Source organism: Dermacentor silvarum, chromosome 6 (assembly GCF_013339745.2).
Source record: "Dermacentor silvarum isolate Dsil-2018 chromosome 6, BIME_Dsil_1.4, whole genome shotgun sequence".
NCBI lineage: Eukaryota > Metazoa > Arthropoda > Arachnida > Ixodida > Ixodidae > Dermacentor > Dermacentor silvarum.
The window spans coordinates 71,443,917-71,588,095 of record NC_051159.1 but is presented as its reverse complement, the minus strand read 5'-3'; the positions used below and the strand labels follow the sequence as shown (position 1 = coordinate 71,588,095).

The 144,179-nt window shown below is 47.8% G+C and overlaps 1 pseudogene; it reads right to left on the bottom strand.

Moving 5' to 3' along the window:
- Window positions 1–62,809: 62,809 nt before the first annotated feature.
- Window positions 62,810–143,968, bottom strand: LOC119456712 (roundabout homolog 2-like; annotated as a pseudogene).
- Window positions 143,969–144,179: the final 211 nt, after the last annotated feature.

Genomic DNA, 144,179 nt, shown 5'->3' with positions numbered 1-144,179 from the left:
CGTGCGTGAACACTGACTGAAAGTAGACATTGAAAGCATTGGCTATTTTAATGGGGTCTGAAACAGCCGTGCCATCTAATATAAAGGAAACTGTATCGGTTTTATTTGGGGTAATAGAAGCCCAGAATTTGCGCGGGTTAGACTGCAATAATCCTGGAAGCTCAACTTGAAAATAAAAGTTCTTAGCACTTTGCATTTTGTTACGTAGGTCAATCACGGCACTATAAACCGAACGATAACATCTGGATTACATGTCTTTTTCAAAAGGCGCAGACGACGAACGCGACGCGAAGCTTGCAGTAAGCTGCGATTCATCCATGGAATCTGAGAATTTCTCTTTTTGGTTTTGAGAAGAACAAAATTATCAATGCACAACTTCACGATATGCTCAAATGTACTGATCAATGTGTCAACGTCACCATGAAGACTAAGTGCTTGAAAGGAATCAAAGTTAGAAGCTAGCATAGCTGTTATAGATGCGTCGTCAGCATGAAGTAAGTCGTGAAACTGCATAATACTAGGCTGCTGTTTAATCGATGAAGATGGAAGGGAAACGTGCATAGCTTTGTGGACAGAAATGCCATCAATTACGTCACATTGGAACGCAGTTGTAATTAACTGAGAACTGAGAAAAACAAGGTCTAGAACAGCGTTATGGCGGGTTGGCGTTTTTACAATTTGAGTAAGGCCCAGGGTTAGTGAAATGGATAACAGTTCCCTACAAATAGAAATGTCCTGACCAGTGCAACTTTCTGTTTGCCAGTCAATACGCGGTGCATTAAAGTCCCCCGTGAGCACAAATTCTGAGGCACCGAAGTCGTGTTCGTGCAAGAATATGCTAAGCCTTTGAAGATCTTCGAAAGAGCAACCTGGTGCGCGATAGTATACACCAACAATGGTCGACAGTTTATTTAAACAGAGCTTACACCAAGCAAATTCAACGTCATGTGTGTCAGATAGCACAGAAAATTTAATGTCTGAACGAATAAGTAGCGCAACACCACCACCTTTGCCAATTGATCGGTCATTGCGTACTGCTACATAGCCGGGCGGGGTAAATTCACAATCAAACAAACCATGTCAGGTCTCCGTTATGGCCACCACATGGGGAGAGTACGGCGTAACAAGATCAAGTAAAGGCACGAACTTTTTAACAATACTTCTCGCATTTAGATGCAAAATACTTAGATTATGAGAAGTTTCTGGCAGCCAATGAGAAGTTGCTCCAGTTTTAGAAGCAAAAGATGATTTAGGAACGCCAGCTGAATCGCACTTTAGAGAATCTGTGCTATTGTCCCACATGTAGCGCACGTCATCAATATAGGCATGATCATAGCGTAGAGAGAGAGAGAGAGGGAGAGAGGAACGTGGTGGGAAAGGCCGGGAGGTTAACCGGAAAAGATTCTGGTTTGCTACCCTGCACTGGGGGAAGGGGAAGGGGAAATGAAAGGTGGAAAGAATAGGGAAGAGAAAAAGCAGTCACGAAAAAAAAATCAAGGAATTAAAAAAAAGAAAAAAAAAGAAAAGGAGGAGGTTGGAAACGTCTGTGAGAACTATAGTCTGTCAGATAGTCCACTCGATCGCAAAAACTTCAAGAGTGCCTTGACTGACTTATTGTGTGACGACTGTATAGGCCGGCGTTCCAGGACTGTCTGCTCCGAAAGCGGCCGGTCGTCAAGACGTGCCAGCGCGGTCGCGAATGACTGCCTATGTGCGCTGTATTGGGGACAGTGACAAAGTACGTGCTCGATTGTTTCCTCGTCGCCGCAGTGGTCACACGCAGCACTATCCTCCAATCCAATGCGGAAAGCAAACGACTTTGTAAATGCGACACCAAGCCACAATCGGCAAAGTACTGTTGTTTCGGGTCGGGATAGTCCAGGTGGAGGTCGAAGTCGAAGACATGGGTCCAGTCGATGCAGACGTGTGTGTTGCAAACTAGGTGTGTTCCACAACGATTGTGTGGCATCGTTTGCAAGCACTCGAAGTTTCGCTGCTGCATCTGTTCGTGACAGCGGGATTGGTTCCTGTGCGCCGTCTTCATGAGCAGATCGAGCAGCTTCATCAGCATATTCGTTGCCCATTACGCCACAGTGGCTAGGGAGTCACTGAAAGGTGACGTTGTGTCCTTGCTCGACGAGGCAATGAAGGAGCTCTCGGATTTCGAGGACTAGTTGTTCGTAGGGTCCACGGTGTAAGGCGGAAAGCAAGCAATGTAGCGCTGCCTTGGAGTCACTGAAAACACTCCATTTGTTAGGTGGTTCCTCAGGAATTATGCGAAGTGCGCTACGAAGAGCAGTAAGCTCCGCGGCTGTCGATGTCGTCTGGTGTGATGTCTTGAATTTCATGGTGGAGACTTTCGCAGGAAAAAACACTGATCCTGCAGAACCGTCCATGGTGGTTGAACCATCAGTGTATAGATGGGTATGATCACTGTATTTTTCGTAGAGCATGATCAGCGAAAGTTGCTTGAGAGCTGGTGATGAGAGTTCGGCTTTCGTTCGAATTCCAGGCACTGTCAGTCGAACTTGTGGCTGAGCCAAGCACCAAGGAGGAAACAAAACTCTCGTTGCAGCTGTGTAACCTGATGGAAGGTATATACGATAAGGCAGTATTGTCTGACAAAAAGAGGCACGTGGTCGGTCTTCTGGCAGTGAGGCTAGATAGTGGGAAGGGGCGCGAGCAAGGTGCCTGACGTGTGCTCTGAGCGCTTCCATAATAATGTGAATCTTGGCTGGGTAGTCATGTGCAATTGCAATGGTTTCTGATGTTGATGTACATCGTGGCAACCCTAGACAGAACCTAAGTGCCTGTGCCTGAGCACTTTCGATTGTACGAATGTTAGTTTTACAGGTATTGGTCAGCACTGCCAAGCTGTACCTCAGATACCCGAGAAACAGCATCCTGTAGAGTTGCATCATCGCGTGTACTGAAGTACCCCAGGATTTTCCTCCAAGAAACTTGAAGAGATGAGAGATGGCTGTCAGGCGCTTCTTTAGGTTGGTGACATGGGGACTCCAACAAAGGTCACGATCGATGATTACCCCTAAGAACCTGTGCGTTCTGACGTAAGGGATATTTTGTCCATCGATGGTTATGGTGTATGGTGTCATTCGTTTCCGGCTAAATGCGATCAATGCGCATTTTTCCGGGGAAATCTTGAGGCCTTGTTCATTAAGGTACGTCGCTATCAACGCCGCAGATTTTTGGAGCCTAGCACGTACTTGAGGACGCGTCACGCCAGATGCCCAGACGCATATGTCATCCGCATATATTGACAACTTCACCGTATTTGGTAGGCATTCTACGAGGGCAATGAGCACAAGATTGAAGAGTGTTGGGCTCAACACACCACCCTGTGGTACTCCACGGTGTGTATAGTGTTTAGAAGTTGGGCCGTCTTCAGTATTCACAAATAGAGACCGCATATGTAAATAACTGCGTGTCCAACGATAAAGCTACCGCCGAGGCCAACCATTTCCAGAGCCTCTAATATAGCCTCATGAAGAACATTGTCATATGCTCCTTTGATGTCGAGGAACAGGGCGACAGATATCGCTTACACGCCTTTTGATGTTGAACGTAAGTGACCAAATCGATGACGTTGTCAATGGAACATCGGTGACGTCGAAAGCCAGCCATTGCGTCTGGATAAACTTCATAGCGTTCCATGTACCATTCAAGTCTGGCGAGGATCATTCGTTCCATCACCTTCCCAATGCAACTGGCCAGCGCGATTGGGCGGTAGGAAGTAATCGCTAGAGGAGACTTGCCAGGTTTGAGGAGTGGTACCAGGCGGCTGGTCTTCCATTCTTGAGGAACGTTTCCATTCTCCCAGGACTCATTGAAGATGTTCAGCAAGGCACTTCGTGCTAGTTCGCCGAGGTGGCACAAGGTACGGTAAGAAATACCATCTGGTCCAGGTGACGACGACCGATTGCATAGGGCAAGTGCCGCGTCGAGCTCTTGAATGGTGAACGGCAGATCCATGCGTGAGTCCCGTGTGTCCGGAACGTAGTCAAAGGTAAGGGAACTTGATCCCGCTGACTGGCCTGTAATCATGGCACAGAAATCTTCCGCCACGTCGAGGTCTTGTCGGCGTTGGAAAAGTGCTAGTGCCTTGAATGGAAAGCGTTGTTCCGGAACGGAACGTAGGCCTCTCACAGTTCTCCATATTTGAGACAGAGGCTTGCGGGGGTCAAGGGACTCGCAATACTTTGTCCATCGCTCCGATTCCAGTTTATCTATGCGGCGTTGTATCTTCTTTTGAGTGCGCCGGGCTGTCCTTAGATCGTGAATGGACTTCGTGCGTCGGTATCTTCGTTCGGCGCGACGACGAATAGCACGAAGTCGCTCCAACTCCAGGTCGAATTGCGAGTACTTCGATGAGCACATGAGCGTGCACATAGCGGTCTGCGCCGCTTCTTTAATAGCTTCCTGCAGTTCAGATAAAAGACCTTTCTGACAAGCGTCCTCCAGGTGGTTTTTAAACACAGTCATAGCGTAGTTTTACTCTGGATCCATTATCATGAAAACTAGCAGTTGCGTCCCACAGTTTCTTTTGTAAGGTGCGCAAGTTCGGGGATAAATCTTCCGTTATGAACAAACCAGACCCTTTCAGTTTTGTAACACTTCTCAAGACCCGCATTTTTTCCCTCTAATCAAAATGCTTCATTATGACTGGTCGCGATATTCTTCCCGTTGTCTGCCTATACGATGACAGCGCTCAATGCTGGACATTTTATCTGCGGATGCTCAGATAGCACACGCGTTACAGCATTCAGCAACGAGTCAGTATTTTCGTCACGTGTTTCCGATAAACCGTGCAAAAGAATATTGTTCCGGCGTGAACGGTTTTCTAAACCATCGGATTTTAAACTGAGTTTAGTGACCAATTCCCGAAGTGAGGCAATTTCGGAGTTCAGCTTGTCATATAGCGCACCACGATCAGCTACAGCTGTAGAAGATTCGAGCACAGATACACGCGTCTCAAGAGTTTAAAATGTGATTCTTTGATATCGGCAATATCGCTTGCAATTTGTTTCTGACCAGCCAGTAATTGCGTGAGATGATTAGCCATCTTAGATGGGGGTCTAGTTGAGCTACAAGAGCTATTTGAAACAGGTGTTAACTTTGGTTGTCTCTGCTGCACTTGCTGAAGGCACACCTCTAGGTCCAGGGTTAAGTTCAACGTCCCCACTCAAGAGAAGGCTATCGAAACAGTGCAAAATACGAGAGCAACAAGAAACAAGACTGTTCGGGCAGAACAGAAGCAACAAGAAGCGGTCGTCAGAACGATAGCTATAGGCATCAGAAATATACCTGTGTAAAGAACAGGCAGCGATTTAGCAACATTTCGGCGTTGCCGCTGTTCTGCCCAATGAACAGGGGTATGTGCCATTGCGCTTGGACCCTTTCTGCACGACCGCCAGGATTGGCCCACATTTTAGGATTCAGCAGACACATTACGCCCGGCATAAACAGCTCCGCTGTTAATATATTCTAGCAGCTTGCTTCAAGCTTCAGTGTTCTAGCTTCCACTGCTGTCATGAGCGTTGTGTGCACACACATTAGCGTCCCTGCTGAGCAGCTGCGCTTAGCGCACAGCGGTGCATACAATGGTCTGAGCGGAAAGTACAGTCAACGTCAAGCTAAATATAGTTTGCCAAAACCTTCCCAGTTTTACTAGTTTTCCGTCGGTCCAATCTCGCCCACCAACTAGGTACAACGCCAGTAGTTCCATTGCCGGCATTCCACATCGCGCGAGTTTTGTGACACGCTTCCCGGTCTCGCGTGCAGCGTTGTGCCATGACACCTCCGCGTGTTGTTAGAACACCGTACGCGGATCGATAGAGTGAAATGCTCCACTATCGGGCTAACCTATCACTATTTGTTACAAAAGTGTGTAATCATTGGGGGTTTGCCACAAAGCATGAACTTGGCAAAGTTATCACTTCTGATGGAGCCGAAGGGTCGCTGCAGCTGCAAGCATACTCGTTAATAAAAAGCAGCCGTGCTTGCTCTAGCTAGTCTGCCGTTTTCGTCGCCATATCTAATAAGCATTGCTGGTGACCACAACATTAAACTGTAGTCACACAGTTTCTTGCCGTTTCTTCGTATCCTTTAAGCTAACATCTCAATTAGCGGTGAGAAGTTGGAGTGGTGCCCTCTACAAGTGACGTCACGGCCAGGACGGCGCTCGCTCGGCTGCTGCGCGCGCTCGTTCCCTTCGTGCATGCTTGGAGTATTGGTGCGCGGCCGCTGATTGGTGGCTCGAGTCGTACTTATTGAAGGATATGTCGGCTTCTTTTTACTGTCATGCCTGAACGGCAGTTTCTTCTTCAAAACCGCAAGTCATGAAAATGTGCGGCGTGGATTTCCCAATCTATGTAGCATTGAAGGGGTCTACTGGTTCTGCAATGCGTATATGGGCAGTGTCTGTCCATAAACTTTGCGTAAAAAGAATGTCTGCAATTTCAACACGCGAAGTTGTGTATGATGCTCCGCAAAACACTTAACATTCCCTTAGTGCTTAGTTATGAGCGACATTGCATTTTACAAGCAAGAAAAATCTTGGTATTGGTATTTGATGTCAATATTATAAATGCGTGTTAGAAGGAAACTGCACAGCGAATCTTTTAGCATGATTCTTATTACTATGGTGGGTTGTTCTAGTCAAATATGGCTACTTTATTAATGCGTAAAAGGAAGAGTTAAGCGCGCATTTTGCATGAAAATATTTGCTAATACATTCACCGTTCTTGAAATAGGCACCCAGACAACGCATTGCTCAAGACATTTACCACGGCGGCGCGTCACGTATAGTATGTATATACTTCACGAATAACCTGAAAGAACCGTTTCGTGGTTAAGATCGAGAGCCCATCAATTGCAAGCGTGAAAATGTTTCATAGTGACCCTCAATTGCCTTTATCGACATCATGGCAGAGCACTTACGCAAATAAATTGAGTGACTGTCGTTATGGCGAGGCACGCATTATTCGCGGAACCCATCAGTGCACTACAACTTCGAATTGAAACCATGACGCAGTTCTTTAAGCGCCAATTACAATGCCTAAGGTATACTCGAGGCAATACAGCGCAGCTTAAGCTGCGCTGAAGAGGAAAATTCAAACGCCTTCGGCCTCACCATGTCTCGATCCTGCGTTGTTTAACTACACAAACTGAGAACTATTCGCTTCGTGAGTACATAAAAGAGAACCTCACATACCCGCCCCATAGAGAAAACACCACAAGCCTCGAATGAATTCACTTGATTTTTGACCTCCACAGGGGAATAATGATATCTTCAATAAGCCCCATACTACTAATGAATGAGGCTTCGGCTTCTTTCTAGCTGCAGCCAAACGATCCAAAAGACATATTTAAAAAAAAATTTGACCGAGCAGCCTGTGTCAGTTCGTCAAACAGATTCGTGATCTCTAATCCTCAAGAAACAAGCTGCAGTAAATTGCACAAGTGAGTTGAACGTGAAGGATGGAACCGTGAATAAATATTGGTACATTCCTTTGCGTATTCTGCAAATAGCTGTAAGCCTCAATTAGCTTTACTTCAAGTTATCCCACTTAAAATTAACCGGTTAAGAACGGCCTAATTTTGAGAAGCAGTTAAAGAAACAAGTGGTGCTGGTTGAATCTAAACTGCAGTGTCAGGTCCTAGTGTTACTGCCGAGCGTTCCTGTGGAGAAATGAAAAAATTGGATATTATACCATGAGCTACTCGTCATAACCAAACAAGTTTCAACGGGTTAAAATGAAGGTAAGTGTAGCAGTCATATGTAGCAGACAGTGACATGCTCGTTGCACCACTGCAGGTATGGTATCCTAACTGGATTCTTATGTGCTACGTTTATGCGTTTACGCTTTTATTAGTCACGTGCTATTTATGCTTTTTTATTAGTCACTCAATCTGCAAAGTCTAGATCCGCACATGAAAAACACGAAATATGCTGGTCTGATCTCCTTCAGCTGGCACTGCAGCGTTGCCCTTGAGAAATGAATTGTCTAGAAAATAAGCTCTTTGAATAAGTTTTTTATCAATAGTTTTTAATCAATATAGTTCATTCAAATCGGTCGATGGGTTGTTTAATAAAAGCGTTTCTGCGTTTCACATGTATTTGAATAGATGACATTGAAGTTGGCCCCGAGCTAAAGCTTCCTCTTAAAAAATCACCGCTCGATCTCTCCGTACAGATGGTTAACCAGCGAAACTGAAACGTGCGGCCTCGGTGTTTATTACTGGGTTAATCCCGACGTTTCATTAAAGTATTTCTCAATTATTCGTTACATCTTTGTGTTTCTTAATGTGATTACACACATGTTCGGCTGCGATGGAGAGACCGACGTCACTAACGGTATGCCCGCAGTCCGCCTTTGTCAATTGCGTTCGAGGTCTCGAGTTTGCTCAGAGGCATGGTTTGCAGCATTCGACCGCCATTGCCACTTGCGATTCTTCTAAATGAAATTGCTTAAATTAAATGTGTCCGTTAGCTAAGACAATGGATGGCTCATACCCCTTTAAGAAATGGCTCATACGCCCCGTAAACGCGGCCTCCTGATTACGACGACGGAACAGAAGTGAAGTTCTACGCGCGAATGATGAGCGGCAACGCAGCCAGCTGCGGAAGAAGACGACGATGATGAACGCGGGAGCAGTGGCACGAAAGCAACCTGAGGGGTGCCAACGAGCTAGCTGCGGAAGAGGACGACGACGCTCGAGCCAATGCTGATGATGATAGTTTTCTGTGGACAGGCGACGAACAGGCGCTTTTTCATTTCGCCTAGCTATATAAAGCTTTGCTTTAAACATATTGCCTCCCCTTCCCCTCCGTGAAGGTGGTCGAACAGTGAAGCGGTGTAGTTACAACGAGTGCTAATTACGAGTTTTACATGTGCATGTGTTGCACGTAATGCAATTCGGTAAACACAAGTAAACACAGATCTACAGCAGGATGTTATATTGAAAGGTTGCGAGGCGAGAAGACGCAGCGACTTCCGACGCTATTCGACCAGAGTCCACTTCTCTGGTCGAAGCCTGCCGAGCCGCCGCCAGAGGCATCGGCTGCAGTCACGGACACCACGCACGTTCGGCGTGAACACAGAGAAGCGAGGACGGCGTCGGCAGCAGCTCTACGCGTTTTATCTGAAAGGGCGCGGCGCGCAGAAACACCTCTTATCGCCACTCCTCCTCGCGCCCAGCGCGGCCTCTCATTGGTCGCCTCCTCCCCCATGGCGCGCCCTCTCATTGGTCGCCTCCTCCCTCAGCAAGCCTCTCCTCCTCTGCTGACCACGTGACCTGCCCTCCCCCGGCGCGGCTCTCATTCTCTCCTGGTCACGTGACCTGCCTGACGCCAGACAGACGACGAAGGGTCGACTATAAACAGCTTCGCTGTTAAACGTCCCTGAAACGGTTTGGACAAATTTTGTAGGTGTATAGGGTACAGCTACAGTAAAGCATTCGCCCCACAATTTAAGTGAAGCGTCCTATATTACGAGTTGCGGGCAATTACAAGTTACCCCCCTCCCTAGCCATGCTTCTTCGCCTGAACTAGTTCGCCAAGCGACAGGGGCTGAGTTCCGCTTCACTGGCTCTGCGTCATGATGTGACGTCGTGTCGTCTACTTCTGGTGCCGTGGCACCAGCGCTGTGAAAGACGCATCAAGATCGAAGTCACTAGATCGAAACGGGCCAAATGCAAGAGGTCAGCGTCATGTGAGTGAGTGAAAGAACTTCATTGGAGGTCTGTAGGAAGCGCAAGAAAAAGAAGAAATTAATTCTTGGGTTTTATGTGCCAAAACTATGATTTGATTATAGTCACGCCGTGGTAGAGGACTCCGGGTTAATTTTGACCATCTTCGTATTTTCTTACGTGCCCATAATGCACAGGACACAGGCCTTCTTACATTTCGTCCTCATCGAAATGCGGCTGCCGCGGCCGGTATTTGATCTCGCGACCTCGTGCTTAGCAGCGCAATAGCATAACCGCTGAATCACCACGGGAGGTACGAATAAGAAGGGTCGAGGTCACTGCAAAGGCGTTAACTTAACAAATTTATCACAATGACTTAACGGAGGGGAACGCGCTCGACGGCTCGTTTCTATCATGAAAGGGGAATATGGTTGTTTCCTCCTCCTCCTTGTTTGAATGGGCGTATACTGCTTTATAAGTGAAACAAGGCGAAGGATTCAAATGAAGTTGAGAAGTCAGAAAGGATCAACAATGCGTGTAGAAGCGAGGCCTTAATCTTGAGCCATCTTGTGAACAGGAAGCCAGCAAAAATTGGAGGACGCCTAAGCTTCGCCTTTAAAAGTGGAACGCGATAGCGTTATTGGGCCCCGTTCGCATCGCATTTTTCTTTATAAGTAGGCTTCCCTGCAACACACAACGGTTTAAGACAAAGCTTACACCGATCCCCTTAAAGTCGGCTTCACTTTTCAGCGCAAGTACATTGCTAGAAATACACTTTTTCAGGGGCAATATAAGCCGTCTTATATTAAAATGTGAAGGCCCTAAGACCTTTTTTTATCACTTTTAATTTTGTTTGCTGTTGCTCCGAGGCGCGCGCATGTCCAAAACGCGTTAGACAGGCTAAGAGGAGGAGGAGAGAAAGAGAGAAGGCAGAGATGTTAACCAGAAATGCATCTGCTTGGGTACCCTACTCTGGGGGACGGGAAAGAAGGAATAGAAAGACGAGATAGAGAGAGGAGGGGGGATGGAGGACACAGTAAGCTCGCGCACGCACGGGGAGGGCTTGAGCATTTCAAAGGCGATCACATAGGCCAGTCGCCTTTAAGAAAGACAACAGTGCCTGCAGAGCTTGGTGACCCGACGAGCGATGAGGACGGTCTTCAAGGAGCTCCTGCACGGACAACGGGCGATCGTCCAGTCATCGCAATGCGTTAGATAATGTTTGTCTTTGCGACTGAAATCGATCGCAGTGACACAATAAATGTTCGGTGTTCTCTTCGCTGCCGCAGACGTCGCAAGTAGCACTTTCGGTGATTGCAATCAAAGCGCAGTATGCGTTCGTGAAAGCCACTCCCAACCACAGCCGGTATAGAAGGGATGCATTAGGCAGGCTAAGTTCCAGTTTTACCTGCCGAGGAGGCGAGCGTCACCTGCATGGTGTTTTTGCAAGTAACCTACCCGGGCGCTCTGTTGTTGTATAGTAGAAATTCTGGAAAAGGGGTTTGTCTTTGAGTTACCTAGTAACAGAAAATTATGTTTTCTCGTACATTTCTCGTACATTTCTCAACTTTTGCGCTTAGACACTGACAATGAGAGGAGGCGGCAGAAAGCTATCCACTTTAAAGAACAAGTCCCAGCCTCGACAACACACCAGCTTCATTCTGGATGCATTAGCAGAAAACACTACAACAGCACAGTTTTAGGCGCACATTTACGTTGCATTAAAAAGTTGGCCTAAAAGATATGAAGGAAGGTTAAGGAATTTCACAGATCAATTTTCATGTTGAACATGGCCGCCACGTTATTTTGATACACTTGAATTTTTTTTAAATTTAACCAGAACAAGCATGGGGGCTTTTAAAGTAAGCGTATGTTAGCAGCGGCAGCAAGCCTTTGGCTCCATAGACAGTGGAGCAGTGTGGCAGCATTTGTGAAGCTGGTATGCGTGACGAAGTGATGAATACGATGGTGGCGGTTACGTGAAACGCGCAGACATCCGAAGGAACTGGGCGGCAGTGAAGGTACGCGCTGGCCAATGCATTGCTCCGTCAACAAGCAATGACACATGCACCTAATGAGGTATACATGTCAGCCACGGAGCAGAACAAACGTTGGGCGTAAAACGGGTGCCGTGGATGAATAGGCGGAGGCACTGGTACTGTGATTAACGCGGCTGCCGCATGCTCTTTACAAACAAAACGTTTATGTTCACGTACGTGTAGAGTCGCCCGGAGCTCCCACCATGGGAACTGTTTGAACGATAATGCGAGCATGCGGGCGAAGTGGTTCGCTTTGCTCTTAATGCGTAAGCATTCTTTGGCGAGTACCCCAGGAAAATCCGTTTGTTACGCAAAAAATGTAATGCCTTGTATCTGCACTAAAATGCGTAATTTTGCGAAGTTAAGACAATATATTTTTATAATCGTGTAAATATAGATGGTTGGTAGCTTTATAAGCGATAACAGGTAACTGAAACAAAAAGGAAAAATTGATCAGAGAGAATACTTATAAGGATGCATAGGGCACCGCAGGAAATCCATGGACAAGCTTACAGTACAGGTGCACTACCAACTGAAATTTTGGGGTGGCACAACTGGAAATTTGGAGGTGGGTCATCTCGAAATTTGGGGTTGGGTCAAGTTTAAATGTGGGGGTGGGTCAACTTGAAATGTAGGGGCGGGCAAACTTACATTTGCGGGTGTGCAAACGAAAATTTGGGGGTGTGCCAATGGAAATTTGGGGGTGCGACAACTTGAAATTTGGGGTTATGCTTACGCGTGCTTATTTAACTCCACTGGAGTTTCTGCATAGCTTTTTAACCAGCGGAGCTGTTTAAGCTCTTCGCTGCGCCGCGTAGCATAGACCAAAAACTGCGCCTGGCGATGACGTTACCGCGCGTTGCCTAGCAACCACTTGGCACAGCTGCGCCTCGCTTCGCCTAGCTTCGGCAACGCTCCTCCACCGCCGCGCCAGCTGCAACGACCGCGCACCTGCTGCGTTTAGCCGTGACGTCACTTCGCGCCGCTTAGCAACCACCTAGCATAGCAGCTTCCCCGCTTCGCCTGGCATGCCATCGCTTCGCCAAGCTCTTCACGCCGCCCTTCCCAGCTACCGCGCACATGCTTCGCCTAACCACACTGATACCTCGCGCCCGCCGAGGGATCACGTGACCTCACCAGAACTCCGGCTTCCGCCAAAACCTCCTCGCTCCGACGGGTAGGCAGAGCCAAAAACCATGACGTCCCTGCGTGCCAACACGGTTCGCGGGCTGTGTGGACTTTGTCTAGCTGTGCCCGGCAAGTGTGGAGGCGGAGCTTAGTCGTGACGTCACCGGGAGATAAAAGCTCAGAGGCGCCGCGAAAGCGGCATAACTCTAGTTGACTCTGTGGCTTGTATACATGTAGCCTTGACATGGGACGACCAAAGATCCGGACACCCGAACAAGCCGCTCAGCTTGAAGAGCGTTGCGCGGCCAAGCGAGAATCTGCGTGTCGGCGGCGAGCCGATTCGGAATACTGTGCCTAGCAGCACTTGGCATTTCCTAGCAAAACTTTTCCAAGCCTAGTAAAACCTGGAAGAAGCTAAGTCGATCACCTGCTCCGCTGTTTACTCCAGCCATGCACCCCTAGTGCAAGCTACCCCCTCTTTTTTTGTAAGCAGCTGCCATGGCGCCTGGTAAGCTCAAGCTATAGTCGGTGACAACGTAAGAATTGCAAGCGAGCTCCACCCACAAAAATGTAGCGCAACTTCTCTTCACTTCGGAAAGAGAGCTGAACCAGCTGGAGTCCGCTAACAGCTTCATGAAATTTGTCGGCTAATGTAAATGCTAGGCTAATTAGAAAATGAAAGCCAGTTGTTTCATGCTAAAATATTACCTTTGGCTGAGCCCTTAAATTATGCCTTGACGTTCAGCTTCCATCCTGAAACCAGTGGCACAACGTCCAATCTGTACAGAGAAAAAAAAAGTTGTTTCAAGCAGGCGAAACTATTTGACGTTAGGTAAATAAGCGAATCTACTTGGTTGGCCAACCTATTTTGTATTACCGGTAGTTTAAAACATGGTAATTCTTAGGTTCTCCCCATATAAAGATATCGTTGCTGGCTCGTTTTGGTGGATAATTGTGTCTAAGTTTGGATGCGCTGAAGCATTCATTAATGGCTTGAAGGGAAGAAGGCCTTGGGCGATGTTGTTTAGTCGAACAGTGGTGGGTGTGTAAAGTTATGACTTAATGTGGAAGCCTCCCAACAGCACTTCCCTCTTCTTTGCTTAGACCTGCGCTGTTCCGTACCCAGAGGTATGACGGCCGACAACCGTAGTTCTCATAATTGTATCTTGCACCGCAATTTTGAAATCTGGTTTTGTGTTTAAACGCTTGCGCTAACGTTAGCTGCGACATATGGTATATAATCACTCATTAAAAAATTGCCGCGTATCTGCGTGCTTCGCTGCAAATGTCGTCGAAAGACGATAGTCTTCTGCCGGCCGTACTACATGAGTGCTGGTCTGATCCGCGGCCACCCGTGATGCTGTTCTCGTACCATTTCCGTCCTGGCATGAAGGTTTGTTTGAACAGATTTCATTTTACCGCATTATTTCATCAAGCGGCCATTTATGTTTTGCCCTGCCTCAGACAGCGCTTCCTTTATGTTGAATCGGCCGCATCTGGCTAGCATTGATAAAATTGAGGAGGCGCTGCGTGAGACATGGACGCCATCTGGCAATACATCGGGAAACATGAGCTTGTGCAGAGGGTTTCCTTCCTCCATGGCAGAGGGCGCTCGTTGGCGCGCAGTCGGGGAACGTCGTTCGTCGGCGCGCATAGCATGGCATTTTCAGCGCAGCTTAAGAAACTAGGGTCTTTAGAGTTACGTATCTATGTATTTTCTATTAAAGGAACACACCTCCTAATACTTACCTACTGATGTTGCGCCTCAGATATGCGTAATATTTACTTTGTGATCGATAACGTTACAAGTATGAACAGCCGTACCAGTTTAAGTAGTGTAGGGCGGTAAGCAAGTGGTCCAACTTTGGCTGGGTGGCTGAATCGGGTGACAGACAGACAGACAAACAGACAGACAGACCAAATTTTCAGCGTTTAAGCTATCGTCTTTAGAATGTTCAAGCCTTATGACATGCATCCACGCGTAGGTCAGCTTGTTCAAACACGCACGCACGCACGCACGCACGCACGCGCGCGCACGCACGCACACACGCACGCACACACACACACACACACACACACACACACACACACACACACACACACACACACACACACACACACACACACACACACACACACACACACACACACACACACACACACACACACACACACACACACACACACACACACACACACACACACACACACACACACACACACAACACACACACACACACACACACACACACACACACACACACACACACACACACACACACACACACACACACACACACACACACACACACACACACACACACACACACACACACACACACACACACACACACACACACACACACACACACACACACACACACACACACACACACACACACACCACACACACACGCACACACACACACACACACACACACACACACACACACACACCATGCTGATCAGAATTCTCCATGACAAAAACCCTGACTTGCAGATTCAGACTTGTTTTGTGTGTCGCGCACTAGCTGACGACACTTAAAAAAAACAGGCGTCAAGCATTGTAGTTATATCTTCTCGGTTAGGCATTTGTCAAAATGCGCATGAGAAATGTGAAAGTACAATGCTTCCTCTGGAAGAGATGCTACGAGACAGATTCTATGTGGCAACCAGGATTCTCATCATCAACACGGGCCATAAGCAGAAAATATTCTGACGTGTAAGAAAGCTTACGAGCATACGTTGACTGCTTGATCAGCCAGAGACCAAGAGGAATAAAGTTAAGGTAGTCCGCAAGAGCCGTAAAAGTTTTAGGTGCACCGTCAGAATTTTTGCGAGTGCTGAACAAGCAACACAACTAGGTGAAACAACTTAGACAACTGCCTTTCACACGTCTGTGGCTTGACAATGCCCCGGTGCTGTGATAACAGAATCTGGAGCTACGGACATAGTCGGGAGTTTTACTTGTTCTAGGCTCCGTACTCTTCAATTTTTCTCTGATCAACAATACAGCAAGATTACCATTGCTCGTGTTTTGCGGAGTTAAATCCAGTTTGTTAAGGAAACAATTTGGAGGACGCTTAAGCTTCTAGTTTAGGAGTGGAAGGCGATAGCATTCAAACATCCCTGACAGCTTCTCACGCTACCCGGCAACCGCTGCTTGTGTAACCGTAATTTTTACCAGGAAATTCTGGCGGCGAACGCAATGCACGAGGGCGAGCTTTCTGGAAGAAACGCAACGTCTTGCATGGGCCAATAATTCCAGAGGCTGTGCACAGCCGCGCAAAAAAACAAAAAAAAAATAAAACATAATTTCGAGGTTTCTGTTACTGTATCGCACTTTTAATATTTCCGTCTCAACAGATTTAACTTAAAAGGCATGCGCTGTCGGTGTTTTGTCTCATGACAATTGTTTTTGTGGGATGTTATTCTAAAAATTCCGAGGGATAAATCTGTCAAGAATGTAAGACAAGGTATAAGCCACTTTAGTGCTAGTATAGGGTGGCATTTACATATACTTAAATATATGAAGAAATTTTCGCTAATGGAAACTCCGCCGGCGCCGGCACCGACACCGGATTTTTCGCTACCCGGGGCCCTTAACGCTATCGCGTTAAAATTGGTTCAAAATATTAGCCATTAAGTTGCATAGGCCGAACAAACTGACTGAAGCAACAATCAACGCCGGACTATATGAGCTCCCGGCTGTTCATTATTTGACAACTCGAGGAGCTGGGACACTTATTGCGGCAAATAAGTTCTGTGAAAGCCCACAAGGTGGAGGAAAGTACATGAAAAGCAAGAAAATATTATCCACCCGCATTGTAGCACAAAGCTACGATTGAAGCCCATGCGGGTTTCCATGCTGGACGACTTTTTAAACTGTGAAGCTTTCTGTGAAACCCGCGTAGGCTTCCTTGGTAGCTACGTACTACAGTTAGGATGGATGACAATTTATCCGATTCATGTGTTTGATGAATCTCTCACTGGTCATTCGAGACCACCTGTACACATTCTAATCACGGAAGACGGGATGCTAAAGATATTGAAGTGCCGTCAAGTGGCATTTGCATTACGCGATGCTGTATGCCATGACCCCTCGGCATACTCCATGCTCAAGGTATTATCGAGCTAATCTCAGCCTCTGATTGCGCGATGCCTGTGGTGACTGCTAGGAAGAAGAATGGTTCACTAGAATTATGCGGCGACCAGAGGAGCACGGTTAACGCATGCATTAAGCCAACGCCATATCCTTGCTAACTGCAGTTGAGCTGAGTTCAAAATTACGCGGAGTACAGATCTTTTCGCATATTGACCTAACACAAGCTTAAACACAGTTGCACGTCAACAAAGCCACTTCGGAGGTTCTGGTCGTCAATACTTTATTAAAGGCTGGTATTTAGTCGAACGTCCAACATTCGGGGGGTGTTTCAGCCTTACCATCTATAATTCAGCGCTTCATGGATTCATTGCCCACAGGACGGACTCGGGTTCGCACTTATCTTGACGACATTCTCATCATGGGAGCTTCAAAAAAGGAACGTTTGGATTGACTGAAAGATGTTTTGAAATATTGCAGCAAGCAGACCTTCAAGCCAACACGTAGAAATTTTGGTTTGAAGTTCAGGAATGGCATTTCCTAGCCTACATAGCGAACTATAATGGTTTTGAGTTGGCGTCTGGAATGATGGGGGCTGTAATGAAGGCTCCAGACCGAACAAACAAGTCGGGGCTACAATCATTTTTGAGAATAATAAGCTATTACAGCTGGTTCCTCCACGATAAAGTGTCCATCGACAAACCTCTTCATCGTCGGTTAGATATAAAAGCCAAGAGGCGATGGGTCGCCCCGCCCAAAGCTGCTTTCAAGAAACTAAACGACACGGTGCACGCATGATGATCATTGTGCATTACAATGACTCTCGTCCACTTATGCTGGGCTGCAATGCTTCTCCTTGAGGGTTAGGAGCAGTCCTTGCACAGCTGGATGGAAATGAACACGAAGTACCTGTCGCGTTTGCGTCAAGAACGTAGGGCAAATGCGACAGCAACTACTCCCAACTAGACAGAGAAGGGCTTGCAATGGCGTTCGCCGTCGCGCACTTTCATCAGAACATTACCGGTGGGAATGTGCTCATAGTGACCGGCCACAAACTATTCCTCGGAATAATGTCACCACGGATGCTTCGTTGGTGCGTGATTTTGAGAGCCTGCGATTACGATCTATTGAAGCGGGAATGAAGAAAACATCAAAATGCGGACGCGCACAGTCGACTCCCACTTGTTTCAGTGATGATGGTGATAACAATTTATTGGCATCTCCTTTGAAACGGGGTGGTAAAAAATAGTCACCTAGCCTGCTTGAAGTAGTCAGGTATGCTATACCTCGAATTCCGATGAGCCAGCGTAGCCAGGTGGAGTTTATTTATTTATTTATTTATTTATTTATTTATTTATTTATTTATTTATTTATTTATTTATTTATTTATTTATTTATTTATTTATTTATTTCAATACTTTCAATACGACGTCGGGCGTTAAAGAGAGGAGTGGGTCTCAATAAGTGGAAATCGCGGTTTTGAAGGATGATGGAACGGGGTGGGTGACAATGGAGGCGGGGAGGCGGTTCCAGCTGGTCGATGCCCTTGGAATGAAGGAATAAGCGTGTTGGTTTGTACGTTAACTTGGGACGTGGACCTTGAAGTTGTGATCGGTGCGTGCTGAAATATAATGAGGAGCAGCGAGTAGTGCATTCTTGTGGTGATGATTGGTATAGTATATTTTGTGGAATAGCGCAAACCGCGCCATTTTTCTTCGTGTCGTAAGGTCAGGGAGGTCCAGGAAAATTTTAATTGCAGTAACACTTGCGGTGCGAGAGTAATAAGAAAGGATGAAACAGGCTCCTTGGTTTTGAATAGATTCGAGAGAAGAGGTAAGCAAAGCAGAGTGAGGATCCCAGATACATGCGGCATATTCGAGTTTCGACGTTACAAGTGTTTTATACAATAACAGTTTTAAAGAGCTAGGAGCCAATGAAAATTTTCGGCGAAGGAAATGTACCATGCGATTAGCATTGTTGACCTCAAAATCTATGTGAGTTTGCCATGTCAAGGTATTAGATATATGAACGCCGAGGTATTTATATAAGCTAACAGCTTCTAAGATAGCATTATTGAGATAGTAAGGATAAAGGGGAGGAGCATTACTGTTACGGTATACTATCATTATTTTGCATTATTTACGTTCAGTTTCATTAGCCATTGAGTACACCATGCTTGAACGTAGTTCAGATCAGCTTGAAGCAGCAGTGCGTCGCCTGGTTTAGTTATCTCCCGGTAAATTACACAATTGCCAGCAAAAAGCCTAATTTGTGAGGAAACATGGTTAGGAAGATCGTTAATATAAATTAAGAAGAGTAACGGTCCGAGAACCGTTCCTTGCGGTACATCGGAGGTTACAGTATAATTAGGAGAGTCATAGCTGTTTGCCATGACGTAGTGCTTTCTATTTGATAAAAAGCACTCAATCCAGTGGATCACGTTGGGGTCAATGTTAAGGGTTTTCAATTTTAGAAGAAGAAGTCGGTGATGATTGAAGGTCTGCGCAAACCTTCATTAGGTGTATTTAAGAGAGCAGAGCAAACAGTGGAAGATTTCTCACTCCCCGAAGTTTACAACTGTCTGCGAAAAGGATATACTGCCTCAGGGCAAGGTACAGGCTTTCAACCCTGCAGACGTTGTGTGCAAGAATTTCCGTACGCACCGATGTTGCGTACTTTGCAGAACACGGGTAGGGATTACCAAAAGGCTATAATATCGTTATGGGTGTCCTTCACGCTAACCAGCCAGGAATGACTTCGATGGAACGATGCACTCATAGTTACTTGTGGTGGCCTAGATTGGACGCTGACATGGAGACCATGGTACAGTCGTGTGAAGCAAGCGAAAGACAAAACTTTCATGACAATTTAAAGTTATCATGTGCTTTGTCTCAAACGAGTGAATGGGTTCAAAGCAGGATTGGAGCTACATTAAGGGCTAGATTCAAATTACGCGCTTGTGTAGTTCAAATCCAGCGCTAATGTAGCTCCACTAACGTGGAACCTGGGAAGTGAGAAGCAGTGTTGCGCCGGTGTTTCCCTTATGTTATTCTTGTGTTATTCTTGCACAAGTGAGGAGGAATCGAGCGCTTGTGGGGTGGTGGCGCCCTCTCTTGCATTACGCTGGCACCAGACTGGCGTTTCGGAAGCGATTTTCACGAGTTTCTGCTAATTCCCCCCTATCCCGGGCTGGACTGGACTGGACTGGAAAAAAAACTTTATTTAGGTCCTGCAGGACGTGCTTAAGGCGTAGTGGGCGTCTCCCATGTAGGGACCGACAGGGAATACCTGGCGGCCGCTTCGTGGGCCTGCCGGAGGCCCATTGCTGGTCGGCGAGAAGCGAGCTTCTGAGGGGCTTGTCCCACTTGTCCGAGGTAGAGTCGGGATGAGCGTTTCTACACTCCCAGAGTATGTGTGCGAGTGTCGCGGTGTATCCGCACGAGCTCATACCCGCATTTCCGATGCGGGTATGCGCCACACGTGATTTTATTATCGTTAATCGTGACATAATTGACGAGCATGTGATGTTAATAATGTGATGACCTATCAGTCATGTTAGTCATGCATTCGTACCCTTCCAGGCCAATTTTCGCATATACCAAGTGAGCGAGACGCGACTATTCGGCAAATCTTGTTTTTGTGCGTGACCACGACGACATGGCATCACATTAGACGCCGACTGCCCGGGCCCCTAAGGTGCTTCGTACTTAAAAAGTAAAGTAAAATTAACATGCTGCGTTATATAACAATATACGTTGCGAAAGTAGAAGTGAAGTGAGACTCTTTACAATATGTCATCAATAAAGCGCGATGCTCTTTATCTGTTCCATGTGATTTAAGGAGAAAGGCAGATAGCAACAATATGTCTTTTCTTTTCATTCACCTATAGTTCAGTGCCAGAACCGCAGCGTTCTCGTCTGCGCAAAAACAAGAAATAAATGAGCCTCCCGTATCCTTCCGCTTCGGAAACTTGCTTCTTTGATTTAGCTCCCAACGTGATGCTCTTCTACGCATTCGCTCATCTAAATAAGTCCACGGCATTACTTTCATTTGCTCAATGGGAGGTGGGCCGGGTGCTGCTAGTGGGCGTCTGTGTGATATTGCAGCGCGAGAGTACTTCGCACGCACCGTACCGTAGCTCGGTATGAACTGCGGTCGTTTATGCGAACGCACTTATGCCAGACGCCCGCCGATGCCCGAAGCCATGCCCCTATGCAAAACAGGGGCAGCGATGACTGACTGCCTTGCGTCCCCCTACTGGAACTGCTCAGTGCACGCCTGTACCTGAAGGGGGTGTGGCTCTGCGGGGAACCACAAAGAGCGCGCCTCTGTTTTTAATTTCCGGTTTGTCCCGTTTTCGGGAGCTTTAAATGCGTACGAACGCCTCGACTGGTTCACATTCCCCTCCTTTCGTTCAGCTCACAGAGCTAGCACCTTTAGCAACTAAAACACTTTCTCTTCTCGGCTTTCTCACTATCCATTTATTGCAAACAATATTCCCTCCCGCGCTATGCGATTCCCGTCACTACGCTTTCTTGGTTCCGGTTCCGGTATTACGTCTTTATACGCATATATGTTTTTTTTTTTCAAACATTTCCTTTGTTTCTTGTTCAGCATTCGCCGCTTTTCTCATAAACCTTATGCGGGTCGGAAAGGAAGTGAACTGTGCGAAATGAAAAGCTTTATGCCGGAAGACCGCCGAATGGCTGGCTCCATGCTGAGTTATATGACTCGAAGGCACTGAGCAGATTTCACACGTCTCGCTTCGGGACTTTGTGCATGTCAGCATATATTTGAATATGCTTGGCGATAAGTACAGTTGAACTGGCTGCTGCGGTCACTCCAATGTCACAGAATGCGAAACGAAACTTGTCGAAAAATACGAAACTTTTCAAAATTTTCGTTTGTCGCTGACTCGCAGGTGCCGTGACAGAGCATCGTCAGTGGTGAGCGCAATCGTGCTGATGAATACAAGCTGAATTAGAGAATTGCGCTGAGCTTGCGAGGGCGAAATAACACATCCCATCAACTTTTCGCTATGCGATTACACCACATAGATGTCTCGGGTCCTCTGTAACGTACTGCTAAGGTTGAGCTGCTTGGTTGAGGTTGAGTGGCGGTCACTGGCATGACTTCGTGAGCCTACATTCAGTTATCATATAGACCGGCTTGCTGGAGCCTGGCTTGCGTCTCTGTCGGCTGAGAAACCGGCGATCCATGCCAAGCGCAGGAGAAAGGCAAAGAAAGCTTCGCTTTAATTACTTCAGCTTCCGTGCGTAACCTTCACCAACCGAAAAACAAAATCATCTCGCTCTTCCGCAGCTCGACCTCTCAATTGTCGCTCAGCCAACCTCCACCTTTGAAGCGTGATGGGTAATTTGATGCCCGAAGGGGCTCACAAATCTTCAATTAAAATGTGAGCGCGGGGAAAAGCGGCAGCATATGCAGAAAAATGACGTCATCTAAGCCGCTTTAAGCTCTAACGTTATACACTAGAGAACAGACGCTTTTATTTTCCGCTGGACTGCGAGGCAAAATGGCTTCGAATGACATGCAAGTATGTTGGCGCGCAAGTGTGGAAATACTTTCTTCTCAATATTTATTATTCCCCGCTCTAAAATCACCGGCTTGCAAAATGGCTGCCAGCGTGAGGTGGCTCATTACTGAATATTTAACGCTTTCGTTCCTGCAATAAAGATATTCAACTAAGTCCGACCTAATGCGCGCCTAATTATTTCTTCCCTTAACTGACCAAACGTTTTGAAATAATGTTACAACACATACGCGGACTACCGATAGCAGCTGCATCGACAAAGCCTGGCACTCTACTACGTATTCATGCAATCTTTCCCGTTTTCCGTTTAACTTTTAAGATTACTTAAAGATTCTTAGTCTCTGGCTTGCCAAGGCAGCAAGATGTCGAATATACTGCTGAAGATGCATTGTGTTATGGCTGATACTTCCCATATATAACGGCCAGTGTATATTGCCAAGGTCGACTAAGTGAAGAGCAAATACAGTGAGGGCTGTTTCAGTTATTGCACATGAATTCTGTTAAACGTTACTTACGCAACCATTGGCATGTATGAGAAAATAGGTTCCTACGTGTAATTTGGCCGGAAGGCGTACCTGAAAATAAGCTGTAGTATAATTTAGTTAGCAAACGTCAATTCAATACCTTATGGTGTTCAAATCATACTCGACTGAACGCATTAAGTATGAAGGGATATGCTTGAATTGTATAATGCTTTCTTGATTCGATATTTTTCTCTCTTACTGTTTTATAGCTCCCTTCTTTACACTTCGTAGTTCCTGGGTTTTATTTTTGATGTTCAAAAGATAGTCGGCCGTGCAGTAACCTATTTTACAAAGTTGACATAATTCAATAGAGTACAACAACGCAACTTTTTCTTACTTAGTATTTACCTGCATTGAGCATTAACCTGTGATAAATAATATTTTAGGCACTACGTTTACAGAAACCTGCTTGTGGAAAAGCATGCGCGTTGGATGTATGTATGCTCGGGACCACGCAGTGCAAGTTACTCTACCGTACCGCCAAGCCGTAGGCTTCTGCTTATAAAACCTATAGGAAGAAAACTGACCGCAGTCCACTCAATCGGGTGCTTTCGTAAATCGCTGCGCACAAGTTGTGAATAAATACTCATGGAGTGCGTATTGACAAACACTCCCATGAGTGTTTATCCTTAATCCTTAATCATCCAAACAATGGGGCACACTCTTAATCGAACGAAGGAAATCTGCCGCCCATGTATGCCAAATGCCTTGGTCATGTCTTCAGCCGGACATAAAAAAGGCGCAAGCTCTGCCGCATGTTTCATTGGGAACAATGCTCCCGTGGGGGAGCCAAAACGTTAATGTATTTTTAAATACATTTAAACCTTTTTTGGTCGGTATGTTGATCTCTTCTGTTTAAGTATCGACTCTAGACTCAATGAGACGCTCTAGCTTGTTGAGCGCTGTGGTTGCTTTTGGGCACGTTCTGTATCTTTGACGTGCACTGTGTTTACCATCTCATTTTTCATCGTTCCAAATTGGAGCAGGATGTTAGGGATGTTGTCAGGAAAACTTCCCCAGAATTCATTGAAAAGCTCTCTCTCCCTCTCTGCACGTTCTCGCCTGGGACACCACTACAATATTTACCCTTCAAAAGAATATGTTCGCGGGCTAGTTAGCACATCGTTTTTGAATAGGGAGTTTGTGTAGCACAAAAAAAAAACGCATAAAGGAACACAAACGATGCAAACAGGTGCTGTCTATGTTATTTGTGTTCCTATTCACACTGCAAAAACTCAGCTCGCCCTCTGCATTCGCGAGGCCTCTCGACGCGTACTGCCAATTCTCCTCCGAGTGCCGAGAATAATAAATGCGCGCACATGTGTACGTCTCATATAAAGCAACAGACGCAATCTCTTTTTGTATCGCTCTCCACTCAGCTTGTAAACCGGAGCGGACAATTTTATACGTAGCTGCTCGAAAGTTTCTTTGTCGCCCTTTTAATGCCCCGTTTATCTCTTCCTCCGGAAATAACAGCCATCAAAAGCGTAAAGCTTGGAGCATCAACGTCGTTTAGCTTGCGAAAGTGGACTACTAGAGAATGAAGGGCAATCGAAATAAAAATGCAGAAATGGGGATTCGTAAGAGTGCCTGTTCTTTCATTAGAGAAAGAGACAACGTCGGCGGCGGACAATGTTCGTGTAGTGCGGGTCGTTCCCAAGCTGCTCCCCCGAGCTCCGGTTTCTCCTGACTGTACGGCTGCCGCAAGACGACCATCTCACGAACGAGGACGTTCGCATTCAGCCAGTATAAACGGCTGGGACTTTCCTCTTCTCGGTAGAACAGCGAAGGGGATCTTTCCAGGACCGTGCTCACTTTACGACGGTTACAATCAACCCTCTCCACCTCCTCTCTCCCTTGTTCGTTCTAAATAACTCAAGCAGAAGATTCTTTTCACTCTAGTATTTGTTATGTGACCTCATTCGAGAGATCGGCCTTTAAGTTCAGTCATTACCATCTTCATGTAGACAGTATAATCGTTTCTTCGTCTAGACGACAAGCACATTGTGTGCATATTTGAATGTTGGAATGTTACGTGAAATGTTTTTGAGAAAGAGAAAGAGAAAGAGAAATGTTTTGAGAAATATGAGAAAGTTATGCCGGTATCGGCCTTTTTCTTCCCAGTTTGCTTTACTCAAAAATAAAATCAAACTATTGATGCACAACTAAACGACCACCTTGGCCAATAGCCTTACAAAATATTGCGGGGAACTGTGAAGGGGCTGATTATGTTGTGCTCGATGGTTGCGGGACTGTGTTGTTATTTTCGGCAATAGATTTTCATAGTTCTTTCTTTCAATGAAGTTAAGCGTTGCTTACGAACACATTTATCGCAGTGAATCTCATGTACATGCACATACGCTTCGCATGCTACTATGCACTGGAATTAGGAAGCAACGCAAGAAGAAAAGCGCAATCAACGTTCTCTCCGGAAAGCACTCGTGTCGGGGCACTCCGGATACCAGCTAATCCAGCCAGTGTAGCTTTGAATAGTATTTATGACACTGTATGAGTTTGTCTCATGGTGTTATTCTGAAATGTGGTTTACTTTCCTTTCTCGAGTCACTCCAGCAATATAAACAAGCAACTTTACTAAGACATTCATTTGACTTTTTCTTGAATATGCTTTAATAAAGAAACACAGCATTCTCTACCATACACTGCACTAAGTATCCAGGAATACATCAAAAACGGTGGTTGCTATTCAAGCAAATCAACAAACGCTCTCAAGATTCTGTAAGTTGTCGCGTCTTAATAGTGGACTTCCTGGAGGTTATAATGTAGTTTAATTACGAAAAATGTCCTACCTGCGTAGGCGGGACGTTCGTTATCAGAAAACTTGGGTATAAAAAAGAAAATGAATACATTTTGAGATCGAGCAAGAGCTGCAAATGACCCCACGGCTACGAATGACCCAGAGCTTTTATTTTTATACGTTACGCAACAATGCCAGGCATTTCGGGCATTGAGTATCAAAACACACGATTTGTACAAATTCAGCTTGCCGCTTAGGCTGACATAGACGCCATCAAAATAAGGCTCGACATGCGGCTTACACCGCGTACTACTATATGTAACATTTAATATGCGCGTATTCTATAAAAAAGTGGATTGTTACGGTTTGTTGTCTTTGTGCTCTGGTTTCTTTATTTATTAATTTTTTTGCAGTACCTGCTTTAGATACTGACATATAAAATTTGGCAGATATTAGTCTCATCAGCTGTTTTTCTCGTCACGTGCATCTCATGAACACCGTAGATAACGGTGTGAAATTGTGGCGCAAATATAAGGAAAAGTACAGCCCATAAAACGACACAGGTAAATATAGTAGGGGCTAGCACTATTTCTATATGTGTCTTCTTGTGTGGGGTGCGTTTCTATGCATTACCGCTGTAATTACTTACCGCAATCATGAATCAAATATCGATTTAAATTTTGTCGTTTTTTCATAAGTTACTGGTGCAAGGGGCAGCTAATAATTTCAGCGGTCAAAAAGAATGCCTGAAATTACAAAATCCACATAGGGTGTTTGTCCAAGAAAGAAAGAGAACTTGAATTGAATTGAATCGAAATTAAAATTGGCTTTTACGGGCCAAAACCACGATGTGATTAATTTGGACCACCAGGGGATCCTTAAAAAGCCCCCAATGTACGGGACACAGGCGTTTTTGCAAGAAATAGAAGGTAACTTTAATACGGCATAACGCAAGCTCTGCATTCGATCCTGTGGGTATTTGTGTAACATTTGTCTTATTTCACCCGATATGCATACACATATGGGCGGACACAGCGCTCCGGCGTAATTAAAGCAGGCTGCTTAAAAAATTGAGGCGCAAAAGAAATGACGGGACGCTGAATGCATTCCTCTCGTCGTCTCTATTAGGCCTGGTTTTAATTACTTGACTATAAACAGACCAACTCCACAACAAGTTGTGGGGTTAGTCTGCCACAACAAGTGCTCCTTCTTAATGCTGCTGCTTCCGAAGTGAGCCTGTCTGTTAAAGGGATGGTACCATCAACACCATGCCTGTTTTAGTACGTAGAAATTCCAATTCAGCACCTGGTCATAACGATAGTGACAAATCTTCAGATAACATGCCGTGTGCGTCGTACAATGCTTTGGCGATGTGGTAGCAAAGGAGAAGACAGATGAGGCCAGCCTCCCTTATGTCGCCTTAGCGGTGGGGATTCCCGTGATCCCTAGGGATGGCAAGAAACCAAAGACTGGGGCTCACAGTTCCCTCCTAACTCGTCTAACGTAAATCGATATTTCGCGGTGAAGAGAGCACAAGCTTCCCACTCCAACCACAGAGGTGCTTCGTGAGAGGCGGAGAAGCTTACCCTCTCAAGCATTTGCTGACCCCGCAATCTACTCTCGATTTCTCTCCTTAGCTTTCCTCCTCGGCCGCAGTAATGACATTAACACTGCGGGCAATGACCCTTGCTTGGCTCAAGTAGGGGAGCCGGCCAGAGCAGGCTTGGGCGCATCTACGAGCACCGAGACCGAGAAGATAGAAGAACAATGTGTACGGGATCCAAATGGGGATAAGTGGGGGCCGTACTTTTAAGGTTCCTTCCTCGCTGCTTCATGGAAACTTTGCGCACTGTCGGCTCGAATACGAGCGATACGTTAAGAAAGGCGGGGATAGATCCATCACTTTTCGTTGGAACCATACGCTATTGCCGTTTACCGATTAATAACGATAACGTAGCAGCCTTACTGGGTACGTGGTATTCAGGAAAGAAAGAATGTACACATCTTATTCTTTAAGTGGAACTTAAAAAAGGTAGATTAGGTTGTTTTCCGTGGATTTACTCTGGGAATCACTGCATATTCGGCTTTAAGTATATCGCCGCGGCTAGCAGATTGTTTTGGTTTAAGGCTTAATTGCAGAAAGCACTTTAAAACGTTTTGCGAGAACTATTACAATGGCGTCAAGGTGACCGTGCGTGAATACCGAACGGAAGTGTCAACATAGATCAGACGGGAAGTGTCCCGGTTGATCTGTGTGTGGTGCGTGCAGGCTAGGCTTGCCTATATATATATATATATATATATATATATATATATATATATATATATATATATATTGTGCGTGTGTGTGTCTTCGGAGCACGTGGGAGCGCACCTGTGCGCACCATTAACACGCAACTTCGAGAAACCATGGCTAGAAAGTGTAGTAATACAAAGAGCTATTATCTCACACAAGAAGCCCGTCCTTTCCACGTGAGTGGGTCCGGAGACTGATTAACTTGCCGATTATATAATGCACCAGTACTGATTACCACGGCTGAATCAATCGAAGAGATTACCAGACATGCGTAAGAACCGCAAAGCTGTCCAAACGAGAGAACGATGTACGTTCGAGCGTTCTACCTTTCGCTTCTCAAGAAACCCGAGTTCCCAAGCTGCACAAAAGCGATAATATTACAGAAGAGTGAGATGGGGTAAAGTAACGCGGAAACTATCAGCGAGGGCAAAAAAGGCGACATTCACCCCGTCGCATGACCGAATGAGGCGACATAGGTGTACACAGTATATCGGTAGGGCTCCCTAGAGAGGAATCACCGAACGACATTTATTGATCCGTATAATACACATTCGCGTCATCTTGCCTAATGCTGTGTGTGCGATGCGTGTGATGAGCACCGCTAGTCCCCGATCCCGTATTGACACAACATTTCTCGCGTGTGTAGAGACAGCAGCACCGAGCCAACACCAGTGAGGGCGGCAAGTGCTGACGGATAAAGCATATACGTAGTACTACAGCAACCTCCCCCTCCACCCTTATGACGACTGGGAATACCTCTCGGGAGACGAGAGAGCGTTGCATCCAGTGTCGTGAAGAGCGCGCTTTGAGAGAGGCTTTGGACGTGAAGCATTGACTCTCCAGAACCGCGGACTACGCTGCGGCTTGCGCTAGAGAGATCGTGTCCAAACCAATGACCACATGGTGGAGCATACAGAAGAGCTCGCCTGCAATGCACGGTTGGCAAGCAACGCGAGAAATCGAAACTTAGCCTCTTCTTGTAGGGCCTTGTGTGTGTGATGGTGTGCGTATAGAAAGAAGTGTTGTCTGCCTGCACCACACTTCGTGCGAAGGGAAGTCATTGTCCCCGCTGAGTTTGTGAGCCATTCGTAGTGCATAGTAGACAATGAGAGATGTGTCAGGAAAGCGAGAAGAAAGGAAGAATTATTTAGATGTGTTTTCGTTCAATTTTTTCTAGCCTACCGAAGACGAGGAGAAAAATGAATCGGAGGAAACGATAAAAGGCACAGTCTGAGTAGAAGGCTGGCATCTGAGTGTACCGTGAACGAACATGCTTGGACATGCTCTCTTTTGTTCAAATTTGAGTTAAATTTGTGGGTAAAATTTGTTTCTGCTGTGGTTCGACGCGCTGAAAATTACACCAAACCTCATAGCAGATTTCAAACTTTACAAAAAATAACAAAGACGGAAGAAAAAAAAGAAAAAAAAAACGAACTTAGAGGTCCACAACACTTTTAACTCATACCTACAATTTCATGAAACGTTGTTGTTACCAATTCGAGCGCCGCTAAGATAAATGGGACACATAAAACGACGCAGAGTCCGCAGGCACCCGAAGAAAAGGACAAAAATAATTTCGAGGGACACGAGTTTTTGTTAGCGACAACCATATGACAAACCGTACAACATCGTGAAGGTATTGCTATTGACATATATGTTTCAAAACTTGATATCATACGGGCAATCTTTACTGTGGCAGCAACACTAAAGTGTTAAACTTTTTAAGTATTACTCATTTAGTATACTACGCTTCACGACTGGCAAAGGTCCTCTTTTACACCGAGGTTTGTTAAGGCAAATCCAAGAACGAAATTCGTGAGTCGGCGTTGCCTTTATGTTTCCGGGAGTTATGACACGGCGTCAAGTAGTCATGGATTCTCACAACATTCGCATGAACGTGTAGTTAACGCTTTTTTATTGAATGACTATATTGCGTTCTGAAAGAACTACATATTCTACCTAGCAAGATATAAGAACATGTCTAGAGAAAACGGTTCACGAACAAAAGAAAAAGAAAAAAAAATGCAGCTCATGGCGTCGCACTCAGTTGATGGCACTGGCATTTTTACTTCTCCAATTATTTACCCAATCTTTTTTCATGGATTGAACAAAAAAATCACAGGCCTGCGCGCGGCACACGCAGCACAGTCACAGCGTAAGCTAGTGGAGCGGCTCAAGAGTAGCGCCGATTTGGGCACCACGCACAACAGGGTCTTCACGGCAGTCAGTCTGTTCGCCTCGTTTTGACGAGAACGATCTGAACTGTCCGCCCGGCGTCGACGGTGAGCTGCGGCTTGTAACTTTACTCAGCCAAGAAAACCTACCATTCTAAGTTTGAGTGAGCGCTAGTGAGTCATAGAAATTAGGAATGCGTGTGCAACAAATTACTCCTGGGAAGTGCCAGTTTGAGTCGCAGTCAGTCGAAGTGAGTCCAAATAGGCGTGAGCCGGAGGGATCGAAGGTGAGTTAAAGTGGGCGTGAGTCTGAGCCTGTGTGAGTCTCAGTGAACAGGGGCTCGTGTGCTTCTGAGAATGGATTCATGGAAGTCACAATAACATCCACTGCGGATTATTTTTCAGTGCACGAAACTGTATACTGTGGTGAGTCAACTTGGTTCCATGTCGTGTGAATATGACAGCGTATTCGCGAGAAGGGTCGGCCTGTGTGTTGAATAAATTGACTTGAGTCCACTAAATCGAATTTTACGAATGTATTATGTCACTTAAACACACACACACACGCACACATACACGCCAAAAACTATTGCATCTGGATCGTGATAATGAAAATGACCAATCGTGGCGTCATTGTATTGTAATTTGCGAATACTGAAACCAAAATTTAGAACCCAATATGTAGGTACTTTCAAGGCACACATCGAAATAAGGAAGCGTTGTCTAAACTGCATTTATTTTCCGAAATTTCAATAAATGACGTGCGTATTCGTAACTCATTCTTTTCTATAGGTGAAATGAACGGTTGAAGATAACGCATTCATTAGCCTTGCTAAACTTCACGCAGGACTGCTGCCAGCATCCATTTATGACACTTTTATGGGCGAAGCTCCTTAGGGCGTGGGTCTGTCCTTCCTCCGATGTAGTATGTAGCCACCTGTAGTTTTATGAAGTGTTCACTAGATGGCGTAAGTCCGTAGCTCTGGTAGGCATGGAGACCGCTATGTATGTATGTATACGCATATATATATATATGTATATGTATAGTATAACCGGAAGCCGACTTCCGCTTCCGTTTCCACTTCCGGTTCCGCTTCCGGTTCCGGCGTTTTTCTTCCGGCGTTTTTCTCTCTCGCCCGTAGCTAGGGGCGCTGCGGTGCACAAGGGCGTTCGTTCCCGCCGCGCGCTCTCTTTCTCTCTCATTCCCGACGCGCGCTCTCTTTATCTCTCATCCGTAGCTGTGGTTTACCCGAATGATCCCCCGGTGCTTCGCCCACTCATCATCATTCACTTCGTGGATATGCTGTGATTTTTTAACTGGTTCCATGTGTAGCTTATCCCAGAAACCATTACTCGACAGTAGCTGAATATTTTGTAATTAATTAGGTCTTACATTTTGTAGAATTCTGATTAGTGGACACGACAGTATTATGGCAACAGTAATATCGAAAAGTAGCAATAAACAAAACCTTATCTTTTGAGTTGCAGCACTTTGCAATAAAATGGCGTCTCTGTTTTGTGGGTTGGTACGGGTAGAGAGCGTACGACAAAGTACACAATAAGTCAAACTTGTCTGTCATGAGTGCTCTATGCGGTACTGTTTAGCAATCCTGACTTTATGCCGATGCCTTCCCATCACCACCTTTCATTATGCATTTTCGTCTCTTTTCCTCCTTCACCTGCGTAGAGCAGCAGGCTAAAAGACACTAGTTTAAGTCTGCCTCACCGCCTTTCTTACAATAAGTTCCGTTTCTCTCCTCTCTTATTCAATTACGGAAATTGAAAACAAATTAGCCTTGCGGTCGCCTAATCAAAGTATCTCAGCGCGTAAGATGCGTGTGAATGGGGAAACCGGAGCTGGCGCCCCGAGGAAAAACTTTGCGAGCCGTATGACAAAGTGACCGACGGACAGACGCCAGACACTCAAAGAAAGGGTGCTATCACTACAAACAATATAGCTGTTCCATTCACCGCTTAAGCACCCGAAACCCTGCAGCGCCTGCTCCGTTTGCACTCGGTGGTGCGCATCTCATCCAATAGATGCACAGTCAGAGGCCGCAAAGGAGGGCTCTCGGGCTTCGGAAGCATGCTGTGGGTAGGTGGGGGTTACCGTTCGCGGCGCCTCCCGTGACCCTTGAATACGGTGTAAGTGGTGATTGACAAGGAAAAAAATCTCTGTGGGCCCCCTTTCCTTAAACCAAAGCTGTGAAAAGCAAAGCTTTTCGCGCGTTCACTGCTGGGAACTACACGAACAATGCGTGATGTGGAAAACTAAGGCGGTTGCGGGGCGATGTCGCCCGGCTCTTTTCGGAAACAGCAGCAACGAACACTCACTTATCCACTGCCTGAAGCGGGTGTTTCTCTGTAAATGGGACGTAGTGAGGCCGCCATATACCGCCACCCGTCAGCGAACCACTGCGAGTCAGAAATGCTTTAGTGCGCAGAAGCTGTGGCGTTTGCGAGCCGCAAGGGACAGGGCACTCACTACATCCATAGCTTCAGAGTTTCGCCAGAACATTGTCAGACACGGGTGGCGAAGTGAACTTGGCTTTCTGATTGGTACTCCTCTGGGTGTTTGAAAATGAATTAAATCAATGCTCGCAACCACGCGTCTCTCACCTTACTATTATACGCGTAATATGTGTGTAGGGTCGTGTCTGACGATCCTTTAGTCTCATTTTTTTTCAAAAGCTGTGGTTCTTTCATCAATTTCTTACGTCCTTACGTACTTGGGACAGAGGGTGTTGTTTGCTCGGAAGTGGAGAGGTCGCCAAAACAAACGTGGCAACTGGAATACTCGTGTATTAGGTGAAGGATGTGCAGTTCAAATCGGAACCTCTATACGAGCTTAACCCGCGTTGTCTTAGTTATTTCTATTGAGATAACATGGATAAGCTGGTCAAGCATACGCCGCTGCTGCGGGATGCTGACGGGTGCTGCTGCCGGTAGAACCTACAGGTAAAATAGGGACAAGCACGCAACCGGCCGGGTTCTCGGCCGCTGTGAGAGTTGCAGACGCTTGGAAGGACACCCGCCTATTGGAAACTTGGCGGCATGGCACGGTCAAGCTTCTTTCTTTCTTTGATCACGAGGTTTCAGACGGGAACTTAAGGTGCAGGCTACTGCATGACCCCAGTGTATCAGCCTGCAGAAAGCCTAAGGCCAGGCCCGGGTACGCTTGCGCCCGAATATTCTAATCAGAAGGCGCCCTGTGGTGGTGGGAATCGAACGCAGGACTTCCCGCAGCCGAGGCGAGCGCTCTACACCTGGGTCACCGCTGCGGTCCACTTATGAGAAACCGCTTTATTCTAGCCGAGCTCGAGCTATCACAACGAAGAAGACGCGATGCGCGCGGATGATCACCTGTACAGAAAAGCAAGATGAAATATATATGTATGTATATATATATATATATATATATATATATATATATATATATATACATAATCAACCAAGTCTGACTTTAGTTTGCCAGGACGCTAGCAAATGTAATCACGCAGTTTCTATAAGTCGCGACGCCAGCGCAATGCATGTATGCACACGATATTTCGCGGAGCATACGTCGCATGCTCTAATTAGCGTGTACATTCATGTAATAGACAAGGGCAAAACATATGCTGCATACTGGTGCCAGTGTGACCGCACTTCAATGTTAGCATGGCCGGTGGGCTCCCTCTCATTTAAAAGAGTTTACATTTGCGAAACAATCGAAATAAATAAAAAAAATGATTGCTCTCCCATAACCCAGAGTAGATGTAAGCATGAAATGGCTACCGGCAAAGCAGACTGGTGTCGCGACGCACACTTGAAAGCTTACTGAGCCGAAATGAACTTGTTTTCAACTGAACCTCGTTGCAAGTCTGGTCTCATAAAAACAACCATCCGCGCCGCGCCAGACCCTGGTCCGCTCTGGTCATAAAGCCCACTCTAATCACGCAGCGTGGCGTCATCGAAGATCACCAGCGCCGCAGAACTCGAGGACCGCTGGCGCTGAAAAGAGCACAGGAAACCCTGTCTCAGCACCAAAAGATGACAATCAAGTGTATAATGCACTGTACGTGTCGTTTGAACGTCGCTATTAGAAATAACAAATAAAAGTTCAGCGTACAAGAATTTACAGCTTGAGTGATATTATCAAGAAACATTAGGAAGAACTCGAAAGCAATATTTTTTAACTTGTTTGGGCAGTAGCTAGCGTATTTAATGCGGTACCTGCCGCGGTGGCTCAGTCAACTAAGGCGTTGCGCTGCTGAGCACGAGATCGCGTGATCGAATCCCGGCCGCAGCAGCCGAATTTCATTGGAGGCGAAATGCGAAAATGCCCGTGTGCTTGCGTTGTAGTGCACCTTAAAGAACCCCAGGTATGGTATGGTATGGTAAAACTTTATTATTGTCCGTCGGAACGCGCGTCAGCACGTAGTGGGCCGCTCCCACGTCGGCACAGAAAGGCCGAGCCTCTCTGCTGCGTCGCGGGCCCGATGGACAGCCCATAGCTGTGCTTCAAGATCGGGGCTGCTTAGGACAGCCTCCCATTTGGTCGACGTGACATCGTCGCCGTCGTGTAACGCGGGGCACCGCCAGAGCATATGTTCCAAGTCAGCTAGGTCTGAGCATAGCTCGCAAGCATCGGTCGATTGTATATCTGGGTATATTGTGTGTAACAGTGCGGGGTTAGGGTATGCCCCGACCTGGAGTAATCTGAGTGTCAACGCCTGTGGTCTGTTTAGTTTCCTATGTGGCGGAGGATATCATCTCCGTCCCATGTAAAAATGTTTCGTAAGTTCGTTATATGAGGAGGGAGGGTCCCGATTGTCCATAACCTCAGCGTCGCGCCACCCGGTAGCTACGCGGTCAACGACTCCTCGCGCAGCTCTGTGGGCCGACTCGTTGAGGTTGGGTGGGGCGCCCTTGATCTGCCCCATGTGTGCAGGGAACCAGATGATCGTGTGCGACTTGATGTTCTTGTCCCGTAGAATGCGCACGACCTGCTCCGAAACGGTGCCCTTGGCGAAAGCTCGTACAGCCGTCCGCGAGTCGCTGTAGATCGTGGTCCTTTTGTCGTCCAGCAGGGTCAGGGCTATGGCCACCTGCTCCGCCACCTCGGCCGACTTCGTTCGAACAGTCGCACAGTTCGTGATTTTCCCATCCTGATCGATGCCCACCGCTACGAACGCCGTCCCGTCTGGGTACCGGGCAGCATCAACAAAACAGCAATCCGGAGCCTCTTCCCGAGCTTTGCCCAGGAGAGCCTTGGCCCTAGCTCGTCTCCGACCCACGTTGTGTTCGGGATGAACGTTGCGTGGAATTGGAGCCACTACAATGCGTTCCCGCTGTTCTCGAGGGAGACCGCAGAAGCGGGACTCGATTTCCGCCGGAGGAACCCCCAGCTCCCGCAGGATGCTCCTACCCGCTTGGGTGGTGGACAACCTGGCGTACTGCGCCCTCTCCTGCGCTTCCGCGATCTCTTCCAGCGTGTTGTGCATGCCGAGACACATCAGTTTCTCCGAGCTTGTGTACATGGGCAGGCCGAGGGCCCTCTTGATAGTCTTCCTGATCAACGTGTTGAGCTTGTCCCTCTCCGACCTTTGCCATTGTGCATGGCCGCCACGTAGGTAAAATGACACATTACAAAGGCGTGCACCAGTCTCACAAGATTGTCCTCTCCAAGACCCTGCTGCCGGTTGGCAACTCTCCGTATGAGTCTGATGGCAGGTGGTCAAAATTAATCCGGAGCCCTGCACTACGGCATTCCTCATAATCAAAACTGGTTTCGAACGTAAAACCTTAGAAAAAGAACGTATCTAATGCAGGGTTGGGGGCCGGAGGCTGCATTTTCTTAACGCAAAAATGTAAGGCGTACAGACACGGACACAAGAGAAGTGGACAACACAAACACCCACTATCAACTGAAGGAAGCACTGAGTCTCAATCAGAGGCTAATGTATCAATCAGAGGCGGTGTATCAATTGGAGGCTAATGGAACATAAAATGTTGTTAACCGGTGGATCGCCCTTTAGTCTTTACTTGCATTGCCAAGACTGCCAAGATCGTAAATGCACGCCCAAGTTAGACGAATGCGCGATATTGTACAGGCATAAGAATGAAGATACGCGTCTAGTGTTCGAGGATTGGCATATCAATGATGGTGGAAGTGGGTGCGTGAGTCAACCTTCGATTACCTTACATAAGGAAGAGATCAAATGCCTTAACAGTTGTCTCTCACGTAGACCGGCACGTGTACACGATTGACACGTGGTGCTACCATTCCAGAGGATGTGCAGATGAGTTTTGTGTCTTCTTTCTTTTTTCGCCACAGTGCTTCCTTCCATTGATAGTCGGTGTTCGTGTTGTCCACTTCTCTGTTCTCCGTGTCGGCACGCCTTACCTATTTGCATGATGAATCCTTACCAACTAGCTCAGCTTTCTGTCGTTCTAATTTTCTTGACTTTTGGCTGGTTGCCTGGATGATCTCGCTTTGTTCTGGCAACGATGCCCGGATGTTCTCGTTTGAGTGCCCAGATAAAGGCACTGACTTTTTGCTCAAGGTCACTTGAAGGTTGCCGACACCGAGAGCTAAAAGCATTTCATGCTTAAAAAGTGCGTCCCGCCCAAGAGAGCACTGCCGAACGACGATGACAGGCGATAACAAAGAAAAAGCGGGGCGATTAATGTTTGAGAAAAAGGAGGAGCTGCACTGCGGAGGCAAACGCCCTCAATGTCAAAAACGCTCACTTTAATTGCAGCAGCGTGCGTCAGCAGGAAAAGTTGCCCGATAATCAAGCTCCGCGCTTCTTTTTCAAAGCTGCAACACATATATATTCGGCAGACCCAATTTTTTTTGCATGCTCCAGTATGGAGCACGGCACTGTTCCCGGCGCGTCTTCGCTTCTCTTTCCCAGCCAGATATTTCTTTCTTTCCTTCACTTCCCCCGCGCTGGCCCATCGGAATGATTAAGGGGCTAGAATATCTTGAGAGGATAATTAACACGGTTGGGAATGGGGATACTCCTTACTGCTGTTCCCGAATGTTCATCGGTGCTGAAGAAGGACGCCCACAGAAGTGGGACTCTCGATGCCGATAAGCCAGGCTCGTTTGGGAGCGATTTGTTTTTGCCTTCGCTGAGGCACACATTCTTTCCGAACAGCCGGAGAAGTTGGCACAGGAATATGCGTCTGTTTCTGGAAATGCGTTCGCGAAAGTACGGACACTAAAGCGAGCGGTCGTTTCCGTTTGCGCTTTGCACGTGTCTGTTCATGCCTGGTTTGTTGTACAAAAAAGCCGTTGTTGTGAGAGGGTCCGAACAATGGCACCCTTTGATTAGGAACGTGTAATTGGATGGTATGCGAGAAGAGTTACCTCGTGCCTTAGAATAAATCATATCGTGCAAGAGGTGCTTATGGACGACGTTAATGAGTGAACAGGAGATCTGGCGTTGAGATTTGGTGCATCAGGGAAAACAGCTGACAGCGCTGGCCAAAGTTACATCGCTATTTTTACCTCTTCCGTTCCGTTTCCTTGTCATTACGAAGAATAAATCGCTTACGTCACGCTCCAAAGTGCGCGTAAGTAAAGTAAGACTGGTACAGCTGTGGATGCGCCGCAAGAAAATGGCACATGTTTATCAAGTGGTGTAGGGTTTACGAGCGCTGCGTAACGTGCTGAGTGCGCAGTGCGTATCAGGTTTTTTATTATCAATTAAAGGGCTGCACTTGCCCAATACCCATTGTAAAAAAAAAAAGACTAGAAATTGCAGTATAATAAAATGATTGCAAATATAGAAATATTTGATTGGAGGTCACATTTTTGCCTTAGCATAAAATGTTTGCATCCCTATATAAGCAGGACAAAAAAATGGGCTGACTAGTTCTATCTTTCTGAGAAATGACAGTAGGCTGCATAGTGAAAAAAATCCGTTGAAGAACGAATAAGAACCGGTGTTATTTACTGCAACAAATGTAGTTGTAAAAAGTGGGAATTTGTAAAGAGCTTATCCTTATTCCGTGACGTGCGTACTGATGAAGAGCAACTGAGCATTCGACCACGTGGAAACGTACACCTGCATTTATGCGCGGCAGAACCTAATACTTTCGATACCACAGGTAAATTGATTCACTTAAATATATTCTACAGAGCCCACGTGGCGCATGGAATAACGATGGTGAGACAACAAATGTATGCGATACATAATGCATCGGGTTCTAAAATCAAGAAGGGAGCCGAGAGGTGGAGTATCACATTGTGGTATAGAGTTACATTAAAAGGGGTGATGTGCCTCAGAAAGGCTGGCCAGCGTTTAGAGAGGTGGGCCTATCTTTCACAAAGACAGTTGACCAAGATAGGTCCACCTCTCCAAACGTTGGCCAGTCTTTCTGAAGCACTTCACCTCGGTTTATGTAACTTCTATACCACGGCGTGCATGGATAAGTAAATGAGAACGTGCTCTGTTCTGGTCTAAGCTGCGCTCAGTGCACAAGGCAACGATAAAAGCAAACTATCTCGATCAAATAAAGAGGCCGCAATCACTCATCGTTTGAAACAACACCTCTAGATGCCAAATAACACTGTTAGGGCTGAGCATAATCGTTAACATTCCAAGGCAGCTCAGGCTGTCACGCGTTCTGCCACCAGGCAATTCCAGTTACCGCGAAGTGAACTGCCCGTAAGTAAGTGTGCACAAAACAGCGCCTACATTAACTTAAACACCTAAGCCTAAGTCTGTACGCGTTCCTGAAATTTCCAGAGAGAAGCAGCGAAGTCAAAGGGGCGCAAAGTAAACCGGCCTTCCGGGTGATCTAACAGATAACTTTATAATGGCAACGCTTCCCTAATGGCACCTCGGACGTTGTCTTGATTGCGCTGTCATTAGCGTAACTGGATTTGTCTGATTAAACCTAATGGTTTCACATACACGATTGGGAGCAATGAACTCTCATTCACAGGTTCCATGAACACAGGTTCCGCGAAAAAAAAATATTTAGCAAGTGTTGGACATTGTCCTGCTGCCGTTGTCACCTATTTGTTTCCCCAATGTCCCGAGTAAACTCTGAATTCAACGAAGTTTATAGTTAGCAGGAAGGGGGGGAGGGGGGGAGGTATTTTAAGTTCGATGTGTCGAGAAATTTTAAAATTTGTGGCTTACTCAAGAGCGTTACAAGTATTTGTTGAATCTTCGTATTTTTGGTAATTCCATGGAATACGCGGGATTCGCCCTGTGTTCTAAGTGAACTAAACAAGGTACTTTGTTAATGCTTAGGCGGCAAAGGCCGCCTAATGGGTAATGTGTACGAAAAAAAATGAATGTGAGTGGGTTAATTGTGGTCTTTGCAACAAATTGCGCATCCACGTGCTCCGGAGTGTTATCAGTGTTTTACAAGCACCACAATATTTACCCCGTGGGCCCGGCATGACTACAAGTGTAAGTAATATCAAACTGCGCGAACGTGAGTGGAACGCCAAGACAAATTTGTGTCCTAAGTTAAATTCAGTTGGATAAAATACCGCGACTGAGAAAGAAAAATTTCTTCAAGAGCTTGACAAGCGTAATATCAACATTTTCTTCTTTCTTCCAGTACAGTGAGAGAACTCTACCTTACACACTGTTTATATCTTAGCGAAAAATAGGGGGTAGGGGGGGTGAGGAGAGGAGAGCGCATAGGGAGTTGTCTGTAGGTTAAGTTTAAGTATTTCGGTTTTTTACGTCTTCTGCACTAAATGTTGTATTCAAACACTCCATAGCGGATATGACTGGCAGCGGCAAGCACCGGGTAGGAGGTCAAATTTCACCATGTCTCCGACAACCTCAGGCCTCACTTGGCGGATGAAATTGCCCGCCAAAAGCGAGAACAGTTACCGAGCAGAGCACAGTGACGTTCTAGCGAAGTCCCATCATGGGGATAGCTTCTGTAAATATTCAGTTGGTCTTATGACTAGTGGCGGTTGGTCATGGGAAGGCGTGCACGGTATTGAGCTTCTATGACCCACCGTTAGTTTCATTTCGCTCCTCGAAGAGACAGGATGTGTGACGAGCGGGTACCTCACCAATACTTTCCAATGTGGTGAACGTGGTTGAAATCCTGCATCCGGTACCTAAAAGATGTGCGACGTAATGCTAACGCATTTCTCACGAATTTACCGATAAATGACCACTTCTATATGTGTGTTTTCTCTCTTTCGAAGCATAAGAACGCGCGATAGTCCGTAAAAGAGGCGTTTTCGCACTTCATTTATTGCGCACTTTTGCGGAATGCACGCGCTGCGGTATTTCTCCTTAACGCCCGCTTTTATATTCTACGCCCCTTGAAAGTGAAGTTCACATGCCCAGCTTAGAGAACGCAGCACGTAAGTCTTTCGACCTCGTTCCTCTGGATTGTCTAGAAAAGCTCTGCAGAGCTTTTCCTCCACTAGCAGCAGCGAGAGGGAAACGATGCCCTGAGCGCGCGATCGAAGCGGTTTGGTGGATGCGCCTATCTTCTGCTTCTTACCTTTTTTTTTTTTTTAGTAAATTTTCACACCACTGTTCTTTTTCTATCTCGTTACTTCTCTCATTTCTTTCAAGTATTCCCCTTTGTGCCACTGTACCGATGCGTAAACTTCGGTTCACCTGGACGAAAACGAGCGGCGCGCGTTCGTAAATCTAGGCATGCCGATGTTGCCCGAGTTGAAATATGCGCATAACTAAACGGTGCCGTTTAAAGAACGCGTGCGAGAGTAATGTGAATTTCTTCAGTCTACCTTAGCTTGGAAAGCATGGAGAGTAAGGGAAATGGAGGGAAGTACGAACAAACACGTCAGAATGCATTCAGTCTGTGGCGCTGCATGCAGACGTGATTCCTAAACCAAATGGAGAGCGCGGCAAGGATTGTGGTATCACGCAATGAGAGACACACCTCTGTGTTTTACAAATACCGGTTTTGGGTTGACGACAGCTTTGCGTAGGGTGCAGGTGTCGCTGCGAATAGTGTTGGCTGTGGATGAATAATTGACCTAAAGGTACATTCTGCGAATATAGATTTCAAAAGAGAAATCGTTATAGAGCGCTTTAGTGCGCATTAAATGAGAAATAATTATGGACTTTAAAAATAAACTGTATACTGCTGGAATATTTTTAGATATCAAGAAAGCATTTGGCTCCATTAGCCCAGGCGTTCTATTGGACAAGTTCGAAAGACACAGAGTGCGTGGTAATGCCCTAAAATTAATTAAAAGTTATCTTTTATACAATCGTCTCCCGTTTGTAGGTATCGGAAACGCCCATTCAAGCATGGAAAGATTAAAACAAGGGGTGCCGCGGGGCTTCATTTCAGGACCCCTCCTAATTCTTGTTTATATAAATGATCTTGGTATGATACCTGAGACACCTGATATCGTTCTGTGTGCTGACGATGCGAACGTGTTTTTCAATGACAGTGATCTCAACAAACTGATTTCTTGGGCTGATGCCTGGCTCCAAGCGCTATCCTCATGACTATAATGCAAGCATTTAGAGCTGAATGCAATAAAAACAACCTACATTAAATTTAGATCAAGAAATAAAGCTAACAACATTGACGTCCAATTTCATCTTCACGAGGAAAGAAATGAACGTGTTGTTTCTAACGAGAAAAGCCGAGCTGGATTGATGAAAGACCGGGTGTTCAAAATTAAGCTTTACGGAATTTTTAAAAATCGCCTCTGGCAGGTAGCATAATTCTTATCGTTGAGCTGGGTTATTCGAAGAGGCACATATTAGTAGCACGAGAAATCGAAACACATGTTGAAATAATTAACAGCAATGGACTCATGAACTTCTCAGTTAATTACTTTACGCCACATATTGCAATTTACGAATTGTAGCCTGTGAGTTTGCAAGACGCATTCATTTGAAATGAATTTCCAGAATGACACCAGTTCGGAAATAAGCGTCATCAAACTCACCGTAAAAATGCAATGTTCCACTTACTTTTTTACCAAAATGCTGTTTTATACATTGAAGCCCAAAAGTAACTGGAACGCCCATGTATTTCGTCCCATACTTTGTGAAATAATATCGAGCGGGTACCAGTACGCCTGACACGCTCACCGCCTACAATCCGTAAAGTGCAATATCTGTCGAAAAGTTTTTAACTAAGAAGTTAATTAGTGAAGTTTTGGTAATTAGATGATTATGTATGTCGATTCCTCGTGCTACTAATCTCCGCCTCAATGTATAACCCAGCTCAATGATATGAATTATGCTGCCTGCCACAGGCGATTCCTAAAAATTTCGTAAACTAAAAAAATGAACACCCAGTATAATGTTTGTGTTTAGAAATGTCAAAGACACTGGCTATGCTAAGCAAATTGAAAAAAATTAGCGTAGCTTGCACTGGAGGCGCAATGCCAAACAGACAGCGGAGGTGATGCGAACCTAGCTAGCCCTGGCTTTTCGGCTAGGCTAAGCACTACCAAGTCATCCCCAGCTTTTCCGGTATTTATTGATTATCGATCGATTCTCGCTTAGCTATAGATTGGTTATCCACTGCCTATCGCAAGGTGTTGGCCACGTCTTTTGGCTAGGCTAAGCACTACGAAGTCATCCCAGCATTTCCCGGAATTTTCCGGAGTAGCTATTGATTGACTATCGATTGGTTATCGATGACTGACTAAGCTTAAATAGTCCCAACCACGCTTAGCTAGACTTAGGCAGGTTCAGATTCGCTAGTTCACAGGAGCCATTGCGTTTGGACCCTTTCTGTACTACCGCCAGGATCGGGCCACATTTTTGGATTCAGCAGACCCATTACACCCGGCTTAAGCAGCTCCTCTGTTAATATATTCTAACAACTTGGTTCAAGCTTCAGCGTTCTAGCTTCCACTGCTGTCATGAGCGTTGTGTACACACACATTAGCGTCCCTGCTGAGCAGCTTTGCGCCAGGACGCCTCCACGTGTTGTTAGACCACCGTGCGAGGATCGACAGAGTGCAATGGTAAACTTCGTCATGAAACGCTCCAACTTGGGTTGGGGCTAACCTATAACTATTTGTTACAACAGTGTGTAATCATTGGGGTTTAACTGACAAGGAAATTTATTTACCCGTAGGCACGCGTACAACTGTTGTATGAACGTATACAATGCAATATAACGAGAAATTATCAACGTTATCACTTCTCATGAAGCCGAAAGGTTACTGCAGCTGCAAGCATATACTCATTAATAAAAAGCAGCCGTGCTTGCTCTGGCTAGTCTGCTGTTCTTGTCGGCATGTTTAATTAGCATTGTGGGTGACCACAACAATAAACTCAAGTCGCGCAGTTTCTTGACGTTTCTTCGTGTTCTTTAAGCTAACATCTCAATGCGAGGTAAATATATGCTTCAAACTACGCTTTTGAAATGTTTGCTACTAATGGATAAAGATAGAATGTGGTGTAACTTTCAGGCTGGGAGTCATTTTAATACCTGCAATAGTCTAGTTGGGAAAACCAGTAACCAGCATCCACTCAGAAGGCAGTGGTGCGGCGAAATTTCGCAAAGACAGTTTTCACCTTCTTGCGTGGAAGTATGGACAGTGCACGTAATACCAATCTTCCGGCATCTAATAGATTTCGTGTCATTCCAATTGTGGTAGCTATTCATATTACGTTTTGGTTCTAACAGCGCAGCTGCTTAAGCCGGCCGCATGTTCACCACGCGTGAACAGAAAATGTGGGCCAATCCTGGCGGTAGTGCAGAAAGGGTCCAAGCGCAATGGCACATATCCCTGTGAACTTGCGAAGCCGAGCCTGGTTAAGTATAGCTAAGCATGGTCGGGGCTACTTAAGCTTAGCCAGTCATTAATAGCCAATCAATAGGTAATTGATAATTGGCAAATAATCAATACATTCCGGGAAATGCTGGGGATGACATGGTAGCGCTACGCCCAGCCGAAATACGTGGCCAATACCTTGCGATAGCCTATCGATAGAAAATAAATATCTAATCGATAACTGATAAATGCTCAATAAATTCCGAAAATGCTGGGGATGACTTGGTAGTGCTAAGCCTAGCCCAAAATCGTGGACTACAGCTAGGTGCCCTTCAGCTCCGCTGTCTCTTTAGCATTGCGCCTCCACTGCAAGCTGCGCAAATTTTTTTTTTTTTCGGTCTCAGTACATTATCGACACGAAAGCTTAAAGACGCAGCCTAAGAAGTTATGATCCATGCATCACTAAAGCTGGCGTAAAAGCGACAACAACGTTTTATTATTTTATCTCTCCCAACCGTCCACTCTAATCTTCTTTTATCCCCGCTATACCCCCCCCCCCCCCCCCGTACAGCGTAGCCAACTGGAAGTAACTCTGGTTAACCTCCCTGCCTTTTTTTGCATCCTTTCTCTTTCTGAGCCTTGGGCCGTGGCCAATGCATTATTGCATGCAAAAGCCACAAAAGCCCTTCTACAGTTCGTGAAGGATACTGAATTGTACGAACGCTTGTGACCGTGGAGATTCCTCTCCCTCTGACTCTGCGAATGACTGACTCTATTAATAGCGAAGCTGTATAAGGCAGCCGCAATTTGTGGTTCGTATCAAGAAACTACCAAGAAATAAAATAAAATAAACCTGCATGCGTGGCTTGCATGTTCTGCAAGCCACGCTTGCAGAACAAGCATTTATGGGAACCATATGATTGCGTTGGAGCGTCTTCATGTTCGTCCACAGCTGGCGCGTTCGTACGCTCGTGCTTAGGGAGCCTACATGCAAGTGCTGTTTTGCATGTAGGCTCCCTTCTCGTGCTCTGCGAGGTGAAGAGGTTATGCACGCCATGAGAGTGAGACGCATTCACGGAGCGGGTCTCCTGGAACGCGGTGTCGGCATTCGAACGCGGTGTCGGTGTTGCAAGTTGCGCTATGCAACGTGCAGTGACGGCCGCAAGTCCGAGACGTGCGAAAATAAATTATCATCATCATGAGTAATAAGATGAAAAGTTCGCGCGCACTTCCGGAAAAGGCTGGGCTACGATCGCCCAGCTTCGCTGTTTCTAGGGTTACGTGGCCGAGTGCAAGGTTTTTTATTTTCTTTTGTCTCTTTATCTTTTTTTGCATATTCTCCCTCCCCAAGTGTAGGGTAGCCAACCGGGTACGTTGTTGGTTAACCGCCCTACCTTTTCCTCTTCGTTTCTCTTTCTTTCTCCATCTCTATCTCTCTCTCATTTTGGCGACATTTTCAGAAAGGACGCACATTGGCATAGTGGGGAGTTGTTGACGAGAATTAAGTTGTGCGGCGAGGACAGGTGATTCACAACGACGGAGAGAGGGTAACCTGCTGAGTTATATTTTAACGCGATAGCGTTAAGGGCCCCGTGTCGCAGAAAAAATTACTCCATCTCCCGCTAAAGGGGACCATATGTGGATGCGAAGCAGCGGGGAGATGGTTAGCTTGAGCGGGAGATGGTTTCGCGGCAGCGGCCTGAGCACTCATCGCGGCGCTGCAGAGGAGAGAGAATGAGGCGCGCGCTCTGTCATTTTCATACTACCGTGGCGCCCCCAGCGGAGTATACAGCTGTCGCACCACCTGTCGTGCGCGCCGCTCCGGATTCCTAGAGAAGAGAAAGAGGGGGAGCGTAGGAGAGGAGAGAGAGGGAGGGGGACGCGCTAGCGCTATGGGGGTGTGGCACGCGGGCGCCGCTCCGTAGAGGATTCCTAGAGGAGAGAAAGGGCGGGAGCGTAGGAGAGGAGATACGCGGGGAGGGGATGCGCAAGCGCTGTGGGGGTGTGGCACGCGGGCGCCGCTCCGTACAGGATTCCTAGAGGAGAGAAAGGGGGGAGCGTAGGAGAGGAGAGAGAGGGGGAGGATACGCGCATGCGCTGTGGGGTGTGGGACACGGGAGGGACGGACAGAGCCGCCTGCAAGAAATGCTCTGCATTTAAAATCCGGTGTCGGCCACCGGCGTAGGCGTGCGATGCGGGTGGCGGAGAAAATCATCCCCAACCTCCCCGACCGCGCAGGCCCCCCACGTGGTGCAAGGTTTTGAGGAACAAAAATGGAATTTCTCTTAGTGAAATCCGTCAGTAGTGAAATCCGTAAAGTAAGACTTTACCATTCGGCGTCGGATTCGCCGTCGGATTGTTTACCAATCGGCGTCGGATTGTAATTTCAATGTACGAGAAAACCTCATTCTGCTACGAGGAAACTCAAATACAAACCCCTTTTCCAGCATTTCTACCAGACCTACAGCCGCGCGTTGCGACGCGAACGAGTCCCCATAACGCTATCGCGTTCTACTCTTAAAGGCGAAGCTTAAGCGTCCTCCAATTTTTGTTCGTCTTGTAGGGACGTATTGAATGTCTCTCGATGTGTGGTAAGAGGGTACGAGGAGAAAAAAGCGCGTCTTGAGACATTCGAGATGACACTCCTGACAAGGAAGTAGGTGGGACTCTGCCCTTGCTTTTTTGTTTCAGTTGCCTCCTTGTTTAAAACGATGTTGCACTCCGGATTTTCCTTAAAGGTTAATACGTTTATTAGGGCGTTGCTAACCAACGTTAAAGCAGACTAAGCAATCTTCTTTTTTATGATCTTTTTAATCCACCCTTGACTCCATTTACAACTGTGCAATGCGTACACAAGTTGCAGGGGCTTCGTGATGCGGCACAACATGTGTGACTGCACAGTTTTTTAATTAGGCTGGTTATCTTTCATCGGATATTATTATCCGGAATATGATAAAAAATGGCAGTGATATTGCGGCTGAGGTGTTTGTGACCCTTTATAGGCAGTATCTGACGAGATCAAGCGAACCAAAGACTTAGAAGCAATGCAACGAACATTGATCAACTATATATGCATTGTTAAAGCATTGAATCATAGTTCCGTTAGCTTGCTTTTCGTATTCTGTACAAAATAATGCCTAAAATCTAAAATAATTATCCTACACTTGGTTTCGGTCAACTCAGAGAACACTGCAGGAGAGCTTTAGAAGGGATAATGAAAAGTGGTTGTAGTGAGTGCAATACATTCCAAAATTGTGAACGGAATTGTGCACGAATTGGAATACAAATATAAAATCGACGCAGGCACCGCTACTCATCAATATGGCTCAGATTTGTATGATTGTAATGATACTCGGGAAGTAACTAAGGAGCCGCGCATCATGCGACAAAACGGAAAGTGGTAGGGTGTAACATAAATAGGCAGAAATATGATGTGATGAATTAAGGTGCAAACAGGTGTAGCCCATATTCAAGATTGGGTTATGGGGAACTAGTGGAGCTGGCAAGATCGTGCCCACAGATAACCGTTGCCATAGTTGGTGACGCGCTATTCCGTTAACCTCATAACTTCTAAAAGAATCCAATGGCTGAGATTGTCTTCGTTCTCAAGTCGGGATGCCTTGCCACTTTTTTTTTTTTGACGAACAAGTAACCTTAGTTATTTTCACTAGAAAGGCTGTCCCTCATACGATTGCTGTAGAACTCAAAGTGTAGGCGAGAAGATAGAACGAGATGGTTCCTTTATGGAACGTCGGTATCTTTGCAATTAATTAGGAATGGACAATGCATGAACCACGAGACATATATTAAACCGATCCATATCGGCTCCTTGCCGTTCATATAATTTTAATGACTCGCCTTTTATAACGGGAACATTTTGCACACATTACTCTTTTATCTTTGCTTTTCTTGGAAATAGTCCATGGTCTGTGTTTGTATATAAACTGTACATTGAACTTGATATAAGGTATAACGGTCGCTTACGGACATGGCGAGCACGCAACCGAACACATCGGAACAGCGCCGTATGCAGTGTTTTTGTTACTAATACTACAGTGATTTCTAACAGAGAAACGTATTCAACTCACCAACTAGCCGTCCTTCTCGTCACAGCAGCCATTTCACTATCTATTTGTTTCACTATTTACACCTCTTCTTGGAATTTGCCGTGACCAAAAACTCGTAAAATTTAGGCAAAAGCAAACAAAACTGGGAACGATCTTTGAGGACTCCAGAAAAAAAAGTCATTAGACAGACAACGTAAACCGACATCACGGGAATCCATTTCAGCGTCAGCAGAACCACTCCATGCCATAAGGCCTATGTTTGAGGCCGCAATAAGCCGAGTGCGAATGGCAGCTCGAGAGACGTAAACGTCATCTGCAGCGCGTGCTGCATCGGGCGCACACACACGCGGGTGCGCTTTGGGTTTAACGGCACGCGAGGGACGACGACATGAAGCTCTGCCGAGTGAGTTCAAAAGGGTTCCGTCCCCTGTGCCCACGCCGCTCTCGGCTGAGAGTTTCCGCAGCGACTTTCTTCGCGTGCCTGTTGCTGAATCATTCGCGGTGGCAAAACAACCACACATGAATATACCCAAGGAAGAATATAATTTAAAAACATTAGTAGCCCTTCCCCTGTCGAGGAAATGGGGGTACCGAAGTACCGGTTCCGAAGTACCGGTTGAGAAACTCGCGCTGAAACCTGACCGTCGCACCGGGGAAGTTGGCGCTAGCGTTGCCGAGGCATGTACCACCATTGTCGTGACCAGGATCGCCATCACGATTCGACAGTCATGGTGCACATGGATCTGGATGGAGCTCAATCCGGATCGGTCCCGATCGCGATCAAAAGTGTACGTGTGTGTAACGGCTGTCACCTGTTCGCCGTCGGCACGAAGTCGATCGACGGGTTATACAAGCCGGTTGGTCGTTCCGTACTCAAGCGAACACAGTGAAAAGAGTCAGAGTTGGGAGTAAACAAAAAGCAAGATGTTTATCGGCGGATAAATATACACAAATTAATAAAATAAAATAACAAAAAGACACTAGACAGACTAACACACCTGAACTTAATATAACACAATGATGAAGACAAGTAAATACGAGAAATTAACAGTAGATATAAAAATGAAACAGGGCGCGGATCAAATATACAAGAATACACTTAACAGTAATTGACTCAAACAACGTTCAAAAGAAAACAAAGTTAAAAAAAGTTGCAGTGGCTTAGCTCGGCTATGCCAGGATATACGTAGCGTTAGCAAAGGTTCAGCTGATTATTCTTAGCTTTCCTGGTTGTCTCCTACGCTCAACCGCTAATTGCCAGGCAACTACTTCGGGATCCGATGAGTCAAGCTTCTCCGTTCTTCTGCGCTGTTGAGCAGCATTTCAGCATTTGCGCTCTCCTTCTCCGTGGCTATACCACACTGGCAAACGCCAGTCAGAAGGGCAGCGGCTCCAGCGCAGTGTCAGATGGCGACTCCACAGCGAGCGCGCGCCGGCGCCAGTGCGTCTACCACGGCTACGACGTCACTCCTCTGGAATGCGCAGACCGGCGGCGGTGAGTCGCGCGCGGCGGCGGCGGAGTGCGCGAGAGGTGCCGGCTCCGGTGGCTCCGGTGCGCAAGCCGTGTGACATCACTGATCCTTGCGCATGCGCAGCACGTCTCTTGATGTGCCGCGCGAAACGGGCTTGGCTAGGCCAGTGTAGCTAACGCTACAAAAACGATGGCATACGCGTGGCCGGGCAGCAGCAGCAAGTTCTTAAACCCTGAAGTCGGCGCGCAGAGCTTTCCCGAAGAATGCTGGCGGGCCGATCTTGTCGACGTGGATGCGATAGCTGGGCGGGGTTTCCCGGGAGTCTAGATCTGACGACTTCCCTCAAGCAGGTTGAGCTAACTTGAGGCGAACTACCATGAGCATCGTTGCAGACGCTGGTTTTACGTCTCGTACATCAACTAGTTACTTGGAGTTCCAAGGCAGCTAGGCGGCCCAGGCGATACTGGACGGCACTAGCCCCCCGACGGCTTCTCAGCAGCTCATAGGTTCAGCTTCTAGACTAATTAGCAGATTCCAAAACCTACGCTTAAATAGCCTCTCCTTTCCATAGTTCCCTATATACAGGGGGACAGCAGGTAAGCAGAGTTCACCTAATTATTTCATGACTCCTCCCAATAGTCTTGGCCGCGCCCCTTTCACCAGGGGCGAAGGAACGGTAGATTACCCTCTCTCAAAGGTCGAGCCCCCGCACTGCACCACACATACGCACACGCACACACTTGGGTCCTTTAAGTGGCGTGTCGCTTTCTCGAAAGTAAATGCCGCCTCGTGGGGGCACGACGTTCTTGACGCCCGTTAATCGACGTGTCGCCTTCTCGAAACTATATGCCGCACCGTGGGACCACGACGTTTTTTTTTACTCCCGTTAATCGGCGTGTCGCTTTCTCGAAACTATATGCCACACCGTGAGAACACGACGTTTATGGCGGCCGTTAATCGGCGTGTCGTTGACTCGAGAAACTATGCCGCTCCGTGACAGTGTGATACTGTATAAGTGGTCCTCGTGGAAGTGAATCTCGGAGGCATCAAGAAGCACTACCAACGCCACCTAGGTGGCGTTCACCGTACTCAGCACAGCGGAGCGTGGCCTCCGCAATTAGCTCTGAAAATGTTTCTGAAGTTGATCGCGGAGGCTGCAATTACGACGCGCTGTACGCGCTGATTTGACTCGGTGACGATTCAGTTACGTGCTTTGTCTTGCGCGTTGTATTAGTGTGTCAGTTACGTGCTTCGTCTTTCGCGTTGTGCTAGCGTGTGCAGCGTAGTGCAGCTTCCATATGCACGACGGTTGCTCATGGTCATCGACGTTGGTAGTCGTGATGGAGGAGACGTGCCACCAGGCGTCAGCGTGGGTGAATCAACGCCTAAGGGCGCTTTAGCCACAAAACACCAATAGACATTATATATCAATGTGCAATAAACATTACACTACTTCTGTGAAGACACGTTTCACTTTCGTGTTCTATACCGATTCCTATATAAGAGGGATCAACCACATTTTTTTGACTCCCGTTAATCGGCGTGTCGCTTTCTCGAAACTATATGCCACACCGTGAGAACACGACGTTTTTGGCGGCCGTTAATCGGCGTGTCGATGACTCGAGAAACTATGACAATCCGCGACAGTGTGATACTGGTATAAGTGGTCCTCGTGGAAGTGAATCTCGGAGGACCGGTTGGGTACCGTACGCGTACGGGTGTGCAAGGTGGTAAAAGGAGTGCCCCAATAACACATAGTCCAACCTACAGCCACGAATAACCACCTGGGAAAGCAATGTAAACGCATTTTTTTAGAGCAAACGGGGTTGGTTTATACTTTTTAGAATGCACCTAAACTAGATTTGCCTGAATAAAGTTGCATATTTTAAGACTGGGTGTAAAACTACATTTGCCTGAATAAAGTTCCATATTTCAAGACACCCATGGGTGTAGCCAGCGAGCGACAACGAGGGGCGCTGTAATGAAAACTGGAGAGGTTTGAATGAAATGATACGCACAATCATCTCCGTTCAAGCAATCACGATGGCGCTCAGCGTCAATACACTATGCCACTGCACTGCTGCCGACAAATCCAAATATCACTGGTTCTCTAAATGTACACTATCTTTAAAAGCCCCCATGGTTGCTCTCGGTAGTCCTGAGATATGGTCCGCGTATTTATTTGGACTGAAGGGCAACCACAATTTTAAGGCGGAATTGCGAAACTGTTTAACCTTCGTTCCTATGCTTTAGGCTAACATAGTAATAGTATGCTAATATATGCTTGAATTTAATAATTTGGGCTAGTTGGTGCAGAATTTCATAAGCAGATTTCTTGAACAGAGCGACACAGGACGAAATAAAAAAAAAGTTGTCGCAGTTTCACCTGAAAGGCGAAGCATCAATTGCGATAGCAAATTTGTAGAGAGCTATACGGAGTAATGATTGTAGCTTTATCAGCTGTATCAACTTGGACATGCAGCAGCACCGGCAACACGCAGAACTGTTGTCGACGCCTTCGGCGTTTTGCCCGCGTTCGCACAAAATGCGTGGGGCGTTGGTGACTGTTGCCGGAGCCTCTGATATAAATAGGCACTTGGTGCCGCTGCTAAACGTCCCCTCCCTTCCCTCCCCCACCAACCCCCCACGGCCTTTCGTGCGTCAGAAGAAGGCGCGTTTGCTCTAGATATATGGTGATTGTAAAGGAGGAAAGAGACGCCTAATTCTGCAGCCCTTAAGGAAGCACGGCACAGAACGCGCGTTTGTTCTCCGCCGTGCGTTCACTCCCGGTGAAAGCGCGCGTCCCTCGCGCCCTTTCACTCGCACATACATCGTTCGGCGGCGCGCGGCGACGATTTAATCTCCATTAACGTCATACGGAACCTCACGGCGACGGCGACGGCGACGCCGACGGCAGAAATCTGCTTTGGAGTGTCCATATAATTGCTATCGCAATAATAAAAAGCCACCTGCAGATCGCTGGAGAGGTTATCCTTGGCGCTCTGTCCTGTGCCTCTTTTTATTGCGACAGCAATGATATGGACACTCAAAGCGGATTTCTGCCCTCACCGTCGCCGTGAGGTTCCGTATGACGTCAACGGCGATGAAATCGTCGCACTCATCGTATGCTGTATGTGCGAGTGAAAGTGCGCGAGGGACGCGCGCTTTCACGGAGAGCGAAAGCACGGCGGAGAGCGAACGCGCGTTCTGCGCCGTGCTCCCTGAAGGGCTGCGGAATTAAGTCTCTTTTATTGCGATAGCAATTATATGGACACTCAAAAGCAGATTTCTGCCGTCGGCGTCACCGTCGCCGTCGCCGTCGCCGTCGCCGTGAGGTTCCGTATGACGTCATTTGGAGAAGAAATCTTCGTCGCGCGCCGAACGCTGCATGTGCGAGTGAAAGGGCGCGAGGGGCGCGTCTTTCACGCGGAGTGAACGCACGGCGGAGAACAAACGCGCGTTCTGCGCCGTGCTCGCTTAAGGGCTGCAGAAGTAGGCGTCTCCGTTCTCCTTCACAATCACCATGTATGTAGAGCAAACGCGCCTTCTTCCGACGAGCGAGAGGCCGTGGGGGAGGGGGAGGGAAGGGAGGCGACGTTTAGCTGCGGCACGCAGTGCCTATTTATATCAGAGGCTCCGGCAACAGTCACCAACGCCGCACGCATTTTGAGCGAACGCGGGCAAAACGCCGATGGCGTCGACACCAGTTCTGCGTGTTGCCAATGCTGCTGCATGTCCAAGTTTATACAGCTGATAAAGCTAATATCATTACTCCGTATAGCTCTCTACAAGTTTGCTATCGCAATTGATGCTTCGCCTTTCAGGTGAAACTGCGACAACTTTCCTCCTTTACAATCACAATATATATAGAGGAAACGCGACTACTTCCGTCGCGCGAAAGGCCGTGGGGGATGCGAGAGAGGAAGGGGAGGCGACGTTTAGCTGTGGCACCAAATGCGTAATTATATAAAAACGATGCGAGGCGAGAATGTGGTAAAGACTTCCGACGCTGCTCGACGAGTGTCCTGTTCTGATCGGGTCGAAAACCTCGGAGCCGCCCGCAGAGGCACCGGTAACAGTCACCAACGCCACGTGCATTCGGTGCGAACGCGGGCAAAACGCCGACGGCGTCGACAACAGTTCTGCGCGTTGCTGGTGCTGCTGCATGTCCAAGCTTATACAGCTGATAAAACTACTATACTCGGCGACAGCTTTTCTTGACATTGGAGCGAAGGCTACGGAGGCGGGGCCTCCGCACATTTGTGTTACTACGCAAATAGTCCGGCAGCTTGCAGCCGATTTCAGTTCTAGTTTCGGTTTTCGCTAGCTCGCAGCGCTAGTGTGTTTAGCAAAACGTTTGCATGCAAAATGGGAACGTCAGAGTTAAACTTTGATGAGTGTGCATACATGCAGCTAATTACTCTGCTGTATATATATTTGCACACACAAAATATTCCGCTGTTCAGAAGGTTTTCCCAGCATTATTCAGCCTCTATAACAGTGAAGCTTAGGTTTTGTGTTCAGTCAAAAAAAGTGTGGCAGCCCAGGATATACGGGTACGCGCCACACGTGATCGAATGTTAACGTTTACAGTATTAAGCCCTGGTACAGGCGAAAAGGAAGGCCGGTTGCGGCACGATCCTGCCACGCGCGTGTCTTGTTTCAGTTTTGCTGTATTCGGTTTACGCCCACAAAGACTGTCAGCAATGATCGGCGCAGACTGCGCCTCAGTGTTTGAGAAGGTTCACAATTGTTGTAGATCGTTTTGTTATGATTGCGCGCAAGACGCGAACAGTCAAGCTTATTTCAGAGTTTGCGCGACCACCAGTGATAAGGCTGGAAAGTTCGATGAGTGATGTATAAAAGACGGTGCGTAACAACGATGATCAGCTTTTCCACGGCCGATGCTGTACTCGCCGCTATCAGTGCCAGTGTGTATTGCTGTAATCTGACATTCCGTTTACCGGCCGACTGCTGCCTTCGTAACGTCACGACCCCGTGACAATATAATAGCTATGCGAACTATGCAAGGTGACGAATGTCGCCAAGCACACACCGCAGCTAAAAGTACCATGATGGCGCTGAATTGGAAGATTTTAAGAGAGCTTACGATTAATGAATAGAGGCTGATGCAGATTCTATTACCGAGTTTCGCTGGTCAAGCACCTTCATGTAGTGTGATGGCCGTCGATGTTTTTTCCATCCCTGTGCATGCAGTATGTAACAGGTATTGTCCATAATACCAATTGTTAATGGTAGAAAAAATAAAGAATGCATAAAAACAGTTCATATATTTTATTGCACCACAGCCATACGCGAAAATTCTCTAGGCCCGTGTATTTAGATTTAGGTGCACGTTAAAGAACCCCAGGTGGTCAAAATATCCGGAGCCCTCCACTACGACCTCTCTCATGATCATATCGTGGTTTTGGGTCGTTAAACCCCTTCAAATATTATTAACATAACATTTTGCACTAGTGGCACAGAACTTGATAGCCATAACTTTTTGCTGGCACTGCATGTCGACATAACATTTTGCACTTGTGACCAGAACATGATAACCATATAACTCGTTGCTGGAACTCTATGTCAACAAAACATTTTTGCACTTGTGGCACAGAACATGATAGCCATAGCTCGTTGCTAGCATTGCTTGCCATAAGAACCATTTATAATAAACAAATCAAAATAGGTAAGAGCAGGAACACATTGATAACGAAGAATGAGACGGTAGAATACATTAGGAAATGAGTAAATGAAAAACAAAACAATGACAAGAAGGGGTATCACACTTTCAGGTTCCATTGAGACAGCAATGAAACAAGGGATCAAACACTATTGGCATGAGATCACACAGAAAAATGAACACAATTTTCAATCCTCAACACTTCAATCCTCAACTAAAAAATGTGGTTCTCGCTGATGCAGCGTATAATGTAAATGTTCACGGCCGTGATACATCATCACATCACAGCCGCCGTGACAGTACAGTGCACAGTACACGGCCGCTGACACAATAAGCACAGGTTTGAGCCTGTCGCATTTCGATGGATCAGAAATGCCAGACGCCCGTGTACATATGTTTCGGTGCATGTTAAATAACACCAGGTGGTCAAAACTTGTGCAACCCTCTAGCACGGCATGTCCCATAATCACATCGTCGTTTTGGCACACAATATTCCAAGAATTATTATCACATCACGCTAACGTAACCAGAACATAAACGAAGTGCACCGAAATATAGAGAGATCAGCAGATTAAATTAAAATGTAGTCAATAAGCAATAAAAGTGTAAATAAATAGCAGTGACTGATGGACCTCAAAAGCAATATCGCAGTTTCTGGTAAAGCACGCGTGTAATCCTTTGGTTGAAGCTTTGAAAAAGCACACATGGAGATGCTCATGACAGTTCATCAATTCCGCTCATGTCAGAGCTGCTCGACTCATCAGAAGTACTCGAATCGGTGCCCAAAGAAATTATGAGACTTTCTCTTTGGCTGTCTATAATGCCATCTCGCTCCCATGCCTCATCCTCAAGCCTTATCACATGAGTGCAGTCTCGGAACCAGTTCTGCGGGGTCACACCTGCGATTCCTTCCAGCAGCAGCTTCTCGACTGAATCGATCTTGAAGTCAGTGTTCTTCGAAGCAACATAGCCTTTGACCTGGCTCCACACGAGTGTTCTTCGAAGTAACAAAGCCTTTGACCTGGCTCCACACGAGTTCTATTGGATTGAGCTCGCAGTGGTAAGGAGGCAAGTGCACAACCTCATGACCGGCAGCGCTGGCAAGTGTGGCAATCTGGTAAGCAAGAAACATGTGCTTATGCTGCTTAACGAGCTGCAGCAGTTCGCTCTTCAGTTGGTCATCCAAAAAGGGATACTTTTCGATTTCAACCAGCATTGGATGTCGGCTTTTCTTGATGATGAACTTGGCACCTTTTAAACTTGAGCACTGTGACGCGACGTATTTTCCATAACAATCACACTGCGTCGCTTGATGTTCGGTAGCAACTGTTCAACAAACCATTTTTGAAAATGCGGAGCATCCGTTTCTGTGTGGTAATCACCAGCGCCCTTGTTGGCAAGAAACACTAGGGCGGCTCCATCAACAAAGCCTTCCGCACTGCCAGCATGCAAAACAATTAGGCGTCCTCCTTTACCGCTCGGCGCACGGAGACCTGTTGACGAAATTCGTCTTGACGGGACATCCCTTTGGTGTTTGTCCATACGGCCTCCTTAGTGTGGCCAGCGTTTACCCAGGCCTCATCAAGGTAGTATATGGTCCTGTAAAAGAAAAGAAATCAGTCGTATAGTTAAGAGCTTACCTTTACTGGCAACAGCCCATTAATAAACCAGCGGCCTTTATTGAAGGTTATGCCTCTGTTACAGCGCGAAGAATCCACTGACAAAACCCATGTGAATACATATAACAAAGATGAGCTGGCAATACTTCCCCTGAGAAAGACTGAAGCGAATGTTTACAAAACATATTTCAGGCTGCTCATAAAAGCTAATGAAACCACATCCCAATTATGTGTTCAGCATATTCGCTGAATAAAATTAGGTATTCTTTTCTTCAAGTCATTTAGATCCCTTGCTCCTACGCGGAAAAAAATGTGGTTGTTCCCTCTTATATAGGAATCGGTATAGAACACGAAAGTGAAACGTGTCTTCACAGAAGTAGTGTAATGTTTATTGCACATTGATATATAACGTCTATTGGTGTTTTGTGGCTAAAGCGCCCTTAGGCGTTGATGCACCCACGCTGACGCCTGGTGGCACGTCTCCTCCATCACGACTACCAACGTCGATGACCATGAGCAACCGTCGTGTATATGGAAGCTGCACTACGCTGCACACGCTAGCACAACGCGAAAGACGAAGCACGTAACTGACACACTAATACAACGCGCAAGACAAAGCACGTAACTGAATCGTCACCGAGTCAAATCAGCGCGTACAGCGCGTCGTAATTGCAGCCTCCGCGATCAACTTCAGAAACATTTTCAGAGCTAATTGCGGAGGCCACGCTCCGCTGTGCTGAGTACGGCGAACGCCACCTAGTAGTGCTTCTGCGAGAACGCGTTGGTAGTGCTTCTTGATGCCAGCGTCCCTTCGAATGCTGGCATCGAGGCGTCGTAGTGCTGAGACCACCGAAGCGTTCACTGTCGGTGCGCGTTAGTGTCATAATGCAGTACTTCTCTTTTCTGCTCGTAGGCGGCGGCACCGCCCCGAGCAAGAGCGCGGGTACACGGAGGAGTGTTAGATATATAAGGCGCGTCTGTGTAGCTCTCTGCAAATGCGTTTGTGGCGCAATGGGTTAAGCGCTCGGCGATCTATCGTCGCGGACCGAGAGGTCGTGGGTTCGATTTCCAAATTTTGCATGTTTGTGGAACTTTTTCTTCTGGTTTCTTTCTTTGTATTATGTTCGTGTATGTTCGTGTGACGTATTTCCGTGACGGAAATACGTCAGTGAAGTCTTGGTGGACCCCGGCATAAAACACTTTCGTGTTAAAAAAAAGCAGTAAATCTTCCCAAACAATGCGACGGGAAATTCTGCAATAGCGAAACGCTCAGTTACATCTTCGACACAGATCATCGCATCCTCGGCTGATACTATTTTCCACAGTACGAGCGCAAACATGAACAGCTACCTTATTAAAGACGATAGTCTTTCTTGGGGAACTTAAACGCTGAAAATTTGGTCTGTCTGTCTGTCTGTCTGTCTGTTTGTCTGTCTGTCACCCGATTCAGCCACCCGGCCAAAATTGGACCACTTGCTTACCGCCCACACTACTTAAACTGGTACGGCTGTTCATACTTGTGAACGTAATCGATCACAAAGTAAATATTACGCATATCTGAGGCGCAACATCACTAGGTAAGTATTAGGAGGTGTGTTCCTTTAATAGAAAATACATAGATACGTAACTCTAAAGACCCTAGTTTCTTAAGCTGCGCTGAAAATGCCATGCTATGCGCGTTTTATTTGCAGCCCGTCGCTGCAGCCTCACGTGCAAGCTCGCGCGAGCAAACGCCGCTGGCGCGCAGCGAAGCATAGACCGCTGCATAGACGGAACGCGCGGAGTAATACATTTTAATGGCCGTACTTCTTGCGCAGCTTTTACAGCGTTGCACCTGGCTGATGTATGAAACGGAGTATAGGATGGCTAATTTAGCAGTACAGAGTTTTGAGGCACATAACCGTAATCCGTAGCGTTCATTTAATTAGGAATACATATTGTACTGGTTTTTGCGTTAGTAAATGAAAAAATGTCACAGTTTCGCCCTAAGGGCGAAGCAATGAATGCGATAGCAACACAGCAATGTCATACGAAGTAAGGTGAGCGGCTTTGGTAGCAACAACACGCAGAACTGTTGTCGACGCCATCGGCGTTTTGCCCGCGTTAGCTCAAAATGCGTGCGGCGTTGGTGACTGTTGCTGGAGCCTCTGATATAAATAGGCACTTGGTGCCGCAGCTAAACGTCGCCTCCCTTCCCTCCCCCTCCCCCACGGCCTCTCGCGCGTCCGAAGAAGGCGCGTTGGCTCTACATATATGGTGATTGTAAAGGAGAAAAGAGACGCCTACTTCTGCAGCCCTTAAGCGAGCACGGCGCAGAACGCGCGTTTGTTCTCCGCCGTGCGTTCACTCCCCGTGAAAGACGCGCCCCTCGCGCCCTTTCACTCGCACATACAGCGTTCGGCGCGCGGCGACGATTTCATCTCCAAATGACGTCATACGGAACCTCACGGCGACGGCGACGGCGACGGCGACGCCGACGGCAGAAATCTGCTTTTGAGTGTCCATATAATTGCTATCGCAATAAAAGTTGTCGCAGTTTCATCTGAAAGGCGAAGCATCAGTTGCGATAGCAAATTTGTAGAGAGCTATACGGAGTAATGATAGTAGCTTTATCAGCTGTATAAACTTCGTCATGCAGCAGCACCGGCAACACGCAGAACTGTTGTCGACGCCGTCGGCGTTTTGCCCGCGTTCGCACAAAATGCGTGCGGCGTTGGTGACTGTTGCCGGAGCCTCTGATATAAATAGGCACTTGGTGCCGCAGCTAAACGTCGCCTCCCTTCCCTCCCCCTCCCGCCCCCCTCCCCGCCACGGCCTTTCGCGCGTCGGAAGAAGGCGCGTTTGCTCTACATATATGGTGATTGTAAAGGAGGAAAGAGACGCCTACTTCTGCAGCCCTTGAGCGAGCACGGCGCAGAACGCGCGTTTGTTCTCCGCCGTGCGTTCACTCCCCGTGAAAGCGCGCGTCCCTCGCGCCCTTTCACTCGCACATACATCGTTCGGCGGCGCGCGGCGACGATTTAATCTCCATTAACGTCATACGGAACCTCACGGCGAAGGCGACGCCGACGGCAGAAATCTGCTTTGGAGTGTCCATATAATTGCTATCGCGACAAAAGCCACCTGCAGATCGCTGGAGAGGTCACGGAGAAAGAATATATTCTTTCTCCGTGGGAGAGGTTATCCTTGGCCATAGCCTCCTATATTTTTTCTAGATATAGCAGGCTATGCCTTAGCGCTCTGTCCTGTGCCTCTTTTTATTGCGATAGAAATTATATGGACACTCAAAGTGGATTTCTGCCCTCGCCGTCGCCGTGAGGTTCCCTATGACGTCAACGGCGATGAAATCGTCGAAGCCATCGTATGCTGTATGTGCGAGTGAAAGTGCGCGAGGGAAGCGCGCTTTCACAGAGAGCGAACGCACGGCGGAGAGCAAACGCGCGTTCTGCGCCGTGCTCCCTGAAGGGCTGCAGAATTAAATCTCTTTCCTCCTTTACAATCACCATATATATATATATATATATAGAGGAAACGCGACTTCTTCCGTCGCGCGAAAGGACGTGGGGGGATGGGAGAGAGGAAGGGGAGGCGACGTTTAGCTGTGGCACCAAGTGCGTAATTATATAAAAACGATGCTAGGCGAGAATGTGGTAAAGAATTCCGACGCTTCTCGACGAGTGTCCTGTTCTGATCTCGTCAAAAACCTCCGAGCCGCCCGCAGAGGCACCGGCAACAGTCACCAACGCCACGTGCATTCGGTGCGAACGCGGGCAAAACGCCGACGGCATCGACAACAGTTCTGCGCGTTGCTGGTGCTGCTGCATGTCCAAGTTTATACAGCTAATAAAACTACTATACTCGGCGACAGCTTTTCTTGACAACGGAGCGAAGGCTACGGAGGCGGAGCCTCCGCACATTTGTGTTACTACGCAAGTAGTCCAGCAGCTTGCAGCCTATTTCAGTGCAGTTACGGTTTTCGCTAGCTCGCAGCGCTAGTGTGTTTAGCAAAACGTATGCATGCAAAATGGGAACGTCAGAGTTAAACTTTGATGAGTGTGCCTACATGCAGCTAATTACTCTGCTGTATTTATATTCGTACACAGAAAATTTTCCGCTGTTCAGAAGGCTTTCCCAGCATTATTCAGCCTTTATAAAAGTGAAGCTTAGGTTCCGTGTTCAGTAAAAAAAAAAGTGTGGCAGCCCAGGATATACGGGTACGCGCCACACGTGATCGAATGTTAACGTTTACAGTATTAAGCCCTGGTACTGGCGAAAAGGAAGGCCGGTTGCGGCACGATCCTGCCACGCGCGTGTCTTGTTTCAGTTTTGCTGTATTCGGTTTACGCCCACAAAGACTGTCAGCAATGATCGGCGCAGACTGCGCCTAAGTCTTCGAGAAGCTTCACAATTGTTGTAGATCGTTTTGTTATGATTGCGCTCAAGACGCGAACAGTCAAGCTTATTTCAGAGTTTGCGCGACCACCAGTGATAAGGCTGGAAAGTTCGATGAGTGATGTATAAAAGACGGCGTGTCCCAATGATGATCAGCTTTTCCACGGCCGATGCTATACTCGCCGCTATCAGTGCCAGTGTGTATTGTTGTAATCTGACTTTCCGTTTACCGGCCGACTGCTGCCTTCGTAACGTCACGACCCCGTGACAATATAATAGCTATGCAAACTATGCAAGGTGACGAATGTCGCCAAGCACACACCGCAGCTAAAAGTACCATGATGCCGCTGAATTGGAAGATTTTAAGAGAGCTTACGATTAATTGAATCGAGACTGATTCAGATTCTATTATCGAGCTTCGCTGGTCAAGCACCTTCATGTAGTTTGATGGCCGTCGATGTTTTTTCCATCCCTGTGCATGCACTATGTAACAGGTATTGTCCATAATACCAATTGTTATTGGTAGAAAAAAATAAAGAATGCATAAAAACAGTTCATATATTTTATTGCACCACAGCCATACGCGAAAATTCTCCAGGCCCGTGTATTTAGATTTAGGTGCACGTTAAAGAACCCCAGGTGGTCAAAATTTCCAGAGCCCTCCACTACGACCTCTCTCATAATCATATCGTGGTTTTGGGTCGTTAAACCCCATCAAATATTATTAACATGACATTTTGCACTAGTGGCACAGAACGTGATAGCCATAACTTTTCACTGGCACTCCATGTCGACATAACATTTGCACTTTTGACCAGAACATTATAACCATATAACTCGTTGCTAGCATTGCTTGCCATAAGAACCACTTATAATAAACAAATCAAAATAGGTAAGAGCAGGAACACATTGATAACGAAGAATGAGACGGTAGAATACATTAGCAAATGAGTAAATGAAAAACAAAACAATGACAAGAAGGGGTATCACACTTTCAGGTTCCATTGAGACAGCAATGAAACACGGCATCAAACTCTATTGGCATGAGATCACACAGAAAAATGAACACAATTTTTAACACTTCAATCCTCAACTAAAAATGTGGTTCTCGCTGATGCAGCGTATAATGTAAATGTTCACGGCTGTGATACATCATCACATCACAGCCGCCTTGACAGTACAGTGCACAGTACACGGCCGCTGACACAAAAAGCACAGGTTTGAGCCTGTCGCATTTCGATGGATCAGAAATGCCAGACGCCCGTGTACATATGTTTCGGTGCATGTTAAATAACACCGGGTGGTCAAAACTTGTGCAACCCTCTAGCACGGCATGTTGCATAATCACATCGCCGTTTTGGCACACAATATTCCAACAATTATTATCACATCACGGTAACGTAACCAGAACATAAACGAAGTGCAACGAAATATAGAGAGATCAGCAGATTAAATTAAAATGTAGTCAATAAGCAATAAAAGTGTAAATAAATAGCAGTGACTGATGGACCTCAAAAGCAATATCGCAGTTTCTGGTTAAGCACGCGTGTAATCCTTTGGTTGAAGCTTTGAAAAAGCACACCTGAGATGCTCATGACAGTTCATCAATTCCGCTCATGTCAGAGCTGCTCGACTCATCAGAAGTACTCGAATCGATGCCCAAAGAAATTATGAGACTTTCTCTTTGGCTGTCTATAATGCCATCTCGCTCCCATGCCTCATCCTCAAGCCTTATCACATGAGTGCAGTCTCGGAACCAGTTCTGCGGGGTCACACCTGGGATTCCTTCCAGCAGCAGCTTCTCGACTGAATCGATCTTGAAGTCAGTGTTCTTCGAAGTAACATAGCCTTTGACCTGGCTCCACACGAGTTCTATTGGATTGAGCTCGCAGTGGTAAGGAGGCAAGTGCACAACCTCATGACCGGCAGCGCTGGCAAGTGTGTCAATCTGGTAAGCAAGAAACATGTGCTTATGCTGCTTAACGAGCTGCAGCAGTTCGCTCTTCAGTTGGTCATCCGAAAAAGGGATACTTTTCGATTTCAACCAGCATTGGATGTCGGCTTTTCTTGATGATGAACTTGGCACCTTTTAAACTTGAGCACTGTGACACGACGTATTATCCATCACAATCACACTGTGTGGCTTGATGTTCGGTAGCAACTGTTCAATAAACCATTTTTGAAAATGCGGAGCATCCATTTCTGTGTGGTAATCACCAGCGCCCTTCTTGGCACGAAACACTAGGGCGGCTCCATCAACAAAGCCTTCCGCACTGCCAGCATGCAAAACAATTAGGCGTCCTCCTTTACCGCTCGGCGCACGGAGACCTGTTGACGAAATGCGTCTTGACGGGACATCCCTTTGGTGTCTGTCCATACGGTCTCCTTAGTGTGCCTGCGTTTACCCAGGTCTCATCAAGGTAGTATATGGTCCTGTAAAAGAAAAGAAATCAGTCGTATAGTTATGAGCTTACCTTTACTGGCAACAGCCCATTAATAAACCAGCGGCCTTTATTCAAGGTTATGCCTCTGTTACAGCGCGAAGAATCCACTGACAAAACCCATGTGAATACATATAACAAAGATGAGCTGGCAAAACTCCCCCTGAGAAAGACTGAAGCGAATGTTTACAAAACATAATTCAGGCTGCTAATAAAAGCTAATGAAACCACATCCCCAATTATGTGTACAGCATATTCGCTGAATAAAATTAGGTATTCTTTTCTTCAAGTCATTTAGATCCCTTGCTCCTACGCGGAAAAAAAGCAGTAAATCTTCCCAAACAATTCGACGGGAAATTCTGCAATAGCGAAACGCTCAGTTACATCTTCGACACAGATCATCGCATCCTCGGCTGATACTATTTTCCACAGTACGAGCGCAAACATGAACAGCTACCTTATTTTACTGGGGAATTTCGCTGCGACACAAGTTAGGACTATGTAAGGCTTTCGATCACTCGCGTAAACAGCACACGTTTGGCGATCACTGATGCAAAGCATACCTCTCGTTTTCGCTCACCGTTAGGTACACACGCATGCTCATCATTCGCGTCTACACTTTAACCAACAAGCACGCTCAACGAAAGTTTGCAGGAATTAAAAGAACACAAGAACTTATCGCTGCTGCCTCCGCATTTCTCGGATTGTTCGGAGGTACTTTCGACGCCAAGCAACGATGTCGTCTCTTTCGAGCAATGCGGAATTCCTTTTTTCTCTTTCGGAAGACGAACCCCAAGTCGTTCAGCATTCGTTGCATCGTGCGAGTGCTGATCGTCGGCATGTCCATGTCAGGGTCGCTGATCACCTCATTGCGTAGCTTCTCGGACGTAGGCAGTTCATTGCGCATGAAATAGCTGTGCACTTTGCGCCGCAATGCTGCCAACGCAAACGTGTCGTAACGCAGCAGCCTCGTCTTGGCGGTCATGCGCTTCCCAGCTTCGCTCGAGACCGGGAAAATCCAGTTTCTTACGCTTTGGAGAGGAGAGTGGGGCCCGCAGAGCTTCAGCCTTGATTCGAGTTACCGTTCGCATACTCACTCCGGTGAGTTCGGCGACAGTCCGGCACACAGAATTGGTCGACCAGCTCGGGCTGACGGCGCCTTACTCCAGCGTAGACATTGCAGATAACCTGCTTGGTTTGTTTGGAGACCCACTTCTTGTCACATTTAGAGTATAGCCTCCTCGGAGAACGAAAAGGAGACTTAGCGGCCACACGCAGTACCGCCGGCACCGGGGACGCCCTCTTTACTGCGAGAGCAACCAGCAGGCGGTGCGGAAAACGTGGTGCCGTCCAAGAAATAAAAAAGAAAGAAAAATTAAGGCGCACGATAACTTTTTTCCATGAACAGCTTCCCATACTTGTTCTATATTTATAATTAAGGAAAGTTTTATTTATTCGGGCCAAGTAACTCTTAGAATCAGAAAATAAAATAGGTACTATTTCCTGGCGCGCGCGCATGCAGGCGGTTCGGCTCTGTAGCTTCCACAGTGCTGATCAAGAAAAGCTGTCGCCGAGTATATCCTTACTCCGTATAGCTCTCTACTAATTTGCTATCGCAATTGATGCTTCGCCTTTCGGGTGAAACGGCGACATTTTTTTTCATCCTCTGTCATGCCGTTCAACAGATATGCTATGTGACAATATGCCTGAATCTGGTGTTTAAATATTTGTTGCCAATGGGGATAGAGACGATGGTGGCACGGCGTCGAGGTTGACACTATAGGAGCCTTCATTCAAGTACTACCAGGACCTTGAATGGGACAAAAATTTCGAGAGGAGGTTTTAAGAGAAAGCTTTAGCTAGAGGATTTACCATCTAAATACATGCGAACGGAAAAATTGTTTTTCTCGACAAGCGACTGCACCAGATTTGACTGAACTTCTTGCATTTAAAAGAAAAGTTAAAAATCTATTGACTGTATTAGGCGGGATTTTGACTTAGGCCGTCAATTTTTAAATAAATGATTGAAAAACGCACAAATTGCAAACCAGAATTATCACATTTACTATTCTTACTCACCAAGAAAAATATCACGATTCTGTTAACTGTACTTAATAATACATTTAGAGCGCACAAAACTTGTGTATTATACACTTAATTCTCTCAAATAAACCTCAAATTCGTGCATGAGATTTTTGCAAAACTAGTAGTAAACGTTGCAAATATTTCATATGAAATATAAACTAATATATCACATGTCCCCTTTAGGTTCTCCAACGGATGTATTGTATAGAAAGGCGAACACTACTTTTTGGGGAGAATTACGGGTGTGTAAACGTCTTGCTTTTTATTGCGATAGCAATTATATGGACACTTCAACCGGATTTCTGCCGTCGCCGTCGCCGTGAGGTTCCGTATAGATAAAATCTTCGCCGCGCGCCGTATGCCCGAGCGGAAGCGTGCGGGGACGCGCGCTATCACGGAGAGCGAACGCACTCAATCTCCCACGCGCAAGCAAGGAAGCGGGAAGCCAGCGCCGGAGGGAGCGGGGGGGGGGGGGGGGAGCACTTCTACTCTGCCAACAACCGCGCTCGTCGCTCGCCCACACGGCTTGACCTTTCTATGCGCTGTGCATTCGCCGCTCAGTTTCCGTTGAAGCAATAGACCGCACGCACCTTCGCCTAAAGCTTTACTTTCGCCCGCTGCGGCGCATGCGCTTGCTGCCAGCGTTTTGACAGTCGTTGTCTGCAGTCATTCAGTGTGATCTATTCGTTTGTGCGCGCTCACACCACGCATGTTCATTCAGTTAGTAATAGTCGGGCCACATTTTCCAACGCACGCTACACATGCAATGCTGCCCGCATCGGCAGTGCAGCGCTACAGGTGTGTCCCTTCGCACGCGCTGCCCACGGGAAGCGCTTCTCATCAACACCACCGTTTCACACGCGCCTTCTCGTGGTCATCGATTCTCTCTTCATGTCGGTCTACTTACGCCGCAGCACACCTGCTTACTTAATCAGCTCATGTTTACTACAATTCATATTGCTACCAAAGCCGCTCACCTTACTTCGTATGACATCGCTGTGTTGCTATCGCATTCATTGCTTCGCCCTTAGGGCGAAACTGTGACATTTTTTATTTTGAAACACATCGAGTTCCATCGATTTCGGAGAATAACATTGAAGTTCCAAATCAAGTTTTAGGGGCGAAGCACCTTAGGGCCGAGCCTTGTCTCTCGTAGTCCGTAGCTCTCGTTGGCATGGGGACCGCTATGTACGTATGTATACGCATATATACATATATATATGTATATGTATAGTATATGTACGCCAAGCTCCGGCTTCCGGAAGCGGGAACCGGAAGCCGACTTCCGCTTCCACTTCCGGTTCCGCTTACGGTTCCGGAAGCCAGTTTCCGGAGAACGCTTCCGGCGTTTTTCACTCTCGTCCGTAGCTAGGGGCGCTGCGGTGCACAAGGGCGTTCGTTCCCGACGCGCGCTCTCTTTGTCGTCCGTAGCTAGGGGCGCTGCATTGCACAAAGGGCGTTCGTTCCCGAACCGTTCCCGAAGCGCGTTCTCTTTCTCTCTCGTTCCGGACGCGCGCTCTCTTTCTCTCTCGTCCGTAGCTGTGGTTTACCTGAATGATCCCCCGGTGCTTCGCCCACTCATCATCATTCACTTCGTGAATATGCGGTGATTTTTTTGCTACCTATCGTAACTAGAATCTACCTTTCTCTCTCAAAATCAATATAGTTCATTCAAATTGGTCCATGGGTTGTTTAATAAAAGCGTTTCTGCGTTTCACATGTATTTGAATAGATGACATTGAAGTTGGCCCCGAGCTGAAGCTTCCTCTTAAAAAATCACCGCTCGAGCACTCCGTGCAGATGATTAACCAGCGAAGCTGAAACGTGAGGCCTCGGTGTTTATCACTGGGTTAATCCCGAAGGTTCATTAATGTATTTCTCAATTATCCGTTACGTCTTTGTGTTTCTTAATGTGATTACACACGTCACTAACGGTATGCCCGCAGTCCGCCTTTGTCAATTGCGTTCGATGTCTCGAGTTTGCTCAGCGGCATGGTTTGCAGCATTCGCCCGCCATTGCCGCTTACAATTCTTCTAAATTAAATTGCTTAATATTAAATGTGTCCGTTACGTAACACAATGAATGGCTCATACCCACCTTAAGAAATGGCTCATACCCCTGTAAACGCGGCCTGCCCATTACGACGACGGATCAGAAGTGAAATTCCACGTGCGAATGATGAGCGGCAACGCAGCCAGCTGTGGAAGAAGACGACGATTATGAACGCGGGAGCATTGGCAGGAGCGCAACCCGAGGGGCGCCAACGAGTTAGCTGCGGAAGAAGACGACGACGCTCGAGCCAATTCTCATAATGATAGTTTTCTGTGGACAGGCGACGAACAGACACTTTTATTGCGATAGCAATTATATGGACACTCCAAAGCAGATTTTTGCCGTCGGCGTCGCCGTCGCCGTGAGGTTCCGTATGACGTCAATGGAGATGAAATAGTCGCCGCGCGCCGCCGAACGCTGTATGTGCGAGTGTAAGGGCGCGAGGGACGCGCGCTTTGACGGGGAGTGAACGCACGGCAGAGAACAAACACGCGTTCTGCGCCGTGCTCCCTTAAGGGCTGCAGAAGTAGGCGTCTCTGTCTCTTTCATCCTTTACAATCACCATATATGTAGAGCTAACTCGCCCTCTTCCGACGCGCGAAAGGCCAGGGGGGGGGGGGGGGGGGGAGGCGACGTTTAGCTGCGGCACCAAGTGCCTATTTATATCAGAGGATCCGGCAACAGTCACCAACGCCGCACGCATTTTGTGCGAATGCGGGCAAAACGCCGACGGTGTCGACAATAGTTCTGTGTGTTGCCGGTGCTGCTGCATGTCCAAGTTTATACAGCTGATTAAGCTACTATCATTACTCCGTATAGCTCTCTACAAATTTGCTATCGCAATTGATGCTTCGCCTTTTAGGTGAAACTGCGAGAACTTTTTTCGTTTCGCCTAGCTATATAAAGCTTTGCTTTAAAAATATCACGGTATCAATTGCACGGTATACTGGGCTGGCTAGGGGCAGGTAGCATTTGCCGGTGTGAACATCGGTAGCAGCGTGTCACTTCTTGGTCGCCAGTCGCAGTCGGTCACGCGACATCTCCATTGGGAATCTCCAGTGCGAATGCCACCTAAACCAGCTAGGTGGCATTCCACCTTTACGGCTTAGAAATCAGAAATCGGCACTGATAGTTACAGGCTTATCTAGCTCCCACGTGATCGGGGATGATCACCAAGGGCGCCATCAGCGGTCGGGAATGACACATGAAAGCGTCATGACGCGTTTGTGAGCGTGAAAGAGCTCTTCAATAGTTCCTAGGCGCAAGCGTCTACTATAGCGAACGAAAGCCATAAAGGTCAGAATTGTTCTTGTTTTGTTTAAACGTATATATTATACCACACTGTCTTCCCCACTTGACAATGTCTGCGTCTTTAAGCGTTTTGCAATAGCGCTGATGGTTTGGTTAGTTAGTACATTTCTTTCGAACTTGCAACGACGGTTATGTGTCCTTATATCCTGTTTTATTTTGCGTGATTGCGATTATTAAAATTTAGCGTTGTAACGCGTTTGTGCGTTTTAAAGTGTTTAGCCTTCTTTGGTAACTAACTGCGGTTTTCCGCGTCTACCATTTTGAAGACTAACCGTTTTGTAGTTTTGCAGTGCAGTTCAACACAGCCGTAAAAGCCGCACTCTGGTAAGGTACCCTTTTGCAGTGACACCGAAGATACGTTACGACTGGTGATACGTTACCACCGTACGGTAGTATCGATGGTACCACCGGTACCAGTACCGCTAGCTGGTGGTACCACTGGTCAGACGAGCGTTCTCCCGTGCTTTCTCGTGACCGCTAGCTTTTTGAGATGTTGTCGTTGTAACGCGGTGCCTCATGTCACAGACGCAAACACTGTCGTTTGAGACGTTGCGCCTCTCGTCGGAGACGCTTCGCGGGGTTCCTAATACCGGTGTCACAGATACACTTTTAATCGCGATCGGGGCCAATCCCGATCGGATTTCTTGATCGCGATCAACAATGATCGTGGCTCAGGAACATGGTTCATCAGGCGCAAAATCCGGCCTAGTTGGCGTTGGCGTGACCACGGAATGGCCCAAAAAATCCCAAAAGTCCAAGTGCGCCAATCAAGGTATATGATGATGTCAGTTAAGGCAAAGTTAATTAAGGTAGGTTTAATTAAGATAGAGTTCATTACAGCACTAGAATTCACGACCATTGGTGGGAGTCCAACTCATGACAGTTGGGGTTAAGGCGAAGGTAGTGTAGGCACAGTTAATTAAGATATAGCTAATTTAGGCCCGCGAACCCACGACCTTTGGAGTGGAACCCATGACCGTTGGTGTTAATTAAGGTGAAGGCAATTAAGATACCGTTAATTAGGGTAGAGGTTATTAATGTGTTGAATATGATAGACTTCATTACGGCACTCGAACCCATGACCTTTAGTGTTAATTAAGGCGAAGTTACTTAAGGCGCAGTTAGTTAAAACAGAGTTAATTAAGGAACTCGATCCCTCGACCTATGGTGGTAGCAATGCTCGCGCCCTCATCCACGTAGGGCTAACTAAGTGCCCCTTGAATTTTTATCGTCTGCTGTTCTCCTGAAACTCCCAGAACTGCGTAATGCCTTGATACCAATGCGGGTTTGCAAAATATGGTTAAACTTGGACAATATTTTAATTTTACAGCTTACTTCTGCTGATTAAACGGTGTTTAAGTCATTTTTTATTAAGCTGCCTTCCCTTTTTGTTTTCAGCGTTTTCAGAATAATGCGTTAGAAGGCGCAGACGTCAGCATGCGATTGCGATCAAGAAACATGATCGCAATTCCCCGATCGCGATTGTCGGATCGCTATCCCGATTCGACAGTCATGGTGCACATGGAGCTGGATGGAGCTCAATCCGGATCGGTCCCGATCGCGATCAAAAGTGTACGTGTGTGTTACGGCTGTCACCTGTTCGCCGTCGGCGCGAAGTCGATCGACGGGTTATACAAGCCGGTTGGTCGTTCCGTACTCAAGCGAACACAGTGAAAAGAGTCAGAGCTGGGAGTAAACAAAAAGCAAGATATTTATCGGCTGATAAATATACACAAATTAATAAAAATAATAGAACAAAAAGACACTAGACAGCCTAACACACCTGAACTTAATATAACACAATGATGAAGACAAGTAAATACGAGAAATTAACAGTAGATATAAAAATGAAACAGGGCGCGGATCAAATATACAAGAATACACTTAACAGTAATTGACTCAAACAAAGTTCAAAAGAAAACAAAGGTAAAAAAACGATGTCATACGCGTGGCCGGGCCGCAGCAGCAAGTTCTTAAACCCTGAAGTCGGCGCGCAGAGCTTTCCCGAAGAATGCTGGCGGGCCGATCTTGTCGAGGTGGATGCAATAGCTGGGCGGGGTTTCCCGGGAGTCTAGATCTGACGACTTCCCTAAAGCAGGTTGAGCTAACTTGAGGCGAACTACCATGAGCATCGTTGCAGACGCTGGTTTTACGTCTCGTACATCAACTAGTTACTTGGAGTTCCGAGGCAGCTAGGCGGCCCAGGCGATACTGGACGGCACTAGCCACCCGACGGCTTCTCAGCAGCTCATAGATTCATCTTCTAGACTAATTAGCAGATCCCAAAACATACGCTTAAATAGCCTCTCCTTTCCATTGTTCCCTATATATAGGGGGACTGCAGGTATGCAGAGTTCACCTAATTATTTCATGACTCCTCCCAATAGTCTTGGCCGCGCCCCTTTCACCAGGGGCGAAGGAACGGTAGATTCCCCTCTCTCAAAGGTCGAGCCCTCGCACTGCACCACACGGACGCACACGCACACACCTGGGTCCTATAATTGGCGTGTCGCTTTCTCGAAAGTAAATGCCGCCTCGTGGGGCCACGACGTTCTTGACGCCCGTTAATCGGCGTGTCGCTTTCTCGAGACTATATGCCGCACTATGAGGACACGACGTTTTTGACGCCCGTTAGTCGACGTGTCGCCTTCTCGAAACTATATGCCGCACCGTGGGACCACGACGTTTTTTTTTTTTTTTTTTTTTTTTGACGCCCGTTAATCGGCGCGTCGCTTTCTCGAAACTATGTGCCACACCTTGAGAACGCGACGTTTTTGGCGGCCGTTAATCGGCGTGTCGATGACTCGAGAAACTATGCCGCTCCGTGACAGTGTGATATTGGTATAAGTGGTCCTCGTGGAAGTGAATCTCGGAGGACCGGTTGGGTACCGTACGCGTACGGGTGGGCAAGGTGGTAAAAGGAGTGCCCCCAATAACACATAGTGCAACCTACAGCCACGAATAAACTACCTGGGAAAGCAATGTAAACGCATTTCTTAGGAGCGAAGCTCCTTATAGCGGCACCCGTTCCGTCCCCGTCGTAGTAGTAGTAGTGTGTAACCAGTCTGAGAAAAATGAGAAAAAAAAAAAGTTGTCGCAGTTTCACCTGAAAGACGAAGCATCAATTGCGATAGCAAATTTGTAGAGAGCTATACGGAGTAATGATATTAGCTTTATCAGCTGTATAAATTTGAACATGCAGCAGCACCGGCAACGCGCAGAACTGTTGTCGACGCCGTCGGCGTTTTGCCCGCGTTCGCTCAAAATGCCTGCGGCGTTGGTGACTGTTGCCGGAGCTCTGATATAAATAGGCATTTGGTGCCGCAGCTAAACGTCGCCTCCCTTCCCTCCCCCTCCCCCCCTCCCCCACGGCCTCTCGCGCGTCGAAAGAAGGCGCGTTTGCTCTACATATATGGTGATTGTAAAGGAGGAAAGAGACGCCTACTTCTGCAGCCCTTAAGGAAGCACGGCGCAGAACGCGCGTTTGTTCTCCGCCGTGCGTTCACTCGCCGTGAAAGAGCGCGTCCCTCGCGCCCTTTCACTCGCACATACATCGTTCGGCGGCGCGCGGCGACGATTTAATCTCCATTAACGTCATACGGAACCTCACGGCGAAGGCGACGCCGACGGCAGAAATCTGCTTTGGAGTGTCCATATAATTGCTATCGCGACAAAAGCCACCTGCAGATCGCTGGAGAGGTCACGGAGAAAGAATATATTCTTTCTCCGTGGGAGAGGTTATCCTTGGCCATAGCCTCCTATATTTTTATTGCGATAGCAATTATATGGACACTCAAAAGCAGATTTCTGCCGTCGGCGTCGCCGTCGCCGTCGGCGTCGCCGTCGCCGTCGGCGTCGCCGTCGCCGTCGCCGTCGCCGTCGCCGTGAGGTTCCGTATGACGTCATTTGGAGATGAAATCGTCGCCGCGCGCCGAACGCTGTATGTGCGAGTGAAAGGGCGCGAGGGGCGCGTCTTTCACGGGGAGTGAACGCACGGCGGAGAACAAACGCGCGTTCTGCGCCGTGCTCGCTTAAGGGCTGCAGAATTAGGCGTCTCGTTTCTCCTTTACAATCACCATATATGTAGAGCAAACGCGCCTTCTTCAGACGCGCGAGAGGCCGTGGGGGAGGGGGAAGGAAGGGACGCGACGTTTAGCTGCGGCACCAAGTGCCTATTTATATGAGAGGCTCCAGCAACAGTCACCAACGCCGCACGCATTTAGAGCTAACGCGGGCAAAACGCCGATGGCGTCGACAACAGTTCTGCGTGTTGTTGCTACCAAAGCCGCTCACCTTACTTCGTATGAGATTGCTGTGTTGCTATCGCATTCATTGCTTCGCCCTTAGGGCGAAACTGTGACATTTTTTTCTAGATATAGCAGGCTATGCCTTAGCGCTCTGTCCTGTGCCTCTTTTTATTGCGATAGAAATTATATGGACACTCAAAGTGGATTTCTGCCGTCGCCGTCGCCGTGAGGTTCCGTATGACGTCAATGGCGATGAAATCGTCGCAGCCATCGTATGCTGTATGTGCGAGTGAAAGTACGCGAGGGACGTGCGCTTTCACGGAGACCGAACGCATGGCGGAGAGCAAACGCGCGTTCTGCGCCGTGCTCCCTGAAGCGCTGCAGAATTAAGTCTCTTTCCTACTTTACAATCACCATATATATAGAGGAAACCCAACTACTTCCGTCGCGTGAAAGCCGTGGGGGGATGGGAGAGAGGAAGGGGAGGCGACGTTTAGCTGTGGCACCAAATGCGTAATTATATAAAAACGTTGCGAGGCGAGAATGTGGTAAAGACTTCCGACGCTGCTCGACGAGTGTCCTGTTCTGACCTCATCGAAAACCTCGGAGCCGCCCGCAGAGGCACCGGCAACAGTCACCAACGCCACGTGCATTCGGTGCGAACGCGGTCAAAACGCCGACGGCGTCGACAACAGTTCTGCGCGTTGCTGGTGCTGCTGCATGTCCAAGTTTATACAGCTGATATAAACTATACTCGGCGACAGCTTTTCTTGACATTGGAGCCAAGGCTACGGAGGTGGGGCCTCCGCACATTTGTGTTACTACGCAAGTAGTCCGGCAGCTTGCAGCCGATTTCAGTTCCAGTTTCTGTTTTCGCTAGCTCGCAGCGCTAGTGTGTTTAGCAAAACGTATGCATGCAAAATGGGAACGTCAGAGTTAAACTTTGATGAGTGTTCATACATGCAGCTAATTACTCTGCTGTATATATATTTGTACACAGAAAATTTTCCGCTGTTCAGAAGGTTTTCCCAGCATTATTCAGCCATTATAACAGTGAAGCTTATGTTCCGTGTTCAAGCAAAAAAAAGTGCGGCAGCCCAGGATATACGGGTATGTGCGACACGTGATCGAATGTTAGTTTACAGTATTAAGCCCTGGTACAGGCGAAAAGGTAGGCCGGTTGCGGCCCGATCCTGCCACGCGCGTGTCTTGTTTCAGTTTTGTTGTATTCAGTTTACACCCACAAAGACTGTCAGCAATGATCGGCGCAGACTGCGCCTCAGTGTTCGAGAAGCTTCACAATTGTTGTAGATCGTTTTGTTATGATTGCGCGCAAGACGCGAACAGTTAAGCTTATTTCAGAGTTTGCGCGACCACCAGTGATAAGGCTGGAAAGTTCGATGAGTGATGTATAAAAGACGGCGTGTCCCAACGATGATCAGCTTTTCTATACGGCCGATGCTGTACTCGCCGCTATCAGTGCCAGTGTGTATTGTTGTAATCTGGGGCGCGATCTTGTACGCGTTCCAAAATGCAACGGAGGCGTTCCGTTCCATCGAGCCGCACACGATTGGTCAATTTGAACGTCGCGGTTGAAATTGGCCAATCGTGTGCGGCTCGATGGAACGGAACGCCTCCGTTTTGGAACGCGTACAAGATCGCGCCCCTGACTTTCCGTTTGCCGGCCGACTGCTGCCTTCGTAACGTCACAACCCCGTGACAATATAATAGCTATGCAAACTATGCAAGGTGACGAATGTCGCCTATCACACACCGCAGCTAAAAGTACCATAATGCCGCTGAATTGGAAGATTTTAAGAGAGCTTACGAATAATTGAATAGAGACTGATTCAGATCTATTATCGAGCTTCGTTGGTCAAGCACCTTCATGTAGTGTGATGGCCGTCGATGTTTTAGGGGCGAAGCTCCTTATAGCGGCACCCGTTCGTCCCCGTCGTAGTGGGTAGCCACGTCTAGTTTTATGAATTGCTCAATAGATGGCGTTGTCTGTCCGTATATGTATGTATACCCATATATACATATATATGTATACGTATAGTATAACCGGAAGCCGACTTCCGCTTCCGGTTCCGCTTCCGGTTCCGCTTCCGTTTCCACTTCCGGTTCCGCTTCCGGTTCCGGTTCCGGAAGCCAGCTTCCGGCTTCCGGAGAACGCTTCCGGCGTTTTATGAAAAAAAAGTTGTCGCAGTTTCACCTAAAAGGCGAAGCATCAATTGCGATAGCAAATTTGTTGAGTAATGATATTAGCTTATACAGAGTAATGATATTAGCTTTATCAGCTGTATAAACTTGGACATGCAGCAGCACCGGCAACACGTAGAACTGTTGTCGACGCCGTCGGCGTTTTGCAGGCGTTCGCTCCAAATGCGTGCTGCGTTGATGACTGTTGCCGGAGCCTCTGATATAAATAGGCGCTTGGTGCCGCAGCTAAACGTCGCCTCCCTTCCCTCCCCTTCCCCCCCTCCCCCACGGCCTCTCGCGCGTCGGAAGATGGCGCGTTTGCTCTACATATATGGTGATTGTAAAGGAGGAAAGAGACGCTACTTCTGCAGCCCTTAAGAGAGCACGGCGCAGAACGCGCGTTTGTTCTCCGCCGTGCGTTCACTCCCCGTGAAAGCGCGCGCCCCTCGCACCCTTGCACTGGCACATACAGCGTTCGGTGGCGCGCGGCGACGATTTCATCTCCATTGACGTGATACGGAACCTCACGGCGACGGCGACGGCGACGCCAACGGCAGAAATCTGCTTTTTGAGTGTCCATATAATTGCTATCGCAATAAAAAAAAGTTGTCGCAGTTTCACCTGAAAGGCGAAGCATCAATTGCGATAGCAAACTTGCAGAGAGCTATACGGAGTAATGATATTAGCTTTATCAGCTGTATAAACTGGGATATGCAGCAGCATCGGCAACACGCAGAACTGTTGTCGACGCCATCGGCGTTTTGCCCGCGTTCGCTCAAAATGCGTGCGGCGTTGGTGACTGTTGCCGGAGCCTCTGATATAAATAGGCACTGCGTGCCGCAGCTGAACGTCGCCTCCCTTCCCTCCCCCTCCCCAACGGCCTCTCACTCGTCGGAAGAAGGCGCGTTTGCTCTACATACATGGTGATTGTGAAGGAGAACAGAGACGCCTACTTCTGCAGCCCTTAAGCGAGCACGGCGCAGAACGCGCGTTTGTTCTCCGCCGTGCGTTCACTCCCCGTGAAAGACGCGCCCCTCGCGCCCTTTCACTCGCACATACAGCGTTCGGCGCGCGGCGACGATTTCTTCTCCAAATGACGTCATACGGAACCTCACGGCGACGGCGACGCCAACGGCAGAAATCTGCTTTTGAGTGTCCATATAATTGCTATCGCAATAAAATTCCGAAAGTTGTGTGCGTAGCGCGGAATCGAACCAGGGACCCCTGGCTTCCGAACGTGCGGCGCTAACCACTACGCCACGAAGCGCACATAGACACACGCACCAAGATGGCAATAAATACCCAACATTAACGAAAGGCCGCGTTTCTAGCGCGTTTCTAACGCGTTTGTGCTAGCGCGTTACGGCACGTGTAAGAAGCTGGTGTAAGACGCTGTGGCCTCTCCGCCTTCAACGCGTTTCGAACGCGCTGCCCAAGGCGGTGGCAAGCCAAGTTCAAGTCGAGGATGATGATAAGTGGTTCTTGAGGGAAAGGGAAAGGTTGGCGCTATCTTCGAGGAGCGTTATTGAATACGGGGGTATACTCTCTCAGCAGTCATGTGATGGCGTCGGCAAACGCGGTGCACGTTCCGGCATGTGTAAATGGCTGCGTAAGACGCTGTGGCCGCTCCCCCTTACTAGAGAGTACTGCACGTTTCTAACGCGTTTGTGCTAGCGTCCCCTTAAGCGGGAGATCCGATGATTCCTTCCGGAGCTTCGCCCACTCATCATCATTCACCCCGTGGATATGCTGTGATTTTTTTTTCCATCCCTGTGCATGCAGTATGTAACAAGTATTGTCCATAATACCAATTGTTATTGGTAGAAAAAAATAAAGAATGCATAAAAACAGTTCATATATTTTATTGCATCACAGCCATACGCGAAAATTCTCCAGGCCCGTGTGTTTAGATTTAGGTGCACGTTAAAGAACCCCAGGTTGTCAAAAGTTCCGGAGCCCTCTACTACGACCTCATTCATAATCATATCGTGTTTTTGGGTCGTTAAACCCCATAAAATATTATTAACATAACATTTTGCACTAGTGGCACAGAACGTGATAGCCATAACTTTTTTCTGGCACTCCATGTCGACATAACATTTTGCACTGGTGACCAGAACATGATAACCATATAACTCGTTGCTGGAACTCTATGTCAGCATAACATTTTTGCACTTGTGGCACAGAACATGATAGCCATAGCTCGTTGCTAGCATTGCTTGCCATAAGAACCATTTATAATAAACAAATCAAAATAGGTAAGAGCAGGAACACATTGATAACGAAGAATGAGACGGTAGAATACATTAGGAAATGAGTAAATGAAAAACAAAACAATGACAAGAAGAGGTATAACACTTTCAGGTTCCATTGAGACAGCAATGAAACGAGGCATCAAACACTATTGGCATGAGATCACACAGAAAAATGAACACAATTTTTAACGCTTCAATCCTCAACTAAAAAATTTGCCGCGTATCTGCGTGCTTCGCTGCAAATATCGTCGAAACACGATAGTCTTCTGCCGGCCGTACTACATGAGTGCTGGTCGATGCGCGGCCACCCGTGATGCTGTTCTCATACCATTTTCGTCCTGGCATGAAGGTTTGTTTGAACAGATTTCATTTTACCGCATTATTTCATCAAGCGGCCATTTATGTTTTGCCCTGCCTCAGACAGCGCTTCCTGTATGTTGAATCGGCCGCATCTGGCTGGCATTGATAAAATTGAGGAGGCGCTGCGTGAGACATGGCCGCCATCTGGCAATGCATCGGGAAACATGAGCTTGTGCAGAGGGTTTCCTTCCTCCATGGCAGAGGGCGCTCGTCGGCGCGCAGTCGGGGAACGTCGTTCGTCGGCGCGCATAGCATGGCATTTTCAGCGCAGCTTAAGAAACTAGGGTCTTTAGAGTTACGTATCTATGTATTTTCTATTAAAGGAACACACCTCCTAATACTTACCTAGTGATGTTGCGCCTCAGATATGCGTAATATTTACTTTGTGATCGATAACGTTCACAAGTATGAACAGCCGTACCAGTTTAAGTAGTGTGGGCGGTAAGCAAGTGGTCCAACTTTGACCGGGTGGCTGAATCGGGTGACAGACAGACCAAATTTTCAGCGTTTAAGTTCCCCAAGAAAGAAAAAATGTGGTTCTCGCTGATTCAGCGTATAATCTAAATGTTCACGGCCGTGATACATCATCACATCACAGCCGCCATGACAGTACAGTGCACAGTACACGGCCGCTGACACACAAAAAGCACAGGTTTGAGCCTGTCGCATTTCGATGGATCAGAAATGCCAGATGCCCGTGTACATATGTTTCGGTGCATGTTAAATAACACCGGGTGGTCAAAACTTGTGCAACCCTCTAGCACGGTATGTCGCATAATCCCATCGTCGTTTTGGCACACAATATTCCAACAATTATTATCACATCACGGTAACGTAACCAGAACATAAACGAAGTGCAACGAAATATAGAGAGATCAGCAGATTGAATTAAAATGTAGTCAATAAGCAATAAAAGTGTAAATAAATAGCAGTGACTGATGGACCTCAAAAGCAATATCGCAGTTGCTGGTTAAGCACGCGTGTAATCCTTTGGTTGAAGCTTTGAAAAAGCACACATGGAGATGCTCATGACAGTTCATCAATTCCGCTCATGTCAGAGCTGCTCGACTCATCAGAAGTACTCGAATCTGTGCCCAAAGAAATTATGAGACTTTCTCTTTGGCTGTCTATAATGCCATCTCGCTCCCATGCCTCATCCTCAAGCCTTATCACATGAGTGCAGTCTCGGAACCAGTTCTGCGGGGTCACACCGGCGATTCCTTCCAGCATAAGCTTCTCGACTGAATCGATCTTGAAGTCAGTGTTCTTCGAAGCAACATAGACTTTGACCTGGCTCCACACGAGTGTTCTTCGAAGTAACATATATATAGCCTTTGACCCCGACAAGGACGTGTGACTAGTCCATCGTGTACGTCTTGCGGTGGCTGCGAGACACTTCAGCACCTCATATTTGAATGTCACGCTTTCAGTGCGCAACGCAAATCACTAGTGAGGGACTACCATCTCCTTGGCCTGCGGTGTACGACTCTAGATGAATGTTTATACCCCAGTGGTTGTGCGTCTCGACGTGATCAATCTCATCGTGCTCTAAGAACTTAGGGGCGCGTTTGCAACCCGCAGAAACTATTTATTTTATTTTACATTCTCTAGTAGCTTGACCTGCCGGGACGGGCCCTACTGTATGTTGTACTTTATTCTTTGACATTTGTCATCTCTCTCTTCCTTTCCTTCTTCCTCCCCTCCTTCCTATCTTTCCTTCTGTTTCTCTCGTCCTTTCCGAAGAGTAGGCAGGCGTTGTGCCCCTTCTGGTGGCAGTTGCCAGCCTTGCTTCTCGCTTTCTCTTTCCTATGTATATGTTTTCAAATCAAATAATAATAATAATAGCCTTTGACCTGGCTCCACACGAGTTCTATTGGATTGAGCTCGCAGTGGTAAGGAGGCAAGTGCACAACCTCATGACCGGCAGCACTGGCAAGTGTGTCTATCTGGTAAGCAAGAAACATGTGCTTATGCTGCTTAACGAGCTGCAGCAGTTCGCTCTTCAGTTGGTCATCCGAAAAAGGGATACTTTTCGATTTCAACCAGCACTGGATGTCGGCTTTTCTTGATGATGAACTTGGCACCTTTTCAACTTGAGCACTGTGACACGACGTATTATCCATCACAATCACACTGCGTGGCTTGATGTTCGGTAGCAACTGTTCAACAAACCATTTTTGAAAATGCGGAGCATCCATTTCTGTGTGGTAATCACCAGCGCCCTTCTTGGCACGAAACACTAGGGCGGCTCCATCAACAAAGCCTTCCACACTGCCAGCATGCAAAACAATTAGGCGTCCTCCTTTACCACTCGGCGCACGGAGACCTGATGACGAAATGCGTCTTGACGGGACATCCCTTTTGTGTCTGTCCATACGGTCTCCTTAGTGTGGCCAGCGTTTATCCAGGTCTCTTCAAGGTTGTGTATGGTCCTGAAAAAGAAAAGAAATCAGTCGTATAGTTAAGAGCTTACCTTTACTGGCAACAGCCCATTAATAAACCAGCGGCCTTTATTCAAGGTTATGCCCCTGTTACAGCGCGAAGAATCCATTAACAAAACCCATGTGAATACATATAACAAAGATGAGCTGGCAAAACTCCCCCTGAGAAAGACTGAAGCGAATGTTTACAAAACATATTTCAGGCTGCTCATAAAAGCTAATGAAACCACATCCCCAATTATGTGTACAAATTATTCGCTGAATAAAATTAGGTATTCTTTTCTTCATGTCATTTAGTTCCCTTGCTCCTACGCGGAAAAAAAGCAGTAAATCTTCCCAAACAATGTGACGGGAAATTCTGCAATAGCGAAACGCTCAGTTACATCTTCGACACAGATCATCGCATCCTCGGCTGATACTATTTTCCACAGTACGAGCGCAAACATGAAAAGCTACCATATTTTACTGGGGGATTTCGCTGCGACACAAGTTAGGACTATGTAAGGCTTTCGATCACTCGCGGAAACAGAACACGTTTGGCGATCACTGATGCAAAGCATACCTCTCGTTTTCGCTCACCGTTAGGTACACACGCATGCTCACCATTCGCGTCTACACTTTTACCAACAAGCACGCGCAACGGAAGTTTGCAGGAATTAAAAGAACGCAAGAACTTACCGCTGCTGCCTCCACATTTCTCGGATTGTTCGGAGGTACTTTCGACGCCAAGCAACGATGTCGTCTCTTTCGAGCAATGCGGAATTCTTTTTTTCTCTTTCGGAAGACGAACCACAAGTCGTTCAGCATTCGTTGCATCGTGCGAGTGCTGATCGTCGGCATGTCCATGTCAGGGTCGCTGATCACCTCATTGCGTAGCTTCTCGGACTTAGGCCGTTCATTGCGCATGAAATAGCTGTGCACTTTGCGCCGCAATGCTGCCAACGCAAACGTGTCGTAACGCAGCAGCCTCGTCTTGGCGGTCATGCGCTTCCCAGCTTCGCTTGAGACCGAGAAATACAGTTTCTTACGCTTTGGAGAGGAGAGTGGGGCCCGCAGAGCTTCAGTCTTGATTCGAGTTACCGTTCGCATACTCACTCCGGTGAGTTCGGCGACAGTCCGGCACACAGAATTGGTCGACCAGCTCGGGCTGACGGCGCCTTACTCCAGCGTAGACATTGCAGATAACCTGCTTTGTTTGTTTGGAGACCCACTTCTTGTCACATTTAGAGTATAGCCTCCTCGGAGAACGAAAAGGAGACTTTGCGGCCACACGCAGTACCGCCGGCACCGGGGGACGCCCTCTTTACTGAGAGAGCAACCATCAGGCGGTGCGAAAAACGTGGTGCCGTCCAAGAAATAAAAAAGAAAGAAAAGTTAAGGCGCACGATAACTTTTTTCCATGAACAGCTTCTCATACTTGTTCTATATTTATAATTAGGAAAGTTTTATTTATTCGGGCCAAGTAACTCTTAGAATCAGAAAATAAAATAGGTACTATTTCCTGGCGTGCGCGCATGCAGGCGGTTCGGCTCTGTAGCTTCCTCAGTGCTATCAAGAAAAGCTGTCGCCGAGTATATCCTTACTCCGTATAGCTCTCTACTAATTTGCTATCGCAATTGATACTTCGCCTTTCGGGTGAAACGGCGACCTTTTTTTTCATGCTCTGTCATGCCGTTCAAAAGATATGCTATGTGACAATATGCCTGAATCTGGTGTTTAAATATTTGTTGCCAATGGGGATAGAGACGATGGTGGCACGGCGTCGAGGTTGACACTATGGGAGCCTTCATTGAAGTACTACAGGACCTTGAATGGGACAAACATTTCCAGAGGAGGTTTTAAGAGAAAGCTTTAGCTAGAGGATTTACCATCTAAATACATGCGAACGGAAAAACAGTTTTTCTCGACAAGCGACTGCACCAGATTTGACTGAACGTCTTGCATATAAAAGAAAAGTTAAAAATCTATTGACTGTATTAGGCGGGATTTTTACTTAGGCCGTCAATTTTTAAATAAATGATTGAAAAACGCACAAATTGCAAACCAGAATTATCACATCTACTATTCTTACTCACCAAGAAAAATATCACGATTCTGTTAACTGTACTTAATACAATTAGAGCGCACAAAACTTGTGTATTATACACTTCTCTCAAATAAACCTAAAATTCGTGCATGAGATTTTTGGAAAACAGTAGTAAACGTTGCAAATATTTCATATGAAATATAAACTAATATATCACATGTCCCCTTTAGGTTCTCCAACGGATGTATTGTACAGAAAGGCGAACACTATTTTTTGGGGAGAATTACGGGTGTGTAAACGTCTTGCTTTTTATTGCGATAGCAATTATATGGACACTTCAACCGCATTTCTGCCATCGGCGTCGCCGTCGCCGTGAGGTTCTGTATAGATAAAACCTTCGCCGCGCGCCGTATGCCCGAGCGGAAGCTTGCGGGGACGCGCACTATCACGGAGAGCGAACGCAGTCAATCTCCCACGCGCAAGCAAGGCAGCGGGAAGCCAGCGCCGGAGGGAGCGGGGGGGGGGGGGGGAGGGGCACTTTTCCTGTGCCAACAACCGCGCTCGTCGCTCGCTCGCACCGTCTCTTATCTCCACACGGCTTTGACCTTTCTATGCGCTGTGCATTCGCCGCTCAGTTTCCGTTGAAGCAATAGACCACACGCACCTTCGCCTACAGCTTAACTTCGCCCGCTGCGGCGTATGCGCTTGCTGCCAGCGTTTTGACAGTCGTTGTCTGCAGTCATTCAGTGTGATCTATTCGTTTGTGCGCGTTCACACCACGCTTGTTCATTCAGTTAGTTATAGTCGGGCCACATTTTCCAACGCACGCTACACATGCAATGCTGCCTGCATCAGCAGCGCAGCGCTACAGGTGTGTCCCTTCGCACGCGCTGCCCACGGGAAGCGCTTCTCATCAACACCACCGTTTCACACGCGCCTTCTCGTGGTCATCGATTCTCTCTTCATGTCGGTCTACTTACGCCGCAGCACACCTGCTTACTTAATCTGCTCATGTTTACTACAATTCATATTGCTACCAAAGCCGCTCACCTTACTTCGTATGACATTGCTATGTTGCTATCGCATTCATTGCTTCGCCCTTAGGGCGAAACTGTGACATTTTTTTATATTGAAACACATCGAGTTCCATCGATTTCGGAGAATAACATTGAAGTTACAAATCAAGTTTTAGGGGCGAAGCACCTTAGGGCCGAGCCTTGTCTCTCGTAGTCCGCAGCTCTTGTTGGCATGGAGACCGCTATGTATGTATGTACACGCACATATACATATATATATATATATGTATATGTATAGTATATGTACTCCAAGCTCCGGCTTCCGGAAGCCGGAACCGGAAGCCGACTTCCGCTTCCACTTCCGGTTCGCTTCCGGTTACGGAAGCCAGCTTCCGGAGAACACTTCCGGCGTTTTTCACTCTTGTCCGTAGCTAGGGGCGCTGCGGTGCACAAGGGCGTTCGTTCCCGACGCGCGCTCTCTTTCTCGTCCGTAGCTGTGGTTTACCTGAATGATCCCCCGGTGCTTCGCCCACTCATCGTCATTCACTTCGTGGATATGCGGTGATTTTTTTTCTACCTATCGTAACTAGAATCTACCTTTCTCTCTCAAAATCAATATAGTTCATTCAAATCGGTCCATGGGTTGTTTAATAAAAGCCTTTCTGCGTTTCACATGTATTTGAATAGATGACATTGAAGTTGGCCCCGAGCTGAAGCTTCCTCTTAAAAAATCACCGCTCGAGCACTCCGTACAGATGATTAACCAGCGAAGCTGAAACGTGCGGCCTCGGTTTTTATCACTGGGTTAATCCCGACGGTTCATTAAAGTATTTCTCAATTATTCGTTACGTCTTTGTGTTTCTTAATGTGATTACACACGTCACTAACGGTATGCCCGCAGTCCGCCTTTGTCAATTGCGTTCGATGTCTCGAGTTTGCTCGGCGGCAAGGTTTGCAGCATTGGCCCGCCATTGCCGCTTGCGATTCTTCTAAATTAAATTGCTTAATATTAAATGTGTCCGTTACGTAAGACAATGAATGGCTCATACCCCCTTAAGAAATGGCTCATACCCCTATAAACGCGGCCTGCCCATTACGACGACGGATCACAAGTGAAATTCTACGCGCGAATGATGAGCGGCAACGCAGCCAGCTGTGGAAGACGACGATGATGAAAGCGGGAGCATTGGCCGGAGCGCAACCCGAGGGGTGCCAACGAGCTAGCTGCGGAAGAGGACGATGACGCTCGAGCCAATGCTCATGATGATAGTTTTCTGTGGACAGGCGACGAACAGACACTTTTTCGTTTCGCCTAGCTATATAAAGCTTTGCTTCAAAAATATCGCCGCCCCTTCCCCTCCGTGAAGGTGGTCGAACAGTGAAGCTGTGTAGTTACACCGAGTGCTAATTACGAGTGTCACATGTGCATGTGTTGCACGTAATGCAATTGGGTAAACACAAGTAAACACAGATCTACAGCAGGATGTTATATTGAAAGGTTGCGAGGCGAGAAGACGCCGCGACTTCCGACGCTACTCGACCAGTGTCCACTTCTCTGGTCGAAGCCTGCCGAGCCGCCGCCAGAGGCTTCGGCTGCAGTCACGGACACCACGCGCGTTCGGAGTGAACGCAGAGAAACGAGGACGGCGTCGGCAGCAGCTGTACGCGTTGCGCGTTATCTGAAAGGGCGCGGCGCACAGAAACACCTTCTCTTATCGCCACTCCTCCTCGCGCCCAGCGCGGCCTCTCATTGGTCGCCTCCTCCCTCCATGGCGCGCCATCTCATTGGTCGCCTCCTCTCCCAGCAAGGCTCTCCTCCTCTGCTGGCCACGTGACCTGTCCTCCCCCGGCGCGGCTCTCATCCTTTCCTGGTCACGTGACCTGCGTGACGCTAGACATACGGCGAAGGGTCGACTATGAACAGCGAAGCGGTTCAACGTCCCTGAAACGGTTTGGACAAATTTCGTAGGCGTATAGGGTACAGCTACAGTAAAGCATTCGTACCACAATTTGAGTGAGGCGTCCTATATTAAGAGCTGCGGGCAATTACAAGTTACCCTCCTCCTTAGCCATGCTTCTTCGTCTCAACTCGTTCGCCAAGCGACCGGGGCTGAGTTCCGCTTCACTGGCTCTGCGTCGTGATGTGACGTCGTGTCGTCCAGTTCTGGTGCCGTGCAACCAACGCGCCAAACCTCTCCGACCTCTCCACCAGACGCCCTGCCGTCGATCCCCAGCGAGAGCTACCCAAGGAGCGGGCGTTTTGATTGTTCTTTAGCAGCGCCCACTCGCTGCGCGAGCACGGTATTGTGGTAGTAATCCTCCGGCGTGAAGTGACGGCCGCAAACGCGTAGTTCCAGGCGCCGATCGGATATCGACACCCCGATGCGCTGCAGCCACTCCGCTCGACTGTTGCCTTGCAGAGTGACACGATGTCGCAGCTTGACATTTCGCCACTCGCCCACAATGCAGCACGTGTGATTCAGGGTTCTCGCGAAAAGAAACGTGGAGAACGCGCCAACACGCAGCTCGCTGAAATACAAGCAGGCCACACATGCCGCGTACCGGAAGTGCTTGAGTGTAATGATCAACTGGCGTTGTATAGTCTCTTTCCGACTGCTTTAGCGATACAAGTTAACCAATATTCCAACTATTACAAACAACATTGGTTCAACGGAAAGTTGAAAAAATTACTGACGACGCAACGGGGGCATCCAATCGGATAGCTCGCGTGACTGACGTCACGCGCACCCGCTATGCAGCAGGGTACGGAGTGAACGGAACTGAACTGAACTTTATTTGGTCCTGAGAAGAGCAAGTCCCCCTGAAAACTCAGGGTAGCGGCGCCGCTGCGATCGGTAGCGATGTACACATCAGAGGGGCCTACCCTCAGTACGTTTGCACAAATTGGTCAAAATCGTTTCAGGGTCCATTTAAAAGCACGCTTTAGCTCGGTGGCTTCTATCGAGTAGATGGGGAAGGAGTAATCGTTTTTCTCGGCAACCAGTGCACCAACTTTGATAACGATTGTTGCATTTAAAGGAAACCTAAAAATATAGTGACGTCGATATTTTGATAGAAATTGTTGTGAAAAACGAAATGATCTTGCTTGCAACTATGTAACCCAAGAATAAAAAATTGTTTACTAATTCTGTAAACTGTACATAGTAATACAAAATGCACCTAATATAACTTGTAAAGCGAACAAAATAAATTTTTTTGGCACCGCTGTGAAATATATCATGTCATGAGAGTAGAACTTTTGGAACACATTCGTAAACATTGTAACAATTAACGAAATGCGATAAATTCATATTTCAAATTTGACCGCTCTAATAGATGCAGTTTACAGAATAGCGATATCTGTTTTTGAAGCAGAGTAGACCATTTCTAAATTTTGTGCTTCTATATTAAAAAAAACATACGCATTTCGGCGAGTTTTCTAGAACATTCTGTACCTAAATAAAACAGAAGAAAACCGCTTTCCACAAACCCTTCAATTTGTATGTCTCTCTCAAATGCAAGAATTATTCAAATTCTTAAAGGATTATTTCGTAAAAGCGTTTCTGCGTTTTTCATGTATTTGAATAGAGGCATCAGACTTAGCCCCGAGGTAAAACATTCTCTGAAGATAATATTTATTTAAATCCTCCTCGGTTATTTGTCACTGCGATCACAATTATTCGGACACTCAATACGCGTTTTAGCCGTCGTGGTCAGCACCTCGGTGCTGTCTGTCCAGATACTGACGGCACATGCTAAGGTAACGCGCCGACCGTTGGGGGCCACGTGATCAGCTGTCGATTAGGAGAAGAGAGCAAGCGATGCCATTAAAGTCTACATATAAGAAAAAAATAAACCTTGGGGGTTGTACGCCAATCTGAACATTTCATACATCAGAGACAGGAAAAGTGTACGAAGTGGTATCATAAAGTTTCAAATGTGGCTCTGCTTTGAAGGAAATTATTTTTTGTACGTCAATGAGTGTTACAGTCTTTTGAAGGCATGACCAGCCACGAACGATGAAGAGCGTTTGCTGCCTTAAGCCGCGACATTCGAAGCCACTTAGACGTCGATACACCTATGTGTTACCATAAGCTATGCGTTATGGTAACGAAAAGTTGGCGGCTGAGACAACGCCCAAGCTTTTCAACCGAGGTGAGATGAACGGTAGCAAAAGTCCACAACACCATTCGCTGAGTGTGAAGGGGCAAACTGGTAAGAAATGGCTACTCTCTTGGCATGAAGCGGGCAAGCTTGTCAGTGACGTAATTTCTGTGGGACTGAAGTCTGCCGAAGGCTAAGCCGCAAAATGCTTCTGCGCTGATGGCATCTCTTGAAGTGTCCTACAAAAATAACGAGTGGAAGTAATAAATACACCTAATCCAAATCGCTCTATTTGGCCCAGCCTATACATTCAGCAAGATATCTCCAATCAGACTGAACAAAAGCTGTACTGCTGAACAGGCGAAACAGACGCCGTATATCTCACCAGCCGCTATATAAAAAAAAGACACTCCATACGCCCCTCAGACACGTTATTTCATTATGTTCACACACGTTCTGGCCTTGAACTTCATCTGCCTGCAGAGGAAGTATCTTACCGAAAGGGTCTCTCAAGGGCACGAGGGCTGCGTCATGCTCACTCGTGCATGCAGAGAGCCGGCAGGCGTGCAGTATGCGGCCGCTTTCGGCAGGAAAAGAAGGGGGCTGAAGGAGCGACCCTTGGTGTCCCGATATAGAGCACTGGTGACGACGGCTACGCCTGTTCAACTCCCCGAGGGGGAACCCATGTCGTCGCCCCACCTTCGGTGTCCAGAACAGAGGTTGCCGTTGTGACTTCGCTACTGGAAAGACGCCGACAGCTTCGTGTTTTTGCGCCAGCCGTACTGCCAGTTCTGCCGTCACGCCTGACAACTTCAGATGTGTCAGGCTTGCATGAAGCAGGGAGAAAAGAAAGCGTAACTTCGGCGGGGGCCATCAGATTGGCTCTTTTAGTTGTCGCTGAAGACAATGTGTAAACACATGGGTATTGCTATTCGCATGCTACTTTGAGATATGAAACCACGTCTGTCCCGATTCAGAGAAATTAGCCTGGAAATCCGCACTTTCTCAGGGGATGACTGTAATAAAACTGCAACCACATGAAGCGCATTTATGATGTAGTCGAGGCGTGGCGCCAGCTTCATTTCGTCCGTACATTTCGTACTTCTGATCCACGCGCTTACCAGGCAATGCTGATATCGTTCGCTACGCAGCATCGACACGATAATAGCAAGCTTTTCGCGGAGCGTAAAACAGATTTGTTGATGCTGGGCGACGCTAGATAATAACGCCACAGAAATGCATTCCCTGTCGCTGCCAGAGTCCTGTATCTGCGACGTGAAATAAACACATGAAATAAACGAAATGTTTACTTCACAGTGAATGCTTGCAATGTTACCGTAATAACCTACGAAAAAAAATGTTATATAAATTTCGAGGACGCTTAAGCTTCGCCTTTAAGAGTGGAACGACTATAGCATTCAAAGATCCCCGGCTGCTTATCAGGCTTCCCGGCAACGGCAGCTTTCTTTTTTCTCCAACTTCGCCTCCGCATGCGGCTGCCGAGGAAGCGAGCACCATCCGAATGGTATTTTTGCAAGTAGCAAACCGCTGCGCGCCTCTGTATGCGTGGTAGAAATGCGGGAAAAGGGGCTTGTGTTTGAGTTTGCGCGAAAGAGAATTATGTCGTCTCGATTATTCAAATTACAATCCTACGCTGTCACGTCTGTAGGTTGTGGTTACGTCGTATTTTACGATTTTTCTGACGCATTTTACTTTGAGAAATTCGATTAGTTTACCAGCGCCTCTGCGCCACGCGGAGGGCGTGCGTGGTGGGGGTGGTTCGGGATGATTTTCTTGGCCGCACACGCCGACGCCGCGACCGACACCGACACCTACGCCGGATTGTCTGCGGCACGGAGCCTTTAACGCTGTCACGTTAAAAATATCTAACCTTCAATTTTTGCTTGATGTTTCCCAATCCTAAGCTGCGAGCCAGCGTGGCGCCACGTAATAAAGATGTGCCCTTCACCCAGACTTAAGGTATCCTGAACACATCTTTGCTACTACACGATAAGCAAGCCAGATATGTAGGCTAAAACGGACTGTTACATGCGGAATGCATGCAGTATTGTGAAAATCTACACGGATACGCACAAAGTGCAAGTATGTATACCTGGGCACGCTACTCGAGGTGAAAAGAGCACCGATGAGAAAGCAAACTGGGCATTATGGAATCGTCATCACCATTCATTAGCTTACATAGCATAAAAAGTATGAAACGTACTGAATTTGAGAAATGACGTACTTTCTTATGGTGTCTAACTATCCGTGTCACTCGAACGCAACAAGTAGCTATTTCACGAGCTATTTCAAACAATCTTTTTCCAACCACTTCCACTATAACAGAATAAGTTGCGTTAAGAGACTTTTGATCCAATTTGTCACTGTAACAAGGAAATAAAGTAGTTTTTATCGCATTTATTTAGCTTATGCCCTATGAGTCCCTTGCGCCGTGCTGTCTATTGAGCACGAGTTTCTGAGCCCATATATATATATATATATATATTTGCAGTGAATCTCTGGAGTGCATTTACTTGTGTCGTGCGTATCATGTGCATTCGATTTTTCGTAGACGTATAGTGTTAACATGTGTTATGTGTGCGGTGCCATCTGCTATATGTATGCTGTAGTGAAGGAGGCAGGGTATTTTGTCACTGCGGTGTCCCGGCTTTAGTTCTACCTCCTTATATTGAGCATAAAACGAATCAATCCTTGAGTGACACAAAAAAAGTATTGCTCTTGCGTTTTGAAATAACAAAGCCATTTTGATCTAAAACTAACCGCTACAATCCCTGTCTACTACCAACTGAAGCAAAGACAGGAAAATTTACAACAATGCCATCGCCACACCAGATTGTAACCGTCGTCGATGAAACGTGCGATGACATATAGGCGTGCTATTACTTCTAGTGAAGTCCCTTGTCACAGTACAAACAAATGCAGCCCAGAATTGGCAGCTCCGTATGCAGACAATAGAAATTAAACTCAGTGTGACAGCTGGGCGAGCTCCTCTGCAGTCATGGTGGAAAAAAAAATCGCGCGAGAAATAGGACACAAACGCAAGAAGCGATTAAGTGATACCAGCGCTAACTATAAACTGACTTACCCACCAGAGAAAAATATCTTGAGCCAGGGGTAATAGAACAATATGAAGTAGCCGTGCTGTGGACATACATTTCTTGCTAGCTTCGCATTGAATAGCGAGGGAAGATTCAGAGAAATTCTGTTCACAAAAAAATTTGATTTACCGGTCGAATGCTATCCGAGTCATTCCATTACCTGTCAATTTCAGAAAGCTTTAAAAAAATTTACCAGATGACAAAGTGCTGTGTGTTTTCTAGGCGAGAAGTCAAGAACAAGGAACACAGTAGAAAAAAAAAGAGAGCTGTGAACAGTCAGTGGCGGTGATCGAATGAAGCCAGGCAATGATTTGCTCCGCTCTGTTAGAGCAGGAAAACAGGGGGAACAATAGTGTGAAAGATTGTATTTCAGAAAAAAATAAGCACAGGGCACGTCGATAGGGCAGAGAAAAGACGTCTGCGGAGGGTGCTTTTCAAACCATTTCCGAGAACGACTTCGATTTACGGTGCAGGTTGTCCGGAAGGACCCCTGTCAGCGTTCACGTGAAAATAGCGTCAAATCATGAGTCGTATCAGCGAGAACCGCTGGCAAGAACTGTCGCTCAAATGTGCGGTGCAACCGTGGCTGTTGTCGTCAGTCATCAATGGCCCACGAGCACTGAAGGGCAACATGGCAATCCAGCGTCACGGGATACGGAGCGCTCATGCAACGGAGCATTCTCGTTGATTTAGATTCGCATGAAAATATCCAACAGGAAAACAAAGCTGGAAGGTCATTCAAGCTTATTCAACTGCGCATGATACACTGTTGTGGCTCCCCTCGCATGACGCCAGTAGGAGGAGAATCGGACGACTTAATTTTGGACTGCTTCACAACCTTCGGGGTCGGCCCACATTTTTAGATTGCACGTTCTTCGGGATAGGCCCAGCTTAAGATATATATATATATATATATATATATATATATATAATAAGGATATTTTAAAGAATTTCTGCGTTTTAGATGAAAAAGAATCACAGCATATCCACGAAGTGAATGATAATGAGTGGGCGAAGCACCGGGGGATCATTCGGGTAAACCACAGCTACGGACGAGAGATAAAGAGAGCGCGCGTCGGGAACGAGAGAGATAATTACACCATCTTCCCGTAGGGGAACCCTGAGTAGTATGCGAAGCAGCCATGGGGTCGACTCAAGGTAGTTTTATCAGCTGTATAAACTTGGACATGCAGCAGCACCAGCAACGCGCAGAACTGTTGTCGACGCCGTCGGAGTTTTGCCCGCGTTCGCACCGAGCGCGCGCAGAGTGGAACCGTAACCGGAAGTGGAACGGGAAGTGAAACCGGAAGGAGAACCCGAACCGGAAGTGGAACCGGAACTGGAAGTGGAACCGGAAGTGGAACCGGAACGCCATCTAGTGAACACTTCATAAAACTACAGGTGGCTACATACTACATCGGAGGAAGGTCCGACCCACGCCCTAAGGAGCTTCGCCCCTAAAACACCGATGCCGATATGAGATATACTGTAGTCAAGGAAACACGCCCGTGGCCTCATGGTTACAGTTTTTGGCTCCTGTGCTAGAGGCGCTCTGTTCAAATGCGGTCGTGCGACAATTTTATTGATTTTCATATGTACGTGTATATTCGGAACACACGATTCCAGTGGCTCCAGCGGCACATATTCAATAGCTCATATAGGCCTACATTTTTATAACGCACTTTGTCTAGGATCGGCCCACGAAAGAGGCTAGAAATACGCCCGATACGGAAAGCGGGGTCAACTCGCCAAGAAAGACTGTCTTTAAAATATGCACCTCAAACTTAACCCGCTGTACATGAGTGACCATCTCGTTTAGACCCCAACCTCTATATACACGAATGAGATTTGCTTATTCGTCGACTTCGATGTCTGACATTCACACGGGACCTTCCAATTGCTTTCCTGCAGGGCTCCAGGGCACCAGGGATTAAAAAAAATAGATCCAGGGGATGTCATCTTTTGTGAAGCCCGCGTTAAAATGCAAAGGCATTTTCGTACGCACAAAGAATTCCGGAAAGTGCTTATCTCAAGACTTGAAAATACAAAAAAGGGATATTTAGAAAACGTGTCGTAGTAAGCCTTTTTATCTTGAATGACATTCGAGAAATCTTCAGACTGAGGCGGTTAGTCACACGAGTAGAATTAAGTCCTCAGAAACACATTATTGATTGTAAGAGAATGGAAGGCACTTTCAGCTATGCAGGCGTATACAAGAACTTGCCGCGTCTGGCACCTCGCGGTAGTGTTCGAGGACAACAGCCGCTGCACAAAACATCCCGACACAATCAACACCAACATATGACTTCCCATTCAGTGTCGCACCGAAAGAATCGAAAGTTCACACTTTTTTTCAAAACCGAGATCCCTAGTCGTATTTATGCGGTATTTAATTTTTGGTAGTTACATGTACAGCATGTATCCATATGACTGTGGATAATATAGACATTACTAGGTGTATTTTAGGATTGTAGCATTATTTTGTCGGATTTCTAAGCGGAAAATTGATTTTCGTTAGGTGGACAGACAAATGAAAAATGACTTTGCGAGACCTTGCTTAGAGCTCCCTATATAATCGTCTCGCAATAAAACTCACAATACGCTTCCGGTTTTAACCATGTATAAACTTGCCTCGTTTAGTTGACCGAGGAGACGTGCAAAATCAACTAAGCTGACTGCATGACGCATGAAAACAGGGACGAAACCAGTATACAGTCACTATTTTTAAAGCACACAATTTCGCTGCAAGCCAAGCATAACATGTCCCCCTTTTTCAAGAAATATAACCTCTGGGAATGATGATATTCTTTGAAAACACCGTAAGACCACGAATATAACGCAAAGCCTACGGGTATGGCTCTTTCGCTGGCGTGTCCTCCTTCCGGTGTGTCATGGATAGCGCGTAATATCTGGGAGCGCAAAGGGGCGGGCAGGACTAGGAGGTGTCTCGCCGATTATTTTGTCAGTAGCGATGGTATAGAGGTCCCTCCCGCATCACAAACCTGGAGTTAGTCGTTGTGACTGCCAGCGAGGTGATGGTTTCATTCAGGGCTCTATCTTCGCGTTGAGCTTTCTGTATGAGCCATCAACGCCCGGATTTCGGGAAAGACCTTCAGCGAAGTAGTTCAGAGCACTAGGCTCGACGTGGCACGTCGTAGGTGTACTCTCGAAGGCGAGTGATGCACCGTTCTAATTTGTGCTTTAGGCGCTGCTTCGAAAACATCCCGGTAATCGTTGAATTATCTGTCACAAATCTGAACTTGCTCCCGAACAAAAAAAGCCGGCAGATCCACGCTCTGTGGGAATCGATGTTATGCGAAGCAGTGTGCGGGCAGCCTACCAAGTTAATGAAACGACCATGAGAGCACCGAGACGTAGGTGGCTCTTTCATGACCTACATGACACGCATAGTCATGACATTCATGAGTCCCTTCAGCTACACCTAAGAGACCTTAAGGTGAAAGCCTTAGTCATGGTCATGACTATGACTACGACCATCAATATTTAGCCTTTTCCATCACTTGGTACCACATCCGAACCCATTCCATTGGTTTTTCAGTGTTAATCTTCTTTCGCTGAGTCATTCTCATTTTTCCTGAGTCATGGTCATGACTGACTTCTACCACAATCCTTTAGTATTTCATTCACTTAGTGCCTACGTCTAACCCATTTCAGTGGTTTTTAGGGTATTAATATTTTTTAGCTGAGTCATTGTCATTGTTGCTGAGTCATGCCCATGATTAAGACTTCGACCATCAACCTTTAGCCTTTTCCTTCATTTAAGTACCTACGTCCGAACCCATTTCAGTGGTTTTTGAGTGTTAATCATTTTTCACTGAGTCACTGTCATTTTTGCTCAGGCATGGTCATGACTATGACTTCTACCATCATACTTTATTGTTTCATTCACTGAGTACCCACGTAAGAACCCATTTCAAGTGGCTCTTGAGTGTTCATCTTTTTCCGCTGAGTCATTGTCATTTTTGCTCAGTCATGATCATGACTGTGACTTCAACCATCATTCTTTAGTGTTTCCTTCACTTAGTACACACGTCAGAACTCGCTTCATTGGCTTTTGAGTGTTAATCTTTGTTGCTGAGTCATTCTCAGTTTTTCCTGAGTCATGGTCATGACAGACTTCTACCACAATCCTTTATTGTTTCGTTCACTTAGTACCTACGTCCGAACCCATTTCAGTGGTTTTTGAGTGTTAATATCTTACGCTGGATCATTGTCATGACCTACATGTCGCGCATTTCATGACATTTATGTCATGACCTATCACTTATCATCTTGTCATCATGGTTTCATTCATTACCTCTATGTTATCTTCTTCCTGTTCTAAAGCTGCATATTTGTTTGCGAGCACCAGCTTGAATTTGTCTGCTTTTACCCTTACTGCGTCTAGGTTGGCCTGTTTCCTCTTCACTAATTTCACTGTTTCTCCTTCAAATTGAGAGAAATGCTGGACCTCACTAACCTATGGTCACTGCACTTTACCCTACCTAACAATTCTACATCCTGCACTATGCTGGGATCGGCAGAGAATATGAAATCTATTTCATTCCTTGTTTCTCCATTAGGGCTTTTCCAGGTCCACTTCCTGTTGCTGCGCTTCCTGAAGAATGTATTCATTATTCGGAGCCTATTCCTTTCCGCGAATTCTACCAACATCTCTCCTCTTGCATTCCTAGAATCGATGCCGTAGTTGCCAATTGCTCTCACCAACCAGCTTTTTCCCCACTTTAGCATTGAAGTCGCCCATGTCTATAGTATATACTGAGTTTGCATCTTTCTCAATGCTAATTCAACATCTTCATAAAACTGTTCTATTTCTTCATCATCGTGACTGGAAGTTGGGGCGTAGGCTTGTAGTAACTTCATTTTGTACCTCCTATTCAGCTTTATTACGACGACTGCTACCCTCTCATTAATGCTGTATAATTCATCAACTGTTCCCCGCTATGTTGTTATGGACTAGAAGTCCTACCCCAGATTCTCTCTTATCTGGAAGACCTTTGTAGCAGAGGACGTGGCCGTTAGTCAGCACTGTGTAAGCCTCACCAGTTCTTCTAACCTCACTAAGGCCCATAATATCCCAGGCAATGCCTGATAATTCCTCAATATTCCTGCTGAGCTAGACTCACTCGACAGGGTGCGCGTGTTGAACGTTGCCAGGTTCAGTTTCTATTTGCGGCCTGTCCGGACCCAAAGATTCTTAGGACCCTCTACCACGTCGCTGATCCGACCGCCGCCTTGGTCAGGTGCTCCGCAGCCACTGGGGACTGAGGGCCATGGGTTAACTTGTAGGAGTCATGAGGGAGGTAGTGGCCGAATACTGCACCAGGGAGGCCAATTCCTGTTCTCGTGAGAGGAGTGACTTTGATGAAGCTTAGTGGGCCTGCCTAGTTTCGTTGCACCTGAACTAGTATAGCCCCACTAGCTCTCGGCAATATGTTTTTTGCCGGTGTCAGGCACCACTCCATGCCTGAAAATGTGGTGGACTGGAGTAGGACTCGAACTTACGACCTTCAGATTTGATGTCGGGCGTACTACCTCTGCTCCACGCCACCACCGTTGGTCTAACTAGGTTAGTCTCAGAAGCAGCAATTGAGGTGGGAGGTAAGGCACCAAGGCAACCTGTAGGTAAGCTCTCCCAAGAATGAAAGGACCTAATAAAGAAACGACAAAACATGAAAGTGTCCAACTCAAGAGATGAGATAGAATTCTCCGATTTGTCAAAACTTATCAACAAGAAGAAAGTAAGGGATATTCGAAATTATAACATGGGAAAGATTGAGGAAGCCATAAAATTTGGACGCAGCATGAAATCAGTAAGAAGAAAGCTTGGCATAGGACAAGGCAAGATTTTGCACTGAAAGGTAAGCATGGTAATATCATCAGCAATTTCGATGACATAGTAAAAGTAGCGGAAGAATTCTATACTCACCTGTACAGTGTCCAAAACACCCAAGCTACTTTCATTCGAAATAGTGATGAACCGGATACAGAGGCTCCTTCTATAACTAGCGGATGAAGTTAGAAGGGCCTTGAAAGACATGACCAGGGGAAAAGCTGCTGGAGACGATGGAATACCAGTAGATTTAATCAAAGATGGAGGATATATTATGCTTGAAAAGCCTTGCGGCCCTTTATACGCAATGCCTCACAACTTCAAGTGTACCAGAGAGCTGGAAGAACTCCAACGTTATACTTATCCATAAGAAGGGAGACGTTAAAAAATTGAAGAATTACAGACCCATTAGCTTGCTTTCAGTATTGTATAAAATATTCACCAAGATAATTTCCAATAGAATCAGGGCAACACTTGACTTCAGCCAACCAAGAGAACAGGCTGGCTTCAGGAAGGGATATTCTACAATGAATCATATTCATGTCATCAATCAGGTAATCGACTGGATTACTGACTCTTAGACTGGGAAGGCTTAGGAGTGAGGATCAACGGCGAATATCTAAGCAACCTTCGGCTTGCAGATGACATTGTCCTATTCAGCAACAATGGATACGAATTACAATAAATGATTCAGGACCTTAATCGAGAAAGTGTAAGAATTGGGTTGAAGATGAATATGCAGAAGATAAAGATAATGTTCCATAGCCTGGCAAGGAAACAAGAATTCAGGATCGCCAGTCAGCCTCTAGAGTCTGTAAAGGAGTACGTTTATCTAGGTCAATCACTCACAGGGGACCCTGATCATGAGAAAGAAGTTTGCAGAAGAATAAAATTGGGTTGGAGTGCATAGGGCAGGCATTGTCAAATCCTGACTGGGAGCTTATCACTGTCATTGAAAAGAAAAATGTACAATCATTGCATTCTACCGGTGCTAACATATGGGGCAGAAACTTGGAGGTTAACAAGGAAGCTTGAGAACAAGTTAAGGACCGCACAAAGAGCGATGGAACGAAAAGTCTTAGGAGTAACGTTAAGAGACAGGAAGAGAACGGTGTGGATCAGAGAACAAACGGGGATAGCCGATATTCTAGTTGACATTAAGCGGAAGAAATGGAGCTGGGCAGGCCATGTAATGTGTAGGATAGATAACCGGTGGACCATTAGGGTTACAGAATGGATACCGAGAGAAGGGAAGCGCAGTCGAGGACGGCAAAAAACCAGGTGGGACGATGAAGTTAGGAAATTTGCAGGTGAAAGTTGGAATACGCTAGCGCAAGACAGGGGTAATTGGAGATCGCAGGGAGAGGCCTTCGTCCTGCAGTGGACTTAAATATAGGCTGATGATGATGATGATGATGATGATGATGATGATGATGATGATGATGATGAAACTTGTCGTCGACTCTCCAGATGACCGCTGGACGCTGCCGATTACATTTCGGAGAAAGAGAACTTGGACACGGTTCACGGGAAGGGGCTCATGGAGGACAGGTTTAGCGGGTCTGAGGCTGTGCGTCGGCCGCTGCGCGAGCACGTGGTCGAGCTGTTCGAGCACGCTCGAACAGCTCGACGCTGGCGATCGTCCTTTCTGCTGGCCGGCCTCGTGCGCATCGTAAGGGCGACGCCCCGGAGCAACGCCCTAATGGGCGCCATCGGTATCGGGGCCGTGTAGCTCACCATGTTCACCACAGAGGTCACCATCATGGTCACGCGCAGCGGCCCACCTAATGCGCAAATGATGTGTACAGTTTAAAAGTTTCTGGCGTTAAAGAAGCGGGAGATTATGCAACGAGAGGAATGTGGGCAAGCTGGCCAAAGTTAATGGTAAGGTACAGGTCGATAGCACGATAAGCAACAAAGAAAGAAATATGAAAAAGCGAGATGAAAGAGTAAAAACATGTATACGTAACTGCTCAAGCGAATTTCATTGGACGAGACTTTGGTAAAATAAAATTAGTTCTTTTTTGCGCAGTAATATTCCAAAAGGTAGTCAGCGGTTCTTGATTTTACCTGTTGCATCTCACTTTATACACTGCCTCTTTTGCATTGTCCGTTTTCGCATTACATTTAAACCGCAGGGATTAACACAGATGGGCAAGTACGAAAGCTAATTGGACGGAATGAGAGCCGTGGCGGGAAGTTTCGTTGAGCTTCTTCTCAGCACCCATGTGGAGTGGGAGGACAAAAGATCGATGAGAATTTTTCTTGCTTTTCGAACACTACCCATGGACATGAACTTCCAATGCACACGTAGACACATGGTGTATGTTCTGAATAGCCATTCTAATTCCGCGAGTGGAATAACCTGTCACGAAACTAAGCCGGCGTCGCGGCGATACTTTGGTCATCACAGCAATCGCTAACCTGAACACCCGTTAATGAGGAAACATTCTTTCCGTTATAAATTTTGTCAACACTGGCCCAGCTATTCTGTTAATAACAGGCGACTCGAAACCGATCCAATATAATGTAACAATTCCATTCCGGTGCTACTCCTTTTTGGGCTTCGTCAATGGCCTGAATATGGTGCCTCGATGTCTTCCTCTCCAGCCGCTCCGGGGGAGGAGGGGCGCATTGAGACACCCTAGGCCCAAAAGGTGCTACGCCCACGTTTTATTACCGGAATCTGCTGGCTATTAACGGTGGATAATAAGAATAGAATCGAGTGAAAAAAAAAAAAAAACTTCCATTGTAGCGGTCCATACTTCACAACCACAATTACCGCTTGAACTTGAATATTTATTTTATTTTATTCAGATATGTATACAGTAAAGTTGCGGAATGGGGCCCTAAATTCCTTGCCAACTCAATTCCTGAATGTGTAAATCCTCGTAATCCTTTCAACTCCTCGGTGTGAATTGGTGTGAATTGGTGTGAGTTGACCATTCCCACTCCTGGAATCGCTGACCTGATCCAATTAAAACACTTTCTTTTTCATAATTACTTACTACTTACGGCTTGCGTGGCTTGTAACGAAAACATATTTTTGAAGTCTTAACATTAGAACAATTGTTACGTATTATTTTCCCCCGCAATACGTATGTGCTTTGTGGCCTGTTATATCTGCAGCACATTTTTGCCGGTAACCTAACATCTACTGTTTCGGCAATAGATACGTACTTTAGCGGCGCGAGTTAGTAATCACGAATACATGACGTGTTGAAAAATAAATTAGTTCCTGCGATCAGTAAACAAGTATCTCCAAACACGTACATCTCTAAAGAGAAGGCCGGATGTCGACATGTCATGCAGTCGATACCCTCTTCAGAACTCCTTTCCAGACTCTACATAAAGCACGACAACCAAGAGGCAGCTAAAGCTCATTCAATTTGAATGCTCCTTGGCAACGATAATCAAAAAAATAATCCACAGTAATTGGGGTTTTCATAAACGATGTTTCGATTCGACAGAGTGCTCTCGGCGGAGGCGCTGAGCCTCTGCGCGGGCAGCTCGTTTAGCAATAGCGGCAGTCGAAGCATTTCCACCGGTTGCATCGCTCGCTGTTCAGAAAGAAAGCGTGAACACGCGAACGCGTGGCTCGCGCGGCGCGCATTCATTCTCTAGCGGCTGCGGCGCCGCAGGTGAGGTAGCGCATGCACAGTGGGCCCGAAGCCCACGCTAGCGCTTTGCGTTTCCGTACTGGTGATTTCCCGCTTTACTCCTTACCCTTTCGCCACATCCTCCTCCGCTTTCCACCTCATATTTCCGCTGCACCCTCCTCTCTGCTTTGCTCCTCGCGCCTCTTCCATCTCGCCGTTTTTTTCATCACCCGCTGCGCGCCGCGTTCGCTCTCATCTTTCGCTGTTCTCGTCCGCTCGATTACGCCGGAAAAGGCAACGCTCGCAGCAGGGTGCCCAAGAGTTGCGCTCTACAACAGCGCGCGTTCCAAATCACCGTGGACTCGCACAGAGTTATACAGCCGTTTGCGAAGTTGTTTTTGGCTGCGTAGGTTAAGCTTGCTCTTGCTAAATCAAATTATTCTTGAGAACTAAACGCCGCTGTCTTTAAATGGCACTTCAACCTCGTAACTGAGAAGAGGTTTCCAAGTCTTCAGAGGTGTACAATGTGGATAACACTTTGTTTGTAATTATTATGGCCGAGGTGTAGTCACTTATGGGTAGATACTGAAAGAGCTGTCATCTAGCGGAAGTTTAAAAATGCAATAAGTTGGCGAAATATATTTTAGCTGAACTGACAAATTTTAAAATTTCTTGGTCTCGCATAAAATCAATATTTAGCGCTCGAGGACAATGAGCCCATTCCCTTCCAACTGCATTCCGGAATCTCGGGCTCCCATATTCCATCTTGGGAGCTTGTAACTCTGGTATACAGTGCAGTGCAGCATGCCAACAAGGCGTGGAGACAGGCAGATCATTCTTCCTGAAGAAGGCTGCACCCCTGGTCTTGAATCCGACAGCAGTGGTGGGCAAGGCACAACGAAACAACTGAAATAATCTTGAATATTCATAGCATGAATCGACAGCGATAGCTGAAGCATCGCTACACGTGTACCGGACGCCCAGATGTCGGCGTACGGGCAGCGTGTCATAAACATGGACAACTGCAACCAGCAGGACGTGGTGTGGGTCGCCGTGTGCATGTTCATCTTCACGCTCCAGTGCGGACGCGTCCTCGCGAGCCAAACAACCTGACCAACCACGCGTTCATCGTCTGCTTCACCATGGCCATCTCGCTGCGCTTCCACCGTGCCATCAAGTACGCGGAGGTGACCACACGCAGACAGGCAGCATGTCACTGTAGCGCGCCGTGCAGACGTCATCATCAGCAAAGTTGCAGGCATAGGATGGAGTGAACGGACGCGAAACAGTCGCAAATGGCGATCGCCGGGATAAGCTTTAGTCCTGCAGTAGACATGAAATAGGACAATGATGATCATCGTCGCGGAAGCCAACCGCGAGTGAAAAAAATGTCGCAGTTTCACCCGAAAGTCGAAGCATCAATTGCGATAGCAACTTCGCAGAGAGCTATACGGTGCAAGGATAGTAGTTTTATCAGCAGTATAAACTTGGACATGCAGCAGCACCAGCAACGCGCAGAACTGTTGTCGACGCCGTCGCCGTTTTGCCCGCGTTCGCACCGAACACGCGCGGCGTTGGTGACTGTTGCCAGGGCCTCTGGGGGCGGCTCGGAGGTTTTCGATGCGATCAGAACGGGAAACTCGTCGAGCAGCGCCGCAAGTCTTTACCACCGTCTCGCCTCGCAAAGTTTTTATTGCGATAGCAATTATATGGACACTTCAACGGGATTTCTGCCGTCGCCGTCGCCGTGAGGTTCCGTATAGATTCCAAGGGCGATAAAATCGTCGCCGCGCGCCGTATGCGCGAGTAAAAGCGCACGGGGGACGCGCGCTATCACGGAGAGCCAACGCACGGCTGAAAGCAAACGCGATTGTCGCCGAAGAGGCCGTGGGGGTATTCGGGGGAGGGAGGCGGGGCGACGCTGTGCTACGGCACCAAATGCTTATCTTGCAACCCAGCGCAAGGAGAACTGGCAACGCAATCTCCCACGCGAAAGCAAAAAAAGTGTCACAGTTTCGCCCTAAGGGCGAAGCAATGAATGCGATAGCAACGCAGCAATGTCATACGAAGTAAGGTGAGCGGCTTTGGTAGCAATATGAATTGTAGTAAATATGAGCTGATAAGTAAGCAGGTGTGCTGCGGCGTAAGTAGACCGACATGAAGAGAGACTCGATGACCACGAGGAGGCGCGTGTGAAATGGTGGTGTTGATGAGAAGCGCTTCCCGTGGGCAGCGCGTGCGAAGGGACACACCTGTAGCGCTGCACTGCCGACCCGGGCAGCATTGTATGTGTAGCGTGTGTTGGAAAATGTGGCCCGACTATTACTAACTGATTGAACAAGCGTGGTGTGAGCGCGCACAAACTTGAATAGATCACACTGAATGACTGCAGACAATGGCTGTCAAAACGCTGGCAGCAAGCGCATACGCCGCAGCGACGGGCGAAGGTACATGCGGTCTATCGCTTCAACGGAAACTGAGCAGCGAATGCACGGCGCATAAAGGTCAGAGCCGTGTGGAGATAAGCGACGGTGCGAGCGAGCGACGAGCGCGGTTGTTGGCAAAGTAGAAGTGCCCCCCCCCCCCCCCCCCCGCTCCCTCCGGCGCTGGCTTCCCGCTTCCTTGACTGCGCGTGGGAGAATGCGTGCGTTCGCTCTCCGTGATAGCGCGCGTCCCCGCACGCTTCCGCTCGGGCATACGGCGCGCGGCGAAGATTTTATCTACGGGAACTTCACGGCGACGGCGACGGCAGAAATCCGGTTGAAGTGTCCATATAATTGCTATCGCAATAAAAGCGGGGAGGCAGCGCGGGAGGGACGGGGGGAGCAGCTTCTACTCTGCCAACAAATACGCTTGCACTGGCTGTGGTGGCCGTCGCCCGCACCGTCTCTTTATCTCCACCACGGCCGGGCTGGACTGGCGCACGCGCTCGCTCGCTTCTTAAGAAGCGAGTGCGCGCGCCACTCGAGCCCGGCCGTGTCTCCACACGGCTCTGACCTTTATGCGCTGTCCATTCACCGCTCAGTTTCCGTCGAAGCGATAGACCGCACGATTCTTCGCCCGCTGCAGCGGCTGCGCCAGCGTTTTGACAGTCGTTGTCTGCGGTCATTCAGTGTGATCTATTCATGTTTGCTTGCGTGCTATGACACCACGCTTGTCAATTCAGTTAGAAAGCGAATGTGTCCAAGTTTATGCGGCCGATAAAACTACTCTACTATCCCTACTACGAATAGCTCTCTACTAATTTGCTATCGCAATTGATGCTTCGCCTTTGGGGCGGAACTGCGACATTTTTTCGTATAAATACGCATTTGATGCCGCAGCTAAACTTCGCCTCCCATCCTTCCCCCCCGTCCTTCCACGGCCTTTCAAACTCTATATATATGGTGATTGTCAAGGAGGAAAGAGACGCTTAATTCTGCAGCCCTTCAGGGAGCACGGCGCAGAACGCGCGTTTGTTCTCTACCGTGTGTTCGCTCCCCGTGAAAGCGCGCGTCCCTCGCGCCCTTTCGCTCGCACATGCAGCGTCGGGCGCGCGGCGAAGATTTCATCGCCGTTGATGTCATACGGAACCTCACAGTGACGGCGACGACGATGCCGACGGAAGAAATCCTCTTTGAGTGTCCGTATAATTTCTGTCGCAATAAAATAGGTTTATTCTACAATATTGGTAGTGGCTATAGATATGGAAGCCTACTTGAAGCTGGAGAACATGGACTGTCGGCCTCACTACATATCCCAACACACGAGAACCGGTCAGGTCACACCCACTGAACCAAATGTGCCCGCTTATAAAGCAGTCGTCTTCCTTAGTTCCCTATGCAAGGATATATATATATATATATATATATATATATATATTGTGACTCGCTTAAATGCTTAGCATGTTGGAAAGTTCAAACACGCTACAGCAACCGTCGCCTCGCTCAAGAAAAAACGCCGCCGACACTAGCGATCAAAATCCACGCTAGGACTACGATTCGGTTGAAACAAAGGTTGTCTCGAACAGAGCAACACTTAAAATTATCGTCGGATGCCCCAAGAGCCCCCCGTTTGGCGCCAGATATGGGGTCTCACACGTGCTCTTGGGACAAAGGAACGACAACACAGTAGTGCAAACAATCAAAAAGGCATTTATTGCACCTTTCACACACTAATACACACTAGCCGAATTACTACCGATAGAACATTCACATTGGCGCGACGAATAAAGGAAGTCCGACTCACCGCGACCGGATAGCGAGCGAATATGTTCGCCCCCTGCTATGACACCATCGCCTAGTCGTTCACGTGTACGGTCACGCGAACGGTGGCGAGTTCGAACGATCCGTGTTCGTCCATACCGGTGCCCTGCTCCCAGCCACGCGAGACGATCTCGCGAACCGTGGATCGGCGCACGCGCGGGACGTCCGCATCGCTCACCGATCCCAACCCGAAGAGGAAGCGCCTTCGACCTTTTCTCGCAAGTCACCCCGCCGTTCGGTGGCGTTAGCATCTAAAGATCAAGGGACTTTATTAGCATCGCGACAGTAGCACCATCTCTCGCAATGCGCCGCAACCACTACGAGTGCCGCCGGCGCTTTGCCACGCGGAGAAGCCGGATTACGGGAGACGCGAGCTATGCGGGGGAAACAACATCAGGGGACGCGTAAGAGTCGCGCATCCCTACAATATATATATATATATATATATATATATATACATATATTTTTTTGTTGGGTAAGTGTACCTTCAGAACAAACAAACACAATGTTTCGGCCTATTTGATTTCTTAACCAAACTAGGTATCTAAGTTTTCTAAGTTTCCTAAACTTCCATTCTTCCACCGTGGTGATGACATAACCTTGATGGGCAGGGTTCTCCTGAGCTGGAGAGAGCGAGCGCTGGCGGCGGCGTCATCCTGTCGTGAGCATGGCTGGGACGAAGTAGCAGCTTTCTCTGGAAGAAAAAGAGGCGCGGCATCAACGGCGTCGTGATGCTACTCGGGAGACGCTTGAACGACTGCGCGCAGATCCGGAATTCCGAGCAAGCGCTGCTGAAGCAAAGTGACGGAGGAGGATTAATTGGAGATTCAATTCAATTCAATTCAATTCATTTTTATTGATAAGTAAATTAGTACATAGACTCTATGGTACATAGTACATTAGTACATAGACTCCATCTAGAGCTTACACGGAGAGAAGCTGCGTCTCGGGAACGTTACGAAGAAGCTCACCGTGAAGATAGACAGATCGATGTTAAAGCAAAGTTAAAGCTAAGAAAAAGCTAAAGTTAGAGCTAAGTAAAAACAAAAGTTAACGCTAAGTATAAGCCAAGTTAAGTATAAGCCAAAATGCTAAGTATAAGCCAAAACACAGTATCTATTTAAAGTGTCATTCTGTACCATATCTTCAAGCAGTCCTCATCGTCTGGTATCTTGCCCGTTGACTAGAAGATTGCGAAGGTTGTCCCTATTTTTAAAGCTGGAGATAAACATAAGCCTGAAAACTATCGCCCAATATCGCTAACATCTGTGTCATGCAAACTGCTTGAACACATAATCGCGTCGCACATTTACTCGCACCTAGAAAAAAATAACTTGTTCTTCCAGAAACAGCATGGCTTCAGGAAAAGTCTATCTTGCGAAACACAGTTACTGGAATTCACCACCGATCTACACTTCAGTATGAACAACAGTCAACAAATAGACGCCATTTTCCTGGACTTCTCAAAGGCATTTGATCGCATTGCCCACTGCCGGCTCATTTCTAAATTATCTCATCTAGGTATCGACTCACTAACCCTTTCTTGGCTTAGAAACTTCCTATCGCTTCGTAGCCAATTTACCGTTGTTAACGATTGTCCCTCTTCTATTACTGAGGTTACGTCTGGTGTACCACAGGGGAGTGTCTTGGGCCTCTGCTTTTCCTTATATTTATTAACCATCTACCTTCAAACATTTACTCTAGCATACGACTGTTTGCCGACGATTGCGTTATTTACCGAGCGATTAACGATCATACCACCTTGCAACATGACCTTCACAGTATTACCGACTGGTGTAACATATGGAAAATGTCTCTCAACCCCTTCAAATGTAATATTATATCGTTCTCACGCAAGCGCACTAGTTCCATATTCCCATATACGTTAAATAACACGAATTTGTCACGTACCACTACCTACAAATATCTTGGTATGAACCTCACTAGTAACCTTTCTTGGTCTTCACATATTACTACAATTTGCGCAACTGCATCTAAAACGCTCGGCTTTCTCACGCGCAACTTGCAAAACTCAACTGCTGACGTGCGTAAGTTAGCATACCTGACGTTTGTACGCCCGCAATTAGAATTTGCATCTGCTATATTGTCACCATACCAAGCATATTTAATAACCAGGCTTGAACGCCTGGTTTCAACTGCTGACGTGCGTAAGTTAGCATACCTGACGTTTGTACGCCCGCAATTAGAATTTGCATCTGCTATATTGTCACCATACCAAGCATATTTAATAACCAGGCTTGAACGCATACAGAACAGGGGTGCCCGATATATCACTCGGAATTTTAATCGGAGCTCCGGTATAACGCAGATTAAGCTCGATATTTCTTTACAGCCCCTCGACATCCGCCGCACGATCGATTTGCTCTGTCTACTTCACAAATATGTTCATTCCGATAAGCCATGCATATTACCCCTCGAAACCGCCGCCCGTACGGCCTCAAGATTACATAATCATCTCAGCTTCAAGCGCATTTTTGGTAAAACTACTGCTTTCAATTTATCTCCTGTACCTCGTGCCATATCTCACTGGAATGGTCTTCCCGATGAAATTGTCTCGATAACCGATCGTAAAATATTCCGTGAACATCTGTGCGCGCTTTTTGCTTAATCTCCTATTTGCTGTTATGCTTGGGCATTGTGTGCTTGGTTTTGTTTTTTAGTTCAGCCACTGTACAGTTGTAGATTTATTTTTTTAGTTGTTTCCATTGTACTCAACAGCTCATTGTTACATTGCCCCCCTTACTCAATGCCCGACAGGGCCCGTAAGGTGTTTTCTAAATAAATAAATAAATAAATAAATAAATAAATAAATAAATAAATAAATAAATAAATAAATAAATAAATAAATAAATAAATAAATAAATAAATAAATAAAAAAGTTATAGCTAAGTAAAAGCCAAGTTCAAGTTAAGTAAAAGCTATAGTATAAGCCACCAGCTCCGCTCTTTCATCAGTCTTCGCGACGTTCAGTCTGTGAAGCTGGGTATTTTTTTTTCAATCATTCAACAGAACCACCAATTAAAAGAAAATATATAATATGTATAAACAAAACCAACAGCTTCGCTCGCCTTCCACCTTCACGAAGGGGAAGGGCTCTGCATTTTTCGTGTAGGCTAAAGATGGACGTCGCTTTTGCAATTGCCTACGCATTCAACACAGCCGATACCTCAGCCTATGGCCACCGCGGCGACGAAGCCGCGGTGGCTATGTCGATGCCCGCACTATACAGTGTAAAGTGACAATCGCTTTATGTCTTGCTCAACCGGCTGGACAACGGGGCCCTCTCGGAAGAAAGGGTTATCCAGCATCGATGAGACTTAACATCGCATCAGAATGTCTTGCAACCGTTATTGCGCATCATGTAACCAACTGGCCTGTTTGAACGCATATAATTTTGTGGTTCTTTTTTTTTTACTTTTCACTCGCTTTTACCTCTTTCACAGCCATATTGCCCCTCCCTCCTCGCCCCCCCCCCCCCCCCCCCCCACGTGCAGGACAATGAGCGGGAAACTTGCATCAGGTTAGCCTCGCTGCCTTTTCTCTCTCAATCTCTTTCTCTCTTAATTTATCTTCTGTGAGCTAAATTCTGGTGCCAGCACAATGAACCACGAATATATTGAGAAAGATTTGATGTCAGGCAAGTTGGTGTGGTTTACTCTACTTTCTTCGGAATGGCGCGTGGTGCAAAAAAAAAAAAAATGTAGAGTATCAGAAGTATTGTATGCTACTTCCGCCATATGTTGTGTAACGAGTGGCATGGTAGCTCAATGCTAAAAACACTACAGTGGAGAATATATCTACCCTATTCGTCAATCTCTGGCCATGTCGCCTGTGCTGATTTTTCACGCGACACATTTTAGGGCGAATATTTCTTTGCGAACCTTCCAGTGACTTTCCTGGCCATGGCTGCTGGGTGCTGCTGTCTTGCAGCCGGATGTTCGAACCATTAGGCCCTAATCGCACGTATATTTCTACCGTCCTCTACAAACTAAACTCAGCCTGTTATACAATAGACTACTCTCGGAGGAATACATCACGGGACCATGGCCTATGCATTCTTGCATGCGAAAGACCCCAAAAGCCCCTCTACACTTCTTGAAGGCTACTGGACTGCACGAACGCTTGTGACAGCAGACATTCCCCGTACCAATGTTAACTAGCTCTTGTAGATCAGCACCGCGTGGGAGACATGTGTAGCAAGAGTGCGCGAAAGCACATGCTTGTGCGCTAGTTTACATTAGGCCAAAGACGCAGGAAAGAAATGACCAAATTTACAGCATTTCAATAACATACTTGGAGAGAGCTACGCTTCGCTTAGATTCCAAGATGCGCATTGGATCTCCATGATTTTTTTCTTCGCTCAGCGTGTATTAAAATTTGTCGCAGGATAATCCCACTGAACCTCACGTTGCATGTAAAGCATTTTGTTTCCCTCAGGAACATCATGCATAATTTTTTTGCTTTTAGCAGGCATAAGACGCAGTACCATGTAGTAAGCACCGCGCAATTTCAGGGTTAAATGACCAAATATCAGTATCTTTGTTTTACACGACTCGAACTGAACTTTACCTCTTGAACACAAAAGCAAATATGGATGATCGAGGGTAAAGAATTACCGGGAGCATGAAGAAAGAGAGGAAACGGAACGGAGGAAAACAGAAAATTTAAAGCAGCGTTGGAAGCGTGCAAGCGACCAGAAAAGCGGCCGGGAAAGAATAACCCAATGATATGAAAGATAAGGTTGCCCAGACAATCGTCTCTGAGGTTATTTATTATGCTCGGATTGTCACGGCTGTTTCGCTCCACGCATTTCGCACGACATCCAAAAAAGAAAAACCGGAAATTTAGAGTGGTTTTTGCTATCTTCTCTGTCTCCTTCATGCGCGATCATTAGCACAGAGCCCCATATACGAGGACGCGAACACATGTGGTCCATGCAATCGTGTGCCCTTTACGTGTTGAAATTCTCCCGCTTTGAATTACGCCGAAGACCACTCCCATTTGCAAAACGCCGTTCTCATAAACGAGACGAGGGTTGTTGACTTTTACAGAGTCTCAGGCCCAAACCTTCTTTTCCCTTTCTTCCACCACCTCCTCAAGGAAGTTAATTATCCCCGAGATCAGTGTGGTCGGCACAGGAGAAGGCAACACACAAGGGGCTCCTCACGAGGGTCACCGCCCATGAAGAGACGCATAAAGACCGGCTGCTAAGGGCACACAGGGGCAGCGCCGTTTAGAGAACTCTCGTCTTTTCAGTGCATATGGAGCGAAAGGAATAGCAGTCTTCAGAATTTGAATTTAGATGCGAGCGCCATCGGTTGTGGCTAATGAGGCGTTCGCTTTATCAGACGCTTGCCTTTGCTTTAGGTTCCTATAACTGAAACTATCTTATTAGGTGCGTCTCAATTTGGAAAAAGCCACAAATTTCCCATCCAACTTTCTACGCAGTATGCACACTCCTTCGCGTTTTGTTAGAGGGGTGGTTTTTTCACTAGTAGATACAAAGGGCTGGCACAAAATGACCTACTTTAATCTGAACCGATATGCCAAAGAAACCAATTTAGCTTGTCTTTTCATTACTAATTTGTCATTCTGAATTTATTATATGACCAGAAGAAATAAACCTTAATTTCGAGTGTTTCACGAGGGTTCCTAGCTGGGTTTGTTGCATTACGTACAATATGGCGAAACAGCGCAGACGAGATCTTTTTCAAACGTTCTGTCGATACCGATGTTTCGCCACAATTCGTGTGTTTCATCATTGTGTGTGTTCTACGGGACCTTCCAGGATTCAAAAACATTAGTTGTTTTCAGACAAGGAGCGTTACCTAGTCTTATTTTGCCAGCTCATCATGTTATATATATATAAATATATATATATTGTCACGAGCGGCGATCCTGTGGTCGGTGCTTCGACGATGACGACGACGACGGGTGGTTTTTCTGGTGTGCAAGCGCTCCCCTGAACGATTGCTGCAGCGTTGTGCGCCTTACCCTGTAAATATATCCATTGTTTATATATTCTCCCCGTAACATGCGGGGTACGCTCGCCCGCATGTTACGCCGTCCACCCCTGTCGGGTGGACGTGCGGGGTACGCTCGCTACAACACCGGGAACTGGATCTTCGCAGCGGACGGCGCGTTGCTGCCACCACAATGACCGACCAAGCGACCCAGTGTGAGCAAGACCCGTCACCGGTCATTCTCTTGCACCCTCGTGATCCCGGGACATTCAACGGCACCAGCGGCGTGGACGTCGATGCATGGCTGGCAATGTATGAGCGCGTCAGCCGCACTAACAAGTGGGACCCGACCATAATGCTGGCGAATCTCATCATCTATTTGCGGGGCACTGCGCTACTCTGGTTCGAGACGCATGAGGCAGATCTGACGAGTTGGGACGTCTGTAAGCAGAAATTACGCGATCTATTTGGGAGACCTATCGCACGACAACTAGCGGCCAAGCAGGAGCTCGCAATTCGTGCTCAGACGTCCACGGAGCCGTACATCTCGTATATTCAGGACGTGTTGTCTCTGTGCAACAAGGTCGACAAGGACATGCCTGAAGTGGACAAAGTGGGCCACGTACTGAAAGGCATAGCCGATGACGCATTCAATCTGCTACTGTGTAAGAACTGCTCAACGGTGGAGTTGGTCATCGCTGAATGTCGTCGTTTTGAGCTGGCCAAAAGTCAACGTATCACTCACCGCTTCGACCGACTTCCTAATACGGCTGCCACGTCCTCCTGCGAAGGTTTAGCCACGCTTCGGCAAGCGCAAGCTCCAGAAAACGTCACCAGGATTGTCCGTCGAGAACTCGAGGCCATGGCACCCGTTACACCTCATGACGGTATGCAAAGCAACAACCTGGCTCCGATTTCGCTAATTCAGGCCGTGGTTCGCCAAGAGGTCGCGAATATGGGCATTTTACCCACCTTTGATAACGGTCATACTGCTACCAACCCGGTCGCCCCTGTCGTCGCTGCTGCAAGACCGAACACGACCTTCAGGCCACGTTATCGAAATCCAGCCGATTGGCGCACACCTGATGACCGGCCCATCTGCTTCACGTGCTCTAGGATTGGACACATCGCCCGACATTGCCGCAGCCGCTGGCCCACGTCCTATCGCCCAAACACTTACAATCGCCCGGACCATGCACCATATGCCCCGTCGTTCCGTCCTGAGGCCTCAAGTGCTGAACGTCCTCCTAGGGAAAACCGGATCAGTCGCTCACCATCGCCCCAGCGCCGTCAGTCCCGCTCGCCCCAACCTCGCCGCTCTCGGTCTCCCTTTGACCGCCTCTCGGAAAACTAGCCAGTGCAGCCCCCGGAGGTGACGCTGCAGTTACGACCCGGCCTGAAAATCCTCTGATTGTCCCTTATACTCGATGCAACCTTCTTGAAGTTCTGGTTGATGGTGTGGCAGTTACCGCTCTTGTTGATACCGGCGCACAAATTTCTGTAATGAGCTCGAGCCTCCGGCGCCGCCTCCAGAAAGTCCTGACGCCCGCGACTTCACCTACCGTCCGAGAACCCGACGGGAGTACACCTGCCGTACTTGGAATGTGCACTGCACGCATCACTATTTCTGGTCGCCACACATCTGTTCTTTTTGCTGTTCTAGAACAGTGCCCCCATGACCTCATCTTGGGAATCGACTTTCTGTCCACACACGCTGCCCTTATCGACTGCTCCGCGGGCCTTCTCCGGCTAGAACTTCCTTCGTGCCCCGACAACGTTGATGCCGGCCCATCCCGCCTACGCTCCGTCGAGTTTCTTCGACTGCCTCCGCAAGCCGCAATATACGTCCAGCTGTCAGCCTTTCCGCCCCTACCCGACAGCGACTACGTTGCCTGCCCTATTCCAGAGGTCGCCATGACACGCAACATCGCGCTACCCTATATGGTGGTGACAGTTAGAAACAACGGCACCGCCTTTCCCATCCTCAATTTTGGCTACTCGACGCAAGTTCTTCCTCGCGGCATATCACTCGCTCATCTGACCCCATTGGCCGGCCACACGGTTTCTGCCCTGACCACAGAACCTCCACCGGATTTTTCACCGCCGTCATCGCAGTCAGGTTCGTCCTGCGACCACTTCGCCCGCATGATATCAGGAGACCTCGCTCCGGCACAGTCCGCTGCCCTTCGCCGCGTGCTGGTTTCCTACCAGGATATCTTTGACTTTAGCGACCGTCCTTTGGGCCAGACTTCCGTCGTCACCCATCGCATTCATACCGGCGATGCGAGTCCTATTCACCGACGGCCTTACCGTGTGTCAGCTCCGGAGCGTGCTGTCATCCAACAGGAAGTGGAGAAAATGCTGGGCAAAGGCATAATTGAACCCTCACGCAGTCCTTGGGCCTCTCCCGTCGTACTCGTGAAAAAGAAGGACAATAGCTGGAGATTCTGTGTAGACTACCGCCACCTTAACCAGATTACGAAGAAGGATGTGTATCCTCTCCCGCGTATTGATGACGCACTGGAATGCTTGCACGGCGCCAGATATTTCTCTTCCATCGACCTGCGCTCAGGATACTGACAAATCGCTGTGGACGACCAAGACCGCGAGAAGACCGCCTTCGTGACTCCTGATGGCCTCTATCAATTTAAAGTGATGCCTTTTGGCCTATGTAACGCCCCTGCTACTTTCGAGTGCATGATGGACTCTCTTCGAGGCATCAAGTGGTCCATATGCCTTTGCTACCTGGACGATGTTATCGTTTTTTCGACTACGTTTGAAAACCATCTCACTCGCCTTTCCACCGTCCTTGATGTTTTTCGCCGCGCTCGTCTTCAGCTTAACTCGTCGAAATGTCGCTTTGAGCACCGTCAAATCTGCGTACTCGGCCACCTTGTTGACGCTGCAGGCGTGCAGCCAGACCCTGACAAAGTCCGCGCGGTTAGTCAGTTCCCTACTCCACGATCGGCCAAGGATGTCCGCAGTTTTCTTGGCCTGTGTTCATACTTCCGTCGTTTTGTCCAGAACTTCGCGGAAGTGGCCCGCCCTCTAACTGGCCTACTCAAGAAGGACGTCGTTTTCACTTGGGGTCGTGACCAAGCGGACGCCTTTTCATCGCTCGTTGCCATCCTAACGAACCTACCTGTTCTAGCACATTTCGACCCGTCAGCCAGCACGGACGTTCGTACCGACGCCAGTGGCCACGGTATAGGCGCCATCCTTGCACAACAGCAGCACGGCCTCCACCGTGTGGTCGCCTATGCAAGCCGCCTTCTGTCGCCATCGGAGCAAAATTACTCTATCACAGAACGCGAGTGCTTAGCACTCGTCTGGGCCATCGCATAATTCCGTCCGTACCTGTATGGCAGGCACTTTTCACTTATTACAGACCACCATGCGCTTTGCTGGCTCTCCTCGCTCAAGGATCCCACTGGTCGCCTTGGCCGTTGGGCACTCCGCTTGCAAGAGTACTCATTTTCTGTTTTCTACAAATCTGGACGGCTTCACCAAGACGCTGACTGCTTGTCACGATACCCGGTCGATCCCCCTGATACACTGGAAGATGAATCTGACACCTTGGTTCTGGCCATTACAGACTTCCTCCACATAGCTGACGAACAGCGCCGCGACTCATCTTTGCGGCCTATTATAGACGGTCTCAACTCGCCACACCCTGACCCTTCCCTACGGATGTTTGCGCTCCACAATGACACCTTACACCGCTACAACGCCCGGCCTGACGGCGCTGAGCTCTTGCTTGTTGTCCCCGCGCATCTTCGCTCTACTGTTTTGCGCCAGCTTCACGATGCACCGACGGCCGGACACCTAGGCGTGTCACGCACGTATGATCGCATCCGTAGGCGCTTCTTTTGGCCTGGTCTCTACCGTTCTGTGCGACAGTACGTTGCGGCTTGTGACCACTGCCAGCGACGCAAGACTCCTGCCCTACTGCCTGCTGGCAGCCTTCAGCCCCTCGACATCCCTGATGAACCATTATTCCGGGTGGGAATCGATCTTCTAGGGCCTTTTCCCATGTCAACCACTGGCAATAGATGGGTTGCAGTCGCTACTGACTACGCAACGCGGTACGCTGTTACACGAGCACTTCCCACCAGCTGCGCTACTGATGTAGCCGATTTCCTTCTTCACGACGTCATCCTGCGCCACGGTGCTCCTCGTCAGTTAATCACGGACCGCGGCCGCTGCTTCCTGTCTAAAGTGGTCGACGACATTCTTCGTTCTTGCAAGACCAATCACAAGTTCACCACTGCGTACCATCCACAGACAAACGGCCTTACTGAACGCCTCAACCGTACTCTCACAGACATGCTTGCTATGTACGTGTCTCAGGACCACCGAGAGTGGGACATTAACTTGCCTTTTGTGACCTTCGCCTACAACTCTTCTCGTCACGACACAGCTGGCTATTCACCTTTTTATCTACTGTTTGGCTACGACCCACCATTACCTATGGACACCATACTTCATGCTCACGCAGACACATCCTCTGCCTATGCTCGTGATGCTCTTGCCCGTGCTGACATCGCTCGTCAGGTTGCCCGCGATCGCTTGTCAGCTTCACAGGTCAAACAAAAATGTCTCTATGACCGCCGACACCGGGAGGTGAACTTCCCTCCAGGATCGCTCGTCTTACTGTGGTTCGCGTCACGTCGCGTTGGCCTATGCGAAAAACTCCTTTCCCGTTATGCTGGCCCTTACCGCGTCGTACGCAAAGTCACTAATGTGACCTATGAAATCGCTCCGCTAAATCCTACGTCGGCCTCTGCAACAATCGCGAGTGACATAGTCCATGGCTCGCGTCTTAAACCGTACCACAGTCGGCCCGGGCCCTAATTGCACCGGGACGGTGCTTCTGCCGCCGGCGGGTAATGTCACGAGCGGCGATCCTGTGGTCGGTGCTTGGACGATGACGACGACGACGGGTGGTTTTTCTGGTGTGCACGCGCTCCCCTGAACGATTGCTGCAGCGTTGTGCGCCTTACCCTGTAAATATATCCATTGTATATATATTCTCCCCGTAACAATATATATATATATATATATATATATATATATATATATATATATGTACACTGTAAAGGCGTTTATTGCACGCAAGCGTTAGGGCTGACCGTCCGATCAGTTCAGGGAACCGCGAGCGCGAGCGGCGTAGTCCGAGCGATGCGCTGGAGAGACTGACCCACTAAACAGCGCTGGTAAAGATGCCCCACTGCATCGTCCCTCTTCTTCACTACAATTACCCCGGGGACGAAAAGGGGAGCCGTCCGGCGACCTAACAGTTCGTCACTATTAGGGGATCATAATACGGCTTGAGGCGCTCGACGTTGACAATGTCGCGTCCGCGACGGCGCATGTCGGAAGATGGTTCAACGGGCTCAATCACATAGTTGACGGGTGATGCACGCTCGACGATGCGGTAGGGACTTTCATACTTAGGCATTAACTTGGAAGACAGACCAGGTGCCGCGGAAGGAACGGAGAGCCACACAAGCGCTCCAGGAAGAAAGGTGGGCGCAGAGGTGGTGTCACCGCGAGTGTTCTTCTGGCGCTCTTGGTCATTGGAGGTAAAAGCCCGGGCGAGGTCGCGGCACTCTTCAGCATGTCTCACCGTATCAGAAATGGGCGCACATTCAGATGCGTCGGGCCGGTATGGTATATAGCATTGTGTCGATGGTGTAAGATGGGTGCCGGCCATACAATAAGAAATATGGCGAAAAACCAGTAGTGCTCTGCGTAGCTGTATTGTACGCGTAGGTGACGAAGGGCAGAATGGCGTCCCAGTTTGTATGGTCGGAGGAGACGTACATTGAGAGCATGTCGCCGAGCGTACGGTTGAACCGTTCCGTGAGTCCATTGGTTTGAGGATGGTACGCTGTTGTTGTGCGCTGAACAACGTGGCACTCTTTGAGAATAGCTTCAACTACTTCGGAGAGGAAGGCACGTCCGCGGTCACTGAGCAGCTCCTGGGGTGGCCCATGGCGTAGGATGAATCGACGAAGCAGGAAGGAGGCAACGTGACGCGCTGTAGCTGCGGAAGCACCGCAGTTTCAGCGTATCGCGTAAGGTGGTCAACCGCCACAATGGCCCAGCGGTTTCCACTGCGCAGGAACATGGTGGCGTTGGATGGGCAATACGTCGGCGATTTCTTGCTCGATGGCGCGGCGGAGCGGAGGCACGATAGTCGAAGCGGGCTGTGGCACATTCGGCGGCTGATGGAAGGGTACCAAGGAGAGTTGGCGCGCTACTTCCTCCCGAATGAATGCCTTCATTTCCGCAAGCAGTGCGGTCTGGTCGAAGGTGGTAGCCAGACCAGCGATGTGTTCGTTGCGTGAGGAAGACCGACGAGTCAATGAGCGCTGTCTACGTAGCTCCTCGTAACTTTGGCATAACGTAACAATCTCTGTGACGGATTGCGGGTTCTTGGCGAGCAGCATGTTGAAAGCGGCGTCCTCGATTCCCTTCATAACGTTTCTGATTTTGTCTGATTCCGACATCGTCGCGTCCACGCGCACACAAGTCCAGGATATCTTCCATATAGCTAGTGAAGGACTGTCCTGGCTGTTGGGCTCGTTCTCGCAAGCGGGATTCTGCTCGCACCTTCGCAAGCGGGATTCTGCTCGCACGACCAAACACAGCTATAACGAGGTCCTGAATGCGGACCATGCAGTAATTTCCGTCTCGTGGTTGTTGTAGCAGAGGCTGGCCACGCCGGCGAGGTAAAAGAGCACGTTGCTTAGTTTCGCGGCATCGTCCCACTTATTGACGACGCTTACTCGCTCGTACGTGGACAGCCAGTCCTCCACGTCGTTGTCGTCTGTGCCGCTGAAAACAGGAGGATCCTTGTGGCGAGGTAGACCAGAGCACACGACGGAGGTGTAGCGTTTGCTGGGTCGTCGGCTGAGATGCGTCCTGAGACATGGTTGAAGAGAGGGTACGGGATCGAAGCTCCAGGATGCGTTCGAGCGTAGCACTCTCCACTACTTGTAAAGGCGTTTATTGCACGCAAGCGTTAGGGCTGACCGTCCGATCAGTTTAGGGAACCGCGAGCGCGAGCGGCGTAGTCCGAGCGATGCGCTGGAGAGACTGCCCCACTAGACAGCGCTGGTAAAGATGCCCCACTGCATCGTCCCTCTTCTTCACTATATATATATATATATATATATATATATATATATATTATAAGGATGTTTATTCGACGGCACTTGAAGCAGCGCAAGGTCGACAGTCGAAAAGCGCAGTACGGACTTTCAAGCACGAGCGGCGCTCGAGAGCCGAAGAAAACAACCCACTAGAAGGTACTGGAGAAGGAGACCCACTTCATGGCGCTGGAGCGGACGACCCACTTCAGAGTTCAAACGCATCGCTACAATTACCCCAGGTGTGAAAAGGGAGCCGCCCGGCGACTTAACAGGTTGTCACCATGAGTGGGTCATGGTATATGTTGAGGCGCTCCACATTGACGATGTCGCGCCCTCGACGGCGCATGTCCGAGGATGGTTCAACGGGTTCGATGAGGTAATTTACTGGGGACGTGCGTTCGACGACACGGTAGGGGCCTTCGTATTTGGGCAGTAGTTTCGAAGAGAGTCCAGTTGCGGTGGTAGGGACTGAGAGCCAGACGAGCGCCCCAGGGAAAAACGTGGACGCAGAAGTGGTGGTGTCACCGCAGATGCTCTTCTGCCGCTCTTGTTCATTTGTAGAAAAGGTCCGGGCAAGGTCGCGACACTCTTCAGCATGTCTGGCTGTGGCAGATATAGGCGTATACTCAGACGTGTCTGGCTTGTATGGAAGGATCGTGTCGATCGTGTGTGACGGGTGGCGGCCGTACAATAAGAAGTACAGTGAGAAGCCAGTAGTACTCTGAGGGGCGGTATTGTAGGCGTAGGTGACGAAGGGCAGAATCGCATCCCAATTTGTATGGTTGGCGGCGATGTACTTTGAGAGCATAGCCGTTAAATCGCTCTGTGAGACCGTTTGTCTGTGGGTGGTAGGCAGTAGTTTTGCGGGGAATGACGTGACACTCTTTGAGAATGGCTTCGACGACTTCCGACAAGAAGACACGGCCTCGATCGCTGAGTAGCTCCTGGCGTGGACCGTGACGCAGTATGAATCGGTGCAGCAGGAAGGAGGCAACATCTGTGCTGTAGCCGCTGGAAGGGCGGCAGTTTCGGCGTATCGCGTGAGATGGTCAACAGCGACGATGGCCCAGTGGTTACCAGCCGACGTCAGAGGAAGAGGTCCGTATAAATCGATGCCAACGCGCCCAAACGGCCGGTTATGACAAGGTAAAGGTTGTAGACCTGCTGGCGAGAGGTTCGGCGAAGATTTCCGGCGCTGACAAGCGAGGCAGGAGCGAACAAATTTATGCACCTGCCGGTACATTCCCCGCCAAAAGTACCGTTGTCGAATTCGGTGGTAAGTTTTGTATACCCCAGAGTGTGCACAGTGCGGATCCAAGTGGAACGATTCGCATATTTTAGAACGGAGAGTGCGGGGTACTACCAGTAACCACTGGCGGCCGTCGGCGCTGTAATTGCGTCGGTGAAGTTGCTCGTCGGGAATAGCGGGCTTGACGACATAATGCGCAATTGGGTGGTGTTGCCGACGGATCAGTGAGCAAGTCTATCAGCGAGACAATCCTTTGGTCCTTGCGCTGTTCTGCAGCGATGGTGTGAAGGTCGATGAAAGAAACGGCCAGATGAGTTCCTGAGCAGCGGGCGTTGTCGTCGAGTAAGGGGGAGCGCGAGAGGGCGTCGGCATCGGCATGTTGGCGTCCGTTGCGGTAGAGCACGCGGATGTCGTAGTCCTGCAGACGAAGTGCCCAACGGGCGAGACGGCCTGAGGGATCCTTCAATGACGACAGCCAGCATAGTGCATGGTGGTCAGTAAGGAGATCGAACGGGCGACCATACAAATAAGGGCAAAACTTCGCAAGGGCCCAGATGATCGCCAGGCATTCTTTTTCGGAGACGGTTTAGTTCGGCTTTAGTAAGCGTACGACTTGCATACGCCACGACATATTCAGGGAACCCTAGCTTGCGCTGCGCAAGGACAGCGCCAAGGCCAACACCGCTGGCGTCCGTGTGGACCTCTGTAGGGGCCGTAGGGTCGTAGTGGCGTAGTATGGGCGGAGAGGTCAGTAAACGACGGAGCTTTGTGAACGCGTCCTCGCACACTGACGACCACGAGTCGAGGGGCCTCTTACTGCCAAGGAGCTTCGTCAGTGGCGATATAATAGTGGCGTAGTTTTCAATGAACCGTCGAAAGTAGGAACACAGTCCTACGAAACTGCGCAGTTCTTTGACGGACGTAGGTCTGGGGAACTCGGATATGGCCCGAAACTTGGCTGGATCTGGGAGAATCCCATCCTTGGACACGACGTAGCCCAATATTGTCAGCTGCCGTGCTGCAAATCGGCACTTCTTTAGGTTCAACTGTAGGCCGGCGTTGCTCAAACGCGTCAAAACATGCCGGAGGCGTTGAAAATGCCTGGAGAAGTCCGGAGCGAAAGCGACGACGTCGTCGAGGTAGCACAAGCACTTGTGTCATTTCAGGTTGCGCAAGACGGTATCCATCATGCGCTCGAAAGTCGCGGGCGCATTACACAGTCCGAACGGCATAACGTTGAATTCGTACAAGCCGTCGGGCGTGACGAGGGCTGTCTTCGGTCGAGCGTCCTCAGCGATAGGGACTTGCCAGTACCCTGAGCGTAAATCGAGTGATCAAATGAATTCAGCTCCTTGGAGGCTGTCAATCGCGTCGTCTATTCTTGGCAGCGGATACACGTCCTTGCGGGTTATCTTGTTGAGCCGTCGGTAGTCCACACAGAACCGTACGGAACCGTCTTTCTTTGCAACAAGAACGACCGCAGACGCCCAGGGACTGTTTGATGGTCGAATAACATCCCGTTGAAGCATGTCGTCGACTTGCTCGTTAATTACACGACGCTCTGCAGGAGATACGCGATATGGACGTTGCGGCAGTGGCGGTTGGGAGCCAGTGTCGATGCCATGCGTGACAGTGGACGTGCGGCCCAGGGAAGTCTGCGCGATATTGAAAGATGGGCGAAATTCTTCCAACAGGCACAGAAGCTGTGAACGCTGGACCGGCGTAAGGTTTTCATCGATGGAGGAGCCAAATACATCTTCGGACGACGAATCAGACTGCGAAACAGTACTGAGCGTACAGGAGCTGGGCCAGTGCGTGTCATCGGGTGCGTCCGCAACTTGTGCGTCCTCTAGGGGTTCCACTCTGCCGAGACATTCCCCTCGCAGCAATGTGACAGTATATGGGGATGGATAGCTAACAAAAATAGCGCTGTCACCGTGAGTGATTTGCACTGTCGCAAAGGGCACCAAAAATTCTTTCTTAGTGCGAACGCGGTCAGATGGCGAAAGGAGTGCAATGGTGTCGCAGAGACCGTCGCAGTACACTGACACAGCCGTCTGTGACGAGTATCTTGTTCGAAAGCGATGGTCTGTCTGCCGGCGTCACCTCTGAGGACGGCGAGAGTTCTATTTCGGCGGGTGTGCAATGAATGACGGCGTTGTGGCGGAAGAGAAAATCCTATCCCAGGCTGATATCGTGCGAGCATGCAGGGATGATGATGAATTCGACGGCATACATGGCGTCCCGAATGACGACGCGAGTTGTGCATACTGCTGTTGTGTGAATACTTTGGGCGCTAGCCGTACGAAGGGATAGCCCCGAAAGTTGAGTCGTCACTTTTCGTAGGAAACGGCTACGTTTTGCGTCTATAACGGATACGGCGGCTCCAGTGTATATAAGGGCAGATGCGCGAACACCATCTACAAACACGTCTGTTATGTTCTATGGTCTCTGCTGAGGGCTTTCACAGTTCGATAGCGTCTCATCCCTTGCCTCGTGTACTGCGACAACTAGTTTTCCCGATCTCGTGCGACCTGACGTAGCCTCATCGGCGACAATGAGCGACGTCGTGGAGACGGTGAACGGCGGGTAGATGGAGCTGGGTTTAACGTCGGTGAGACAGGCGGCGATGGTTCGTAATTATGGCGGCTGGATTGGCTCATGACGGGTTACTGTGATTCGAAGCGGCTGCAGAGGGTCCCACCCATGGCTCAGGACGCGATGGCCGTGGCGGCTGCTGATATGGCTGCATGTTGGGCTGCAGACGGAGCCTAGTGACATCAGCGTACGTAGGTGGCACAACCGCTTCGAACGACTGAGGTCCAGCGACGGCTTCGGCGTAACTAAACGGGGCAGCCGCAGAGATTTCTTTGGCCGGCCTGGCAACACCTTGAGCGTAGCTAAGTGGCGCCGGTGCCGGAGGCCGCTGGTTATATTCGGGCATGACTTCGGCGATTTCCTCTTCAAGCACTCGGCGGAGGGGAGCCGGGAGTGTGGTTGATGGCTGTTCCACATGCTGCGGGTGAGCAAAGGGCAGCAGAGAGCTGGCGTGCAATTTCTTCGCGCACAAATGTCTTCATTTCTGCCAGCAAGGTGGTTTGGTCAGAAACAGTTGACAAGCCAGCGAGATCTGCGTCCCGTGCTGGCGGCCGACGGGTAAACGACCGCTGCCGGCGTTTCTCCTCATAACTCTGGCACAGTGTTATTATCTCTGCTACCGTATGAGGATTTTTGGCGAGGAGCATGGTGAAGGCGTCGTAATCGATGCCTTTTATGACATTTTTGATATTTTCTAACTCGGACATGGTCGCGTTGGTTTTCTTGCACAAGTCCAGAATGTCCTCTATGTAACTTGTGAAAGATTCCCCGGCCTGCTGAGCGCGTTCTCGCAAACACTGTTCTGCTTCCAGCTTACGAACTGCAGGGCGGCCAAACACGTCGACAATGGCAGTCTTGAAAGCGGACCAGGTCGGGAAATCGGATTCGTGGTTGTTGTACCACAGACTTGCTACTCCCGCCAGGTAAAACACCAAGTTGCTCAATTTTGCTACCTCGTCCCATTTGTTGCGTACACTCATGCGCTCGTAGATAGCGAGCCAGTCCTCCACGTCGGTGCCATCCGCGCCAGTGAAGATATCTTGGCCGCGTTGACGAGGCACACTGGGACATGCGGGTGGTGCGGGAGGAGGCGTTTACTGGGAGGCATCTTCGGCATGGCAGATGGTAGTGCACGGGATCGAAGCTCCAGGGGCATCGAAGGTGTTTCGGAGCGGTTTTGAGGGTACAGCACTCTCCACCAATTTATAAGGATGTGTATTGGACGGCACTTGAAGCAGCGCAAGGGCGACAGTCCAAAAGAGCAGCAGGGACTCTCAGCACGAGCTGCGCTCGAGAGCCGCAGAAAACGACCCACTAGAAGGTACTGGAGAAGGAGACCCACTTCAAGGCGCTGGAGCGGACGACCCACTTCAGAGTTCCGAACGCCTCGCTACAATATATATATATATATATATATATATATATATATATATATATTGTAGCGAGGCGTTGGAACTCTGAAGTGGGTCGTCCGCTCCAGCGCCTTGAAGTGGGTCTCGAACTTCAGAGTTCCAACGCCTCGCTACAATATATATATATGGCCTTGGTATTAAAGTAAATAGTGGAGGTGCACTCACCTAAAATTCTTTTGTGGGCAGAAGAAAAAAAATTGTCAGGTAGAAGAATCTGTTAGGTACATGGATTTTGAAAGGTCACACCGTATTTTGGAAGCACGTTTGCAAAGCTTCAGCGATGTTGCGCACAGTGTCGGGCTGGGAAGGAAACTTGCGGGACCTTTCGTTCACTTAAGCCCTGCGAGATGTTAAGAGGCGAGTGCATGACAGTCCTAGCGGCTGTTTTGAATACTCCACGGGGTGACGCTGGCCGTACGAAACAGCCCCAGCGGTTCCGCACTCCAGAGAGCTGCGGATGCGACGGCGGGCAGGACTAGCTAATTCAATCTGGCAGCGGGGCAAATGGGTCACCTTGGAAAATCAACGTGGATGACACGGGAGAATTATTACAGCTTCATCTGTGCCCTCCTCCACACGTTTCGCTACTGCAGTCGGGCACTTGTCCCACATTGACGACATGGGGCACCCAGGTGATACAACGTCCTATCTTTCTTTTTCACTTCCCTTAGGCAAGCTTTATTCCCTGTATTTGTGAGTGCATGTGGGTGTGTGTGTCTCTAAAAGTGAAAATTAAAAAAAAACACAGGACAATGAAGGCCAAAACGAAATTGATTGGCCCCAACTATCAGCGAGCCTAGCCTGTTGTCTAGACTAGTATTTCTGTTTTCCTGCTTTGGAATTTTAATGTCTATTAGAATTCTTTTATTAAGCCGCAGGATATTTAAGCGTTACGTAAGCCAGCGTAAATATTTGAAAAACTAAACATTCTTTAGAAGCAGTGCCTGTTCAATGCAGCTAAGACAAGCGTACCACATTAAACGCTAGGTTCGGCAGCCTGTGCCACCTCTAGCTGCTCTCTGAAATTCTGTGTACCGGATTAAGAAGATCAAAATGCGCTGGAGAAGTGTCTCGACAAGTTCGGCTGAGCGAAGGAACGTACAAGGTGTCGGCTTACATAGCCGCCCCGGACAGCACGTGCAAGGGAGTCATACGAGGAGTCGACGCCGATATCAACGACGCCCAACTCGAAATGATGATCGTTAATCACCGAAACCCTGGGGCCCTGGAGGCTCGAAGCATGAAGACCACTACCACGGTTGTCGTGCTGTTCGGTGGCATGAAAGTGCCAAACTACGTGTTGTGTGGCGCCAGCATGTTTCGCTGCACGTTATTCAAATGGCAAACGGATGTTTGTTACGGGTGTGGAGGCCTCGGCCATAGAGTGGATGTTTGCCCTAACCCAAACAAGACGGTGTGCCGAAGCTGCGGAACAACATCTCCCTTGGAGGGACATCAGTGCATCCCAAAATGCTCATTGTGTGGTGGACAACATCCTACAGCGGACCAAAAATGTAAGGAGCGTTTCCAAGTGTCATACATTGTCAGACAAAGGAGGCGGCGGCACTGAAGGCGCGCCAAGAAGACACAGGTGCCTCGGGAGAGCCGATCACGTAATTCCAGCGTGTCAAGCGCGCCAAGACAGGGGCGCTCCGTCACACCAGCTGCTCGTCGACGCAGTATCTCCAGGAGGCGCTCCCGTTCCAGGGGGTGCTCCAACTCCCAGGTGCGGATCCAGGAGGAGCCTACCTGGGCGGATCGCGTCAAGCCACAGACAACGACACCGAAAAAAGTAACGCAGGTAGCATTGCCAGAGCAAAGGGAGGACCCGAAGGTCGCTTTTCTCTTACAAGAAAATGCTCGTCTAAAGGCGGAAATACAGCAAATGAGGGCCGACTTCGATGCTTTTCGAAAGGCAAACGCCTGTTAGTGTTCAGAAACCTTGCCACCCAGGAGCAAGGGTCACAGTATAACAAGACCAAACGCAAGGCCCATCCTCCGCAGGACGAGTCGGATTCTATGGACACCGAATCTAGTCATGAAATTCTTGAGAATATCCAGAAGTCAATGAAGCAGATTATGAAGAGTATTAGCATGCTCAACCTGAGAATGGGGGTGGTCGTAACAAAACTAGCGATCGTGGGTATACCAAACGCCACGAACCAGGGTTCAGTACAGACCATGTCGCGCACGGATGGTAGTAGCGCCCCTAGGGAGCTCCTAATGTAATATAGGCACCATGGTGGGGAATACTAAGAAATTGGTAGTTTGGCAGTGGAATTGCGCCAGTTTCCAAAGGCGCAAGGCTCCACTACAACAGTATATTAAATCACAGGCGGTCATACCGCATGTAGTATTATTACAGGAAACTTTGTGTGAATATCCGTCCTTGGCGGGCTATCGAGCCGTTGCGGTGCGGGATGAAAACAAACGAGGTAAAGCCACACTAGTCAGTAATAAATGCTCCTTCCAGGAGCATAGAATGCAACTAGGCAGATGCAGGGTGGAAGCACTCCTAGTGGAAATCATACCTAATAGCTGGCTTAAGCAGAGCGTCTACATACTCAATGTACACAGCCCACCATCACAACAGAGACAGACTTTTCACTCCATCTTAGCTAAAGCATCTTCTTTAGCTAGAGGTTCCCCGTTAATCGTGGCTGGAGATTTTAATGCACCGCACACTGTATGGGGTTATACAAGGCAAACCATGAAAGGAATTGCTCTCGTTCGAGCGGCGGACAATTGCGCCCTGGAATTAATCACGGACCCACGGTTCCCCACAAGGATGGGGACGTCCGTAGCGCAGGATACGACACCGGACTTGACATTCGTTAAGAACATAACCGAGGTGTCGTGGCAAAATCTTCAGGAGAGCTTGGATAGTGACCACATCGTCATAACCATCTCTGTCAAGGTCAAAGCCGCGCCTCCCAGGGAGTTTCGAGTCACTGATTGGGATGTTTTCCGTAAAATCAGAAAAGAGGACACCGAAGAATACAGTAGCCTAGGTCACTTATTCGAAAGACTAAAGAAAGATTCCGAGCAGGCTACTAAGGTGGTCAACACGGAGGTTGAGGTCCCCAGAACGGATTCGCATTTGGCGCATCTTCTGGAGGCCAAAAGCTCCATTCAGGCACGTTGGAAAACACAGAGACTCAACCGCAGACTCCGGAAGAAAATACTCAACAGAGAGATTGAAGAGTATTGCGCAGAACTAGCTAAGCAACAATGGAGTGAGATTTGCTCGGCGGTGGATGGGCGAATGCGCACGGGAGGAAAGTGGAATCTCCTTAAACATTTGCTTGACGACTCGCAGGCAAAAAGTAACCAAAGACTTGCAAGCGATAGGATAGTGCGGAAGCACAAAGAGAAGGGAGGTTCAGAGACGGCCCTCATCATGGAGCTGGCTAATCGATATCTCCCGATGGGTCCGGCTGGTCACCGGGACCATCCCAGCTACCGGGGGGGAAGAGGTGGGGGAGCTGGACATCCCCTTTACAGAGGCTGAGATCAGAGAGCTATTACATAACCTTAATGGCCGCTCGGCCACCGGGCCGGATGGTATTTCCAACCGCCTCCTTCGCAACCTGGACGATAAGTCGATCACGAAGTTGACGGAAGAAATCAACAGGATATGGGAATCGGGCACGGTTCCTGAGTCCTGGAAGACTGCTTCGGTGGTCCTCATACCTAAGCCAGGGAAACCTCTAGCTCCGGAAAACCTGCGCCCGATCTCGCTCACCTCTTGTGCGGGTAAGATTGCAGAAGAAGCTATTCACAATAGGATTTCAAAGTATATTGAGTGCCGGGAAATATTTCTCTACAATATGGTAGGCTTCAGACCCGCACTCTCCACACAAGATGTGATGCTTCTCATCAAACGCCAAATTATCGACCGCAGGACTAGAGATATTAAGGGAATACTCGCCCTGGATCTGGCTAAGTATTTGACAACATCTCACATAGATTTATACTTGAGGCGATTTCGGAGCTAAATTTGGGACGGAGATTCCACACATATGTTAGATCCTTTCTTAAGGATAGTGTTGCTACAATCAAAATTGGGCAAATTAAATATGATGAGTTTGAGTTGGGGGCAAGAGGGACCCCGCAAGGGGCAGTAATCTCCCCTCTCTTATTTAATATTTCCATGACGGGACTCTCGGAGCGCCTATCCTCCGTGCAAAACATTGGCCATGCTTTATACGCAGACGACATTACGATTTGGTGTCCTGGTGGATCAGACGCGGACGTTGAACAGGCGCTACAAGAAGCAATAAATGTAACGGAAGAATTCTTAACTGAAACAGGGCTCAGCCTCTCACCTACCAAGTCTGAGTTATTGCTGTACAGACCGGCGAGACAGGGCGTTAGGGGTTTGGTTCCGATGGAACCTATTGCCTATTGCCTTATACCTATTGCCTTACACACGTAGGATGGTCAGGTTATTCCGCGAGTCAACTCCATCAGGATATTGGGGCTGTTACTCCACGCCAGAGGCTGTAATGCAAAGACTATTGCCCACATCCTCTCCAAAACGGAGAGTATGCTCCGGCTCATCTCTAGAGTCTCGAATAGAAAAGGGGGACTCGGAGATGACAATCTTCTCAGAATATATCACGCGTTCCTGATGAGTCACATCATTTATGTGGCATCTGCACTAAATTGGACTAAGACAGAAGGAACAAAACAGACACGCTCATGCGCAAGAGCATTAAAAGACTACTGGGATTACCAGTCACCACTAGTACAGAGAAGCTTATGCAGCTGGGCATGCGTAATACCGTCTCGGAGGTGATAGAGGCCCAAAGAACAGCACAAATTGTCAGGCTATCTACACCCAAAGCCGGAAGACGTTTACTAGACTCAGTCAACTTAGCTCCAAGCTTAATCAACGACCATGAGGAATCATTTTCGGAAGCAATCCGGGCATCATTCGCTGTTAGTCTTCTTCCTAGGACTAACAATATGGACAGACCAGCAACTTTGTTTCGGCAGTAGTTGATACGAACGGTACACTCATCAACGCGGCTTCTGTCCGTCATATCTCCATCGATGTAGCAGAACAGATAGCCATAGCTTTGGCAATGAGGGACCCTTTGCGTCCCAATATATACACAGACTCTCGTGCGGCCATACGTGCCTTTGCATCGGGTTACATCTCCCGAGAGGCTGCGGCCATCCTCAGAAATAGGGTGGTTACTGGTTTTCACCTCATTACGTGGTTTCCAGCTCACATGGGTCCGAATATTCTTATAAATCTCCCAAACCCCAATGAGCTTGCTCATAACCGTGCGCGATATCTTACCCGTCGCGGCGGTATGGAAGCTTTTGGGGGGCCGGACGAAATCAAGCACAGTGACCCATTACTTACATTCCATGAAATAGTTTCTCACTACCAGTTAGAGCGGAGGAGTTTTCCACTACCTCATCCTAAGCTTAACAGGTCTCAATCGTCGACTTTTAGAATGCTCCAAACGAGGGTCCTTTCCTTCGAGGGGCTTTCTAAGTCGCAACGCCTCAAATATAGAACCACACTGTCCAGATTGTGGTGTGCATTTCTGTACATTGGCTCACATGCTCTGGCAGTGCCCTGCGTTACGTTACGCACCGTTAAACAAAGAAGCGGACTGGGACAATGCCCTTAAAAGCAGCGTACTCTCAGTCCAACTCCAGGCTGTCCAGAGGGCCTGTGAAAGGGCGGAGGACCACGGTCTTCCTGCCCCTACGTGGACGCGGCCAGCGACTACTACGGACTTCCCACGGGGGGTCCACACGTAGTTCCTCAGTACCAAATAAAGTTCATGTCTGTCTGCCTCAACGGAATGCTGGTCAGCTTTTCAGATCATTGAGAAAATCGAGAAGGGAAACTGATGGATAGTGTCCGCAAGTGCATGGCTTCAATGCCACGACCGAAGAGGCCTCCCACCAGCTGCAACGGCCGAGGTGACGTGACCACAGCAAAGTCTACCTCAGGGTTAATCTAAGTAAACTACCAGAGCCCCTCATACCATTCTGGTTCATAGCCGATCGACCGGTGGTGGCACCCGAATCAGTTTCGCGGGCTCTTTTTCAATCGTTGTACATGGGGCCACATTTTATAGCAAGGTAAATGTAATTTCGTTTTCGCAAAGGTACCAAGATGACCACAAATCTAAACTACACCCTTTTCTTTTTACAGTAAAGCTCTTTATGGTTAGGCTTCCGTGAATTTTTCGCGTGCATATGTAAAAATGTAGGCCGATCTTGGTAATAGTGCAGAAAGGGTCCAAGCGCAATGGCACACTACCTCTGTAGTGGGCTCCGGGTGGTGAGCTCCGGGACCTGTAACGCGCCCTTGAACTACCGTTGTCGCTCCTGGGACCCAAAGAGGTCCCAGGAACAAGGGTAACGATCGGATCTTTGCCCAAAAGGCCAACCCGCGTTGGCCATGGCTACGTTTGCACCGCCCTCTGTTTGTTGGCGTTCCAACCGCTCTCCCGGGGTGGCGGCACCGTCGCGCGTGTATTTGAGACAAGGTGCCGTTCTCCATTTTGTATTTCAGTTCTCTTCTCTCGTCGTAATCGGGAGGCCGCGTGTAGTGTGGATTCCCAGCGACGATTGCATTCTCTGTCTACATGCCTGCCGTAACTCTTCAACGCTCTTCCTGCCGTCGTTGCTCCTCGGGAGTCCGGACTATACGCGGCCTCCCCATTCTGTGTCACCTCTGTGTCATGTGCTAAACAGCTTGCTGGTTATCCAGCTACACAGAGTGAAGTGGCCTATGATTTTATTCCGTACTTTAAAAATGTAGGAGCAGGGAAGACATCAATTTTGAGGCTGGACTGGGAATACAGAGAAAGCGACAAACTTAGTATGTACTACGTTCGCTTCAGGTAGAGGTAGGAGTTTAGAGTTCTATCGGCCATGGAAATCTCAGTATACATAGACTTAATAAATAAATAAGGGAGGTGTGACGTGCCCGAAGAGCTCAGAAACATATTTCACTCGATGACCGCAAACACTCGTGATCACAACGTTGGCGTGATAGGCGCGCGGGCAGCGAGGGGCACGCTAGTTTGGCCCAAAACAAATGTTCCGTGCTGTGAATGCCTTCACCACTTCAACTGTTAAAACCCAGCAGATGATATGACATCCAACACACGGCGAGCGGGTCGCGAATCTCGGTACACCACAGAGGCAGCGACAGCACACTGGGAGCCATCAACGCGTCTCATATATCGGTATAATGGCGGTCCTGTCGAAATAGAAGCAGTACGCGCTCGGCCTAGCGAACATATAGTGTGTGCTGTGAACAGCAGTCATGCTCCGGCGTGAGCTAACTGCGAATTAGTGGTCTCAAATGTCGGTATCTTCTCTTGAACAACGTATTGATCACACCGGAACCCTTTCATACCTTAGGCATGCCCTCAATTATCAGAAGTATTACATAGTTCTTGGATTCTAAAAATGAACTCCACGTTGAAACGCTAAAACAACCAGAACAAAAGCAACCATTTGCGTGGAAGCGTAGTAATAATCGTATCGGTGTTATAGCGAGGTACAGAGAAAAAATTACACGAAAGCGTCGTGGCGTTTTATAGGGTAAAAAGATATTAACCTAAATATCGGTACAGCAGTTAGCCTACCTAGATGCTTGTTATGAGGCGGCTGGTGTAATTAATGGTAGATATAAGGAAATCTATGATGTAAAGGAAATAAAGCAGTGCACACACACACGGTGGCTTCAGAAAACAGACAGGGTATGCCTATATGTCAGCTGCTAAAATATTTCAGGATTGAGAGCGACGTTTACTACAGCATTTGGTCATCGCAGATATCCTCCGCACGTGTTCTCTATGCTGTCTTCTTTACATTGAAATGTGTATTTGTTGTTGAGCGGTTTTCGAATGCATGCGCTCCTAATTGGTTGTTCTGCTGAACAATGATTCTTTACCAACTAGTGAACGCTTTCACTTGCATTGAGGTTAGTTCTTGAACGACCGCATTATTCGGTTGAATCAGGGCCAAATATTACAAGGACTGCATGTGAATAAACAAAATTTAAAGCTCAGCTTCATATATGTTAGTCGCAGTTGACAAGCTGTTTCATGTTATTAATGCCAGTGCGCTCAGATCTGAAATTTCACTATTGACCTGTTAAAACTATACGTTTATATTCCAGCTACCCGTGAGTGCACGCAGTGCCTCTTTTATTTTATGAGGTATTAGCATTAACGCAGTGTGCACAAAGTGCATTAGTGCAGTAGCTCTATTCTGTGATTTTTTACAGGTTAACCAACCTGTATACATAACTATAACGAACGCTTGAATTCTAAAAGCAGGTCAACGTCTCCCAAACACCGCTGCAGAGACATCATCAACGAAAAAATCAGTTTGCCAATAAGTTCACCGTTACATTGGTAAAGCTTGTTTTGCGATTGACCAGAAAATCTTCATTCTTCCAGAAAGACACCAAAAAAAGAAACCGCTAACTCTGCGAAAACGCGTATTAGCTCGCGAGAATCACGGCGTTCACTCCAAGGTGTCCGATTCATGGTAACTGGTAGCGCGTGCCCGTTTCGCCTACACACAACTTCCGAAACACGTCCCAAATCCGTAATGATACGGGTTTTACGCTCTTTCAAGGCTCGCCGTGAAAGCTTTAGCGGACACGGCTATCGATCGACCCCTAACTTCCGTTCCGGCCTCTGTCGTCCATTCGGATTACCCCACGCTCGCACTCCCAGGGTCGTCATTCAGGTGGCCCCTTCATCGCGAATCCCGGGGCCATCCATCACCGGGCCGAATCTGCGCTAATCAGGACACCACCCCCACCACGGCTAGCAGCACTTCAGAGTGCTTCGTTCCGCTAAACGACTCTTTTCTGTGCTCTTGTTTAGACGGCTTCTCCTAGTTCGAGGGCCGGAGCGGTGACTTCACTCGTCCTTTCCGTACAGACAAACTGCCGCGTTTTGAATGCGGTCGAGCTACAACAGCACGTCGAATTACCGTTCCTTTCTTGTCAGAATTGCAGCCAATATAAATAAAAATATAGACCGTAATGAACAACGAGAAAAGCACGACATACAGAGAGGCAGGGAAGTTAATGACACGTGGTTCGGGTTGCGTGTTCAGAAATGGGGGAGAGGGCAGATAATAGTAAAAGAAAGAAGTACGAAGAACGTAAAACACACACACACACACACACACACACACACACACACACACACACACGCACGCGCACGCACGCACACGCACACGCACGCACACACACACACACACACACACACACGCGCGCGCGCACGCACGCGCACGCACACACACACACACACACACACACACACACACACACACACACGCACACGCACGCACACACACACACACACACACACACACACACACACACACACATGCACACACGCACGCACGCACGCACGCACGCACGCACACACACACACACACACACACACACACACACACACACACACACACACGCACACGCACACGCACACGCACACGCACGCACGCGCACGCACGCACACACACACACACACACACACAGCAGGGGTAGCAGACAACGTTCTGAAAACCTATCATGTAGGACCATAGACACTCTAAATTGGAGCCGCTCAGACAGATTTCTGTACATATACTCCCTCTGGAAACACTGTACTAGCATCTTCTCTTCTGATAGCGAAGTACTGCCCAGTGAGTCAAGAGAAAGATCAAGAAAAGGCAGCGAGGTTAACCATGATGGCACTCACTCGGCTACTCTAAATGTGGGAAAGAGGGAAAGAAAAACGAGAAGGAAGAAGGAACGTTAGTGTGCCCGTACCGTCAGTGTAAATTGCCAAGCATTCACTAATGCATGTAGCGCAGCACTTACATATCTGCAGTATATTGCGGACCGACGCAGAGATGGTGTGTGAAGGTTTCGTCATAATGACATGAGTCGCAAAAACACATGGGTTACGCAACACACGGCTGTGAGGATCTCCGGATTAACTTATATCGCTTGAGATTCTTTAATAGGCAACCACAAAGGCACTTCTGCATTCAGCACCCATCGAATGCAGTCGCCGTTATCGAGAGTGGAACATAGAAATCGTACTCAAAAGCCGAAGCTATACACCAGTAGGTAACCGCTGCAAAGTTATATAAAGTGAAAATCAAAGTTATTTTGTTCTAAATAGACGCGATATTAATTCTGCACCCTATGAGAATTATTTATTCACTTTAGATTTTCGAAGTAAGGCCAACACTTTTTTGCGAGCTGATTGTATAGTCTCCGATGAAGAAAAAACGCCCACGGAGTTCGTCGAATTCTACTTGAACTGCAAACTGTAAAAACATATGACGAAAACTCCATTAACAGGCATAATTGTGGTGAGAAGCATTATATAGTGGCTCCTTATATCCGCGTTTGCGAACTAAACGTTCTTGCATCTATTCCTCCGTTAGGTAAAGGTAACAATGCATTTTCCTGTGTGTTTTGGCGCATGACGTTGAAGCAGCGCTTACCTTTGGTCGAGGCATGTTTGCAGTCCGAGATCAGGAGCAGCTGTGGAGAGTGGCGAGCGGAGCCTTGTGGCCAATCGCTGCAGCAATGAACGCATACCTCCGAGCGACGTGTGCGTCAGTTACGCGTGAAGCGGTCGGAGTTTCAGACTTCGTTGCGCATGACGTTGCCTTTGTGGCCAGAAGACCGAGGACACCCAATGTGCAGTACGCTCACGTGACTCAACCTAAATGAGCCCTTTCAACATAGATATTGCAGATTGGCTATTTTCAAACTCATAAAGGCTGCTTTAGGACTTCGGTCTCCTTACAAAACCAAGAAATTTAGTTTTATTTTAAATCTCATTACATACTACTCCATTTATCATTGTAAGTTGTTGGTATTATATGCCTTATGAGATCTAGTTTTAGATGGTAGCATTATTTTACCCGATTTGTAAGCGGAAAGTGATGTTCTGTGGTTTTTAGAAAAACTGAAAATTACCTTGCGTGGCCTTGCTGAGAGCTTTCTATATAACGTTTCGCAATAAGAACAAATAAATCCAGAAAACAGCAATCATGATTAAAACAGGTGATCGTGTAATATTAAGAGTACTGCGGTGCACTTGTGCCAAGCTTATTTAAAGTGCGACGTGTCTGAGGCGGCCATAGGAAGCGCCCCTTTATCGCATCCTTTGTCGCATCGGCATTGTCTTGTTAACTGATGCGCGCCGCGAACGCCAGCTGTAAAGTTGAAAAATGCACAGGAGGCCTGCTTCACTGTGCTGATGACTCTATAATGATGACCCTTCCTCGTTTGCTTTCTCCACACCGCCATTGCATACGCTCATTAGAAACAGGCGTACACTCAATAACACAAAATTTGTTCGATTCACGACACCTCTGCGTAAAACGACGACCACAGGAGAAATAATGGATAAGTGGGCCGATTTATCAACATTCCCAGCATGAATGTGGCATGACCAATTTTGGGAGCCTTCAGCATACGTGTCACCGCTGCCACTTAGCCTTGTATACGCGCGAAGAGCAACAAAAATGCACTTATTCAAAGGTGTCTGTGCACAGTGAAGAAAAATTCACCAAGGAAAAATTGGTTTAGCTTAGTTCGACGGCCGTCATTTACGAGAATGAGAGAGTATACGCTAGTTGTCTCTCGTTCTACTCAATGTCAAGGCAATATCGCACATGATAGTTGTAAATAGGTAAATCTGTTTTCCTCCTGATTTCTGTATGTAGTTTTTACAAGCTCTTTTATAGTGAATGTATAAGGTTCTTCTATGTCATGTTTTCCTTAGTTTATCGCTTACAGGTTTGTTTTAGCTCTACTTTCATGATAGCTCGGTAATCAGCAGCCAAACTGACCGTTATATCCCAGCTAATAAACAACGAACAACAAGAACCACAACAAGACTCATTACCAGTACACAAATGTCCAGAATTTAAACCAGAGTCCTTTCTGACACTGAACCTATCTCGCTCCCCCATATTTCCCACTGCCTCACCGCACCTTTTAACGATGTTGCTTTGAGCATAGTTAAAGAGCGTAATTACCATAGGGCGTCAATTAGCGCAGCTTGAAATGGCACCTCCATCACCGATTTTACCTCGATCAACCGTATTGCATGTCGGCGCAAACTGCAAGAGAAAGCTGTATGAAGATCACCCACCCTCGTTAGACGTGATTAGCTTTGCTCACCGCTGACCGAGTCTTCTTTCCACGCAGGGAACACTTCCCCGGCGGCACACTTGGTGGCACGCGTTTAGAAGAGGCTAATTATAGGACACGAACAACAGTGAATGGGGCCTTTCAATTTAACCGTTAAAGGCAATAGTTCGTGATTTTCACCATTCGGAGACACTGGAATCATGAGTACTGGAGAATGAGCAATTCAATTTCAAAAGCCATGTCCCCTACTTTGAGTGCTCAATATGCATGATTGTGCTAAATTTGATGCAAAAAGACAATCGCTCTCCAAGGCACCATCACAATCACACAAGTGATTTACAGTATCTGCGGCAGTATCTTGCTTACAGCAAAATACGGTAGCAGAGACTTGGCTGTTCATTTTCGCACAAGGCATGTATGACATGAAAATAGGCACAACTTCTCAGGAAACATTGTCTTTCCATTGAATTTCCTCATTCAGTATTCCTTTATTTAGGGTAACAAACCGGATGCATTACCAATCAACATTCATGGCATGGCATGGCAAGAACTTTATTTTGGTCCAGAGAAATTAGGGCCCGAGGGCAAAAGCCCCCAGGCTAGGTTGGTGGCTCTGCCCACGTAGGCACCGGTAGGCCAAAGGCTTTCCCCATGTCGTGAGCTCTCCGGAGGGCCAGGAGTTGATCTTGGAGGACTTCGCGACTCCAGTCCTCTTCACTGTTGAGGTCCGAAGCCCTTTGGTTGGGGCACAGCCAGAACATATGATCAAATAGACACGGAGTGTGTCCACAACTTTTACATTCCGCGGGAAACTCCTGGTCAATTTTGTTAAGCACAAAAGGTTTGGGATAAGATTTAGTTTGAATCATTCTTACAGTGACTGCCTGAGCTCGGTTCAGCATTCAAATTTTCGTTTTTTCACAAACTCTCTCTATCTATGCAGCAACCAATCCAGTCCCATTAGTTGTGGCCAGATAACCTCGCCCATACTAATCCACAAGAATAGAGAACCCTAGGTGAGCGTGAAAAATCACACTCACCTAGGGTTCGTATAGGTTCAGAGAGAGGACTGGGAACTCCCAGTCCATGTGAATTTTCAGCTCGGACAATGAACACGCAGCGTGAGTCGGGACGCAAAGCTTGGATGGTGTATTTTTCAGCAAGTACTCGGTGGGCTGCCAGCACCCATCCACTGTGCAGATCACTGCTGTAGTACTCAACTGGAAATAAACAGACGATATTTATTTAGGCTAGGTTATATTGAATATACTCATAGTTCTTTTAAATTTTATTTTAACTTGTAAGATCATCACAACGAACGATTTTCTCTTCTCAATTGTTGTCATGACCGCTGGAGAACTTAGCTATGCCATTTTCTTGCTGTTAAGTGATTATTGATTGATTACATATTGACCACTGTCTGTATTGCTTACACACTGCGCGACTCCAACTCACTTGTGTATCTTTTGAGTGATGACACACCCACTTTCTCGCTGCGTCTCCAAGCAAGCGTTATCGAAGTTTCGGTCGTCATTTACCGGCACTGGCTGTGACGGGGGTCCAGGGAATGTTGAGGGATCAGGAGAGCGATGAAAGTTTACGTTCGGGTTATGCGGGGACTCGAGTGATGCAGTCCAAGACGTCTCCCGGCTTTCGCTTGAAGCCTTGCAGGTGTATGCTCCGCTGTCTAGCATTTGGAGATCTTTAATGAAAAAGAATGGCAGAAGTAAGAACTCCCACGTTGTACTAGTTCACCAGCTAGCAAATGCTACAACATGATAAGAGCTGCTGATAAAGTTGTATATTTCACTTTACTTTCAAGATACAATTACGAATCACTTTTATGTGGTTTTTTTTTTCTTTTCTTATGTTTACGAGAGAATACCAAAACTAGTTTGAACGAATGTCTCTCATCACCTGATAGCATACAGAAACTGTTGTGTCCGCGACTGCGCGCTTGATAACCGAGCACAAGTAATGCGCCTTGTGTGAACATGTGGTTATAAAGCCATGCCCACTGCGATGTTCAGTTCATTGCCGGTGTAACCATGCGGCCGTAAGTGCCGGACAATAAAGCTCAGTTTTTCGTTGGATCCTTGCCTGCCCCATTCGTGGCCGACACGCAACAGAAACCACAACCTCAGTTGTAAGGAAGTGTCGCCCTGATCGAGTTCCTTTGTGAATGCTATATAGTTTTTCTCGATGGCAGCAGCGCATTCACCTTGTATCTGAAGGGTGCCAGACTCCGAAAATGTATATCGGCGCGATCCTCAATCCTTAGTGGCGCTGAGTTGTACAGCCACTGTACTGTGGGTTTGGGCGTGCCAGCCACCTCGCAGGGCAGTTGGGCGGCCGTGTGCAGCGGCAGAGTCTGATTGGCCGGTCCAAGCCGTATAATGGGAGGGGGCAAGTCGGCAAACGCGGTGACCTCCAGGTGACCCTTGGCCATACTGGATCCCACCACGGAGAGCGCCGAGCAGACGTAGTAGCCACGGTCTTCTTTTCGCACACCAGAGATGGTCAGCGTGCCTTCGTTACTCACCGAGAAGCGGACTTGTGACTTGCCCGGAAACATCAGCACCTGTGTGACACAAAAGGAGGGGGGGGGGTATCGTGACGGCCGCGTTTGCGTTGCTCTGAATGACAATAATGCGAAGGTGAAAGCTATTGAGGCATTACAACGCTGTTGAATTTCCGCGTTCTTCCTACAAGAAAGAAGAGGACGAGGATCGGGCCAGGGAGCGCGTGAGCGCGTTCGAAGGGACTAGCTGCCATCTTGGACGTTCTGGGCTGAGGCGGACGCTAATAAACGCCTGTCTGAGTCTCGAGTTTTTGTCGGCTGTTCCGTGTGCCACGTACTCTAACATTTGGTGCCGAAACCCGGGAGGCAACAGCCGGGAGCTACCGTCAAGGGACTTCGCTGGTGGCTACCGACTGGAACCACTGCCACGAACCACGGAGGTATACGGATCAGCAGACCGCCATGGATAAGCTCAAGTTGAAGCGAGCCACAAGAAGGGCCCACAACACCAGGATCATTCAAGAGGCAAGTGCGGTGCTAGAAAACAATGCCGCGACATTGCGACAGATCGACTGTATTTACGAGCGGCTCAAGAACAATAACGATGAATTGAAGAAGATTAATGATGAATTAGAAAGTCACATAAGTGACGAGGCATTCGAGGTGGATTACGCAACCGTAATTGAATATGAGGACAACGCGACCCGCATCTTAGCCGAGCTCCAGAGCAAACGCCGCCAGCAGTCCGAAACCACTTCATTGTCATCGCCAGTCGATGTTCGCGACATGCCGGTGGCCACAGGGCATTCTGAAAGGCCAGGAGTCAAGTTGCCGAAGCTGGTAATTAATGCTTTCGACGGTGATCTGAGCAAATGGAACGCGTTCTGGGAGCAGTTTGACCAGATCATCAACCAGAACGGAACTCTTACAGCTACTGACAAATTCAACTACCTGAGGTTATTTTTGAAAGGAGACGCGGCGACAGCTATAGCGGGGCTGCCTACCACCGAAGCGTGTTACGTTGACGCCTTGGACATGCTAAAAAGACGTTTCGGCGACAAGAAGCGATTGGAGTAGGAGTATTTCTCAAGGCTTCGAAGGCTCACTCCTGTGCGTTCTTCTAATGAAGTAACGAAACTTCGCAAGTTGTACGACCAGGTGCTCATTAACACGCGGGGACTGGAGGCGCTTGGCGTGAGCAAGTCGTCTTTCTCGTCGATGCTATGCGACGTTCTGCTCAGGGCACTGCCACATGACATTGTCGTAGCGTATCACAGATCTTGCGCTACACAAGCTGCAAGTTCCGCCAATGTCAACGTTCAGCAAGCCACGGAGCTAGAGCGTCTGCTGCAGTTCGTCTCTATTGAACTGGAAAGCCTTGAAAAGAGTGACTTTGGGGAGAAAAAAGTATACGACGAGGCGACTCATCCTAGAGACAATAAGAACCGCCGGTTTGACAGTGCGATCCCAACGTCATCAGTGCTTCATAACCAAGCTTCAATACCACCTCCGGATACGGGCTGCATTTTCTGCAAGTCAACGCAGCATTTGACGGAGTCTTGCCGTACAGACCTATCGCTGTCAGAGAAGAAGAGACTTCTCGCCGCCGACATGCGGTGCTTTCGATGCACCATTAAAGGCCACCGTGCAAGGGATTGCAGACGGAGAATTGCGTGCCCCGGCTGCAGAGGTCGTCATGCGTCTAGTATTGCGACCCAGATAAACTAAACCGAAAGGCCCATGAAGACGTGAAAGGCAGCAGTACGACTGTATGCGAAGCTACAACTAAGAGCAACGAAAGAAGGGACACTTTGACGTGCGTGCTCCTACAGACTTTTCGAGCATGGGCAGTGACAGATTATTCATGCCGTTACATCAGAGGCGTGTTCGACGGAGGAAGTGAACGTACGTTCGTAACAGAAGCTCTTTCAAGGCGGTTAAGGTTGAGGTGTCTTGGCTTTGATACCATAGCAATAAACACTTTCGCCAGTGTGAGCAGTTGCACACCGAAAAGATTTCGCATCGTCGAGCTTCACCTCCGAAGTCAGCATTCCGACGTTGAAGTTGCATTGAGAGCCATGGAGATACCCCACATTTGCCACGACAGATCAGCCAACACGATGACTTCTTCGTTCGTTACATCATTCAAAGGAACCGGCCACGATATCGCCGATGAACTGATCCACCCGTCCATTGAAAGAGAAAACGGAGTAAGTGTACTAATTGGCTCAGACCAGATGTGGGCGGTGATGATAGGTGAACTGTCCAGACTGGGAAACGAGGAAACACTCATCGCTATGAACTCAAAGTTCGGATGGATCTTTCAAGGGAGCACCGAGCACATGTCGTCAAAGCCAGTCAACTCACGAGTCATGAATCTGCAAGCAAGCCAACCGTCTGCAGAAGATAAGCAGTTGTTGAGTCGGCTGGATTTGCTCCAGAGAGAAGTCGACAAGCTGACAGCCACAGTGGAGAACCTGTTCAAGCAGCGTGATCACTTGCTTGTGGAGAGGGACAGCGAGGCTCGCCAGCTTGCCCAGCTCACTGAAAAACTCAAGGAAAAGGATAAAGATACACAGACTGCCCACTTCACAAGCCGAGCTACAGAATCACAGATTGACAAGCTGCAAGACAACCCAAACAGAAAGGAGAGTGATGTCGTGAGGCTCACATTCCGAGTGAAAGAGTTGGAAGCAGAAGCTGCATCAGCAGCCGAGTCCCATTCCCACCTCCTGCAAGAAAACCAGAGACTTCATGAGAACTTTGCACTTGTGGCGAAAGAGCACAAGAACATGGCATCTGACTTGGAGAATGCTGTACAACAGAAGAAAGACTTTGAACTTCAAATCCAGGAGTATGTGATTAAAGTGGCCAAAATAGAAGAGCTCCTGCGTACAAGGGATCGAGAGAGGGAAGATCTTTTGAACCAGCACCGGTCCCTTATCTCGGCCAATGCTGATCTGCTGACTCAGGCCGAGCAGAGCGAGAAAGAACAAGACAGCAGTGATACCACACTCAATAGCCTGCGTCAGCAGCTTGCACGACACATGAGTGTGACGACAGAGCAGGAGCAGAAGCTGGCTTTACTGGGAGCAACTATGGCAGCCCTGCAAGAGTCCCTGCAGCACAGCGCTGCCGAGGGAAGTCGGCTGAAGGAGGAACTTCAGAAGAGCTCAGACATGCGCGCAAGGCTCGTCGAGCAAGTAGAATCGCTTCAGGACCAGCTCGCCAAAGAACAAACTGTCAACAATCAGATTTTTGGGCACTTGAGGCGCCTAGAGGACGATCTTTCTCTGGCACGTACCGAAGCAGCTACGGCTCGCTGCGACGCAACCAGTCTGGAGCGCTTGCTTGCCACATCTCGGGAGCAGCGCTGCCAGACAGACATTGCCCTCGAAAAGATCTCTACCGAGATGGAAAACATGAAGCAGGAGGTGCAAGCAGGAGCCACGAGCAGGGCAGCCCAAAATGAAGGGAACCGTTTTCTCAGAAGCAAGCTGTCAGAATTTGAGCATACAGTGGAGCAACTAAAGCAACAAGTCGTCAGTGAGCAATATGCAAGGGTGATTGAAGTCTACGCAGGAGAAGATGGACACGTTCGCTCTTGCAAGATAAGGCGACAAGGGCCATCCAAAGACTGTTTCCGCTTGAACTACAAGCATGACCGCACTTCGCGGCCGGGAATGTGTTGAATTTCCCGCGTTCTTCCTACAAGAAAGAAGAGGACGAGGATCGGGCCAGGGAGTGCGTGAGCGCGTTCGAAGGGACTAGCTGCCATCTTGGACGTTCTGGGCTGAGGCGGACGCTAATAAACGCCTGTCTGAGTCTCGAGTTTTTGCCGGCTGTTCCGTATGCCACGTACTCTAACAACGCTATTTAGACGAAAGGGCACTATTGAACAGACAGCAAGTACGCAAACAGGCTCGATGCTCTGCTCAAGTATTTGGAAACCGGCGTGTCTTAGACAACCGGCACACAATAGTGATCTTTCACCATCACGTGACACCTTTCTCATTCAGCCATGGAAGCTCATGCAGTGACGGAGGAACATTCGCTCGTGTACTTATGGAACAGTCGGAACATATTGTTTTAGTCAACGTGGTGAAGTAGTGAATTTTGGCGTTGCGGAGCTATGCACGAGGGCGCGGGATCAAATTCCGGCCGCGGCAGCCGCAGTGCGATGGAGGCGAAATGCAAAAACGCTCGTTCACCGGGCATTGGGTGCACGTTTAAGAACTCCATGTAGCAAAATATATACCGGAGTCCCCCACTATGGCGTGCCTCATAATCATATCATGCTTTTGGCATGTAAAGCTACAGATGTTAATGTATTGTCTCAAACCTTCAATAAACTGTTCCTTTATTTGTTGGTAATGTTCATATACCTTCGTAGACGTGATTTTAATGCGCAACGCACCAAGAAACGTTCACTCGGGAAGCGCTCATTGAGAATGGCCCTTGAATGCCAACAACATGCTCTTCCAGAGATATTTAGCATGAGATAGAACTAGCATATATTAGTTGTAATAACGAGTGAAATAAATACAATGCGGGAATAGTTAATGAACCAACCTGGTTGCCTTCTCGGGTCCAGAGCACGGATTGTGGGGGGTTGCCTGTCGCAAGACAGTCAAACTTGGCGACACCGTTGAGCCCCACTTTCTGGTTCTGGGGTGTGAGGCGGAATGTTGGACGCGCTGGAGTGAGTAAGGCAAGAATAATATGTCAGTAGCTTTCCGAAGCCCTGTCTTTCATTTAAATGCATCCCTAACTAACGTTTAGGAAGTCTTCAGCTAAGTTCTACCTCAACTTGGGAGTCATTACTGATTCAAGCTGATTTTTTTATTATTATTGACAATGAAATGTTCATGTAAACTGCAATGACGTTTAGCAGGTTTGTGGTGTCATCGAACATGGCAGTGGGTTATGTTTTACTTTATATACATCGATTTCCGCAGATACACAATTTTAAAGATATTGTTAAGGCTCAACTTGAGGGTGGCGTCATGACTAAATTTACAGCTGTTACATAAACGAATTTGGCGGATATAACGCAATGCTTATGACAAGCTCTATTCATAATCACGCAACAATAGATGCTGCTGAGGTCATACAAATGAGTCTCTACTTACAGTGCACAGTTAATGTCGCCGAAGCAGAGACTGAGCCAACAATGTTTTCTGATTCATAAATGTATGTTCACTCGTCTGCGAGAGCAACATTCTTAATGTGCAGACTCTTGTCCTCTTGAACATAGGCCCTGCAATGAAAATGACAGGTATCTGAATGTATTCTATTTTTTAACAAACACTTGGCAACATGTTTGCTTCGTTCTTATTTTTTTAGAGAAACAAAGAAATGACACACACCTGCAACGCATATTCGACAGACAAGAGCAATATAACACCTCTAGCGCGTAAAGAAACACACGGAAAAAGCGTAGCAGTAAGAAAATTCAACTTATCAGTAGGCAAGCAATAATGATATATCTAAACAAAAAACTTAACAATACTTCACAAATACCTATCAGAAGGAAAATACCTAAAACGCCAGTTAAGAAGACCTGTTCAGTGGCGTTTTCAATTTGCTACGTTAAAAAGTAAGTGATTTTGAGCTGCTACTGCGTCATGCTCTTTTTTTTTGCCTTTATTATCTCCCAATGCTGGCGCTCTATGGCCGGCCCTGTCCCATGCGCGAAAAGAAAAACCTGTTTATCATCACTATCTCCCAATGCCACCTCGTAACACGCGCACAGCGTGGTGGCTTTCTTCCGTAATGACTAACATTGCAGCGAAACAAACGCAAATATTTCAAAGTGCAACTGTTCAGCACATAATCGCTTACATCAGATGCCGGCGCCTGCGTAACCACAAGATCAATTACAGTTGCGCCTTTAAGAACAATTAAACCTAATGACTCGCGTTTCCTTTGCTGTCCGTTCCGATTCTTAAAGCATATTATTTATTCTAGATTTGTGCAAAATAACATGAAAGTTATTCTCATATCTACGCGTTGAGTGGGATGGGATCTCGTGAACTGAGGTTATGGTTACCACGGCGCCTAGGTGAATTAATAGCTAGGTTAATTGCGAGATTTCGTATTTATGTCAACGTAGAACACTTTGCTGTATAAGATATGAGCACTTACTAGTAGCTGGTCTCTGCAAAACCATGTGTGCATATGGCGCAGGGACAGAGCAAGTTATGATCTCGCGAAAATGGTCTTAAATTAGAAAGCTGTTGAACCAACGCGCATTAAATGCGCCCTTGCTTGTCACGTGACCCACCTGCCAAGGGGCATCTTGCCATCCTGCCTCCTCCAGGTGACCGCCGGTTTGGGGTCGCCATTCACCTTACACTGAAATTCGACGGATTCTTCCGCAAGTGACGTCACACCTTCCGGGACCCGGACGAAATAGGGCTTCGCTGTGGTGGAAAGACAAGGTGCGCCAGTGACACACTGCATTGCACTGCACGGACAAGACTTAAATGGGTTGTTTCCTCGGTTTTGG